Here is a 108,718-nt window from a genome sequence, read left to right as displayed (position 1 = left end):
GTACGCGATTGTCTGAATGACACCATTATCAAATCTTTGTGATATTTTTTGGTACTCAAAGCTTTAAAATTAAAATTGGTTTATTTCGGCTGCACGAATTTTATTCATACTTTTATTATCTACAGAAACACTGTTAAATTATATAGCCACTGAAAAGTAACGATTATTTATTAAAAAGGAATTATGGCAGCGAAAGCTATGAGTATGTACAGTATAGTGCCATGATTTTATGCCAAGACAGTTGAAGTAAGGTGCCTGTGTGTTCACATATAAGATGTAGTTTATAGGCTAACATAAATATATCAATATCCATTATTGTTAAAAAACTAATCATTGCAATACAGCAATTGGTCGTTTGTGTAAGTTAATTTTACGTAGTCCTGTGCTAATTTACCAGTAACTCTTTTTTTTAATAAGTTTATAATCCTAAAAAACCAAAGTTAGGTTGTTCTATAATGTTTCTTTCTCTTTTTTTGTTACTAATTAGGCTGCGACAGAACTCGTTTCGCAATCCGTCTGGTTAAATTTGTGAACAACTCGTGAATCGGACCTTAAAGACGATCGGTATGCTCTGTGCTTTAATTGAGAGTTCTTTGTGTGTGTTGTGTGTATTAGGAACTAATTCATTATACCTATGCATATAATTAATTATTGAAAACGCAAACTAAGAGCTATTTCTCATACTCAAACTCTCTATCGCCTTACCTTAGTTACGAGTTTTGTCTGAATCTTAGGAACTATTTCGCGGTCTAGATATAATTAATTATATGTAATCTTGTAGGGAGTTGAACTATCACTGGAAGCACTGAGTATATCCAGATTTCATTTGTATCGTTGCATGCCTTAACCGTGTTAAGTATTAAACACGTTATTTTAGTGTTATGACAATTAATTAGTATTAATTTACGGACCATCGTAAAATTATGTATTTTTGTATTTATTTTTTTATAAGACAACGTTAATGTATTTATTAAATAATTCCATATTATTTTGTTTTGATGTGAGTTGTGAGTTTTTTTTTATTTATGTCTTTATAATTCACATTAAATTCACGTACACGTTTGTATTATTAAAAGTAATTTTATGTTACATACTTTATAATTAAAAATTATTTCGCTTGAAAATAAATATCATTGTTGACTACTAGTATATCTTTTATTTGAAATTAACAAAATAAAGCTACCTAAAAATATGTTTATGATTAATATAAAGATCACACAGCCTCACAGAAAGCAGGGTCGTTTCCCACTGCGCCAATCGGCTGTCGTATGTAGCCAGTTTAGGGGAGAAAATCCGTTTAGAAATTTTGGCGCGAAAGAGTAACAAACATCAAACAACATCTATACCCCCTCACCAACCATCAATCATAATATTAGTGGCAGAAATTTATCTCTCAATCTCTACTCTGAATCTAATAAATAAGGTGACCTGTCTAGCTGCAGGGTAAACAGTAAAAATTAAAACAAGCAAATAACAATTTCAGAAAATCTTTAATTTTAATAATTGCTTCTTTTTTCTTCAACTATGCTGTACAAACTATATTTTGCTTAAATTAGAATTAGCAATTAATAATTGCACGTAAAAAAACTTAACAAATAGGTACTTTCAACTCTTTGATTGGAATGAACGATAATTACATTACGTAATATTTTTTTATACAATATTTATAATAATCTCTACAAAATGAAAATCGTCTTCAACAAGCAGTCACAATCGCTCAATGATATGTTAAAATTATTTTTTATGTTTTTTTTATTATTGCGTTCTAATTTTTATTATCTTATAGTAGGTAATATGTGTACGCCGGTACACAACTATATCTACGCCTACGAGCGCCGCGGGGAGAAGGGTCGCGAGGCGTAAGCGGGCAAGGTGTGGCAATTTGTCTTTATGCTCTATGTTACAAGATTGCTTCTATCTGCCGCACTGCCTTTGTGATTTTGAGTCTTGAAGTCTTGGAGGCGAATCGGTGACGACTCGCTACCCGAGTCTCCCTGCAATACAAAAATATTTATTAAAGGAAAGAAAGAATTACTTTTATTAAACTACTACTTTTACTAGCTCTTTTTAAAGAAATATCAAAAAGGGTTATCGAGTCTACCGGTGATTCTAGAGCGGGCTTGGCCAAAAAATTAGTTTGGATATCCAAAGGGGCAATGCTGCCAGCGTCTTAAAGCATGAGCAGCCTTAAATTCAGCCCCTAACCTCTGGAAAATTCAGTCCCTAACTTCTGACAAATAACGTCTTACAAATTCAGCCGCTAATGTCTAACAAATTGAGGGTACATTTTGTCTATGAAATGAGTAAACGTTGAATTCGCCGTAAGGTGTATTGTCCCCCAGAGCTCCTATCTTGACTATGCATTATAGTGTAAACTCATCGATATCTATACACAATCTTCAGCTACAAATTACAGACTCTATTGTTTGTAAAAATGTTGTAATAATAAACTAGTTGGATAGGAATGCCTGTTATGCTTAATAATTGGTTATGAGCAAAAACTTTTCTTCTATGATTAAGTCTTGGGATCAAAACTTTTTTATAAAACGTTACGCGGCGACAACCATGACGTCAGCTGTCTTTACATTTAAGGTCAAATGGGGTCAGAAATTACTATGAAAACAAGATCACGATCCTGGAAATATAAAGCGAAAATGATATACAAAGCAACATTTACACGCGAAGGCATAAATTTAAGGTGTTAATATTGCGCGTAGGTATATTTCATGTAAAGCCATGGCCATGCCAGGAAGTTGTATAATTTTCATAGGATACTTTTATATCAAAACTGGTAACTGAAATACTTGAGATTTTAATCATTAGTAATAAATTCAAAATTTCTTTATTCATGTAGACCTATCACAGGCACTTATGAAGCGTTCTTACATATTTGTTTACATAATTGTAAACAAATATGTAGGATGGTGATAACTTCGTTCGCCAACTTAAATCTAAAGTTGAGAGGTCTACGAAGGTTCCAAACGCGCCCTTGTCTAAGAAGATCCCACAACAAACTTAGCCGGGTAATTTTTTTTTGTTATCACCATCTTTCAGTAAATTTATATTAAGCTATGAAGCTAGAGCAATTCACACCCAAGCTTTTTTATCGTTTAAGAAATCTTTAATATTATAATAGGATTTTTCTGTAAGCTTACGTTTTATATAAACTTTGAACTTTGACATTTGGTAATTTGTTATAAAATAATATACAATTGCCCTTGAATGAATTTGCAATTTTGTGTAGCCTAGCAAACTGCACAAGTATACTTTTAATAGGTGCTGTTTAGTAGCCCCTTTTGAAATAACCTTGGAGATATATGCATAGATATGTAAGTATCTTTAAGTCAATTTAGTCTTACGTTAGCACCAAGGGAAGTCGTCTCTTGTAGGAGTAGTTCGCTGTCAGTGCCCCGGGACTCTTTGTTCTTCAGGATGGATCGAGAACGCGAATCGCTTTCATGGGGCCAACCGCCTCCACTGCGTTTGCTGCCGTTCTTACCTAAACGAATAGCTTTATTAACAGACATCCGTACCAATATTATGTTAAAATGTGTCTATTTGATTGTATTTTTTTCTATATATATATATATATAAAAAAAGCAGCACTTTATCGGGTATGCGACGGATACGCCCTGATAACTGCTGCGCTGTGTCCATCAATCTGAGTCTTAGGTTAACGCAAAGGGCCTCGTGTACATGTGATTACAGCAGCCGGCAACCATGCCCTTTACACTGAAACACAGCACAGCTGCTTGGCGAATGTAATGCTGCTGGCAGCAGAAATAAGCATGGAAAATGAGCGTCACGGGAAGCTTTACTAGGTACTCTTACGAAAATAAGTTAGTTGACCGCTATCTAATGTGTGCAGTGGATTATCGTGATACCGTCCATAAATATGATTAGCTTACCAAAAAGAATGTGATGATTGATAATCCTCGTTGCTATTCCTCTCGGCGGTTTCTTCTCTTCCTCCGACCATTCCTATAAAATATAAAGCTATTCAACAAATTACTAGGAAACCTTAAGTGAAGCCTATGAAGAACAATATCGCATGCAAACAGTTAGTCTTACTGACAGATCATTCATTAGGGATCAACATGCAGATATAACATATCGACAACAAGTCAACGAGTTAAATTAATGCGCCTCGTTCACGAGAAACTTATCCACATGGCGTAGAGATGCGCTAGCTACGTTAAATATATACCTTTTTAGGGAAGGTCTTCCCAATTAAGTAAACACAACAACGAGATTACTCTTACAAGAGTCATTCTGCAGTATTTTCAAAAGCCAAGTAGAACACACAGCGAGGGTATAGCTCTATCGTGGACGACGCTCTTTAGGATACGGATAGGTGAGGATATTTCGTAAGATGTTTGATTACGCGCTTCCAATGGTCTGAATTCAAACAAACTGTGCAATGAATGCGCTGGTCACTGACCTGTTGAAAACGCGCTTTTCTGTGTTTGGGCTTGGCGTCGTCGGCGGCGGCGGGCGAGTCGTCAGTCGGTTGCGAGAGGCTGACGCGCGAGGCGTCAAGCGGCCTCGCGCCTGCATCCATGGCACAAGCCACACCCGACAAGCTGCCCTGAGAACCGCGCGGGGAGCCCCCGCCCTGCGAACCCTTCGCACACAAAATGTCCCCCGACGCGCTCTTGCGCACCCCGTTAAACTCCGCCGACACCCCGCCCCCGCTCACCCCCGCCCCGCCACCGCCGCTACCGTCCAACGGATTCACATACAAGTTTGACGAGTCGTTCTCGCACGTGATGTCGCCCTCTGAAGGAAAAGGGTGCGTAAGGCATGATGCAAATGTATCTGCAACGTAAGACATACACGCATATGGAACCGCGTCACCCACTTGCAACGATGGTAAAGGGTCGCGAACAGCAAAAAGGAAGTTGCCTACTTGACAAATCGGGTTTATAAAATATTTTGTAATACAACATTGAACCATATATACAATATTTTGGACAGATGCATTTTAAAAATTTAAACTTTAATTAGCACCGGTATGAAAACTGGGAAAGAATAGGAAAGCATCCACAACAGGTAGGATTTAAATTTCAAACACTCATGTTATGTACCAAGTAGGTTGTTGAGTGCAAGATTTTTGTTTTAGTTGTTAATTTGTAAATTTTAATATGTAAATTGTTTTTTCCAGACTGTAAAGTAAATATTTCCAGTGCATAGCAGTGTATTTATTTTTTACTTGGTGCATTACATATTAATGGGTTACAATAACATAGGTGTTTAATGTAATATACACACGGTGCAACGATAAATATAGAAATAACTACCAAAAAAGGTGTTACATTGGTAGGTAAAAGTGGGACTTACCAGGACTATCAAGACTGTTGGGAGTAGCTTCAGGCAAAGCGCGCGGTGCCGGGTGTCGCTGCAGACACGCTAGTTCCACGCATACTGGTTGACGCAAGTCCGACGTCGCCATTGGCATTAGTTGCTCGGCGTCTATGAACTCTTTGTAACCCTATACAAGTAAAAAATCAATAACTAAGTGTACACTGTGCTACTTACATAATATCTAAACCTGACTATTTTATAGGTACCTGATATTGTACCGCTATTCTAAATTGAATATTATTAACTAACCAAACCTACATCTATGTTAAAAGGTATAACTAACAAGTGTCAGTTATATGGAAACTAACATTTCGAAGGAATAACATTGTGTTACCTACCTTGGGAAACTTCTCTAGGTTTAAAATGCTAAAATCCGATAGCGCTAAATACAATCTAAATAATTACAAGTAGCCATATAATTTTAACCTAAAGGATTCTATTTTCCTAAAAGTAACAAATAATAATATTGAATAAAAGCCGAAACGTGGCCAAACCTCCACAATTTACTGTGTCTGCAATATAAATAAAAATAATGTTTTTAAATTAAATAAATATAAAGCAACACGTACTTACGGGTTATGCTGATGGAAACTTTAAATAGGTTTAATTATAATATGATTGTTAATACGACCATAGCAAAGGAAACAAAACTTTAATTATTTGGCAATCCTCCAACACACATACTTAATCGTGCGTTAGTGATTTAGTACCTTGAACGTGCAAAAACAACATTCAAACTCAGAAGGCAGCTGATCCAAGTCAAGCTGTTTTTCAGCCATCTTCTTTTCCTAGAAAAAGAGAAAATATTAGTGGTTACTTACTAAGACTACAATTATATTATAAGTATATTAAAATTAATTAGTGATTCCATGACAAATGAGATCGATAATGTTTTTAGTATGTTAACAATATAGCCAGAGTTAGTATTTTAATGACCCTAAAGAGCCTGGTTCTCAATACACTCCCTTCTTCCCAAAAAGAGGTTGTTATGAATACTTACGATGAAACCGCATTTATGCATTTCATAAAAAGGCAGAGCTTGACTGATAACTTGATAATACATCATCAAAAAGTTTATGCCAAGCACAGGCCTAAGGTAAATATAGCTTTTTACCAATCGATGCGTTAAACTAAAAAGCTCAATCGTAGTTAGACCTTAGCCATTCACCTGTACGTTCAAGGTCTAACTGCGACCTTCCAGACTAGACCTGAGCTTCATAGAAATTATTATTAATAACGGATTTGGCCCGCCAGGAGACCAGTAGATACAAGGAGATTCAATTGAAGACTAATTATTCAAGTCAAGCAATATAGCAGTGTTTTCAAGATCTGGCATTTAAAAGGTGCTATCAGTTGAAGTGTTACACAACACTGCATTATCTATTCCGACGCAATGCCACCTTTACTTGTAAGGCCCTAAATATAATTAAGATAAGATATGCTTCCACTTTATAAGTCTATTACGAACAAAGCGTTAATCGTAATATAGTAAAGACTGGCCAAAAAATAGGTAAACTAAATATGTTTGTGTAAGTAGGCATTTTACATTAAGCGTTAGCCACCAATGATTGAGGCGATGAAATGTCTTACTGGTGTCAGGTGGTCTGGATTAATGAGCAAGCGTTTCTCCGGAGTGTCGAAGCCTTCACCAGAAAAGCGGCGTTCCTTTTTAGGACTGCTCTGAAACTACATCCTAAGGTGTTAATAATTTGAAATTTAGGCACTTTTTTCAGTATTGTCTATGGTCAAATCTTAAGCTACGATCCATAAAGCGTATTTTGACAATGCTAAGATAAAGTTAATGCTAGTATGATCCTCATTTTTGAAAACTCAGCATATTCCAAAATTAAATTTAAACAAGTATCGACATAATTATATTAATATTCAAAGAATTTAAGAAGTTCTTGACCACAAAAATGTATTTAATATGTTATTGGTAAGCTCACTATTCTTGACCATATTTCTGCCTATATGGTGCTTTACATGATTAAGCTAAATTTTTTCCACAGAAAAATAATTACAAAAATACCTCTAACGAAAAAGGTTTTTAGCTAATTTATTGAATACCAAATTGGGATAAAATAAAAAATATATATAAATTTATTAGATATCTGCTTATTTTGTTTTTATATGATTTTATTTAGGCAACTAAAAATTTCAAAAAAGGGATAAGGGGAATTTTTGGAGTAGCAGAGAAGAGATACTCCCCGAGCACGTCTCACTTCACACTCACAGAATATTGCTAGCTTATAAACGTTTGGAACATAAGAGTTAAAATAATTACTGGCATCTGCTAAATGAATGGAGTGACAAACCGCCTGTTCGAGAAACATTACTAAAGTGAAGTCGTTTTTGCTGTTCATAATTGTGTTGCAGTTTAGGCCGCTTTTGCAACGTTAGAAATCGGACAAGCCATCTCACACTCTACAAGTAGACAAATCTATGTCGGTAGGATAAAGTCGTCTAGCGTAGGTAGGTGAGATTAAGCACGCTTTATAGATCTTAGCCTTAGCGTATCTAATAGGTACCAATATATATTTTTCATGAACTTACGAGTAGGTGCAAGTGTGTAATTTTTAAATTTTTAATCAAGTAATAAATAAATATTCAGTCAGTCAGCCATCTTTGTCTGTTTTAAAAGTGCTGGTGTCGGTAGGGTCAGATTGCAGATGGTAGGTATAAATAAGATGAAATAAGCATATTTTACGTGTGAATTACTTTAAGGCATCATATTCAAGGGGTTCCGTACTCAAATGGCAAATTGAGAGGTGACAATATAACATTTGGTTTGTCCATCTATTCAAAAATGGAATTTCAAAACAAAAACAAAAATTTCAATATTCGCTGTGGAATGATGACGCACAACCGATTATTCAATAAATTGATTTTTAGTATTCTTTTACTAGAAACTGTCTGATAAACAAATATTGAAAACTAATTTACATTTCTTTGGCCAAATTTTACTAACATAGCCATTAAACTATGGCCAAATAACTAAAAATTAAGATCTATTTGTTTTTCAGGCCGTCATATAATTTAAACAACTAAATAATTAAACGATCCTTCCAAGGTACGGAACCCTCAGTGCGCTATTGTCACTAGCCAGTTTTTTTATATATTTTGTAAATAAAATGACTTCAAGAATTTAATATGCAAGCTGAGCTATGCTTAGAAAGCACCAAAGAACATATATATACACCTACTTGAATACTGACTATTAAATAATATTTAACTTAATCCTACTGACGGACGCACCCAGCCTCTTAACATAGTCCTCACCTGAATGCTGTCGGCAGGCTGCGGTATCCTATTGCCAATAGAGTGTTCGTACTGTTTGTTGCAGCCAGTGGTCGCCGGCGCTTCGCCATCGAGGCTAGAAGCATCCCCTTGCGACAGGTTGTGTCCTGGAGACACATACCATCTTAAGTAGCACCGTTTCCGTCCTGTCCCCCACTTATTTCCATTAAGCGCTCACATTAAGTACCTACATATTATTGTACATAATTAAACGATAGAACAAATGAAGCGGCGTGAACAACACAACACACATTCCACACGAACAGTCTAAAAGATCCAGCGTTCTCCGGATACACACAACGTACAGTTCACAGAAGAAATGAGTGTTAGTTTTATGAAGCGTTAGGCTTACGCTGACAATGTAATCGACCTTAGATAAAGTGTCTTCGTCGCACATCGCAAGCTACACGCGACGCGAACCCGACCCCGAGCTACGGACATAATAATAAGGGGTCGAGTTGGACGACTGTGCGATAGTAGCAAGTAGCTCATCTGGCGTCGTCTCTCGCCTCAATGAGGACGCACTTGTCACCTGAAGACAATGAATAAAACACTCTGATACACCTCTTTGGAACGAGCGAGTGAATATAGCTGTAGCTGCGATGTAACGTGATTCTGTTCTGATTTGAGTATGCCTGCGAGTCCGGAGAGCTAAACGATGCGACGTGCACTCGATTAACATCCATCGCATTCATCAACACTAATACGAAGTCGGGCATTGAACATAAAGGCATGCGTGCAGAAGGTGAAAGGGTAGTTACGATTACGAGCAAAGGACACATGACATGGATAAGCAATAGAGGCGCGAGGAGAGTTCAGGCTACTGACCTGTGTCCACTATGACGTCGATGAGATCCATGCTTTTGGCGAACGCGTCGCGCAAATTAATGTGGTGGAAGGAGACTATGGAGCCCTCGCGCTTGGCGCGCTCGAGCGCCTCGCGCCGCTTGAGAGCCTTCTCGCGGCGCATCTGATTCTTGTAAAACTCGGCGAAATTGTTGACGATAATAGGGATGGGTAACGCAATTACCAACACGCCGCAAATACAGCAAACTGAGCCGATGACCTTGCCCAACGGGGTCGTGGGGTAAATGTCACCGTATCCGACTGTGGTCATCGTGATGCCGGCCCACCAGAACGTTTCCGGTATAGATATAAATTTAGTCCCCGGCTCTTCTTTTTCGGCAAAGTATGCGAGTGAAGAAAATATAAGCACTCCCATCGCGAGGAACAACATGAGTAGTCCGAGTTCTTTATAAGAATTTCTGAGCGTAAAGCCAAGTGATTGCAACCCGGTCGAGTGGCGAGCGAGTTTTAGAATACGCAATATTCTCATGATACGAAAGATTTGCACAACACGGCGCACATCTTGAAACTGGTCTGTCGCATTTTTGTTAGTTTCGAGCAGAAACAGAGACACGAAATAGGGCAATATCGCCAATAAATCTATCACGTTAAGTCCTCCCTTGAAGAACTTCCATTTATCCGGCGAGGCACTAAACCGCAGCACGTATTCGAGCGTGAACCATGTGATGCACACGGCCTCTACCATGGCCAGCTGGGGATTGTCCATGGGAGCACCCTTCTCGTCGTACACTTGCATTTGCGGAATGGTGTTCAGAGTCAGACCTATCGTGGACAGCACGATGAAGAGGATCGAGATAACTGCAATCACCTGCAAGCATGCACGGAGTGAGCGAGACGCTCCCCGCCACCGTACTGTCGCACATCAAGAACCTGATTATGTAAGTATTGATATGAGAGAAGTAGGTATAGGTACTCGTTTAGTATATAGTGCCAATGTCTATACAAAAGTAACAGTCTTATTTTTGTACAGGTCGTTACAAATGTAAGAATAATTAGGTATGTAAGAAGTAGTATGTATTTACAGTTTTAGTAAAATTTACTAAAGCCAATGTATTTAACAGTAGGTAGTTAACTTATAATTAATGTACAATTTTGGTGTAGAAATAACATCTATTCGTGTGATATTGTTAGTAGTGTTGTGTGGTCGAGGTGTTAAAAGTAAAATAGTTACATGTATACAATGGACGGACGTGCGTTTAGTCAGGGACAATTCATCAAACAAACTGGAAGGTGCAATCGAACGCGCGTTCGTCCATAGCCCGCGTCGGGTTAGTCGGATAAGTACGACGAAGCGGAAGCGCTGGTGGGTTATTAAAGAGGGCGCGGGAAGTGGTAGGGGATCGGGGCGGGAGGGTGCGAGACGCCGGTGGAGCGACGCTCAGCCGTGGTGAAGAACCGCGCGGGCGCGGTGCGCGCACTGCGGACTGCGGTCCGCAGGGCGCCGCGGTCCGTCCCGTGCGGCGCCGCACGCGGGCCGCAGAGCGTCGCCGGCAGCGGCTGGTCACATCGCGTAAGCCCATCCCATATTTGCGACTTTTTGCGACAACAATTAAGCTTTGTTTTTTTTTTTAAAGTGCTCTCATTTAGAGAACTATCCACGTAGCTGTGAACATTAAGACATATTTGTAACACTTATTTTATGTGGAGCAGGAGACCCCGCATATGTATGTTCAGATCCATATATAATGCTTACGAATAACGATAAAAAACAATAAAGAATTGAGAACACATGATATAATACTTAAATGAGCAAAAGTAAAATAAAGCAGCAAAGTTGACAAATACGCTAAAACAAAATTTTGACTAAATTTTTTTTAACAATTTCCTACTTTATATAGAGTCCACTTGAATGGACCAAAGGTAATTTAATACCACTATTTGCAATTGCCAATAAATAGCTACCAATATAAATAGGTATGATTGATTTTATAATAAAACTTTGAAGCTTAAGCAAGCTTTAAAGCTCAATTCTTGTTTTCTTTATCTATCAGATTTCTGTTCCGTGGGGCTTGACTTAGTTTATATAACCCGCCTAAGTTAAGTCAACTGAACGCCACTCGTTTTTCATTAACTAACCTTTGATTTATAATAATAAAAACTGATTTACAAGCAATTTTAAATTCTCTCAAGTTCTGCATCGTTAATAAGGCTCAATGTAGTATGTATAATGTATATAGTAGTTTAATAAAAAAATATACACAATTCAATGTATTTAGATCATAAGTGCTTACAGAATATTTCGTATATAAGTTTAAATATAAGTTTTACATCATATACAATATATTCTTATTCCTGCACTATGTCACCAATAAATAATTAAAGTTCAGGTTTTTTAATTGCATCACAATCTACTAGTGATACCTAGTAATTGTATCTTTGCTAAGATAATAATAAGATTGAGAAAAAAAATATATATATATTATAAATAAGAAACTAAAATAGATATATAATGATTTGGTATTTCATACTTACATAGCCTTCATATTTCGCCGTTGTCGAAAAAAAGTTGGTAATTTATATTCAAAACAGATTGGTACGATAAAATCAGGCAAGTTTCGACAAAAGCGATACAGGTGATCAACATTGGAACACAACACCACATTCCATCAAACAAACAACACAAACTACTATAAAGGAACAGGTAAATGTGATAGATGTTATTCATGCACCACAATACAACATTTCTTGCATTACAATCCAACCATTTCATGCCTAAGTTCACCTACTTAAGTTTACAAAAGTGAAACATTTGTGTCTTATATATTTATCACAACAACTGTACAATTTGGGTTCATACCAAATTTTTTCTAAAGTACTTAATAAATTTACAATAGGGTGTGCACTAGAGTGTATTGTACATTTTTCTCATTTTACAAATAAATAAGGTTACAGAGTGATAATATGTGACATAAAGAAATAAAGATATGTACCTATTGTGCAAGGTAGATTGTGTTAAGTGTGTTCTGTATTACTAATATTTGAAATCATACAATTTGTAGAATAAATTTTATCAGTGATCATATTATAAAATCTTGCTCACAATATACAAAAGCAGCTATTTCTACTTTAATAATTTAATATAAAAAAAAAACAATTTTTACTTCTTACGAATGGCCTTGATACCTTTCAATGTTAACTTAGACAAGATCCTGGGCAGCTTGCTAAAGTAGCAATTTCATTTTGGGACAATGAAAAGTAAAGTAAAAAGTGATGCTAAACATCATTCAATACATTACCCTAGCTGCTATACTCGTTGTGGGCTTTTCTAGTAAATCCCAAAGCCATTTTTGGTACTGCGCGCATGTCCCTTGACCAAATTCTTCTTCTTCTCTTTGCCGCAAGCTTTCAGCTTCTTTGCGCATTTCTTCATGCACATTCTCCTTTCGTTGGTGATATTTATGCTGGCAGCACGATTCCAAATAAAGTTCATCTACACCCCAATATTCGAGGTCATCACTAAATGCCAAAACGCACATTTCATCCACTAGATGTAATTTTCCAGTCCGATAGAAGTTTAAAATTGAACTAAAACTCTTCGGATGTCTGAAAATGAAAAGTAGAGAAAATTAATTACTTTTGATTAACGTCATGTTGGCGATAAAAGCCGAAGGTGCAGTTGATTCTACACTCAGCTGTTTCTAATTAAACTAGTGCTTATTACTCCTCGTTACAATAGACACACTCAGATGAATTTGTCTATTGTAAATTCAACGTCGATCGATAAATTGCATATTATTTTAAGTTTCAAAAAACGTTACCATTCATGCAGATTCTTCATTTGATAAGGCTAGGACTATAAAATGAAAACTAGTATTATATTAATTGATATTCGATATAGTAGGTACCAATACTATAATTATTTCGATCAATGCGAAGAATACCTAGGAAGCAATGGCTATGTAGTTATGACGCAATGTTCCTGCAGCGTCTGAATTATTGATGCTTAAGTGTTTCCACGAATAAAACGATACGATATTGATCAAGTAAATGAGGTTTTATAGTCTGTATGGTTGTAGATATAGGCCTGACCTAAATCTCGCATAATTCAATGTACAGATTTATATTATATTCTCGCATAATTCAATATTTAGATGTTTACCTATATTAATAGGTAACTAAATTATAATTGGATAAAAAAAACAATATGGCAATAATTAATATGTACCTATTTACTTTTCGTGGCAAAATTTCCCAGTACGTTAGGAGATTGACTTTGTTCCAGCCCTGTACCTTAAAGAGCACGATAAGCCGGCATTCTCGGTTACTATCACTGATATATGATAATAATCTTTATCCCGTCTAACCCGCTTTAGAGCACCGTGGTGGGTAACGATCTAAAGCGGAGGCCAAAAACCACGAATCACAAGATTCTAGCACAATAGGAATTCTTTTAAAAAGGAGGAGGACGCAAACTTGAACGCTGCTAAGAACGCATGTAGGACAACCTGGTAGGACCTTGACTGAAATTTCACCCTCCTATGAGGCAGGAGGCATGTTTCGAGCATAATCGTTCTGTGTAGTAATAACTGAAGGACCAAGCAGATGGAAAACCATCGCCTATAAACCGAGCAACACCTCGCAGGGCATGCAAGGAACACGTCCCATAAATCGCCCCCTTTCTTACATCAACCTGAGCCGTAGGTGTTAAGGCTCCTGTTTCGGTAATAGCACCGGAAACCTCGCCCTTCAGACCGTAACACAGCAATGCTGGGCGGCGGTAAAAATAAGCATGGCGATAGTACTTTCTGGGATGAGCTGTCACAAAAAGAACTCTAATACTGCGAAACCCTATCGCTTGGACAGGCGCCAAGCTCTTTACTACCCTGTATAAGGACCCAGAAAGATGGTTATAAAAGCTGATCGTTTAATCTTCTTTTAGACATTATTGTGTATATAGATATTGTACACATAAGAGCTTTTTGTAATAAATAGTAGCTGTGCTTTTTGTGACAGAGCTCGCCTAGGGAAATCCTACCTCCATGCTTATTTCTGCCGTAAAACAGAATTGTGGCTAAGCTGTGTTTCGCGGGGTAACGGGTGTGGTTACCGTTGTAATTACAGGCATATGAGACTTAACACCTACTATTACTATGATACTCTGATTGACACAGGGCGGCAAAGTGTTGCTCAAATTAATAGGTTCCTAAGATATACTGAACCCCCTCAGTGCCTGAAGACCAAAGTCTTCGAACAGTGCGTGTTGCTAGTGATGACTTACGGATCCAAAACGTGGTCGCATACTATGGGCCTCATAAGAAGGCTCAGAATCACTCAGCGGGCGATGGAAAGAGCTATGTTGGGAGTATCTCTAGGTGATCGAATCAGAAATGAGGAGATCCGTAGAAGAACCAGAGTTACATATACACTAGAGTGACATAGCTCAGCGAGTTGCAAAGCTGAAGTGGCAGGGCACATAGCTCGGAGAACCGATGCACGTTGGGGTTCCAAGGTGTTGGAATAGCGACCCCGCACAGGTAAACGCAGTGTTGGTCGGCCCCCAACGAGGTGGACAGACGACATCAAGCGAGTCGCTGGGATCCGCTGGAAACAAGCGGCCCAGGACCGTGGATTTTGGAACTCTCTACAAAAGTCAGCAGTGGACTTCAATCGGTTAAAGTGATGATGATGATGATGATGAAGATATACTAAAAGAGGAATTAAATACCTATCAAAGAAATATTCGTTGTCTTGCAACGAGTAGTCGTCGCAGAGTTCTGTGATTGCCTCGTGAGTGTTGCAATCCCGCAGCCTGCCGAGGCGCGTGTGAGGTAGCCTCTCCAAAGTCCGCCACAGCACTTCATGTCGAACGCCGCCGACGTTGATTATCACACGTTTGCTCAGGGCTTTCGCTCTGAGCATCATAAACGGCTCCGGCGGCAGCGACGACATTGATCTGAAAAATATTTATTTATTTATTTAGTACCAACAAGTAGACAAGGAAATACTTATACCTACAAAAATATCTATGTACTTCAGTGAATAAAAGTAATATTCTGTCGTATCTGTGATGGATTTCGTTTGAAGCGGACTATTTGTTTTTGTATAAAACCAATCAATATGTTTATGTGAGTTTGGGATTAAAGTCATCCATCATAATCAAGGATTAAAAGCATCTTAGAATGTTTCCAATGTTTCTGTGTTTAATTCGTATATCTTTAGCGTAGCCAGAATATACATTCTTTATTTATTTATTATTTATGTACCACAGAATGTGATTAAAACATAAATATATGTAGAAAAGAAAGGAAAGCTTATCTCTATAAGATATCTTTTTCCAGCCACTCCAGGCTGTGGGTAAGATAATTTTATAATGCGGTAGACATAGGTCAAATATAATTAATGAACCTTTACTAAAAAAACATATTAATAATAAACAATTATGAAATAAATTACATATATTCTATACAAAATACATACATATGAAGGGACATCTAGAGAATTTTTAAACAGGATTATCTGCTGAACTTCCATCAGCATGATCATTAAGTTGATATAGCATGCAGACGATGCAACGCAACTAAACGCACTCTCAACGGCAGAGCTCTAATAGTGATGCCTCATTAGTGCGTTGCGTTGGGTCGCAACAGATCAATGCCCGTAACCACAAAAGGATGCAGCGTCGACCAGCGGTGAGGCAACACACTAACGGGGCAGTTCCTTAAAACCCTACAGAGCGGTATCTAAGAGGCTATTGACCTGGCCAGTTGCGTGCTTACCTGGAGTGCGCGCGCTGTAGCGCGGCCGCGGCGGCGGTGTTCGTCGGCGTGGGCTGCGCGAGCGCGAGCGCAGGCGCGGGCGCGAGGCCCCTGTCGAGCGGCGCATCCTGCGCGGGCGCCGCGAAGCCCATGGGCTCGCGCGGGGGCGAGTCGCCCACGTGCCAGCGCGCGGCGCCGCGGCCCGCCCCCTCGCCTCCCATGCCGCTAGCTCATCGCGCCGTCCTTCGCCCCCCCATCCTATTATATGAGCGGTACACGCGCTCTGAGACTGCTGCTGACTGCTGCTTCTGTAACAAATTAGACTGGGTTCAAATTTTGATCCGGCCCGGAGTTTGGATATCGGTTCACGATTTGATTCCAAGGATCTAAGAGGTATCCAATCTAAAATCGTAATATAATCGGATAAGATTTTGGTATTCAACGTTACGATTTGTATTTTTTTTCTGGTATTTGTGATGCATTCTAGGATAAATTTGATTTTATATTTCTTCTCGCTATGACCCTGCGACTTAATTATTTTGGTTATTTTAAAATCATTTATTTTTCTGGACTAAATTTATAATATGGCCATCTGCAGGATATAAGTTAAGCGGTCAAGCCATGCATAGGTAACAAATGCTAAGTATTTTATTAAATCACGCGGGTAACTCTAACCAGCAGCTTTTGCGGAATACCTAAATGTAATTTCCTATGTCGATCTCTAGGACATATAACAATTTTAAGATCTACCGTTTCTCGGAATAAAAATTTGAATGAGACCGGACAACCTTTTGGTCAGAAATATGCTACTATTTAAGTAGCATATTTTAATTCGCTTTGAAGAACTACGTAGTTTATGAATAGTTTAAGTTCATTCTACCTCAATTAGCAACATTCTGGTAATAAAGGTAATTTTGGACCTACCAATCCATAAGTTTAAAGAATGTGTTAAAACACATTTATTACAGCGAGGTTATTATACAATTGATGAGTTTCTTAATGACAAGGTTGCTTGGAAGCACCCGGCTCCGCTTTCATCTCTCACAAGATAGAAAAATGAATGTTAAAATATAAAATGTAAATTTTTGATGTTGGAAAAGAGCAACTGCTGAGTTTCTTGCCGGCTTCTTCTCGGTAGAATCTGCCTTCCGAACCGGTGGTAGAGTCACTACACACGGACAGACTTGACGTTTCAAAAGTGCTTGTATTAGGCCTACTTGAAATAAATGAATTTTGAATTTTGAATTTGAATTTGAATTCAGCACCTTAAGCCTTCGGTTTTTAGCGCTAACATTTAATACACAGCGTGGAGTTTCTAAACTCTATCCTTCTCTAATATAAAAGAGGAAACCAGTTCCCAGCAGTGGGACATTAGTAGACTGAAGACATACCCCTTTATTTGTATACAGTTCGAACAAACTTGGCCGGCATGAATTGGCTTTCTAAAACATTTGCGAATGTTTCAGAAAGCCAATACATGCATCATCAGCATGTTTTAGTGGTGTCAGTACATTATCGAAAATGACATTCGTACAAATATACCAATTACAAATGTTACTTTCAAATATACAATATAAGATCGCGAGATATTGTAAATAAAAGCTTGTAAAATCGATGTATGTCTAATTCTAAACTTAAATTTAATATATAAACTACAAGAACTGACTGTATGTGGCGTGGTTTTATGAGAATTTAGCGTAAAGGACGGATAAACTAATTCCTCAAAAACCAACAACAAATGATGCTGGCCGCCCATGAAAAGTTACGAGCGGCGGGGATTACTTTGTACAATATAATAAAGTAGGCACATGGCATAAAACATTCTATAAATTATTGTCATATTTCAGTAGTTGGTTATGGAGATACTTGGGAGCAGTTTAGCATAACAATATTCCATGCGATATCACACAATAGAAGGAAGCTAGCCAAACGAATTGTTTATACAATAGTTTGGCTAACGTATTGTATGAGCTGTAGGTACGTCCGTCAGCTATCAGCTAATATTAAGTGTGCACCGTGATGAGCTCAGTTTCTTATATTAACTGTGTCTATGTGGGAATCGTACCCGAATAGTCTATTGGATTTATTTTTAAAATATACTTTATTGACCAGCTCATATGAAACGTTTTTAACAAACGTAGCTATATTAAAGGCTATTAAGTAAAGGATCAATTTGAATTACCATTTTCCGGCTGTGGCATAAAATATTCACATAGGCAACCTACCCACTACTTAGCGATTCAGCTAATAATAGATTCTCATATTATTACCATGTTTTAATGGTGACAGTAGATAATGAATAGGGATTTCTACTTGCCAGGATCTGCGCGCGATATAAATAAACTTCTACCATTTGTCATTATATAGTAGCGAGTAATAGTAGAGCTGTAATTGATAAGAACATCTTCTAAGGTTATCTTTGGTATTATATGCTGATCGCAAGAACATCACAGATTTGTTATTTTACTTGTTATGTTTATAGTTGTGTGTGTCTTCTTAAAGAATGTTCCTAATAACAAAATTCCAAAAATTAAAAATCCATTTATTTCAAGTAGACACAGTTTATATTAGCACTTTTGAAACGTAAAGTCAGTCTGTTTGTAGTGACTCTATCGCCGGTTAGGAAGGCAGATTCCACCGAGAAGAGCCGGCAAGAAACTCGGCAGATTGCTCTTTTCCAACATAATTTTACAATCTTTTAAATTCACTATCTTGTGAGAGATAAAAGTTGTGCCTGCTTTAACACAGTGTTTAAACTTATGCATGTGTATGGCCGGTCCAAAAATACCTTAAAATCATATTTTAAAATTATTTACTCAATCCCACACTTGCACCTTTCGCAAAAGATATGCAGATGTAGCAAACCAGTATACCGAAATCCCGAGTTCAAAAGTTCACAATGAAAAGTAATGACTACATTTGATGGGCACATGAAGCAATAAAAGCCGATAGCATTTAAAACCTTTTATATTAATTTCTACGGAAAAGCAGTTCTTATTTGAATCAAGAAAAAAATTACAAAGGCTATTTCATTTTACCTATGGAGCACGACGTAAGCCAACAAAATCAATAATTTTTTTCTAATTGTGTTTAATTAAGTAATCATTCATATCTTCATATGAATATATATAAATTATTTTTTTTTCTCATATTGTTCCATATACCTATACCAAGAAAACACCTATTATCAACTTGATCACTTGAAAATAATTGGAATCGAACAATGAAACAACTTGGGAAAGTCGAGTTCTCTTTGTACCATGACGTCACTTAGAAGTCAGCTTTGATCAAACGCTGGTTTTTATTTACAGAAAAATTTATGTGCATAAAAATATCACTAAATTTAAAAAGAAATTGGACTGTAACAATTTAAATATAAGAAGTAAAAATAAAGTTGTAGTGCAGTTTACTAGAAATTTTATTAGTATTATTTTAAAACAAATTACCGGAAGAGAGTCTCTCAATGAGTTCGAAGTTCATATAAAAAAGTAAGCTTATAGATAAATCCTATTATAATACTAAAGATTACTTAAACGATAAAAAAGCTTGCTCTCGGCTTGACTATGAGATGGTGATAACAAAAAAAATTACCCGGCTAAGTTTGTTGAGGCTTAGACCAGGGCCTTGGGAACCCTCGTAGTTTTAAGTTTAAGTTGGCCTACGTAGTTATCTCCATCTCACAATTATGTAGACATATAGGTATGAAAGCTTCATAAGTGCCTCACCTGAATAAATGTTATTTGAATTTGATATTTGACCTATTTTGCCTGATGACGTCATTTATGTTTCATAGAATGAATAAATAAACAAATTGTTACTTAAAGGTTTTTTGTACTAACTTCATTGAGAAACAATATCTATCGGTATACTCTTAAAAAATTCTTAATAGGTGAAATTGAAGATACCAATTTAGTAAAGAAATAAAAGGGGCAACAATGTTCACCGGGACAAGATCGAGTGAGGTGGGTGGGGGCAAATCGATTGCCAGATAGCGTGGCGCGCCCTGTATCAGGCCTTCCGAACAACTTTAATCTAATAATAGCCCACATTGCACTCGCCTACGGTAGTAAACATTGCCACTGTTTCTATGGTCCAACTCATTTACATATCGTTAGGTATTAGGGTAGGTAGCTATATAGAATGTTTAAGAAAAAAAACTGACTACGAATAAATAAGAATGAATGAATAATAAATAAGAATGAATGAATCGAGCTTTTTTTGTGTTCTCGTCTGAAGGGTGTTTTGCCGCTATAATTATAGTTAAATGAGGCTTTACATGGCGTGGCGTTAAGAATGGCGTGTTTCCAGTGATGACTTACGGAACTGAGACATGGTCGCTTACTATGGGCCCATAAGAAGGCTCAGAGTCACTCAGCGGGCGATTCAGAGAGCTATGCTAGGAGTATCTCTACGTGATCAAATCAGAAATGAGGAGATCCGTAGAAGAACTAGAGCTACCGACATAGCTCAGCGAGACGTGAAGCTGAAGTGGCAATGGGCAGGACACATAGCTCGGAGAACCGATGTTCGTTGGGGTCTTAAGGTGCTGGAATGGTGGTAAACGCAGCGTAGGTCGGCCACCAACGAGGTGGACAGATGACTTCAGGCGAGTTGCTGGGAGCCGTTGGAGGCAAGCGGCCCAGGACCGTGTATTGTGGAACTACAAAAGATTTATGTCCAGCAGTGGACGTCGATTGGTTGACATGATGATGATGATGCTTTACACCTACGCCTCAAATTACACTGCGGCATGCGGTGTTGCTCTGTTTATAGCCGATGGTGTTCCACTTAGCATCAGGTGGGCCATCTGATTGGCCCGCTAATTATTACTATTAAAAAAAACTTCAATACAAGCTACCAATAGCTGCCTGACTCGAATAAATACGCAACTAGTACTAACTTAACCCATCTGCGTAACCCTTTCGAGAGTTTTATTTTATATTTTACTAATACATTTAGATTCACAAGTGCATTTAATTTTTCGTCAAACTGGACAGCTAGTTTGATGGCTAATTAGCACTCTTATCTTAGAAAATAAACGTTATTACAACATTACAATGATTTAAACAAGAAAAACGGAGAAAAATATAATGTTACTACTAATTACAAAGTGAACTCTTCATCAGATCTATATGAAATTTAATTTCGAGAATTATGCAAAGCTGGCAATATCCGGCGGAGCTATGCCCGAACATGCATAAAAAAATCTTTTTGATGTCGGTTAATAAACATTGTCTAAGCCAGTAAGGTGTCCAAACGAGCTACATGCGTAAACTCATGTGAGCTAGCAAGCGTTAACGAATAATCTATAACATTATGACAAGACCAATTAATTTGTTTAAACAGTTTTCTTCGATACACTAAATTCAAATGAAAGCCAATAAGGTACATACACCATTATAATATTTGTGGCTAAGAGAAAAATAATGATACCACGGGTCCTCTTACTAAAAGGTTGTATACGTCTTCGAAATGCAAACAAAAATGTATATATTTGAAATTCCCTCCAAGTGGATAATAATTAAAAACATTGAAATATAAGAATGTAAGATTTTTATCCGACATTAAATCTAACATGTACAGTAGGATAATGAGTTCAACAGTCTAACTATGTTTTTATAGATGCTCCACTTTTTAACAGTATATTACAAAAAGTTAAATTAATGGATCGCCAAACCTATTTATGAACAAGGCGTGCATTCAATTCATTTTTTTTTAGAATGGCTTCTTAGCGAATTGTTATTTAAATTGTTTAGTGGTCTAGACAAGTTGAGAGTCTTAAGTCTGCCACGTTGTGAAGTGTCCACAAGCTCTAATCCAAGATTGGCCATCTGTTGCTTAGTTTGATATAGGTACAACAAACACTTTGTTGTAGCACGTATTTACTGTAAATATGTAGATAATGTGGTAATAACTAATAATCAGGGCAAATCACATTCATATTCAGAGTATCCAGTTATTGCCGGCTTTATCACTGAATTTATCATTTTTGCTTTTAAATTTTGTAATTATAAAATTATAGTTTCCCAATAATTATTAAAATAGAGCGGATTTCGTAGCTTTTCTAAAACTAAGTATGTAAGTAACATAAAGCTTTAACACGAGGCATTGTACAATGTACGGTTTTTACCAACAAACAAACTGAAAGTATGTTTTTCGATGGGTGGAGAGATATAAATGATACAATTCATCACGACATTTCCTGCGTTACAATAACATTAAACAAGGCAGTGCGCCAAGAAGATTAAAAGTAGATGCCGAATATTAACCTAACTAGGTACTATTGCCAAATGCTAATATGTGAGTAAGTCACAAAGCAACTCTTTACCCTATTTAACAAGTTAGCTATTCGTTCAATATGTTTGAATCCGCCATGAATACTTTATACCAAAAGTAACTTGGGTCTGAACTGCTCGAAGTTCATAGCTTATTAAGTGTTTGTTAATTGTGATATAGTGACCAACGCTGTACAGCGCTCTTCTTTGATCTAATAAAAAGGTCTTGAAATATATCTATTTTATATATTACCTAACATGTAGTTATAAGTGTGCGTGACTACGTCATTATTGCCAAAATAAAGATCTTTAAATTAATTAGTTAATGACGTCGTGAGTTTTGACGTGGATGGTATTTAAGTTATTTTAATACGATTTATATTTTTAATGGTATTAAAATAACTTAAATTCCATCCGCGACGTCAAACATTTCGACAGATCAGAGTTTTGTCGCCTGGTGTGTGACAGATAGCATAAGAAATGAACTACCTGTCAATGTTCAACATGCTACGACTGTAAAATTGTTATAGTAATTATCTCATACCTCCAAAATAACATTTAAGGTAAATATTACTAAACATCAACGTCTGTGATAATTACGATAATTGTACATATTATTAATCATATTAAGAGAAAAACAAATTTCTTTAGCTTATTGGTAACAGCTTTAGGATGAAAATTCCAAGAATATATTTTTGGTGGATTTTCATAGTACTAAAATGAATATTCCCGAACTAAATTACAGAATAAATTTTCCATTTCCGAATATTATGAACTGTGAAATTAAAGCATTTTCTGGGAATGCTAACGGAAGCTATTTAATAAATTCGAGAAGCTTTCATTGTAACAAGATTGTAACACGTGTCAATATCTAATGATATCGTTTCCTTATTTCGTATTTTGTAAAAGCTTTATAAGTAAAGAAGATATTATTTTTAAGTAAATTCCAATGATTAAAATATGTTTTTTAAGATCCTTTATGACTTCATAACATAAGATATCAAAAAAATATAAACCAATTTTTTCTTACCAGACAAAATTACATTCTAATGAGACTAAACTGCGAGATGTGCTGCAAAAATAGTATAACACAGGTGATGATAATAAAAGCTAAGATTATTATGCAGATAAAATAATATACCCACCACATAGTTACAATTTAAATTTAGTACCTTACATGAAAGGTCTCTGAATATACTTTTGCAACAAAGTAAATAGATAAAATACTCTGGCATGTTATTATAATACAAATTAATTCCATCCTTTTATGTAACTACTTAAATAGCACATAGACAGTCGAGTCATAGCCGCATCACGCATGTAATATTGTAGTGGGCGGATTTATATTATTATTCATAGTCACATATTAAGAAAATATGGATTGAGGCGGGCGCCTATTGTACGCCTTATAACGACAGCTGATCTGATTGTCTATCTATAATAAAACGGCAAGAGGTTGTAAAGAAAGTCCACTGAGACTTTTTTGCGACGCATTTCTTTTACGAATCGGATTCAATGTATTTGTACCGGCAGCGATTTATTTTCAAACAATAGCTATAATATCTTAATCTATCTCTCGTCTATACCCAAATCGAAAAATGAATCGAACTCTCATGGTTAGAGGTTTATGTTAATATTCATGGAATGACAAAACAATTTCTGCTACTAGCACATTTTTCAATAAATTAGCAAGAATATAATTTACAAACAAACTTAGTTTACACGGTTTGCTATTTTTGAAACCGTCGACATTAATTTAAAATGTTACTATCGTGCGGTCGCGCGTTTTTGAACAAAAATCTTATTATCTGTACGCTGCCTTCGTAAATAAACTCGGTGCTTGAATCCGACTTTCATTTGGCTGATCTTTTATTGTACCTACCTTGTCCGACAAAAACTACTCATATAAAACTTTTAGTTCAAGCTTCCATCGACAATAACAAAATAATGAGCTTCAAGTAAGGGTAGCCTACCTATACATCTACATGCATAATTCTGTTAATAAGTGAATACAGACTCGACTTTTGCTCCAATGTATCTAAGTGCTCTAATACGCGACGGGGTAAGTAGGCTAGCTGTTATAGGGGGTGGAGACAGCCTCCGTATTGATCTAGAGCGATGAACGGGACAGGCGTAGAGGCGCCGCTGGTAGTAAATAATCTGATAGAACCTCCACGCTGTCAACCGGCTTACCGACTTATACAAATGCCACTTTATAACATTGCCGTGTTACGTAAAATGTTGGCATTTAAAGTGGAGGAGCATATTGCCGAGCGCTTTCGAACTTTGGTATTGACAGCGTTGAACTCTAACATTTAACATATTAAGTAACTCATATAGAGCATTGCGCTGATAGCCTACTGGTTCCCCAATAGGCTTTGGCTCCTCTTTCAATTGGACGGAGATCGATATCTCTAAATATTCGGAGATACGTGACGGTAAACAGAGGAACAGTATAAGAAAAAAAAAGACAAACATTCATAAACAATAGACATTTGTTTATTATATTAAACTAGCGGTCCCTCGCGACTTCGTCCGCGTATAAGTCAACCTCAAAAGATGTTGCGGACTTTTTTTTTAGAACTTTTAAAGGGGAACAACTTTGTTAAACATGATTTTATTTTTAACCGTTTACGCAGCGCACGCAGCGGAAGCTCTCAAAAGAAATAAAAACGCCCGATTTTAAAACATTCATTGGTGCTATGCTTAATTTTTTGTGAAAATCACCCGTGAGTTGATAATTAAATTTATAGAAAAATGCTAAGTTTTAAAGTATGAAACAGATATACTTACGAAATAAAAACGCCTATTACGCCTAGTTTTTGAAGGTTAAGTATGAATTTTAAGTGGAACTGCCAGGCAATATGGATTGAAATTTAAAGCTTAGTCTTTTCCAACAACTTACAAACCTGTTGAGAGGCGGCCAGATCTAATCCGGACTAATATTATAAATGCGTTTGTTTGTTTATTCTTCCTTTAAGATCCTAAAGCAATAAAGCAACCAATCAACTTAGTTTTTGACATGGAGTTGGTTGAAAGTACAAAGTGCAACAAGAGCCACTTTTTGCCCCACGGGATTCATTAAAAAAAGCTGTAATAAATGCGGACAAAGAACGCAAGTAATAGCTTGCTATCCGTAATCAGTGAAAGTAGAGGAGCCTCAGAAACTTTCAACTTTAATCAAACACCCCCTCATATTTGCTCACGCCGCATTCTCTAATCTAAACTTGGACAGTTATCCCGGCAGACAGTGCGACGTCTCGTGACGGTTCGCCCGAGTTATTGCAAACCTTTTCAAGCTAATGTCAATGATTCTTTTACCTATTGATTACAATAATAATATTTTTACATGGCAAATTGTTATATTTATGAATACGTAAGACATGCAATCTAAGTTGGCCGGATTTAATTTAATTTACGAGTTGCGGCGCAGATACACTTGTCTTAGCAGTTCGATCGTAGTCTGAGGTGGCATTTCTAAATAAAATTATAAAAATACTCCGTCCGCATATAAGTCAAGTCGTTTACTCAACGCACGCAGCGGAAGCTCTCAAAAGAAAAAAAAAACCTGATTTTGAAACATTCTCATTGGTGCTACGCTGCTATTGGTGTAAGGGTCATGATATATAGTCTATAGCCTGCTCGATTAATGGACTATCCAACACTGAAATAATTTTTCAAATCTTACCAGGAGTTCCTGAGATCATCGCGTTCAAGTAAACAAACAAAGAAAAATACAAACTCTTCATCTCTATATATTAGTACGAGTATAAGATAACATGATTAATGAGAATGCATTAACAGTTTTATACCCTCGTGTTCTTTGTCATCATGCATTCCTTTAACTGGTCTTGACCATAAAATAAAAAATAAAACAATGAGGTACATGATTTCGAGATATTGACAGAGGTTAAATTATACATATAACAATATGCTCCAAGTCATATAATGCAAACAGTAACATAGTTATATATTATAGGTATAATGGGTATAACTAAAGTATAACTGTATTTTCGTTCGTATATCGTTAGGATTATAGTTATATATATTTTAATTAAAGTTAAGATAATTGCAAAAACTAATAAGGTTCTACTCATTAAACTTCTTTGTAAATTAAAAGTCCAATGTCTACACAAGTTCGCACGCACTTTCACTGAAAACATAAATCATTTCGTCGGATTACTGGCATCACGCTACTATAATTCCAATTTACCAAAAGCTATTAACTGAATAAAGTTCAGTAAAAGTTTTGATTTTCTACACCCTACTTATTTTTCTATTCCAGATTATATCTTTTGATTTAAAGGTAGATTTTGTAAAAGGAAATTCATCCCATACAGCAACATTAGGCATATTTTTACCCTTAGCTTTTGGGTTACAACAAGAACACACATTCATACGAACTCTGATGAGTTACTCACTATACACGTATAGTGATTTCAGGTCATAACAATTATTTAGGGTTATAATTTTTTTAAGGTAACTTATAAAATTTGGTATACTTTACCCGAAACTATAATCAGTTCTCCAATTCGAGTTTTAGTGATCTTTGTTATGTATGGTATCCTAGTAAATGCAGGTTCAGATGTAATGAAATTCACACTTGTGAATTATAATATTTATCATTATCATCATCGTCATTATAAACCCATTGAAGGCACCACGTAGTGCACCGCGCTGGCCACGGTTTGACAACAGGCATGCAGGATGTCTCATCATGTTTTCCTTCACCTTTATAGAAAATTGTATTTTAATTAGTGTTGCCCAAATGCAAGAACAAGACGAGACTTAGCCAGTCTTGGTCTTGGTCTTGCGCCAATACACCTGGTCTTGGTCTTGGTCTTGGTCTTGCGCTCCCAGTCTTGGTCTTGGTCTTGGTCTTGCAGCAAGAGTCTTGCAAGTCTTGCAATTACCTATTAGTCTATTACTATTTATTAAAGTTTACTTTAAATCTTAGAAAAACGTATTAGAATTGGAACATTGTGAGCTTGAATTAACATAGCCATAGTAAAGATCAAGCAGATTAATAAATAACTGAAGATTTGATAAGAAATTCGAAAAATCAACTGACCTATATGTCGTTTTCCATGGAAGTAACTGTTTCTTAATAAACATTTATGATTTATAAGCTTACATTTGCTAAAACATGTAAAAAAACAAATTAATTACAATAACTTGACTGTATTTTAAAGAACAATACTTATCTGTCTAGAAAGAGATTGAACCCTCAACTTATAAGAAATTTAATAAAAGAGTTTTACGATTTATCATTTATTTGAATAAAGCTGAAGAGTTCGTTTGTATGTTTGATGACAGAAGTTTTAAAATAAATAAATAAATCCTGAACGTCACTATACCTCCAAAGTTACTATTCCTCGTGGACGAAGTCGCGGGCACAGCTAGTAAATACTTACTCTCATCATCTCTCTCAGAGATATTCGAACACTTTTTTGCTATTTTTTCTTGTAAAAACTTAAGAAATATAATGACTAAATGTACAATAATAGTACCTAAGTAATTAGTTTAAAACCATATAAGTAATCAATATTCTAATTACTTACTAGAATGAATTATTATGACATCTACTACCTATCCTCACCATTTTATCCTAATCATAATACTACTTGCGTGATCAGTATAATGTATTCATTTTCATTCTAAGCACTCTGAAACTTATTTATTCTTTGGAACACCTGTAGGTACTCTTAAAATTCGAAATTATTTTGCATGAATAGTGTCAAATGTTATGATTTCGGCGCGGCGGCAACGATTGTTTTAGATTTCAAAAGAAGCCGCCGGCGCGTGTATCATAACCATGTACTTCCGAAAAGCGGCAAATTTCTTTGAGAAGTAAGTACAAAACCTTTGATGCCGCATTATCAAAGTGCCGATGGTTAAAACATAACTATGCATGCACTCAGTTTGATTTTAATAGATATTTTTTTATTCGCTATGTTTATGGTATTAGTCGTAATGCGCATAGGTCCAGTTTTTCATATTCTTTGATATAGTTTTTTGCGTCTCATAGAATTCCTAAGCGTACCTACCTACCTATACACCGAACTGTTACACCTAACTACTCCGTGAAATAGCGCTAAGTCCTAGCTGCAAGACGCAAGAGTCTTGCAGGCTATGTCTTGTTCTTGCTCAAGTCTTGCACGGTCAGTCTTGGTCTTGGTCTTGCTAAAAATACGCGGTCTTGTTCTTGGTCTTGGTCTTGCAAAAACGCAAGAACAAGACCAAGACTGCAAGACCAAGACTGAATTTGGGCAACACTAATTTTAATTCCTTAAATTAATGTAATTTTTGTACTAATTTCAAAACACAAGATTCTACGTCCTGATAATAACAACTTATAAAAACTCCTAATCAATTAAATCAATCTGTATTCCATTAATAAATGATCTTGAATGTTTTACGTCCTATATGTAGGGCCCGCGAAAATGTACTAATTTTCAGTGATAAACTGAAAATTTAATTACTGGTTAAGACTTTTTACTGGTTAAGACTATTTTTATGTGTTTAGGTATATAATATAGTGTCAGTGTATCATTATAGTAATATTAAGATGGACCAAGCAAATGGCCAACCTGGTGATAAGAAAAAAACTATCGCCAAAAAATGAGTAATGCTTCGCAGGGCATGTAAAGAACACAAGAAGAATTGCGGATATAGGGCGGCAACTCCTACAAATTGCAGCCTTCTATCCGACAACATGCCTTAGCCTAGCCTAGCCTTAGGTGCTAAACCTCATGTGCCTGTAATTACACCAGAAACCGGAAGAGAGCGGAACAATGCTGCTCGGCAACAGAAAGAAGCATGGCGGTAGTACAAGCCCGGACGAGCTCTGCAACTAAAGGCTGTACAGCTACTAAAATTATCACGATAAGAACTAATCTCGAACTAAATAATATGATGCCGAACGTGAACATTTTACAAATTTGAAGCTTATCTTACTTATGAAACTGGCAAATAACCAAAAAATAAAGCTTTATTTACGAGCATCATATAAACTTTCGACGGCAGCTCTATGTGTGTGTGTTATCTACAAACATAATATACTTATTTTCTCGGATATGATGTCTCTAAACTAGGACAAGCTCTCCTCTTAGTCCATATTACCGAGGGCTATAAAATAGTTGAGGTAAAGTTTCTACAGTCCAAAGCGCCTTTATTTCTTAAGTTTCTGGTGCAATTTCTTGCAAGAACGCTTTATCCACGTTTCAACATCTTTTTTTAAGAGAATAAAAAGGGATTTAAGACTAGATTTCAATCTGTTTACATTCTTCTACATGGCGCGTTGCGTGTACATATTACCCACCGTCATCGTCGTCTAAACCTAGCCTTAGTCATAAATAGTTTTTTTTTTATTTCACTTATGTTAACGACTAGACATTAGGAGATATCTTTGCGCTGTCCGAGTCTCTTGTAAGACTTAAGTGTATCGATAATGCATCCGCATTGATATGTTATACCACCCGACACAATTTCATGAACAATTGGCTGTGAATCAAAAATAATTTTTATTATTTCTTGAAAAGTACCTATTATAATTTACTAGGAATTACAACACATGCCCTGTGAAGTGTTGCTCTGTTTGTAAGCGATGGTTTTCCACATACCATCAGGTCGGCCATCCGCTTGGACCGTCAATGAATACTACAAAAATAAAAAACCCCCACATTCCATAGCTACTGTAATACTTACGTGGTTGTTCTTCGATCTCCTACACAGTCTAGAGAAATCTCCGGTTCTCAGAAACAATGAAATGCACATCAACATCGATCATCTGATATCTCATTATTCTTCACAGATAGATTTACGATCGATTATGTAGAACAGTCCAATAACTCCATCCACCTTTGACCTTTCCGTATTCTAAGGAATATGGGCTATAGAACTCGTAATTGAATGTAGCATGTGTGCATGAATAAGCAATTTGAATAGCGGCAACTCAATGGAACTGACCGAGTCAATCTACTATTCGAATGGCTTACTCAGCATTTTTGAAAGCGCTAATATTTTGCGTTGTACAGCTTACATTATAAATAGTTTTCGCTTCCGTTGGAAGATAAATTAAAAAGGTAAAGTTCAAAGCTAAAACCTTGATGGTATTGAAAAAGTTGTGGTCGCTAACTTCTAAATACGGAAAAACGTGTAACTTATACAAATTTCCATAATTTTTTTATGCAACTAGCGCATTCCTATAAAGTGTTACAGAATATCCGAACCAAAAGCTTGAAACGGATATGATCTAAACGGACTGACCTCGATATACATTGAATAGCTTTATCCATTGCATTGGATAAAATTATCCGTAGCACGTACATGCTACTCATAATTTCATCTCTGAGTTATACAAAAATTTAAAATTCTAAATTCGTTTATTTAAATTTGGCTTAGTTTTAAAACACTTTAAAAGCATTAGCTGTTATTTTATGTGGACCTTTAATCATGCGAATAATCTGCTAGCTAGTCCTTATGCTATATATTCATATTATTCACATTGTCATAATCATTTTCATATCAATTGATGCACGTCCACTCCTGGACATAGGTATTCATATGTATTTATACATACCATATAATGGTATGTATAAATACATATGAATACATATAACACGTTTAACATATAACATTATTTTTAAATTTTTGTTTGTCTTCGAAAACTTTTTCACTATTAAAGTTAATCTGAAAATGATTAATGCTGGTTTTGACACGTTTCGTAGAGTCCGAGGGGAATCGTACCCAGGACCTCCTTCTTAAATTCACAGCGCTCACCTCTGCGCCAGGGAGGTCGTTAAGATTCGTAGACAGTTTCGTAGCTCTTTACTACAAGTATATTTGAAATTTGAATTTGGTATTTTTGTCTGTTTGTTACCTATGTTAGGCTCAACCACTGTAACGATCATAAAGGATGTTAGAGTTATAGCTCCTATAGCCCGAGAAATAAAAGGTTATTCAAAAAACCGAAACAAACGAGACGAAATTGCAAGCAACAGCAGTTGTAGAATAACATAAAAACACTGATTTAACTAATTCAATTAAGAAGTAAATTTTACTAAATTACCATAATAATAAATAAAATGAGTATTTATATAGTAAACAATAAGACTATTTTTAGCGTAGGTTCTAAATCTACTTGGATAATATAGTGGAATCCCTTGAGTAATAGTTTTTATATGCATGTACTCATTAGCTATAGGTCAAAGACCGATTGTGAGCTCGCCTGACCAACCACCATATGGCCTTACCGGTAAAATGCATATTCACTCTACTTTTGAAGGTACAAGATTAGCTGCACGCTTTGGGGAATACGGATGAAGAGAACAAATACGAGTAACATTCTTCGAAAAGAAGTTTACCATTGGACTCACATTTCGTGTAGGCCCTGTAAGTAAAAAATTTACTAAAAATAAATAAAAGTAAATTTTAAATAAAGTCAGGAAATAAAGATTTTGCGGTTGGAAGTTGTTAAGATAGTGTTTGTATTCTCATTGTTTTTTTTTATATTAATATCGGGCAAACGAGCAAGTGGGTCACCTGATGTTAAGTGACCACCGCCGCCCATAAACAATCTGCAGCACCAGAGGAGCCAATAATTTTGTTTCCAGACTTAGACGAGCCGTAACTCGTAAGCATCATTTAAAAAAATATAAGAAATTATACTATCATTTTGATACAAAAGTGACGTATCGTATATTCTTAACGCACTGTATCGGTTTATTGTTTTTAATCATCCTATTCGTCTTAAACTCATGTCCATCCCAATGAAGCAAGCTCTCCGTGCAATGTGACTCATCCAAAATGTAAGCCATCATTTCCGTGCATGGGTAACGAATAGTTTTGCTATATCCCGCTGTAATATTTTATTTTTCTTGTGCTATTACGTAACATAAAGAATTCTCGGACCATCTTCAGGATGTACTACACGTGTATCAAAATAGGTACATCTAAATCATTGCTGTATATGCGCGATAAACCAACAAACAGACATACTTTTACAATTAAACATTAGTATAGATTTCTTGCGGTTTACGAGATCTTTTACAGTTTCCAGAATAAATAAAACTGCAAAATCTAGCGATCCGCCATGACAGGTGAAACGTTTAAATTTAATTTTCGGAATAAAAAGTAACCTTTGTCATTTTTCAGGTCCTTAATTATGCTTACCCAAAATACCACCTCAATCTATAACTCCGTTGCGCGGAATTTTAAAGGCAAATGCGGTAAAATAGCGATGCTATCCTTTTTTTGCTAGGAAAGATGAGCTGTAAGAATACGAGCAGTGTGTCCGTGGCATTAAAGAAAGGATAGGCGGGCGATGTGCATATTAACCTAAGTAAATCCGGAGCAACAACATCAGGGGTTTAAAGTAGGTATTTATTACTGAGGCCACAATGTCTACAATATCAGGGGGCGTAAACAGCTATTCAGCAAAATAATGTAGTACGCTGGTTATTAAAATAAAGGTGGCTATTTGGCTATAATGAGAAGTTATCGAACGGCTATTACCAGCTCATATATCAGCTCGTAAATGAACCCGACATTTAAAGAGCCTTTCCCCGCGGCATACGCTTAGATTAATTCCTTCATTAATTCGCGTTTCATACGACTTTAAAAAAGTTGCGAGGTTCTAAGTACTTAGCTCATAATAATAACTACCTCCTTGATCTAGTGGTTGGTATGTAATGGATCACCAGTTCCTGGATTCGATACCCCGGTCAGACCAAAAATTTGTATGGTGCTTTTTCTGCACAAAAAAACACGTCCGTGTGTGTGCAGTGGACACGGACAGTGTCCACCCCATCCTGGTTTTTATCACTTACATATGGTAATGTAATAGTTTAGAGTAGCGTAGCGGGTCTACGCTCTAAAATACTAGCGTGGCGTAAAATATCAGCCTGTCGGACCTAAGCTACGCTCTAAAATCCTAGCGTAGCGTAGTGAATCTACGCTCTAAAATCCTAGCGTAGCGTCATAAGGGAACCGTAGTTGATATATCTACGCTATAAAATCTTTAATTCTACGAGAGTTCGTTGTTTTCTAAGTATTAAGATTTTTCAACGACGTGGGGAATATTATAGTGCAAAAGTGTCTGCGCAAACACAGGTGCACTTTCTATTCCTTCACTCTCATAGTCCGATGGGACGGCAGTTCCGACACGACCGTAACAGATCGGGCGCAAGACCGACCACTTTAACGTGCTCTCCGAGGCATGGAGTTCATCCCCATCGGTCACCGTTAATTACTAAACTCTAAGCTGGTTATTAGAATTTCATCATAGACAACCTTATACTATTTATTCATGGGCCCGACCCGTCCATATAACCCAGCACCTCGCGATCCAACGAGGAAGTTTTATATATATTTTGCATAATAAACATGAAATAGATCTATACGCAATAAAATAATAAACCATGGCTTAGTAACAAGCCATCAGGTTCACTTATTCCTGTAAACTTAAACAAAAAATGCTTTATAACTTTGCATGCAAAGAACAGTAGAATACATTTTCTGAACGATAAAGCTAAAACAAATTAGAACGAGTGGCTGCTAGCTAATGACCGCAATTATGGCGTTGTTTATCTGTCCGTTTACGACGCCATCGACATCAAATAAATTATAGGAATATTTATACGATAGGCATATTGACGTATAAATTTTCTAATATAATATTAATCAACTAATTCCGTAATAATTTATTATTTTGTGATTAGATATAACGTTGCTGATTTAAAAAACAGTATATTCGAGAAATTCCTCGAGAAGTAAAATTATTTACCTGGAACTATTCGATCATCTGTAGGTACTTCCCTTTTCTAGTTATTCTATTGTCAATACACAACATCAACGCAATACACACATCGCCATCTTGCCCCAAAGTAAGAGTAACTAGTGTTATAAGTACTAAAATAACTAATGAATATTTAGGAATAAAATACATAAATACTTATAATATACAGATAACCAGTTTTTTTCAGTGTCCCAATTTTTCTGTTGTTGGAATAGAACCCACGGCGTTCGACTCAGAAAGCAGGGTCACAGCACACTGCACCAATCGGATGCCATTCCTAGTATAGTCATATTATTGAAATTGTCATATAGCGTGTAATATAGTCTAATATAGTGAACTGAAATTTTAATAGTAGTAGAACTTTCTGTAACAGAACTTTCCGGTGACAGTACTTCCCCGTGTACAGGACAGTACTTTTGTGAAAAAAAGGCTTTATCTATCTAAATATTATTCCCCGGGGTTATATTGACTAGGGTGAAATTCGTAGAAATTTCGGGAGTTAACATAACTTTACCACACCCACGGGTAGAGAAGCGGTGGTGAATACTGTATTCTGATCTGCCGCCGCCACACGGCTTATTTTACAGCGCTGAATGGCACAAGGGAAAGTTAACAGACGCCGAGTTGGACGCGCTAGAAAACCCCCCAGCCCCGAAATCTAAACCCTCAGGTTCAGGATCACGTCGCAAGCCCAACCGATCCAGCAAAGGCAAACAAGTTGTGGTCGAAGAAGAGTAGTGATATCGTAGTTAGCTCAATAAAGGATAAAAAAATGTTTAAGTCAAGCTTATTTCTATTACAAGGCTGCATTGCTGTGTTCCGATCTAAAGGGATCGGTCGTCGGTAATTACAAGCTCTGGCTTAACTCCCAAGCCACACGTTGATCATTGATGTACATAGGACCGCCTTTTATAGGACGTGCCTCTGCGAAGTGTTGCTCTTTTATACACGATGGTTTTATTTACTTAAAATTAGTTGTGTCTTTGGCATGGTCCGTCAATTATAACTACAATAAAAAAATAAAAATGTAAGTGTGCAAGTTTTAAACTGATTGTTTCACCGAGCCATCTATGTACCTACTAGTAAACTTGTACCTTAAAATATCGAGCTTTTTACCAAATTTATATTGATAATTTCGAATTAGGCATACAATATCACGGCCGACTGGCGCAGTGGGCAGCGACCCTGCTTTCTGAGTCCAAGGCCGTGGGTTCCATTCCCACAACTGGAAACTATTTGTGTGATGAGCATTAAGTGTTTTTCAGTGTCTGGGTGTTTATATGTATTTTCTAAGTATTTATGTATATATAATTCATAAAAATATTCATCAGTCATCTTAGTACCCATAACAAAAACTACGCTCACTTTGGGGCTAGGTGGCGATGTGTGTATTGTCGTAGTATATTTATATTTATTTAAAATTTTATGTGCCAGTTCATTATTTCATTTGCTTTTAGGTCGCGTCAAATTAGGTCAAGCATTATTTCGTCACTATGTTTGTTTTGTTTAATATAAAACGAAAACTAACTGACTATTATAGGTATATGCACTTTATTAATGTCAAATCAAAAATCTACGTGTTATAAATAACATGCCACAATAACGCATTTAACGGCGAAAATAATTCAAAAATCAAGATAACTTAATGTATATGATAATAATATACCTTTATGTAATATTGTTTGGACACGAAGTGTAGGAAACTATTCAGTCTATACTAATATTATAAAGAGTTTTATTTGTAACGAATATATATTGGACCGAGTTTAACTAGTTAAAAGATAATCTATCAGGAATACTATTTATCTTAAAAAATAATGGAGATCCCTAAGAAAATTGCAAAAATGTGACCCATAGTAGCAACGTTAAATTAAATACTTAAGTTAAGTTTTATTTTAGTTAAGTAGTTATTTATTCTTTAGTTAAATACTTATTTAAGTTCATATTTTTTTTTAAATTGTGACCAGTGATAACAACGATAAAGCTGTACCTATTATTGAATATTGTAATGGCACTAGACAGAATTTGTAATTCTAACACATAATTTTTTTTTTATGAATGTAGTTACAATTAATTGCTGTTGTGTCTTATTAATAATAAATAAACGTTTTGCCCATAAAATTCATTACTTTGCGTGAGCTGAGAAAACTATACATCATCATCATAATCAAATCAACGGAGAAAACTGTTAGTAATACCTAAAAACTATGTATAACATGGTTAAATTACTCAATATTACCTACAGAAATCCACCAGAGATATCCACAGATAAGTCGTAATAGTAGTTTTTGTGTTCCAAAATTTTATTAGATCTCCGTTAGAAAAGAAAGGGGGTTACATTCAGTGGCGTGCACTTCATAAATGCACAAAAACACTGCCTATCCTAAAATTGATATAAAACTATATGGGAGGAGGATATTATGCAATTTTTCTGCTGAATGCATACCCTGGTAGGAAACCCAGTGCACGCTACTGGTTACATAAGTAGTTTTATCATCCTTTGTATAGCAATAAAATACTTCTTATTGTGGGAGGAGACCCGTGCCTTCTTTTTAGAGATAAAAGTAATTGTTTTTTTTTCTTTTCAATACTCATACCCGTGTGTGTATTCTTATATATAGATGTGTATAGACACAACTTGAGAGTATCTTTTTTTTTTAATTTAATGTCACAAATCTATAAAATTAACTGTTTGTACGGGATGCTTTCAAAACAAAAACAAACGCGGACGAAGTCGCGGGCAACAGCTAGTTATTATATAAAATGAATATACGTATATACATTTTCATTTTTGTTAATTAAAATAATTAACGACGCATACCTTCGTACATCAAAAGGCATATACTTAGCAAGCCCTCATTTTTTTCATAGCACGAAAATAGGACAGTGCATAAAAGACATTAATGAGTTGACAACCAACAATGGGCTGGCAGTATTTATAAATACTACACGACATGGATAGACAGCAATTAGGGTAGTACAACTGCCTCGTTGGTCAAGTGGTCAGCATTCTCGATTGCAGAGCACGTGGTCCTGGGTTCGATCCCCGCGTCTGGCCAGAGAAAAGAATTAGGTTTATCTATCAAAAAACACTTAGTTCCACCCCGATGTTTTGAAAATGACGGCGATTAACCCCCGTGCCTCGGAGAGTAAGTTAAGCTGTCAGTCCTGCACCTGATCTCTTTCTGGTCGCATCGGATCTGCCGTACACTTGTGCAACATAATACTCCGCGTAGTTGGAAAATCTCCCAGGAGATTGGCCACTGTGGCCGAAATCGGTCAGGAAAACAGCTTGTTGTTTGTGCAAATCCTCTGTGTGACCGGTGACCGGTCCTCTGCCTCGGGCCGCGACACAACAGTGCGTGACACTCCCGAGTAACTGACGTGTCCGTCCGCATTTAGCCCGGCAAGTGTTCTTGGCATACCTCCCGGGCTCTTCCCATTTTCACGCGTATTTCGAAGCCGAATTTTCATCGAAGCTTCTTGCGGTCATTCCCTTGGGCGCGAACGGCACTGTTGTTTTAATTTATTACTAACACTCAATATAGTTTGTTTCGATAAATGAACAGCTTTTTATTTGAAACGGTAATGGCATAATTTCATTTTAAATTCAAAACATTCATAATGTAAGTTTTCAATGAAATTATGCCATAATAATGCAATCTAATATTGCTAAAGGGACATGGTTTTATTTTACGAAATCATATAACTTAAAGGGCTTAATATTTTGCAATTTTTTGAATAGGTTAAATTTTTTTTTTAACTGCTTTAATTTTTTATTTTCTCTCTTTTACTTGTTTTTTAAGCTTTAAATTTAAATTAAAGTGCTTTTTGATGCATAATTTTTATTAAGTATTTACTGTCCAATGTAGATATAATTTCCTATTTGCTTTTGGTCTTGTAAGCAAGAACTGTTGATGTTACCAAGTTAGTTAAATGATCCAATTTTTCCAGTACAGTAGTCCCTTGACTGAAATCTCACCTGGTGGTAAGTAATGATGCAGCAGCTCATTAATCTGTAAGAGGTATGACAGTAACTTTATATCCCTATCCCAATTCGTTTTCTACGTGTCTCGAAGCCGCCCGAAGTTAATATAATCAATCTAAACCATTATCTTTACCAGAAAGGTCGTCATGCAATGTAGTGATCCGTTACGCGTTAGGGGTAATGGCTTAAGATAACTGCCTTACCCCTTACAAGTTTGCCTGCGTCGCCATCACCACTCAGGTAAGATTGCAGTCAAGTTGTAGAGGAATTAAAAGAAAAGTTACAACGTAAATACCTGATCTATTTGATACTGCGCTTGTCAGCTTAGATGTACGCAATTAGGAGCGCTTGTTTACAGAAACAGGGATCTAATCACCGCTCGTGACCGACGAAACCCACCCTATGGTCCATTAGGGAGCGTAATCGGTTTCAACTTTGGAATTCCGCACGTTGCTTTGACTTATATTTATTCATCATACCCTTAAGCTAAGGATAGACTTTCACTTTTCTAATTTTAGAAAGGATTCTAAAATTAGAAAAGTGAAAGTCTATTTGTTCGTTTGTTTGTTTATCCGTCCTAACTAAGCAACAAATCAACAAGATTTTGGCATATAGTTAATTGAAAGGTCGGAGACTACTTACTATAAACGGTTACCATAGGATTTAAAAAAAACTGTCATACGAACGATGAACGCGCTATTAAAATCGTACAGCTATTTATTTATTAATAACTAGCTGTACCCTGCCACGCTTCGCTGTTGCACATTGTGATTGAATGGTTGAGAAAAATAAATAAAAACAATCCTTGATGCGTATGCTAAAATTTCAGCTCGATCGGTGCAGAACTTTTGAGTTTTTGAAGCGTACACAAACCAACATAACATATATATAGATGGTACTAAAACGTTAGAATAGATAAGGAAGAGGTTAATAGAATTTGCTTGTTTCGCCGCTGGGTGCACGGGTAACTACCCATTTTACCATTATTAATTCTTATCTTCGTAGTTTTATAAACCTATGTTAATTGTGCAAAGTTCAATTTTGGAAAAATTATATTAGGTACATACTTTACATCAGCATGAATGTTTTCCAGTGGCACGTTATTTATATTTTACACAGGTAGGTAAGAGGTACATCAAGATAAAAGCCGGGTAAACATTATAGCATCGCCAATCAATCAACAATAACAATCGTATAGATCTACCTCCCTCCAAAAATAACTCTTGAATTCTACAGAATTTTTGCCATCTTCATCTATAAGATAGCAATTTTGGAACATTTCCTCCACGCATTTTCCATGTGGACTATCTTCAGTTCTACTAACGGTGCAAATCGATTTAGGAATTTATAGTTTCTAAACTGACTTAGGTTTGGTCTTTTATTATGCAACAATCTATTAAATTCTCTTCATTTACACAAAACCTGTGATACATGTTCAATAATACATAATAGTAATGTCTTAATTTCAATTTGTATATGTATGTTCCGGGAGCGAGGGTTGATTATCCTTAACACAGATAAAATCTAGCTAGGATAGCCAGTTCGTCAACTCATTAAATGTGCAATTTTGATGAAAGAAATAAACGATATTATTATTATCATTAATCTGCGAACTTCCAAGGTAGTGCTTCCACCTTATCTTATCTTCCGTCGTTACTTGCCCTCAGGTAAGTCGTGAATTTACAGTTAAGCGCTAACTTGTCAGTTTCGTGCAGTTGTGCAATACACTCTGACAATCTAACTAGGGCACTGGTTTAATAATAAATGAAGTCTCCTTAAAAATGTATATGTGTTCAGTGAGTATTAGGGTAATCTCGGGGTTTTGACTAAAATAGAAAATAGTTTTACATTTATACAAAAACTAGATGTTGGCCACGACTTCGTCTGCTTTTGATTTTGTTTTTTGATGTGGCATTAAATTAAACTGCAGTTCTAAAAAATTTAAAGTGTTCAGTATCGCTAAGCCTTAAATGTGGGGTTTGCTGCTGTCCGCTGAGGAGTTCTGTCCTCCATCTGCAACTACAGTTTTGGCAAAATTAAACACATATATTAAAAAATAATTATTTAAATCGGTTATAATTTGTCGGAATTTTGTGTAAAATCGTCAAACACTTTCATCCCCTCTCCCAAAGGAACCGAGCTTAGTGTCGGAATAAAAAGTATCCTATATTACTTCTGACACTTCCAAGAATATGTGTATAAAGTTTCATGAAGATCGGTTAAGTAGCTTTTGCGTAAAAGCGTAACAAACAAACTTACATTGACATTTATAATATTAGTAGGGATGTCTAAGGCTCATTAAAAATAAACCTATAATACTTCATATTTTAAAAAAGAAAGAAAGAACGAAGAAATTGTAAAACGCGAATCTTACAACTCAATGTCCATTGTCCAATCTAATAGAAGTAGTTGAGCTTTTGTAACGCGCATCCGGGGAAGTACTTCCGTCATTCCACTCCGGTATTCCGGTCTGAAGATCGTGGTTGCCGTTATTATTACAGGCACACGTGGCCTTACAGCTACGCCTCAGGTTGATGAACACAAGGAAACACTGTAGGACGTGATCTTTAACATGCCCTACGAAGTGTTGCTCGGTATTTTCCTGTTAACCATAAGGTGGATCATCTGCTTTGTTTGGCCAGCAACTGCGTACGTACACGGCATAAATATTCCCCATAATATTTTATAGGCAAAATTTACCCTTCAAACTGTCTGAATTTACGGTTCTTATATGAGACCAATCGTTTTTGTAAAAAATTTGTGAGAGATGAGAACGAAAGAAATTCATCAATCGTAAAGTAAACACGATTTATTAAATGTGTTTTAACACATTGTTTGCTATGATAAACCAGAAACAAAAGCAGCGGAATAGTTAATCAATAAATTCCCATTTAACTGATTATCTTCTTTCAGTCTAGTTCCTAATTGGTAGCACCGTTATCAATTACCTTACCGCTGCATAGAACAGCTAATAATTACGTTAGTATATTATATCAGATGCGGACATAGGAAAAGTTTTCCTGCGCCTTTTAAATGTAGACTGTTTAGCAACTTAATAATTTTCCAAACAAGCAACTTTTTCAACTATAGACTTGAATTTATTACAATTAAATTAATGATAATATATATTATAATCGAAGTTACAACCAAAATCAAGAATAATGTTCCCGTACTCAATTCCGCATTGATCGCAAACCAGAGCCAATTTTCTATTTTACGATCCACTACTTTTGAATTTAATGTAAGTTTAGCATTAGGGCTCTTGATTGCTACTCCAGCGCTAAAAGTGCTGCATTAAATCAAGTTTGAAGACTCTCATAAACAACTTCATTATTTTTATATAAATAGAGGAAATAAGTTATTTGAGAAATTGTAGTGTTTATTTCATTTACTAATTTACTTAATATTATTATTGTGAAATAAAGAAAATAGCCTGTACCCGACGATCAATAATCGAAACGTACATATTAAAAAAAGAGTATCTTTTTAAAAATAATAATCGAAGGCATATAAAACCCAAACACAGCTTGATAGTTGTAAACAATATAAAATTATAAAATGAACATAATAAAAATGGATCTATAACTACATACACATAAAAATAATGGTTATAGAAAAAAATTTATGTGTTGCAGGAACTAAATTTCTCTTTCTACTTCTGTCCTGATGAACCGATAGCCAATGATGTCAATGATGGTCTGGGTGTCGCTTCAGAGAGGACTACGAGTATTCTGTTATTAGAACTTCTAAGCCTCTCCCAAAACGATGCTATCCGAGCAATAAAAGTCGGGCACGGCACGGCTCGGAAAACATGGTAGAAACACTGCAATATCGCGGCAAGCCCATGAGGATTCGGAATGCGTTGATATATTTTACACGTATTGCAGTGCGTTAATTCGACAAAAAACTTAAGTTCCCTACAGCAGCATGATTTTCAATGTAAAGTAATTTCAAATTATAATTTAAATTCCAAATTCATTAATTTCTAAAAGGCCTAACATAAGCACTTTGGAAACGACGAAGTATGTCTTTTTGTAGTGAATCTACCACCGGTTCGGCAGGCAAATTGCATCATTTTACTATTTATCAATTATTTTTACTTTCTTGAGTATAACGAAAGCGAAGCAGCTTGCTTCCAAGCAACTTTGTCATTGAAAGAATTTAATTAATTAAATTAAAAAAAAATATCAATGATATTTTGGTAACTACGTGAAATGGTATTTAAACTTGAACCTGCCTTTTCTAAGAAACAGATCTTCTCATCTCTCCAGATCTCACATACGGACTTGTGAAATGTATGCAGTACGGAAGCTAATAAATTAATACAGTATCTTTCCAATGGCTCAAACAAAAAAATAGTAGACAAACTTAACAAAAAATATGCTACCTATATGTATAATAAAACAAATATGCCAACAGCTGTGTTCAAGTATTTCCTAGAGGCCATCGACACGGTTCAAATGGTGACAAGAAACCGACTGTTTCTTGTCTTCTATAATTTAACATGAGGTAGCGACGTAGGTCATGACGGGTATTTTTGTCCTCTCCTTGATACAGGGCTACCGCATATCATATGAGTGAGTTTAATATTAACTCTTTCGTCATCCCCCGCGTATGTCGATTTCGTTCGGTCATCTGACGGCTCTAGCAAAATAGAATAGCGTGACTAACATACGTTAACAGACATAACGTTATATCAATAAATACCCAGATGTTATTTTATAATATCTTTGACTTAATCAAGAAAAGTTACTCAATCGCTGTATAAACATAAAAAAACTCAACAGAAGCGCGTGAAATAAAGATTTTACTGCAAATACTGTTCGTTAATATTATTCCTTTCAACCAGGTATTAACTCTCATAGTTTAAAATATACATTTTTTTCAATGCTACGAGAATGGTTATTGTTAATTATTAAATTTAAAGCATAAATATGGTTTAAGTACCACTGAAATAGCAAATTTTGTTTTTAGTAAGCTTTATTATAGAATATTATCTCGCCTTTTTCGTAGAATCTAAACAAGTAAAAATGGAATATAGACATTTTGTTGTAAAGAGCGAATTAATATGTTCACTCCCCCCCCCCCCCCCCCCCCCCCCTCCCCCAAATTACGTCATAAAAGTAATAAGAAATCGGAGCGTGTTCTCAATCTAGTCCAAGACATTGACCTATCTATGTGTCCGACCGGCATTAGAAGCGAATCTGCGGCACACTGCGACTCTACAAATAAAATACCGAGTGGTATTTTCGATACAGCTGCTGGATATATCGCTTATAATGTTCTCAGAAGGGTCACGGCTTAATTGCAATGTTTGTTAATTTTTTTTATGTAGTAATTTGATTTCAAAGCTTCTATAATAACGGTTAATGAAACGCATGTTACTTGGTTTAAAAAATAATGTAACACTGCTTGAAGTTTGAATTTCTGAACATATTAGGTAAATATCGGTATTATATTAATTATATTATATGGGAAAGTGAGAGACCACTTAAGTTAGCTTTTGAATGCCAAATTACTTGGTGGTAAGTATTAAGTCAGTAGGCTAATATTCAAGCTATATATAACCTAAGTAATTGTTTCTATGCAAAAACTTACCGATACACGAAATCACTAAACATGAAATCTCCAAGACTGTTTGACCTATGAACATTCAATTTGGATATTGGGTTAAGATTTTAAAAAATTAGGTACCGCTTTGTATCCCATATTCTGGATTTTGATGATAGAGCTTCTAAAGATATATCTTCACATCTAAATACATCTTCAAACTAAAATTATTTAGAACAAGTTTGCTGCAAGATTTGTTGTCATAATATATACATTTTGATCTGTAAAGCTATATTTGTTTTATGTCATCCGGTAATATAAAGTAATTTTAATGGCGAATCAACCACAAATGAACTTGTTTGGAACCTCTTTTGTTTGCATTATTTCATTAAAAAAAGCCACGCCGCGGTGATTTAAAAAAATTGTGAAAGTAATTCATGGTTACAATAAAAAGACAAAGAATAGCTGTTACAGATACCTAAAAATACAGTTTATTTTTTTCAAAAATCTTATCGTATATTGTATCGTAAACTAACCACTACCGGTGGTTGGGATGCTAGTCGCTAGTTTTATTTTGACTCTACCCAACAGGAATAGACTCTATAAGCAATTAACTCGCGTTAATAAAAAATGATTGTTAATTTGTGAAGAATTAATGAATGTGTCAAAGGCTCACACTCTGTACATGGCAGATACTGCTTTTACTACGCGCGACCTATAAAGTGTCTAATTTAATGGCTATCAATAATGGTCGAATTTACGAGCCATTCTACCATTTTACGATACATTGGCAAGCAGCCGATCCAGCAACGAATGCACGAGCATGAGACAGAGATAAAATCTACTTATACATAATAAAAGATACAAGAAATTTATCTTTATAAAAATCTCGTGTGTGTTTGTATCTCGTGGCACAGCTTCGAGAAGGGCCTACCGATTATTCGTGATTTTATTTTGGTTGTATATTTGGAAGGTACGAGTCATTGAATTAAGAACATTCAGAATCCTGATGCAGCCATTATTGTATGCAGTGTATTGTGTCCAATAACAGTGAAAACGCCCCACGCACGTCTCCTTTTACACCCGCAAAATGTTAAAAGCTCACAAACTTTTTCCCATTTTCCCATTTTATGCCGAACGCATATACACAATTAGCAGCATTACAGGTAAAATAATTACTGTCAACTGCTAAATGGTACGAAGTGACTAACCGTTTGTTGGAGAAACCATTCCAAAGTGGAGTGGTTTTTTATGCTTCAATATTATACTAATAACCGTCAGTGCCTGATTAAGCAAGTGCAAGCGCGGGGCCCGTAGCTAATTCTTTAAAAAACCCTTGATCTTCTATGGGTTCTTAAGTATAAAGTAGTAAAAATACAATTCAATAATCAATACGTATCTTAAATACAATACACAATAGGTTACAATTTTGCAGGTAATTAATACCTAGTGTAGTAAATTACTATAGGCGATGTATGTGTGCGTAACCGTGTACACGACGTACACGGTTATTAGTATGAGTATTATTAAATAATAATATAAATAATTATAAATATACTACGACAATACACACATCGCCATCTAGCCCCAAAGTAAGCTTAGCTTGTGTATGGGTACTAATATGTACCCATACACAAGCTACGCGTACGTGCTTAAGTGTTAAAACACATTTATTACAGCGAGGTTATTATACAATTGATGAGTTTCTTAATGACAAGGTTGCTTGGAAGCATCCGGCTCCGCTTTCATCTCTCACAAGATAGAAAAATGAATGTTAAAATATAAAATGTAAATTTTTGATGTTGGAAAACAGCAACTGCTGAGTTTCTTGCCGGCTTCTTCTCGGTAGAATCTGCCTTCCGAACCGGTGGTAGAGTCACTACACACGGACAGACTTGACGTTCCAAAAGTGCTTGTATTAGGCCTACTTGAAATAAATGAATTTTGAATTTTTTTTGTATTTTGAATTTATGCCTGAGGAATATTTTACAACAAAGTGTATAAGCTCCATAACAATGAAAAGAGGATTCGATAGCTAGCTTTTTCAAATTTTACATCACCATATTCACACTGAACAAAAATAAGGAAATTGTAATCGTAAGTACTTACCTTGAACATACTTTTATGTGATTCTAATTTTTTCATATTGATGAAGCACTTGGTACACATGACGCTGTAATAACTTCTAATGTTAATAACTCACGATGTTTTCCTTCACCTTTAAAGCAAGTGATATTTTAGTTACTTAAATTAGAAACACACATCACTCCGAAAAGTTAGATGTGCGTGCCGGGAGTCGAACTCCCGCGCCAAAAAGGGAGCCTAGGCTATAACCACTTTTCCATGGAATGCCGCTTAAAATTATTCTTAAATTAACTACTAGAGAGCTATTTCCAGAGAATCGCGACGCATTTGTCTCTTCAGTGTAAATTATCCTTAATTTTAGAAACTTGAGCAAACAAGAGTCTACCCGCTACCAATGTAGTGCCGGGATGTGGAAACGGTAAATACACACAGACATCACGTGGGGCTAATCTTAAAATGAATATACTGCGCTTCGAAGAACGGTTCAATTGAGTTATTCTCTTCCGTTCACTCGTAAAATGAAATTGACGTTTCTATGACTCGCGCTACAATGCACTACCAACGACTGTTTCCGCGTACCTTCGAAAGCAAGGATGAGAAGAAGATGGTAGTAATGTATCAACTAACATAACCTTATGATAACCTAGATGTGTTATGCATTAACGAATTTATACAAAAATATGGTAGCTTTTAAGATGCGAAAGACTAGCTATCATGATCTTTCAAAGATATGATGGTTTGAATTTCTATATAAAAATTTCTATATTCCAATTTATTAAATCTTTGTATTTAATAAATTTGGTGTTCGTTCGTTTGTCCTTTTTAACTTAACAACTTAGCACCAGGTCGATGCATCTGCGTAGACCGTGTCTAGACACACGAAAAAAACCACACGGACCAAGTCGCAAGTGAAATCTAATTAAGTATCAGTTTTACAAGCAAATAATAATAATATTCGTTTAGGCACCCAATAACATCATGATATCACGCTATTATAAGAAAATCCACTGAAATATTTTGTCGAACCTTGACAAATTATATTATGCTCCAAAGATCAAGGTTGTTTATTTCAAGGAATGTTTATTTAACAAAAATGTTTTGAATAATTATAAAATTTAATGTTTGGTCTATAAATTCGGGCACGTCAAAGACAGAGCGATCGGCGCTGGCGCCAGTTTAGCAGTGATGTGGGTCATATTTTTACACTTTGCTGGACAACGACATTAATTTCCTAAAACAAAATATGAAATATCTGTATATGTTTAACCGTATGTTAATAATTATGACATTTTCTTTAAGTTGAGCGATTCCATTATGTTTTAAGAAAGCTACTCGTACGTATACAGTATACTAAACTTTCCTTAACTGTATCATAATTGACACAATTTTTCTAATACGTTTAAGTGCGTGTAATGCAGTGTTTTATGATAAGAAATAGACAAAAATAAATGTTTTAATAGATTTATCTTTTAATATTTAATAAGTTTTAATTTCGACAATTTATGATTTTTGAAAATTTTTGATTAATGCAAAAAAATGTAACTTGTTACGTACTTAGTAAAGTATCGTATGAAATCAATGTATTAAAAGCGTTATCTTTTTAATTTTTGAGTTAGCACCACCGACTACAATGTATGTTAACACTTCGCTGCGATCTAATACGATGCGAAATTCCTTGTTTTTTCTATTGTGTTGTGTTGCAAAAAAGTTTTTCTTTTCTATTCTATTCTAAATGACACGATGGAAGCTTACTAACCTATGCGGCCCTAAGGGGTATGCTAGTTTTTACACCTAATGCCACTCATTCTATGTCTACCTCCAGGATCATAGCTGAAATCTCCGAATTGGCCACTGGACTTGCTACAACAACAATCGGGTCCACTAAAAATAACATGCTATTTTTTGATTGGATTTAAATTCGACGCAAATACTATTTCCACTTTGTTTGCTGTAAGTGTGTAAGCATTGATAAATAATTATATATAAAATCCGATAAGAGGATCCCATGGAAGGAGAGGGAAGTCCTCGAAATTTATGGCCTTTAAAATATTGTTGGTTGTACACTCTCAATAAACAAAATGAAATCGAAATAGTGATAGAAATAGAATGAAGGTTATCAGGTGAGTCTTGTTTTAAGTTCTTCTATAATACCTAATTCATATTTAAATATAAACAGTTAACCTACCTGCAGTTATCAACATAGTACATGCCGCTCGGTTTTTATGCACAAGCGTTTCGTTGAACAAACAAATGAGATGAGTAATTCGAAAAGCCTGTCTTTATTAAATTATTTATAGCTGCATTGTATATTTACCACACATAAAAGCCCAACTCCCTTAATACAAATAATCATTAGGTTCTGACTTGAAACCAAAAATAATCAAACAATCAATAGGCGACTACTTCGGCGAGCATGTTAAACCTTCGCTCTCAACTACATCACTAACATCAAAGATGCGATACAAATCGTTAAAAAGCCCGCCAACCAGCGAGGTGGGTTTACGCTCTGATAACGCTCTATCGCTCTATCCTCTGAGAACAGTCCTTTGCCCAGCAGTGGGAAGTTTATAGGCTAATGATGATGTTTTCATCATTTAATCTCAATCTTCGTGTATAAACATGGCGCGCGCCGAGTGAGCCGCAGGGTCGGACGGATGCCAGTCGTTAATGAGGATTTATCGTCCGCGTACACTACTAACTCAAATTAGCAACATTTATAGTTGTACACATCATAATTATACCGTACCTGTAATGTAGGAGCAATATCAAATTTGAAATTGTTTTATTTATTTATGTCGAATTCATATTACGATTTCCTGTGCGCTAGTAATAAAAATATTATGTTATTTGTGGAATATGTTTACCTTATAAAACACTAATCCGATCACTCGTCTTGGAGTTTTAAAAAAAAAGCGACGATTTTGACATAAAATATATTCTCTATTGAAGTGCAAATACTAAACTGTGTGACCTTTCCTGAGAGTTAGAATTTAAGTTGTATGTCAAAGCTTATAAGCTGTGAGGCAGTTGCGTGACAAAATTTTAAATATATATTAAATATTAAAATTTAGTCAGATAGAACAGATGACCCACCTAACAGTACGTGGAACATCATCGCCTGTAAACAGAATAATAATTCACAGAGCCTGCAAGGAACTCTCTACAAATTGCCGTATTGTGCCCATCAACCTGAGGCGTAGGTGTTATGTGCTTGAAATTAAACCGGCAACAACGTCCTCCGGACCACAGCAATCACCAACACAGCAATACCGTTCGGCAGCAGAAATAAGCAAGGTGGTAGAACATCTCCAGACGAGCTCTGTTACTAGGTACTAGGAGAATACGGGAGAAACCTCAATTCAGAAATAGCTGTATAAAAAGGCAGGCGATAGAGTTTAAATAGCGAGCGCTATATCTCGATCGCTCGTCCGAAATTCAGCGAACAAAAAAAAATTGCTTTCCTAAACCCCTTTTCATTGGAACTAAAAACTACTACAGCATAAGTTTTAAGAATAAATAAATGTGCCTAATATAAAATGTTAGTTATTTCATATCGTTATTCAAGTATTCATTGTCTGAATAAAAATCCTTCTCTTAAAGCCATTTATGTAAGTTGAGTTGTAGCGTGGGCAGTGACATTGTTTTCAATCTTATTGATCGGTTTCAAAAACAACATCCCATTCAACGCACCCTCGCAAAACTCTGGGGGAGCGGGGCCATGCACGTGTTCGAAAACTCTACCAAGTGACGTCAAAGGTAAGTACGTAAAGTCATATTTCAAAAGAACGTGACCCGCGTAGGTAGGCGAATTACTGCACCCTACGTGAAAAGCTTTACGAAAAAACATAATAAGAAACCAGACAATATTATCTCCTACTCCGACTATCCAAATTCTCTATTTTACATATACACTTTATGTAATCCACTGTAAAACACTTTCCCGAGCCCGACTGATTTATCTTTTGTTTCATCGTTTTTATCTCATAAAGACGTTTAAACAGTTTGTTCAGTCATAATATAAGTATTATAAATTCACTGTTGTGTAATAAATTCGATACTGGAGTGGAATAATTTTCTTTTATGGCGTTTATTTGATATATAAATCAACTGATCAATTACACTGCACGATTACCTAATATATAGAATTGCAATGATTGCAAATTATTATGAGGCGAAAAAAATATTTTGATCGTAAAGCATTCTCTGATGCTTCGCATTATGAGTCGTGCAATATTAAATTCAGGTGTAGATAAGGTAAAAATGAATATACTGGATATACTTAGATTCCTTAGCTACCTTTTATTTGCGCATTTTACCTATTGACCTGAAGCTGTAATACTGACACTGAAATTTTCATTGGTATGAATAAAATATTAACAGCATTACTTAATATAGAACTCGGTCCGTTATTCAGTTAATTATTACCACGCTGCGGCAGCAAATTTAGCAAACGTAAAATATCAGACGCCGCAAGAATAAACCAATCAATTATTAATCATAATACGTCAATGTAAAAAAGGGTTCTGGAGTACGGTGTATTAAGACGAAAAATGTTGTCCATAAATAACTATAAAAAAGTATTGACCTACACAATTAAAAAAAAACTTTCATGACAACGACGAGACATGTCACAATTCTAGATAAGGTTTACGAGTTATAAACCCGTAAATCATTTTACTCGTGTTAAGTAAAATTGGGACAGGGCTATTTTTTCAGGATACATTTATTTTTATCTCTATTAAACGTTATTGAACCTATGGCTATATGATTTCCGACGTAATTGTTATTGTTATACAAACAAACATCAATTTTAAACTTAGACGATAAAGGTTGCTTTTTTTCGGTCTTATTATTTCTATACGGAATATATGGTTTCTTAATTTGCTTACTAGGCAAAATATTTACTTTGTCTTGTATGTAGAATGTGTGTCTTATCCTTAAGTTCAAGTCAGATGACTTTGTGTCCAGGATTTGTAAAGCATATGAGATTTTTAAGCCCCTTTTTATAGTTGAGCTCCTAGGAGAGACCTATATTTAATGCGAGTTTTATGGTTAAGACGAACGTTTCAGTGAATTCACAAGCAATAAATCGAAGTGCGACTACGAAAGAAATTTGTTTCAAATGTTGGTAGTAAACACAGCTTTGAAAATTTTAAGCTCATATTTTTAGTAACACGTCATTCAGATGAGTCCATGAATAGTTATTCGCACATGCGTCTCTTTCTTGTATCCAAAGGTTTTGGCACCTCTTGTTGCAGTATAGAATCAACGCTTGTTGTGCAGAGGTCATCAGCGACTTCGTGTACCACAAAAGCTTATTATTTAGAGACAAGGGTTGAGCCTGTTCCAGTTTTCACTTACAACTATCATACTGCTTTGCTCTTAGGCTCTGGAGAGAGAGAGAGAGAGTTGAGACGATTTCAGTTACAGCTTCCATACAGTTCTGCTCCAAATGCTTTTACGCCTCTTGCGATGACAGTATATGATCAACGATAGTGGGTTGTGACCAGGGATTTTACTACTCCTGCTTCAAAGAGCATGCAGCTTTGCTCTCAAGCCTTTTGCTCCTCTTGCGGCATATTACTTACCAACACATACCCGGTAGTGTTGCCCAAATGCAAGAACAAGACGAGACTTAGCCAGTCTTGGTCTTGGTCTTGCGCCAATACACCTGGTCTTGGTCTTGGTCTTGGTCTTGCGCTCCCAGTCTTGGTCTTGGTCTTGGTCTTGCAGCAAGAGTCTTGCAAGTCTTGCAATTACCTATTAGTCTATTACTATTTATTAAAGTTTACTTTAAATCTTAGAAAAACGTATTAGAATTGGAACATTGTGAGCTTGAATTAACATAGCCATAGTAAAGATCAAGCAGATTAATAAATAACTGAAGATTTGATAAGAAATTCGAAAAATCAACTGACCTATATGTCGTTTTCCATGGAAGTAACTGTTTCTTAATAAACATTTATGATTTATAAGCTTACATTTGCTAAAACATGTAAAAAAACAAATTAATTACAATAACTTGACTGTATTTTAAAGAACAATACTTATCTGTCTAGAAAGAGATTGAACCCTCAACTTATAAGAAATTTAATAAAAGAGTTTTACGATTTATCATTTATTTGAATAAAAAATAAAATACAACACAAATCAACAGCTTTATCATTAGGTTATGATACTTTATATCAATTCTTTTGACCAAGAATTAATACAAAGTAACCATCTGGCTGACTCATCACTTAACCTATTTCTATGTTTTCTAATTACTAATGATGCTTTAGAAAATAACCTCTCAGCAGGTACTGAAGTTGCAGGTATTGAGAGAAAATCACGGGCCATTTTCGATAAAATCGGATACTCTGTCTCATGCGTCCTCCACCAATCTAAAATCACCAATCTGAAACTTATTTATTCTTTGGAACACCTGTAGGTACTCTTAAAATTCGAAATTATTTTGCATGAATAGTGTCAAATGTTATGATTTCGGCGCGGCGGCAACGATTGTTTTAGATTTCAAAAGAAGCCGCCGGCGCATGTATCATAACCATGTACTTCCGAAAAGCGGCAAATTTCTTTGAGAAGTAAGTACAAAACCTTTGATGCCGCATTATCAAAGTGCCGATGGTTAAAACATAACTATGCATGCACTCAGTTTGATTTTAATAGATATTTTTTTATTCGCTATGTTTATGGTATTAGTCGTAATGCGCATAGGTCCAGTTTTTCATATTCTTTGATATAGTTTTTTGCGTCTCATAGAATTCCTAAGCGTACCTACCTACCTATACACCGAACTGTTACACCTAACTACTCCGTGAAATAGCGCTAAGTCCTAGCTGCAAGACGCAAGAGTCTTGCAGGCTATGTCTTGTTCTTGCTCAAGTCTTGCACGGTCAGTCTTGGTCTTGGTCTTGCTAAAAATACGCGGTCTTGTTCTTGGTCTTGGTCTTGCAAAAACGCAAGAACAAGACCAAGACTGCAAGACCAAGACTGAATTTGGGCAACACTAATACCCGGCGTAGCTTTGGATTAGTAAGCGGAGTGTCAGCTATAGTTTGTCAAAGAAATCGGAAGTATTCTGATATTACGCCACGTTTAAATATAGGAATATTTGTGCCAGATAAAACAGAAGCTCGTTCATCTGAGGTTGAACCCTTTCCAGTTTCCATTGGCAACTTTCATACAGCGTAGTTTTAATGACACTCTTGATGCAATATTATGATCATCGTCCGTTGTGTAGAGACCAGGGATTTAAGTGACACAACTACAGCACAGCTTTTCCCCAAGACAAAGATGCAAAAGCAAAAGTGTTATTCGTTCTTGCCTACATAAACTGTTACAAAATGCATAAATCAATCAAATATCAGAGTTTCTTATTTATTCTTATGTTTAATCGACTCGTGAAAAATAGTTTTCGGAAGTAAAGTTCCTAAGTCTCTGGCAGCAAGCCAGTCGCCGGCGGGTACCTAACATCACATTGACAGGTCCAACGGAAAGATTTTCATATATGCATTTAATTTAATAACATTAGATCACCTTTAAATTAAGTCCGTTTCATGGATGCGAATGACGATTTTAGCATTCCACGTTCTCGTATTAATAGGACCGGAATTACCTAATTACAAAACACATTTTAATGTTAAGACATTAGTTATTGTTTATTTTCTACAAAACAATGAGCTGAAATATTTTTTGTTTAAAAAAAAAAAAATCGAAACTAAACGAAAGAACTAAAAGCGCGGGCGGGTGATGCGGCCAGGTATATCGGCATACAACATACCGAAGTTGAGAAGAGTAGAATATTTTCTTATAATCAGTGGTACGAAGAACGTACACGGAAAACTTACGCGGGGAACCCCTATACGGATTATTCTAAAATCTTTTGTTTGTCATCCTAGACGTTCTGTTTTTACGGGTAATCTAGCAAAAGTATAAACTTTTTATGAACCCAATATCGGCCCACTGGGTCTTGGGACGGGTCTCCTCTCAGAATGAGAAGGATTTTGGCCGTAATTCACCATGCTGTTGTTACACCATAGTTGTGTTTTAATTGCTTAAATTATAAATACACATAACTCCAAAGAGTTATTGTTGCGTGCCGGGGATCGAAATCGGTCGCCCCGAAAAGGTGACCAAAGGTCTGACCGGTTATACTTAGATAACTATAGTTTTAAATAATACTTTAACAATAACCGACTTCACTAGTATTTTATTAGCACGAAGGAATTTTCTAGAGGAATTCAAAATATTTCTTACTCATGTTTTCATGTGACATTTCTCATTCAATTCCTGTTAGTGCGGCTAAATATAGCGCGTGAGTATGAACTTCCGAGTGCCGAGAGAAAGTTTAATTAGCACTGTGACAGTCGTATTGCAAAATCGTGACGGGGAGCCAAGTGTACGCATCTGCACCACCGTTATAGCTCAGAGCAGGTGACGCCACAAATATACAGGGGGCACGGGCGTGGGCGACAGGGGGGCTGCCAGCAGTGCCAGCCAAGCATGCCAACTAGGTGAAACTAGTCAGCGGAAAAACTAGTACAAATAGAGAGATGTTCTTAACATTCCTTGAGTTATATATCCGTCTTAACAACGCATGGGTGAATTCATACTTTTGTAAAATATTTTTGGCACGTTTTGATGTTGGTAGGTAATAAAATTTGCGAATCAATGCAGTGAAAGATTTATATAACCGACCTCCTAAATGTACATCAATTGGGTATGTATTAATCTATGCTACTACTACTATAATATTATACTATACCTACTATTATATTAGAAACTTAAGGTTTTATTGTGCAAATCACATAACTTGAAAAAATATTTTTCATCGACAGCCTGTTTATAAATTTATCTACAGAGGGCTAATCGCATCTGCGTTTAAAAAAAATTGAAAAGTTTAACGTAGATATAATCTTAATAAGTAGGAAGGTACCTACATACCCATAAATCTTTAATAAAAATGGATACTCTATACATTACGAGGATTAGTGGTTTAAAGTGAATTTTGATGTGTCAATCACTCCTCACATTCTTTTATCTCATACAATCTTTTGGCATCACTTATTATTTGATGCTTACAACATGTACCTACACGAGAGAGTCAATAAAACAGTAGGATGATTGATCTTATGTTTCTTGCATTGATATAGCGAGAAACAAATAGTTGCTAATAATAAAAATTTTAAAACGTGTTGGTCTAGGAAATCCATTCCTAAGGCATGGGCGTAAAAATTGGAATGGAGAAAAACACCGTGTTTTTTATTTCCTCATAGCACATAGCAAAATGGTCTGATATACGTTACGAAGTTATACTTATTTAGTGGTGGCAATATCAAAATTTAAAAGAAAATGTGACTGCAATAATTTGAACGTTAGAAGCAAAAATAAACTTGCAGTGCAGTACACTAGACTACACAAAATAAGCAATTCATTTAAAGGAAATTGTATACAATTTTACAATAAATTACCGGTTGATATCTTGGGGATGTCACTAAAGAAGTTCAAAGTTTGTATTAAGCGAAAGCTTATAGAAAAGTCCTATTATAGTATAAAGGATTACGTAAACGATAAAAAAGCTTGGGTGTAAACAATTGCTCTAACCAGGTTGCTTCTTAAATATTTTCTAATGACAATGTGAGATGGTGATAACAAAAAGAACACCCGGCTAAGTTTGTTGTGGGCTTCTTCTTAGACCAGGGCGCGATTGGAACCCTCGTAGCTTTAGTTTTAAGTTTACGATTGTAGTTATCGCCATCACTACTCACTGCTATGTACACATTTTGTATATAATAACGCATCAAAAGTGCCATCTATGTGCCTATTTGAATAAAGAAATATTTGACTTTGACTTTGACTTTACCGTAGTGTCAATTTTGTCGTACAATTTCAATATAAGCTAAACTAAATTGAATCGACTAAAGATAATGTTATCCTTTTTTCATATGGTACTTAGAGTGAAAAATAGCACAACTTTCATATCTTGTGAATTAAGATAGGTTTAAAGACATGTTGAAACAAAATTGACATACAGATGATCGCAAAGGTCTCTGCAGTTCAATAATTATTTTCACTGACAATTTCGTGTATTAGAGTAGGTATTACAGTAAACGAAGGTGTAGTTATAAGAGTTTATATTAAAAGTATTTTGACCTTATACAATTCACAAAGCGAAAGTACGAAAAATATTACGCACCGGGGACCACATACAAGAATTACCTGTACCTTACCCAATAAATAATTTATTTCAAGTGGGAAGAGCTCGTAACGTTTAGCGTTCTATGCAGGTTACAGGATAACCTGCCTCTGGGCGTATAGAGGGAACTTTTATTTCTATCTTATGTATACGGGTTGACCTGACCTTGCTCCACGACGTTGTTTTTAGCTCCTAGCAATATTTTATTCATTACTGAAGCTTTCCCCAGCGTCTGTTGCGACTTTCCAATTTATAAAAGAAAATATCTTTCCAATTTGTTAAAAAAAACCCATGCTGCCTTTTAATGTTAAAATACATGAATAATATTAGTTTTACTTGTCTGTCAATCAATGAAGTCTTTTTATTTACCTAAATATTTCCGAAATAGTAGCTCCTTACCACCAAACCGTCCTTGGAAATCAAGATGAGTTCGTCAAATTATTTTATTACTCCTTGGGTTGTTGTTGGCCACACACTACGCGTTCCGTCAACTCTTTTACTTAGATTACTAGTCTAAACAAGCAGCTTTACGGAGTTGTGTGCGTTTTTAATGTAAGCATTTAAAATATCACTTGCTTCAACGGTAACGGATCACATTAAGAAAACCGACATGCCGAGAGTCCTCCATATCATTCTCAAAGGCGACTATTATTATTTATTTATCTACTCAAACTCATATTTCAGTATTTATGGTATGTTAAAATATGTATTAGTATTTATTCTTTATATTTATCAATAGTATTATTGTATTTGTGTAGTCTGGTTTATGTATTAGTATGTAGATATTTGTATGTATGTACTAAATAGTGTACCCCACCTATTCGTTTTTCTTTTTAGTTTTCCTAATGCTAAGGTTGCCTGGCAGAGATCGCTCCTTAGCGATAAGGCCGCCTTTTGTATCCTGCTTCATTCTTCATGTGTTTGTTCTTGTGGTGTACAAATTAAGAGTATAAATAAAAAATAAAAATAAAGGTGTCTGAAGCCTACCAATCCTTATTAGGCCAGCGTGGAGGACTACAGCCTATACCTTTCTCATTCTAAGGAGACCCGTGCCCTGTAGTGGGCCGGTAATGAGTCTATAATAAAAATAATAAAACATACCGAAAAAACAGAAATGAAATTTTATTTTTAAAGCTTTTTTATATGGTTCTCAAATGAATTTTAAGATTATGTAAGAATGTAATTTTTGAAAGAGGCTCTGAACTTTCGGAAACATTTAAGTAAAACGACAAAGTTTTTGTTAATATATGCATATTCTTATATACCTTTACCTTAGTACAAACTAAAACCATTTAAATCTAGTATAGTAATGCATTATTATGTAGTCCCCACATAATACCTAACCTAACCTAACCACCATACCGATTTTATTACGAAACCATTCAGTATTTGGCATACTATGTACTTTAATAGGCACAGAATGGCGTAATCAATTTCACGTTTGACGATATCTGGCAAAACCGACCCTTCGTATATAGGTCAGGGCTAGTGTATCGGGATTATATACTTGCAGTCAAAATTGCCAATATAACGTCCTTGGAATGTTATATGGATAAAATTTTACCGCTATTTTATAGTTATGTAAGTTTTGACTTTTCCGTACCAGGAATTTGGTCTTGTCCATCCCCGTTGCTCGAATATTATATGGATAAAATTTACCGCTATTTTATAGTTATATAAGTTTTGACTTTTCAATACCAGGAATTTGGTCTTGTCCATCCCCGTTGCTCGAAGAGCTTTTAAAGCCCGCGTCGCGGTCGCGTCGGTCCCGGTTATAATCACATACATGTGCCCACATTCAAGCAGCACGGTGGGTTAATACTCCTCTTTCCCATAATACAGGAGGCCTGCGCCCAGCAATGAAACGTTAATACGCTGAGGATAGTTGTTCCTATAGATAAAACTAGCTGACCCGTGCAACTTCGTTGCACCAAATCGGTGCAACGAAGTATTACCGTTAAGTTTTACCGAAAAACACAAATAAAATGACATTTTCTAAAAATTAATCGATCGATCGATTTATCGCCCCCGAAGCCCCCGTATACTAAATTTCATGAAAATCGTTGCAGAAGATTCCGAGATTCCAATGATATATATACAAGAATTGCTCGTTCAAAGATATAAGATAGATAAAATAGTAGAATAAAATTTCATGCTAGCAAAGACTACATGCTGCTACAGTCTAATTGGGCTGCATCTATCAAGAAAAACCAGTACATTAAAATTAATTAAAAATAGATCTTTACAAATATATGTTTTATTGTATAACATCAATTATATTACAGTATTTCTGAATCTTCAAATGTGATGTAAATGCACTATGCAAATATACTTCGTAATCGATTAGTTCTCTTTTACTGAGATTGTTTTGTTATCTCATTAATAGCTTGATAACTATTGTGATAACTTCAGGTGCCGATTCTACCATATCGGTGCTTGCTAACGTGACTTTTAATGTGAACCGTATCACAAATGCGTCATTTGCTAGATTAGTAGACAGTTTGTAGGTACTTAATGCTCAACAAGTCCACTTCTAAAATAACTGTATACCTATACACAACTGCTAATATTATGTAGATTATGTAACTTGGATCAAGTTATATTAAATAATAAAATGCTTGTAAAACGTGATGTTGGAAAAGAGCAACTACTGAGTTCCTTGCCGGGTTCTATATAGAATCTGCCTTACGAATCGGCGCTGAGGATAGTCACTATAAACAGACAGGTTTGAAGTTTCAAACGTGCTTTTAAAGTTAGCCTACTTGAAATTATATGAATTTCGAATTTGAATTTATTTTGTTATCTACTTACTAGGCTACTGGGCTATATGGGCTATCTAAAGCTAAGAAATTTTCTGTCGAACTTATAGTTCTTACATAAAAAGTTAACGGTTCAGATTTATAATAATAACGAAATATATCACGCGTTTAGTGCACGGGGTTGCAGAACTAGAGCTTAGTTAATTTAGCTTAGTTTCCATTACTAATGCAGTTTTTCATAGTTTTCAGTCGCAGACACAGTTTACCTTAATATATAATGTGTAAATGAGAACCGAAGCTTTAGAGGGAACTACTGCCATAGTTTTACTGATAATAAATAAATCAGATACAGCCCTAGTAGCATCACATGCAAAATAAAAATCATATGTCTGTTGTCACTTTCTTAGGCACGCGTCGCGTAGCGTAGGTAGGTACTATGCGCGTGTTAAGTTATGTGCGTTTTACGTAATGAAAATATCACTTGCTTCAACGGCGAAGGAAGACATCTTGAGGAAACCTGCATGCCTGGGAGTTGCATGAGTGGAAGAAGGTCCACCAAACCGCACCTGGCCAGCGTAGTGGTTTACGGTCGACTGTGCAAGGAGACCCGTGCCCTCTAGTTGATATGATAATGATGAATTGAGAGATGGGCGTTCGGGAAGCACCAAATGGGTATTAGTCCATTGCGCTAGGTAAACAATGTTGACTCAAGTCAGGTTTGAAGATATAATATTCAATTTTTAATACCTAATACCTAAGATTTCGGAACTCTTGCAAGTCAATCAGTTGCAAAGTAGATTGCAAAACTGTTTACTTAATGATACATTGTTCTACATTCGTACCTAAATATTTATAACAAACGCAACCAAATGTTTTGATATTCAACGTTTAATGAAAATGGCCGCTAATAACGCTGACAGTAGGTTATTGCCACGCAAAGCTTAATAACTTGTAAAATAATATTAACTTTATCATGGATTAGCTATCTATAATTTTATATAAAAAATGGTCCTCTTTTGGTTTATGTTTACCAAGCAAAGGGCATATTAAATTAAAACAAGAAGCAAATAAAACATCGAATCTATTTGGTACAGACACTATGAACGTGAGAAAGAATTATTAAAGGAAACATAAATATGGCATGGTAAAAAAAACCTGGCGCACTCTCATAACAGAGGATTGGCTTCACCTGGAGAGAAGTTAAGCATAGACAGGTCGTAATGGAGAAACGTTATGACTGCTGTTTTTCTCCAAAGGGTCCCCCGCTTTGGGACAAACGAACGAAGGACGTTAGACACAAAAAGAAAAACAAAACTTTCAAAATTTTTTAGAGAAACTAGAAATCAAAAATCTTCAGAAAGCGAAGCTCGATTTTACACCACCGTACAATGGTGTAAAAAATCGAACATAGCTACTTGATAATTAATAAAACATTGGCATAAGGGATATTTTATTTCCGATCAAAAATATCTATGTGGAACCAATTCTTGTATATTACGTCCCTGTTTTGTAAGTATGCACCCACCCAATCTGGTTTAAGCCTTTAGAAAAAAAAGTGGCATTCCTGCTTGAAAATATTTTGATTTTACGCGAGTAAAAGCTCAAACAACGCTCAAGTAACTCAAGACGAAAATAATAGAATTCACAAAGCACTTAATTATAGCTGTAAATGCTTTCATCAAACTGGCGTTAGTGTAGATGCGGGCGCAGAATGGACCAATCTCGTTAGCATTCCTCATGGAGACGGCTTGCCAACTCGCGCTGTTTACATCGCGTATTATCAAGGTTGGATTTTTAATCACTCACTGAGAGGCATCACGGTGCTGTTTATTTTTAAATTAAGGGTACAAAACAACAAAGTCCCTTTTCGGCTGTTCGCACACAATATAAAGACCGACAAGCTTTTAAATTTTATTAGGAACAACTAACATGCTGTTGCCCGCGGTTTTTGTCCGCGTTTATTATGGTTTTTACAAATCCCGTGGAATCCGTTAATTTTCGATTTCTTTGTAAGTGATAGGAGCTAAGACTGCTGGATACCAAATTATCTTCCAAAGTTCCAAAAACGGACACTCACCACCCACATCCGTTAACTGCCAAAACGTGAGTAGGTCCTCGGGACGGGCATCAGACCGCCCGACCGAACTTTACGTGCGTTAGTCATGTTAATAAATTATAACTCATTTACTTCACAGTAAGGAAGAGATCACTTCTGAGTAGGATCTGTATATTAGTTCTTTCGTTCTCGTAAACGGGTTTTAACGAGCAGCATGTTGAAATTCACTTATAGCCGCGTTCGGGAAAAATAGTTTTCGGCCCTGAGTTTGATTACCCGGATGATGGATACACATAGTTATTTGTTTAAACTCCATTTTTATTAAATAAATTTGTTATTTATAATATAATAAAAATCACATAGGCAAGTTTTCAGCGTAGCACGTAGCGTGATTATTTAAAACAATGTAATTGATCGACCAGTTTAATAAACGAAAACGTTAACCTAAATGATACCAATACCAAGTTTCCAAGCCCTGGGCCTACTTATTTACCTACCTAAGTAGTCGATTAATAGTAAAAACCACGCAACTTACCGTAAAACTTGTTGTCATCCGTCGAACCTGAAATCTTTATTTTCCCTCGACAAACATAATCATCAGTTAAGTTAAATTACTATTGTAAGTTTTCCTAGTCGTTGTGTTTAGATTTAAAGACATACCTATACACCAGTTTATGGTTGTTCTGATGTTTCTTGACTATTATTTGAGCGATAAATTCTCGTGAATTGACTTTATGAGCTACCGCAGCTTTATATTGTTTTTCAATAACACATCGTTTATTTTTGTGTCGGAATTTGATCCACTCGTCGTTAGATCTTCGGTATTGAAATGGTTTATCTAATTGGCGGAAAAGGATGTTTTAGTTCTTTAGTTTTAGCCTAGATTACATACAGTCAGTCAAACGCCCGCGTCCGACTTTAGGTGGGACAGTAGGTTCGATAATTTTGTGGACTAGCTTTAGACCGATATTTTATTTATTTTTATTATTGGATATATTGGATAGAGTCACTAGAAACATACATACTTGACGTTTCAAAAGTGCTTATAAAGTAGGCCTACTTGAAATAAATGAATTTGAATTTGATAAAAAAAAAATTGAATATATTTTAAGTATGCATTGCAATACTGCAATCAGTATGTTTTCTATTTTGCCAACATAAAATCGGTTTTTCGGATTGTATGATTCGAGCGAAGACCCTTTGGAAGATTTTTTAGGTAGGTATAATATAATTGAACAGACGCTGCTGTTAGAAACGATTAGGTTATTAGTGTTTTAATTTTATGATTAGTAAATATGTATGCTTTAATGTTTAGGTACTACCAAAAATATCGTGATCAAATTTTATGTCACTCTATTTTCGAAGATAGATTAGTTATCTATTCTACGTGTCTACTGTACCGGATACTATGCACTTTTATAATCGACGTTTCAATAACTCTACCACATGCAATTTTAATGGATTTTCTAATAAGAATTCTAAGAAAAAGAATGGTGCCAAGGGCGAAAGGATGAACGTTAAACTTTTTTTTAGATAAATAGGCAGACATCTGAGTCCTGAGAGAGCCTTTCTTATCAGATTTCCTTTTTCTATTATGAGGTTTGAAACTCGAAAAAAATAGATCAATATAATCAAATAAAGACTAAATTCATATGTTTTAATATTAACAGATTTAGGTTAGGACCAGTTACGTTAGACCTGTTGCCTACGGTCGCCCTAATTCTGTAGTAGGTACAAGTCAAGTATTCTCTTTGTTTGCGCCGATCAATATACGCCATACGAATTTGTCCTAGCTTTTAAAAATCTGTAATAAGTAGTTTATATGTCTGATAAAGCTTATAATTTTAGGTCTAACTAATTTATTCCAACTAGCGTTTTTTAAATGTCAGCTTTCAGTACAATATACTTTTGATTTATATTCCTTTGGCTAAGCCATTTCGTTATGTTAAATTGCTGATCTGAAAGTTATTCAATTAAAATAAATGTTACGACGACACAATTTGTGACCAATTCCTCCATTTCATGTAAGAGGTAAGTGGAGTCCCTATAATTAGAATTATTTTGAATTTGAACGCCTTACGAATTACACGCGGTTGCAATAGTAGGTAAAGGGTAAAACTTTAATAGCTTCTAAATATTTGGCTATGTCGTATAGACACAGAAATAGGCGGACGGACAGACGGGCGAAACACTTATTCGCACCGCGCTTTTTCAATAGTCATCGAAAAATTATTGTTATATTTTCATTGCAAGATGTTGCAATGAAAATCCGTAACCGCTTTATGCACTGAAATAAAATAAAAAATACGGAATGCAAAATTATCGGCCCGATTATCAAACCTCCCAAAAGTCAGACCAGGGAGGGGCCCCTTTTAGTCCTATATGGGTTACTAAAATTGTAGAACTTGTAGACGCAACGGCTACGGCCTCTACAAGGCTCTACGACCTTTGAGGCTCGGGTCACGACTGACGTACGTAAGTTGGAACAGCTCCAGGCCTACTTTCGAATAAGCTTACTCCTTAAAGTATTTAAAAGCCGTATCACGGGTCTAACTTGCAATTCTGCTGTTTTGTTGTGCTTATTTCGACATAATTATTAGCATTGAAATAAAACCAAAAAAAAACAAAAAAAAAAATTGTAGTGGAGACAAATTTAGCCAGAGAAAACAGCTCGACAAGACTATATAATAATCAAAAAGCTTATTAAGAAAGCTCTATTGTGCACTTAGTACCACGTATCTTTGTTCTAAGGACTTATAGCTGGCACATAATTGTAATAAGGAGTTAGATTTTAACAATGAATTAGGTTTCAACTCACCAATCATTTATTTCAATAAATCATTGGAGACTGCTCCAATGATTTATTGAAACAAATGCATTTAATCTTTTTTGTAAATCGCTTCCTTTATTCGATTCGATTGGATCTTTTCTTTTTAATGGTAAATGAGATAAATTACATCTTTATCACAATAAAAAATCATCAAAAATACAAAACTATATAATAGAATAAAAATACATAAAGTAACGAGTATAAAATTAATATATATCATGATGTGGTGTGATGCTACAAAAATGTCTAGTAAATTTATAAGATTTTTGTCAATACATAATTATATAGAAGTAACGTGTCTCCCTAGGTACCTAGCCCATGAGGTCAGACAAATAGTTTGTTATTTATGAGTATTGATTTAACTACGATTCTGTTGTACGGATAGAAGCGTAACAAGCCAGTTATTAGAACTACCTAATTGAAGTTCGTGCTATTCACAAATGTTTCAATATTGATCGACAGTCTTGCGAGTTGCGTTTGCTAGCACTCATATCACTATTAGCATTGATAAGAAACTTGTATATTATTATTTTTTTTAGCTTCTATATCGGCTGATAGAATTTTGTTTCATTTAAAACTACTACTAAAAAAACTTAAAATACAAACTGAAATGTGCAATCCGTACACAGTTGTTTTACCTCTTAGACATTAGCCGTTAGTCTGGTCTGATCCGGTGGGAGGCTTTGGCCGTGGCTAGTTACCACCCTACCGACAAAGACGTGCCGCTAAGCGATTTAGTGTTCCGAATTAGGGGTATGGCTACCATGCTCCCTAACAGGTTAGCCCGCTACCATCTTTGACTGAATTAACGCTTACTACCAGGTGAGATTGCAGACAAGGGCCGACATGAAGACGAATAAAAAAAAGAGTCGTTACGCCAACCTTACATCCAGTGGATGGCTTCAGCTTAATTTCATATTTGCATTTGTTCTGAATTCCAGCGAATCTGCCTTTTGTCAATATCGCTAAACCTTATGCTGTTAAATTTTTGAAGTTCGAAAGCATATAGTCAAATTTGAAACAAAACCGGTTGCTAAACTTGACACGGACGAAGCAGAGAACAGAAGCTAGTGTACAAACTTAATTAGAGCTGTGAATGATTCGTCAAGTTTCCCTAACAAAGGAGTAGCGAGCAATTGAACAAAGTTCATAGGTGCGTAACTAATGATCAAATAAAGGGGGAAACGAAGCTATTGGTTGGTACACGGTTATAATATTGACTTTTAAAACTAGGTACTTTGACAACTCTTATTTCTTTAAACTATATTATTAATGTTATGATGATACAGGTATAAACATGTCGCCTTCTTTTAGAGTTGTACACTTTTCAGGTTCAGGCCCGGTATTCTCTTCATATCAAGTAGAACTTTCCGACCGCTGTTGCATCCTCACTTGCTTCATAGTTCATAAGAATACTTAATTATTTTATGTGAGCTTCAAGGCGTAAAATATGGTAATTTGACGAAAATCCGGTTACATTTGCGGCTCAAAAGTAAAGAAGTTAACCACGCACACTTAGATTTAACGAAGCAGCGCATAAACTACTATAGGTAAGTTGGTAACTAGTAAGCTAAATACTTAACTCAATAACTTAAATTAAGTTCCTAATTACCCTACTACAATTTTATAAATGAACCATAGATTTTTCTGTTTTTCTTTGTTTAGAAATATAGTAAAAGATGGTACGAATTTAAGATAGAAACACATACAACAAAAAAAAATACAGACATAAAATGAGGAATTGAAGTTGTACAATTGGCGGCCTTATCTTCATCTTTCTACTTACCTCATTAACATGAGGAACCCAAGATAGATACATGTCAAACGTAACAACAAGATTTTTAAAAGTATCACTGTAAAGCACAAGAGTTCCATCAAAGACTGTACTAGGTAAATTAAACCAATCAATGCGTGAGATTAGCTATGATTACCTATTAGTATTGCCTGAATTTTTGAAAGGTTCACTTTAGGACCATATGCCATGCACGACTGAGTCTAGATCTCTATTTAATACAAAGATGCTTTTAGGCAAATCCACCAACTTTGATTGAGAGATCTGCAGAACATCAGCATACAGGTGCTGCGTTGAGAGAAGATAATTGGAGATTTATAGAGCTAATGAAAATTCAAAAAAGGAGAGAAGAAACACCTTGTGGTACCTGCCTCAGTCATGTACCACCTCCTCTCAATTTACCACTTTTAATAATATATACCATTAGTAGTTCACTTGGAAGCTCCTCAAAACTACTATTAACAAAATGGTTTAGTTTTATGCAGAAAATGTATTTGATATCTAAAAGCTTTACTGCAAAAACAATAAAGGATCTATATGGCTAGTAAGCTTATATATTCAATTTTGGCAGGATGCAAAAACAACCTAAATATGATAAATGTGTAGATTCCCAAATATTACAGACTTCCATAGCAAGGAGCATATGGATACAGGAATCACAAGACCTTACTTACGAGTTCCAGTTACCACTAATATTTAAAAAAATTGTAATGAAAACTAAAAGAAGTATCAGTAAGAAAGAATGTTCTCTTTGTTACAGAATGAATTATTTTCGTAGCCTTTGCTTCATACTTTTTGCTGAAAATATCTGAAAGTAGTTTGTTATACCAGCCAAATTCGTTACCCGTACCTATTGCCAACGTTGAGTTTTCGAGTGTCTTAGTTGCGAAAATGGGTCACTAACTGTCATGCACTTACACGAATCGATGCAAATTCATGCACGGCGCTCAGTTACAGTGCACCCTCTATATGGCATTCTACACCGAAATTTGAATCTTGAAACCTTCCCAGAAAGGTTTTTTGTAAAAACAGCAATGGACCAACCCTTATAAACCTTTATCTCGGTAACACTTACGAAATTGAATGAAGCAGAATGATGTTTACCTCCTCGAGTGACCTTGAGGAGGAGGGTTGTCTGAGGAGCTTAATAGGCCCTCTATCGGATCCAATTTCACGTAATTGTAGCTTTGTGTAGGATCACCAGGACACCTTAATCAGTCTAGTGATATTGTAACGTGTTGCACTACACGGTCACTGCAAACAAGTAGCACAACGAGAGACCCGGACAAATATCGAGCGAACACCGGGCGGATGGGTATAAGTGTCCGAGAAAGCACGCGATCGTCTTTTAGCGAAGGGTACACGAGGATGCGCTAGGGAGCGGAGCAACGCACGGTTGCGATCGGGCGGACTCTCGCCGACTGTGCGCTACCGCTATTTTGCGCTCACCGTTTTCCGCCCGCCCCGCACGCAGCCACCCAGAGCTTTTTCTGCGCAACGCAACCACAACAATTAATGTACTTTCCTTCTCAACGAATTTATTACAGTTAATAATTAACTAAAACCGTTACTTAGTTATGCAATAATATTTCACCACTCATTTAAGTTTAAAAAAAATTATCGTATCCAGTGTAAAATAACACAATAGACATTTTTTAGCTAATAGTTCAAAAATGCCACTGTTTTTGATTAAGATTGTCTAAATATTTTTACATTAAGATTAGTTGAATAATTTTTTTTTAAACATATATACTTGCGAACCCGCCATCCCCACCATAAACGCATAGTTTCTAAGGGGATGGATAATTATGTTGGAAAAATATTTGTTACTTTTATTTTGAACAATAAATTAAAAAAAAAAAAATAGATTACCTTTCTATATACATTTTTAAATATTAAGAATTGAGTATTATAGTTTTACTTATTTAAATACAATAACTTATTATGATGCCCAATATTAGATTCAATTATCTTAACCTTCAAGTTTTACAACTTGAACATTAGTCTTTTGTAGGAAATTTCACATTATTATATGTATGTATAGTTTTGTGCCACTTGTATACTGCACGACTACGACTGACTTTGATGGCATCTGATCTCCCTTTAAAGAAGTCTATCAACGCAGCACTTTGCGGACCGGGGACGCCATTACACCACTTGGGGACCCAATAGTCCATCGGTCCTCCACGCTATGAGATCGGCTACTGCCACTCTAAACTCGCAAGTCTTCTGCGGCTCTCCTTATTTCTAATTTGATTACGATTATATTCCGATCTAAGCTCTTCCCATCGCCCTACTACTAGGTAGTAACTCAAAGCTTTCTTTTAAAGTAATGTGGTTTAACATTATCGACCAAATTTTAGGCCCATAAGTCATTAATGTAAGGAAATACATTACTAAGAGCTCCAGGATCTCCTAAGAACGCATCTGTGCCTCCCTTACACGGCGCCCCTTTTATCTCGTCCAGGGGAAAGTTGTACCCCAATCGCTCATTTGTCTCTATGTGAGGCAGCCTGAGCTACATAAATTAGGTCAAACATTATCCGGGACCTAATGCGAGAACAGAATCTCCATTCTGGTCATCCGTTGTCCCGAGGTCCCTTTTACTAGTAATATTAAATGGGCGGGTCGCCAGTCGGGGCGGATGTTATAACCGCCGGGCACCGTGGCGTTCTCGTCTTCGGGTAGGAACCGCTCTGTCTCGATCCCGCTCGGCAGCGTCCTTTCTGATCGTTATAACAATTTTACAGAAAGACACTACTAGCGTCGAACACTAATCGTTCGCCAGCATTGCAGCTATTATCGCTGGCAGAGAAATATCTCTCCCAACATAATTGAATAGATCCTGATACTCGAACTTCTAAGCAGTCGTGTGTGTTGTCACGATCCCTACCTACATTAGGCTTCCCCAAAATCTTAAGCGAGTAATAACAATAAAGTCACCTGGAAGTATCTTTATGCCCTATAACTATAGTTTAACTTATGCCAAGACACTTTACTAAATTGCAATTATTAGCATTTTAGCAAATATCTGATATTTTTTATTCACTTTATTCAATAACTAGTTTTCAAGAAATAATTATAATTATATTTATTTCATAGGGAATGTTCATGACATTGAGTCGGTACGTATTTTGATATAAATACAGGCGCTTAGCGATACACTTCACCCCAGATTTCTGACCTCAAATGGACCTGGGACCTTACCATGATCACGGAAGCATTAATGTAACTAAACCTCACAGAAGGCACTTATAAAGGAAAGGAACTTAAAATATCGAATCGAATATAAACGAACATAAGAACTCGCTAAAGAAATCCAAAGCACAGCTAGTAATTATAAAAACCCCTGGGAATTAATTATTGTTCTTACTAGCCTGAGTGAAACGAGTACCTAGGTACCAAATTAATGGATGTTTAAACAATGTATATACCTTTATGGTGGGTTTCATATTATATGAGGCTGCGTTTAGGACTCAAGTTTAGAATGAGTTTAGAACTCTCCTTTATGTGAGATATTCATGCTGTAATTTTAAATATTGTATGTACTAAACTAAACTATGACTGCAAAAAGTCATAGACAATTAACTTAAGGCTCTGCCCAATTCACTAACTTTTCCAACAAGTAGTCATTTCGTCTACTTCATAGAAAACGCAAAATTTGATAGCGACAGTTATCAACTCTTGCATGTTTTTTATGGGAATAACAGGGTGCCCACCACTTGGCCAGTGTAGCAAATTTTGCTCTGGTTCTTAGGATCTGAAAAACATAGTTTGTATCCTCTTTTATATGGCTTATGCAATGCGAATATAAACACTACCTACGTAGTTCAACATGCTGTGCGTTTTTGCGGTAATTTATCGTTTACCTGTATGTTTTTGACAGTGACAGCTGACTATTTATTTCAAAATAGCGGTTTCTTTTCTTCGAGCATCCTGGCTAAGATGAAATAATATTATCTAAAAGATTGTAGGATAAGTGAAAATGATATGTGATGATTCGTTTTATTTTGGAATGATATTAGTTCTGGCCCGACAAAGTGCTTAATTCCCTGTAGACTGTAACCATGGCTAAATGGAAATTATCCCGTCAAACATTTGGAAATGATGTTTTTGAATTAACCGAAGGAGATAAAGTTACAATCGGCAGGGGATTGAACAACAACATAACACTATCAAGTATTGTCATATCCCGAAACCACTGCATACTAGATGTGAAGAGAGATGAAGTATCAATCACCGATTTAAAGGTTATTATATTTTATTATTTTATACTTTCTCGCTCCTTTTCTATTTAAAAGTTTTTATAAAATATACTAGCGAACCTCCCCTTCTTCGGCTTTGCACGGATATTACTTTACTACCTCACATATAAACCTTCCTCTTGAATTAAAATTTGTTGCGTAGTTTAAAAAATCTAAGCATTTAAACAAGGGCAACGACTTTGTTTTATTAAAATAGAAAGATAAGTTAATCAAAAACTGGCAATTACAAAATATTAAAAATTGTTTTTTAATCAACTATTTACTGATAGACTATAAACCAAAATTATTGGATAGAAGTTTTGCAGAAGTCCATGCTATTTAAAAATCATTAAAATAAATTTCATCTATATTATAAACGCAAAATGTGTTTGTTTATTTTAAAAGGGTACACAAGATTCTTTCTATCCCAGAAACATACCAGAAAATAGTTTGGGATTGGCTCATTAGTAAATTAAACAATTGCATAGGGCATCACATATTGGGGGTTAGCATAAAAACAACCAATGAAAAGCAAGGCTGTTTGAAACACAACATTTTTAAGTTGAAAGTTCAGTATATTTACATAACTATGATATAGTTACTCACTCCATCTATCTCTTAGCTATGTCATTACTTACTCATTGTAAAAAGAACAACATAAAATTTATAGACTGATACTAGCTCACTAGTAGTAGGTAGGGACCTCCTAAAGATTGATTAGGCCATCAAGTAGTCTTTATCCAGTACTCAAGAAAAACATCTCTGCACAATTAAACTTTGTCACTTTAATGCACAGCATAAGAGCAATTCCACAATATGTTACTAATCAATAACAACTCAACTAATAACTTTTGTGTCAAATCAGAGATAGAATAAACATACCAGTGTGGATGTTAAAGTCAAGAAAAATAGCTGTGCAATTGGTTACATATGACAAATTGCAAATTCCCTTTAACAGAAACTATACTTTATTTCATATCAACCCATTTCTGGCCCACTGCAGGTCACAGGTCTCCTCCCACAATGAGATGGAGTTAAGGCCGTAGTCCACCACACTGGCCCAGTGTGGATTGGTACTTACTTACTAATAAATTAGTTATATTCGCATTAAAATGTTGATAAACAATTATAATATAAAAAAGAGATGTCAATATAACATATTTTACTTTACAGAGTTCCAATGGTATATATGTTGGACTTAAGAGAATACCATCAAATATTCCATACATACTGACTAAATCTGATGTAATTGGTTTTGGATGGACTGTTGGAGCTCAACTTCCTAAAATCAATGATGAAGAAAAATATGTTTTTAAATTAGAAAAGTGTTTGACATCTATCTCGCAGCGAATACAATTTCAGGATAATGAACTAGATGATATAGAAGCAGAAATTGCATCACTCGATGCAATAAAAATTAGTCCAAAAACAAAAGAACTTTCACCTATATTTCACAGAAAGTTACAGTTGAAACGCAAACTAAATCTTAAGGTTGAAAATGATAAAATCAGTAAAGAAATATTACATACAGAGGTTGCACAAATTCATGACAATGTTATTGACCTTGTATCAGAGAGTGAAAATGAAACAAATAAAAGGCAAGATTGTGCTGCAAAGAAAATTAAGTTGGAACCAGATAACAAAGATGAAATAAAACAGACTATTAAATCTGAGAATGAAGATTTTCAGTATGAAGCATTTAATGTTAAGCAAGAGTATCTGGGTTATAACGATGAGCCTATAGAAATAATTAGTGACAGTGATAGTGAATCAGAACATTGGTTCAGAAGGCTATCCCAAAGTTCACCAGGCAAACCACTGAAAAACGATATAAGAGAGAGAAAAACAGACACTGGACCTGAAGATGGTTCCTATAGTCAAATTGATGATGTATTTGAAATAAAAGATGATGAATATGATGATGAAGAATTTTTGCAAGATTTGATATCTATTCCTTTACAACCACCAGCAAATGAGCTTTGCAATGAAGAATCTTCTGGTTTACTAACTAAGGAGGTGCCCCAGGAAATAATAGACAAGCCTAACACAGAACTTGGCGATATTCCGCCTGATTCTAATATTATAAAAGAATTTAAGAAAATCGGTACACGAGATACAATACTAGAAAACATTTTCAATGAAGATAGTTCCACAAAAGAAGTAGACAATGTCCTTTCTGCTGATGTCTTGGATCTAATAGATGGGCCAGTTACTCATATACAACAAAACAATAATAGAGCATCAAAAATGATTAAAATGATTGAACCACTTAACAAATCCAAAAAGAAGTCGCACTCTGTCCTTCCTAAAAAGTCTGAGAGTAAGTATCTATAAATTTCTTAACTTTTTGTCAAGACAAATGCGTATTGGTGGAACTAGCTGACCCCCGCAACTTCAACCCCCATCTACCGGGGCCAATTTTATTTCTAAACTATATGGACTATAGGAAACACTAAAACATGTATCTTTGTATGAGTAAAAATCCAAAAATCATACGTAGAGCCCGACTGCAGCACCACATACCAGGTCCAACTGTGAATCCAAACTATCCAGGATCCCCACTTAAACTTTGCGAAAAATCTTGTTAGAAACACTTAGAACTCGATTACAATAGCAACTACTGGGTCCAATTATGAGATAAAAACTATTGTATATATATCTGAATTTGGACCTAATGACATGTGTAACATGTGTAACTATAACTGTTAGACATTATCCTTGCGGACTTTTTTGTGAGAATAATTACTTTAAATAAGTATTACTCTATTTTTATGTATTATCAATGATTTTTACTGCGTATGCCAGTAATGCTCCAAACTGGTATGACATCTTTAAAAACATCTTTATATTTTAGCCATTTTACAGAAAACCATAATAAAATATACACTTAAACCTTCCGCATGAGTGACTCTATTCATAAGTGAAAACTGTATGAAAATTTTAGTAGTTTTCAGTTTTTCGCGCACAGACAGACACGATAGGGGACTTTGTTTTATAACATTTAAAGATAACTGCCACCTTTCGGTTAGAAGTTTGTTGCGTTGTTTTAGAGAACTAGTAATTTCGATTTGTATAAAAGACTGAGAAATACAAATAGAATAAGTTTAAGTTGTGATGTATGATTTAATATTTGAGTATGTCATTGTAAATAAGTCTTTCACACTTTCAGGTAAATCTAAATCTTCAAAAGCCAGAAAAGATTCTTCTTCCAAAAAAATAACAAACTCACAAAAAGAAGAAAGGAAGAAAAAACTTAAGCAGATTGCTTGTAAAGATAAGGATATTGATGATACCCAAAAAGATTTAGCAAATAATGCTAACAAGCCTGTAATTAATGTTAAAGTTACTACATCAAATCGTGGGGCTTTTCTTACTGATGTTAATCATGCTACTATCAAGCCTACTAAAAGAAAAAATTGTCCATTAGAAGGAAAAGACAGAAATAGAATAGGATCACCAAAATATGAAACAATAACATCTGTTAAATCCAACCTGAGCAAGAGTGATGAACCCATTACAGAGAAAATAAAAAAATCTAAAGAGCAACCTGAACAAAAAGAAGCTGGGATTAATTCCAACACTGAGTCACTTAAATTTCAAAGGATTGTTGATACAGACACAAGAACTCCTTTCAAAAGTTTAAAGCCGCTTACAGAAAAGGAAGAATCATGTTTAGGGAAGCCTGTGTCTAAAGTAGAACCTCTACCTCCTAAGAAACCAAAGAAGACTGTCAGTTTCTCCAAACAACTACATGAAACACGTGTCTTTGAAATTGAACCTGGACACAAAATGAAGAAAACAAGCTTGGCAAAAACAGCCTTAGTTGACATACAAAACAGGAAAATATTCTCCCTGGAAAAAATAACACTGATAACAATCCTTCGTTGGAACCCTCACTGGCTTAACGAACAAATGAAAATAGCTGATCCACCTCCAATACTAAGTACTAAAAGTCCACCTATGACGATTTGTCATTCTTTTGACAGCCACAGACGTTATATTAAGTAAGAGTGTTTTTGTATATTATTTTATCCAATAGTCTACTCTTTGTTCTCCATTCAAAACTTTCAAACACGCGACGCAAAAATGACGATGATATGTGTGTTTGGGTGTGTATATAAAAATATACCAACCTCGCAAAGAATAATATTTATTCGTTAGAAAAAGCTATCTAAAGTGCCGCCAATTTATCCGCAGACTTAATGAAAACAAACGAATGTCACGTCGCTAAATGTAGGGGGTCATTTTAAAGAAGACTAAAATAGTCTTCTGCAAAAATTTGAATTTTAAAATGTAAAATTGTAACAAAATATGTTTACCTCTAAAATATAAAAATAACCTAACCTAACCCCTCCCAAAATGTTCACGATCTGTTTGTTTTTTTACATTTGGTCCGCGGATAAATTGACCACCCTTTTAACTTATGTCTCTACCAGTCGAGTTTGTATATGAACAATTTACCTATCAGGAATAAAACGCGGATGAAGTAGCGAGGGACCACTAGTTAGTATCATCATCATTATCAACCCATCACCGGCCTACTACAGGGCACGGATCACCTCGCTGCCCAAGTTTTTAGACTTCACACGCCTTTGAGAACGTTAAGATGAAATCTTAGGCATGCAGGCTTTCCTTCACTGTTCAAGCAAGTAATATTTGAAATTAAAAACGCACATAACTCTGAAGGCTCAAGCTCTAACCTAAACCCTAAGCTATCAATCACCACCCAATTGATTTATCTAGTTGATATAGATATCGATAATAACAGAAAAAAATTAAACATTTAATATAATATCTCCTGGACTACGAATAATTCTCACTGTTACTTTTTCTTGTAGAGTCGTTGGAGACCTGCTACTTATGGAAATTTGGGAAATCATTACACAAAATTTTAATCGGAAATTTAATCAAAATAATGAGTTTCAATTTCGGATAGAAACATGTCCGTTGGAACCGCCCACACAAGATCGGCATATTCTTTTATCAAACATGACTGTTAACTGTAAGTGATACTTGATATTGAATTGAAAAATTCTTTCATATTTTGTTTATACTTATTATATGTTTCCATTATCGTGAGATGATTGTGATAACTCCATTCGTTAAATTACTCTATTGCTCACTATATATTTTATCTAGATGGTATTTATAGTTTTTTTTTTCTTAAAAGATAAAATCTGACTAGCTACTCTATTACTTTTCCCTTAATATTGAGTGCTATGTACAGGGATGCCACTTTTGTTTCTCATTTATTGAGCAAATTTTATTGACATCAAAATTTGCTCAATAAATGAGTAACAAAAGTGGCATCCCTGTACATATACACAGTAAAATGCATTACTGTTGCTTTGCTTCAATAATCTATGATAACTTCACTGTATTTGAAATAATAAAAAATATATATTTCAGTGTCACTGCCGACGTCTGACATCAAACGTTTACCCCGTATCGGAGACATATTAATACTGGAATTTGGGTTTGAGAATGCTAGATGTAGCAGATTCGTCTATGTTCACAATATTAGATACCTACCATCACCACCAAGTAAGTGATTCAATCCTTGCTAATATTATAAAAGCAAAAGTGTGTTTTCTTATTTATCAAAATTAAACTTAATTTGCTATGCTCCGCGAACAGCAGGAGAATCTGCAATTGATAATTTCTTCAATCCGTATACTCCACACCAAACAGATCGCCGGCAATGTCCCCTTTACGCACGTTTCGCTTCGAAACCGAAGCATCCTCAGGAGATGTTGACTTTACAATGAATAATTGTTATTTGTTTATATATTTGACCTTCCTTTACGCCCTAACTAAGCTACCAGTTAATTTGATAGCGGGCATAAAATTTGTTGGAAGGACGGAAAGCAACGTAGGCTATATTTATCAAAAAAAAAACAAACCTGTCACACGGAATTTGTAAAAACTGTAAAAAAAAATTTAAAAATTCTATATAAAATATCTGCAATAATATTTTTTAAATGAATATTTATAATTTCAGACAATAAAAACTCATTCTTTAGTTTGTCGCTGAACGCAACATTTACAGATAAGATGAAGCTTTTAAAACCCGGCGAATTAATAATAGGCCGATCTTTGGCACATCTAAAGAATGAATTGGGTTTATTTGAAGCAATCGAATACTTACATGAATCACCTTTAAGTGAAGCTATTTTGAGGCCCGAACCACGGCATTATCGGAAAACTGAACTCTACAAAAACATTAATTTAGATACACAGGTAAGTTCAACAATCAAACACATGTTTAACATACATATTAAAAAAAAATATATATATTTTGCAAATATTTATTTTTACTCTCTCTTCCTTTGCACTCTCTTCCTTCCTCCCTCTCTCTAACACCCACTCTCCCTTTTTTCCACTCTCTTCCTTCCTCTTCTCTCTTTCTCTCGCTTTATCTTAGCCTAAAATTAGAAGTAGAAGTACTTAATATTTAGTTCAGAGAAACTCACTGCATTGCTGTGTTCCGGTCTGAATGGCGTGGTTGCCGGTTTTATTACAAACGTATGAAGGCTTAGGCTTGGGTGCAGAGTGCGTAATTGCGGAGACTGGATAAAACTAGGCTTTTGTAGTGGATAAAGATTCTAAGATCTCCCTGTGCAATTTTTTTTTGTTATATAATAGTTTGCCATGCTAGCCGGGGGGCATTGTGTGGTCTCTTAATTATTATTTAAAGAAAATAAACAAAAGAACCTACAAACATTTATAACAACAAACAATATTTTCAAATATTTAAATTTCATTTGCAGACATTAATTTTTCGATTTATTTAATTGCAGTGGACAATGGAACTAAACCCTAGTCAGAAGTTGGCAGTCAGCAACTCCGTGTCCGCCGCGCTCGGGGATCGGCCCGGGATACAGATGGTGCAGGGTCCTCCAGGCACAGGTCATTTGCCTTATTCATATCCAACTTTTTATTTATTTATTCTACTGCAAATTTGATTTTCTGCCTACGTTTACTTATTCTATCGCATGAAAGTTAATTAAAATTCATATGATATCGAAAGAGCGCCATTAGTGACAGTAATGTTTCCCAGTATTGTATCTACGCGATTGAATAAGTGATAATGCAGTCTAAGATGGTAGCGGGATATCCTGTTAAGGAGTATGGCAGTTCCTAACAGGATATCCCGCTGAGCGGTACGTCTTTGTCGGTAGGGTTGTAACTAGCCTCGGCTGAAACCTCCTACCAGAACAAATTGCTGCCAAAAACTGCTGCTCGATGCTTGGAGTCGCGGTGATGGCCTAATTGATACGGCTTCGGCTTCTCAGTTCGATCGCCGACACAAATCTCTGTAAATTTTTTGAGTTATGTGCGTTTTTATTCAAGCCATCGATATATTTTAATGAAAATAGATCCAAGATCCAAGAGGTGAATATCATAATTTTTCATCACCCCCTCAATCAGGGTAACAAATGAAAGGGCTTGTCTAGTAGAATACTATAAACTATGAGAAATTCGATACCGAAGAAGGTCACCAAGAAATGGCAATTACCTTTTTTACAGGCTTGACTAATAGAATAATGTACACTATATTGAAAAAACACGGGTTTTTTAAATTTATATTTTATTGTTACAGGAAAATCGGGTGTTATTTGTGCCATAGTAATGACATATTTTTACAACGCTTCGGGCAAGAAACATCAAAACAGAGACAAAATCTTAATATGTGCCACGAGCAACGCCGCCGTCGATGAGTTAGTTATCAGACTGCTCAAAATCAGACAGAGCCTACCAAAAAGTAATTATGTTACGACGTCGGACACTTATAAAAAGGACGTGAAGCGAGAATGGTTAGAGCTTCGGTCTGACATTCGAAGTAGCACCTAAGTATAACTTTTCGGAGTTCTATATAAGAAAATTTAATATGACTTGCTTTTAAGGGGAAGGAAAACATCGTCAGGAAACTTGCATACCCAAGAGCTCATAACCAAAAATATTTATTTTCGCAAAAAAAAGCCTTACAAACTTATGACACACCCGTTTTGACCCACACTAGGTAATCTTGTATTGTGGGTACCTTCTAAGCATTTAACAATATGTGTAACGTTCTCAAAAAGCGTTTGAAGCCAACCAAAGGCAGTGCTTTGGTGCATGTAAGAAGTACACACCGCTGGTTGTATTCTGTATTATTGGTGTATTACAGCGGAGCGGTTCGGCATGGTACGCGTGGGACGGCTGGAGTCCATGCACGAGCGCGCGGCAGACATAAGCTCGCAGCGACTCGCGCAGCGGGACGCAGAACGTTCGCAGTGCGACTACGCGCCCGGAGCCGTCGAGGAGGTAAACATGATCACGCAAAAATCACGCGGTATTACAAGTTCGAAGTGTGTTTATGTGTGTACGTGAGTGCTCGCGTGCATGCGTACGTGTTAATATGTGTGTATGTGAAATTTTTTTTTTGTTTCGAAAGGAGAATAAGTCGTCAGTGTTCTTAGCTATGTTTGATGAAGGTCAGTACAAGATGGCCGCCGCCACAAAATGGCGGATACATTTTTCTTTTCACAACTTCCTCAATATTGGTATTAAGGGGGGTCAGCTACTAGTCAAGCCCTTTCATTTGATATCCATATTGTGGGAGCTGTTAAAAATATGTAATCCGCCATTTTCTAGCGGCAGCCATTTTGGATTTTCATCAAACATTGCTAAGAACACTCCCGACTAATTAACCTCACAAACTAAAAAAACAAAATTGAAATTGGTTCATCCGTTCGGCCGCTACGACAGACACACACACACAGACAAGTCAAACTTATAGTAGTTTTTGCGTCGGGGGTTAGAAAATATGTAATCCGCCGATTTATGGCGGCGGCTATCTTGGACCGGTTTTCATCGAACATAGCTAAGAACATACGACTAATTCACTTTGCAAACAAACACTACCACTGTTTAAGAAATAACATTTCCGAGTCTCAAAATACATTTGTTCTTATATTTTCAGATTTCTCACTTGCAAGCAAAAATTAACATGTGGAAGGCGGCACAACGAGATGCGAAAAACCCGGAGCGAGTGGCTTACTGCCAGAGCCGTGTTAAAAATATCGAAAATAGACTTACTCTGGTATGTAAAAAAAAATCTTAATCATTGTCATCAATCATTTTTCATATCTCTTAATCATTGTAATTGTTTGCCTGAACTGAGGGCTTTTTACAACAGCCGAAGAAGAAGCGACATGCTATTGACCGTTTTCAACAATACATATTGTTGCCATAGCAGTAATCGCGGGTTTTTTCAAAGAAATTTGAAGTCTGCTGTCTATCTCCGGAAGTCTTCGAACAAAACAATCATTTCTAGTCTATACCCCTATAGATTGTGTGAGTGATTTAAGGCCCAAAATACATAAAAACCATCCGATTTTATACCCCCGTCCTTTTTTAAATCGGTTGTAAAATGGACAAACCAAATGAACACAAATATTATGAAAATTAAGCTTAATTACTTAAAACTTAATAATTACTTGGGCCGGTAAGTAAGTAATTGATTATTTAATTCCTTAACAATTATTCATTGTAAAGTCAACATCTCCTGAGGATACTCTGGTTTCGGAGCGAAACATGCTTAGAGGGTGCATTGCCGAAGATCTGTTTGGTGTGTTGTAGAAGGATTGAAGAAATTATAAATTATACCATACAGATTCTCCTACTTTGCGCGGAGTATAGCAAATTAAGCTTAATTTTCATGGATATATACCATGGATTTCCGCAAAGTTACGCTTAGTTACTGCTTCTATCCAACAAACAAACACACTTTCGCTTTATAATGGTACTAACTGTTACCCGCTTTCTTCGTCCGCGTTCATTGCGATTTTTTTCAAATCCCGTGGGAACCGTTTCTTTTCCTGATGCATAATGTAGCGTATGTTACTCTCCGTCCTTTCCACTAACTTTATGCCAAAAATCAAGTATATTGGTTGCCTATTTCGGGCGTAAAAGAAGGACAAATAAACCAACATTTACGCATTTTTAATATTAGTAAAGGTTGTCGGCATTACAGCTTCGAAGCTCGGTCGGATCTTCCACCGGGCCGCTTACGGGCAGCCATCTCATAGAGGCTGAAAAACGCAGCATAGATGGCGCAGACATTGTCGTCTCTACTTTGTCAAGCTCTCTTCACTCCAAGATGAGGGGGTAAGGTCTTTTTTAGGTATTTTCAAATTCAACGAACTTGTGCCACTCGTGTCCAGCAAATCCGCAAGACTTGTTTGCCAAATTTAAAGTATTCATCCCCTTTTTTTTTTATTCCTTAGTCAAGCCCATATCTGCAATCTCATCGGTGGTAAGTGAAGACGTAGGGTGGTTAGTCTAGATGATCGCGGGCTAACCTGTTCGGGATATGGCAGTTTTTTTAAACCCCAATCGTTTTCTATGCTGTTTTAGTACCAAGATGCTTAATAGCTTAGCGGCATGTCTTTGTCGGTAGACAATAGTAATTAGCCACGGCTGAAGCCAGATAAGCGTTGGTCGACCCCCAACGAGGTGGACAGACGACATTAAGCGCGTCGCAGGTAGCCGTTGGATCCAAGCGGCTCAGAATCGTGGAACTTGGAACTCCCTACAAAAGACCTATGTCCAGCAGTGGACGTCTATCGGTTGATGATGATGATGATGATGATGAAGCCAGATAAGACCAAACAAGAGAAAATTCATAAAATATTATTCCTAAATTGCCCCTCAAGGGTTCGAACTCGCAAATCACACATTGGTCATCCGAATTCCATTCATCATATAAACCGATTACCGGCCCACTACAGGTCACAGATCTCCTCCCACATTGAGAAGGGTTTTTGCCATAGTCCACAGCGCTGGCTCAATCCGGATTTGTGGACTTCACACGCCTTTAAGAACCTAACGGAGTAAACTCAAGGTACTCCGTTATGTAACTTGAGGTTTCCTCACGATGTTTTCCTTCACCGTTAAAGCAAGTGATCTTTCAATAACTTAAACGTAACATAAATGGGTTTTATTAATAAATGAACATAATACTGAAACCCAATTTTTGAGCAACATTTAAGACCTCAAATCTAATATCGCACATTTCCTGAGTGTAATCGTAAGGTATTTGGTATTTTGTCAAGAGACCTGTGCTTCGGAGAACAGATCGAGCCACCATTCGTTCCCCGTTATTATCACATGTGAATAATATATCGTTAAATTTACCAACACACGTTAGAGCACTCTGAAGTCTTAAACTCAAAATCCCACTGTCTTGAGTCCATTTATATGTTGAGTATAATGATGACTCAAGGTACTTTATTGCGACACTTTGGCTATATCTGAAAGTCACTTCACCATTTTATATTGTGTCGCAGTGGAACGTCAATACTATAAGATAATAATGATGCCGTATGTGTACATAGTTTTTATTTTCAGGCTCAAAGGTCGCATAGCTCTGTGCATAGTGGACGAAGCGGGACAGGCGATCGAGCCTCAGACGTTGATCCCGCTCACTCTGGACGTTAGGAACCTCACCCTCATCGGGGACCCGCAACAACTACCGGGCTACATACAGTCACAGGTGCATTATATTTGCCATGCAATGCTTCAATAGTACATTATGATACAAGTGTGGATAATGTGCGCACTAAGCCAAAAGTTGCTAATTGCTCCAATTAATAGTGATATTTTATTACCCCATACCCTATGACCAAGAACTTTGGCTTTATTTTTTACAATTTGTTGCTTTCAAATTATGCGTTTTATAAGTTTGGCAGAATACGATGGCTGGAGAAATAAATACACAAGTAGGTAAAAAGTGGGCGTACATAATTATTACAAAAACGTAACTAACGACTATTTTATTTTTGAGCATATACTAGTTCTTGTCGAACAGTAGGCGAAAGATTAGACGAGGGATATTTTATTTCAAAACGCACAATACTCCGAAAAACGGCGATAGCCTAGTTGGTAAGGCTTCGGCTTCCCTTTTGGGGTGATCGAGTTAGATCCCCAGCTCTGACTTTTTGGAGTTATATGTGTTTTTAACTCAAGAAATTAAATATCACCTGCTTTAAAGGTAAAGGAAAACGTCGTGAGCAAACCTGCATGCCAGAGATTTTTACAATTCAGTTGGCCAGCGTGGTTACGGCCTGAACCCGTCTCATTCTAAGAGAAGACCCCTGTAGGTGGCCGGTGATGGGTTGGGTGATAATCTTAGAGCTTCCAAATCACTAACCGATCAAATTTAAATCCGTAGCGAGCCAAAAACCACGGTCTCGGCGAGAGTTTGTTCGCCCGGCTGACGTCTTGCTCAGAGCAGTGGCTAGAGTCTCCCGTAGTGCTGCTAGACCACCAGTATCGCATGCACGCCGCCATCGCGGATTATCCGAACCGCGCGTTCTACGACGGCCGCGTGCGGACCGTACCGCCGCCGGAAATAGGACTCGACGCGCCGCCTTACCTCGTACTAGGCATATCGAGCGGAGACAAAGCACAAGGTATGTATCTCAACCGTTAAAACCTTGACAACAAAACACCAGAATTTCCCTTTAAGTATGGACAACATTGACGCTGTTTTATTTTATTTTATTATAATTTTGTTTTGTTGGTATGTAACGACTTAAATCTGATTTAGAATTAGGATCCGTAGTTCATTAGTATAGGAAAATTTCATAGAAATGTTAATAACGAGACGCTAGAAATGTCTTTTTAAGTATCGAAAACACGTGTCGCCGAACGACGACTCCCAATGCCCGTACCACCGTTAGGAGAGCTTTTTGGGACAAATCTCGTCCGGGGAAGTACTACCCGCGTGTTTATTTATACCGCTGCTAAGGAGCATTGTTGCAATGTTGTTTTCCGGTCTGATGCGATTAATTGCCAGTGTAATTACAGGTACATGAAACTTACACCTACGCCTCAAATGGATGGGCACAGGGCGGCATGTTACAGGACATGCTCCTTGCATGCCATGTGAAATTTTGCTCTTAATTACCTGCTTGATCAAAATTCAAATTCAAATTAAAAAAATCATTTATTTCAAGTAGGCCTTATTAATAAGCACTTTTGAAACGTCAAGTCAGTCTGTTTGTAGTGACTCTACCACCGGTTCGGAAGGTAGATTCCACTGAGAAGAGATTGCTCTTTTCCAACATCATTTTAAAGTTTAACAATCTTTAGGATTTTTCTGTTTTGTGAGAGATGAGTTCATCAATCGTGTAGTAACCACGATTTGTTAAATGTGTTTTAATATATTGTTTAAACTTAGGTCAAGGTAGATCTAATACTACCTTCGGTATCATGTTATAAAAGCATATACTCATCCCCACAAAGGATTTCTGTACTTTTCTCAGACAATATGCAGATATCACTAATTTATGTCCGACTGTTTATATCGACTTTTTGTTTATAATTACTTATGTTTTGTTAATAAATAAAAATAAATAAAGATAATATTATTATAAATATATTGCGAGGCTACTGTAAGTATACCTATTTCTTTAAATTTGGTACGAAGAGATTCGCGTGATCGATTATTGATTACTTACTGTACAAAAAGAAAACATTATTTCCACTTGTACGCTGCGCTGTGCACAAGGTTCACAGGTAAAGCAGTGGGAGAAGATACAATTTTATCCTTTTCCTTGGAGTGCAAAATGTCTCCTACTCATACTAGCCGCGAAGGGCGAAGTTGTGAAATAAAAAACAAACTGCTATTGTACGCACAGGAGCTTCAGGCGCGAATGAGACAGAGGGATGGGTCGTGGCGCGGCTGGCGGTGGCCCTCGCCAAGGAGGCGCGTGCGCGGTCTCTGACCTTCGCAATCCTCACCCCCTACTGCGCACAGAGAGAGTTGCTGCGGGAAACTTTACGCTCACTGCAAGCGCCGTAAGTATCCTTATAACTCCTAACGTAAAAAGATGATTGTTGTAAGTTTGACCCTTTATCTACGTATATGTGTCTTCTTAGCTACTAAACGAATAATAATAATAATGTATTCAAGCTACTTTAGATTTGTTGGTTATAAAGATTTGAATGTCCTCTGTGGTAGGAAAACCTGTGTTACATTGGGTAGTTCCTTCCAGAGATTTAATTACAGATCAGCTCAGTGCTTAGCTAAATGTTTACAAAAAACAGTATTCTATTGAAAGTGAAACAAACTAATAATATTATTTTCTATGACGAGGGTGAGTGTGTTAGCGAGCGCGTGAGTTTGTGTGTGTGTGTATGTATGTGTGTGGGTGGGTGTGTGTGTGTGTGTGTGTGGTAGAGTAATAGTAGAGCTTTTTGTGAAAGTAAAATAAGTTTGGGAAAGTATTTAAGCACAACAACAATGCTACTTTGCGGCAGGATAAGCGTGGTGGAAGTACTTTCCCGAACAAGTTCCGTCACAAAAAGCTCAACTACAAACTAAATGTTTATGATTGTCACTTGTTTTAAATGAAACTTGTTTCACTTGTTTTGTTTTGTATGAAATGTTTAAATATTTAGTGGGTTTTAAGTAGTAGTACATGAGGCTCATATTAGCTTAGCTATGCCTGCGGTTGATAGACACAGACAGGTTGCAGGGAGTGTACCTCAAATTGCTACTGATTAAAGGCAACTTACCATCAGTTGGGTCCTTCAATTCATCACATCAGTCAGCGGCCCACTTGTGTGCACGGGTGTTCTCCTACAATGAGAAGGGTCAAGGCCGTAGTCTACTGCGCTGGCCCAGTGTTGTTTGGTGGACTTCCCCCGCATTCGAGAATATTATGTAGAACTCTCAGGCATGCACATTTTACTCACGAAGTTTTCTTTCTTTAATATTTACTATTAAAAGAGAATTGTGTGCTGCACAGGTCGGAACCACGCGTGGAGGTGAACTCGGTGGACAGCTTCCAGGGCCAGGAACGCGACGTGGTGGTGTTGTCGCTGGCGCGCAGCAACGGCGTGGGTTTCCTCGAAGACGCGGGCCGCATGAACGTCATGCTCACTCGCGCACGGCAACATCTCTTCATCTGTCTAAACCCGATGGCTTTTGTCGTGAGTGTGACCCTCTATTATTAAGATCGGGTCGTGACCGAATTCGTTTATGCAACGTTACAATATGCAATAAATTTTTAAGCAGTTGTTGATGCATTGCTAGGAGACGTAGTAGTTCATAACAGCCCATTTCAGGACTAAGGTCCCTTCATTTGCACGCCATCTCGGTCTATTGCTGGTTAGCTGCACCCAGTTCTTCCCTGCTGCCTTTACGCTATTCGATCGCGTAAACGTTAACTATGATTTGTATGGCGTTGAAAAAGTGCTCGACCATCTCTGGTCCCTAGATCGCGCTCCCAGTGCGTGGTTGCCAATCCAGAATCACTCAGCTCCACCGCCCATCCCCCCTACGACATATGTGGCTCTATTTAAGTGCTACTGCTCTTTGAACGATGTCAGTGATTCCAGTTCGGTTTCTGATCTCTACGTTGGGAACCCTATCTAATAGAGACAATCCTCACATCGCTCTTTCCATTGCACGCTGAGCAACTTTGAGCCGGTGCACCACCTTCTAAATAATGGTCCACGTCTCTGCTCCATATGTCATAGTGAGTAGGACACATTGGTCGAATACTATTCAAATTCAAAATTCATTTATTTCAAGTAGGCCTAATATAAGCACTTTTGAAACGTCAAGTCTGTCTATGTGTAGTGACTCTACCACCGGTTGGGAAGGCAGATTCTACCAAGAAGCTGGCAAGAAACTCAGCAGTTGCTCTTTTCCAATATCAACAATTTACATTTACATTTTAAAATTTCTTCTCGCTTTAAGAATAAAGGAATGTCTCCCTTCAGGACGTCTTGAGAAGTAAGGGTACCCACCCGAGTTGGATGCGTCTGCTAATCTCTTTTTCCCCTCCCTCCTTGCTTAAGGTTATTGTTTGTCCGAGGTAGACATATTCGGAAACACACTTTACCTGGCAGCCGCGGACAGTAATATAGGTAATGTTATCTCGACACGTTACTTTCGTTTTGTTGATGTTCATTTTAAGTCCTACGGCTGTGCACAATGTATGTAGCTCTTCCATCACTACCTGCTTTCTGCTGTAAGAACAAGTTTTCTGCTGTAGTTACACGGCACTAACGACGAATAAGGTAATGGCTAAATAGGTAACGCCTAATCTTACGAGTTTCTTAGGCATACATCAACCATTCACTAATGGTTATCACCTAAGAGTTGGTAAAACGTTTTTTTCTTTACACATCGCCTAAATCAAGAAGCATTCGATTAAGCGAAGCCTAAGTTTAGTGAAAACGAGCATTACTCGCCCGCATACGGCGAATTTTGTAAGGCTTCATTAATAGCCTTTTCTTCATATTCCACTACAAGTTAGCCCTCGACTGCAAATTGCAATCTCGCCTGATGGTAAGTTATAAGATGCCAACTTATAGCAGTTATATTAACCACATACCCCTAATAGGTTTCTACGCGACATCGTACCAGAACGCTAAATGGCTTAGCGTCGCGTCTTCGTCGCTAGGGCAGTAACGGCTGAAATCCCCCACAAGACAAATATAGCCTATTACAGTCCAATGCTGGAGTAAAGGCCGTTCCCAAGGGGAGGGTTATTCCACAATCATCATGCTGGGCGCAGATACATACATACATACGTACATATTTGATTTTGACCAACATCTAAAGAGACCAGTACGCCAAATTAATAATATAATGTTTTAATTTTAAAACAATCTTATTATTTTGTTTTATTTAGTTTGTTTTATTCATACTGACATTTTTTGTTCCAGAATGACTTTCAATGGCAGACATTAATCGACGATGCAAGAAAAAGAAATGTCTATAAAACACTCCCGAACACATTATGCCAACCGTCATCGCCTCGCGAATCTTCCAGTAGTATTCTGAGCTATGTATTAAATCCGAAATCAAGTTATCAAAAACGATGAACTTGATTATGGTTTTAATTGCCAATTTGGCATTTTTATGTTATACAAAGCAGCTTTATTTAGTGTTTAATTATTAACTCTCTATGCGTTTTTTACGAATATTGATTTGTATAAACATCCGTAGCAACTGAGTATAAAACAAAGACGCTTTTCGCGTCTGTCTGTTTATCTGCCAACTCCTCCCTAACCACGCAACAGATTTTAATGGAGATTTCACCATTGCATCGTGTACATATTGGCAGATGGTTTATGTATATCCCAAAGCCTTTTTTTCTAATTTATACTCGTGTGAAGCCTGGGCGGGTCGCTAGTAATATAGAAAACATTGCTAAAGCCGGATTTTGAATTTACTGGGGTAAATTGACGTGTACGGTGTTATCATATTTTGATGGAAAGAAAATAATGGTGTGACAAAAAGTCAAATGAATGATTTACAATGAGTGAGTGAGTGAGTGAGTGAGGTGCTTACTTACAAGAACAAGTGATTAATATGAACACAATTTTTTTAAACAAATCTGCAATGAGTTTTTAATTAACACCTAATGACACCTAACTACAAATTATATTCATAGTTACACATCACTATTATTAGGTATATTCCTATTAGCTTTTCGCAAGTGAAGTGAGTGACATTAGCAACCGTCAGTTTGCTCCAGTCCAGTGAATTCAGATCCGACTTTAGACACCAGCTGTAACAATTATCACCGATAAAAGTAAACCAAAAAATGTCAACCCTTTGTAATGGAAATGACTTAACATCGCATTTGCAAATTTATGTGTGTGCGTGTGAAGTTTTAGCTGAAACCTTGCTATATTATCTTGTGCCATATGAATCCGTTATAACTTACCACATTATGTTATCTCTGTTTATCTCCACGAATTTTTATGAAAACTTTGCACAGTTTTATCTGTAAAACTATTGATCCCATTACTAAAAGTTGTATAATAAAAGTTAATAAATAATTATACATAAATGCTTTAAGATCACTTCAGCATAGCTACTACCATTCCTGTTAAACTTGTAAACCAATTAGTGAATAATATAAATTGAAAAAAACCAATAATGTTTTTCAAGGGTCAAACACGTTTTACTATTTACGTTTTATGTGATAATATTAATAAGTAATAACATCGCTTAAATTTTTAGAATATGAAAATGTTTTTACTTACGTTTTTACTTATTGCCATGGGTAACTAAGTGTGTTTGTTTGATGTTTTGCACATCTTTCACGCAGCAATGAGTATTGCTCATTGCTCGAGCTTGATTGGACACAGCAGCGGCATTTTTCAGGACGTGTTACTTGCATGCCCTGCGAAGTGTAGCTCTGTTTACCTATAGGCGATGGTTTTTCGCTTACGGCGATCTGCCTGATGTGTCAATTACTACTATAAAATAAACTGATTTCTGTAATAGTTTCTTGTTACCGTATAAAACTTGATAGTCCTTATGAGATAGATCTGAGAAATGAAATATTTGAACTTCTTTGATAAAATTAAGTTTCGGTTGGTTAGAATAAAATACACCCAGTACTTTTAATCAAGCAATAATTGTATATACTAATAATTAACCCGAAGTTTGTTATTTTCTTTGTTTGCTGGAACGAGCTTATGTCTGAAAATACCCGTCGCATTTGATATTTTTTCGTTTGATTTCCAATTCGCGAGGAATATATGGACTGTTATATATTTCATATCTATGAGCCGAGTAAATTCAGAGAGAACGTAAAAGACGTGTATATATATATTTTCATGATTGGTTAAGTAGTTACATCTAGCACAGTAAATACATTAAAGCAGTATGGTAACTACGTACAAATGTGCGAAACAGCACACTCACACAGATGCACATCTTTACGAGTCCTCGAAGCCATTATCGAAGTAGTTTAGTCGATATTGTAGATAGATGGCGTTGAGTGTAGGTAATTATTTATCAATCTGGTCTAGTTGCCATACTGCTTTAGTTTATATATTTCCTGTGCATCTATTACGCTCTGAATCCGAAGCCGATTAGACCTTCGTCATTGGAATCATAATGCACGAAATAAGTCTTGCGTCGCCACTTCGACGTCTACCTCTTTCGTACAGGTTCTCTCTTTTTATACGTAAATAATTAGTGTGGGGAAGATTATGTTACGATATTTAATATGATACAGAATTATAATCCTGAACTTATTATACCTGAAAATTCCATAGAAGTCTTAATATAAGATACTAGAAATATCCTTTAGCACTTATTATAGAAAACATTTGTCGGCGAACATTGATTCCCACCCACTGTACCACCATAGGTACCTGCATACGCTGGGAAGCGTACATTTGTAGTTTAGAGCGTAAGAGGCCATGTTATTTAAAAAAATTACAATAGAGTCGCTAGTTGTTACAAATGTTTTGTTAAAACTTGAGTGCTCTTAGTTTCGTTCGCAACGACAAGGTGACGCGTACACAATATTTCTTATGCCTTTAAGATTTTTTTTTGTAAGTTGGTGCTATATCCTATCAGAAGTTAACTGGGTATGACTGTCATTAAACAAAAAAAATGTCCCAGCCTTAATGGTGCCAAAATGTTAAAAGAGCAACAAGCGGGAGCACGAGTAAGCTTTTTATTGCCGACTTGACAGTAGAATTTATGTCAATACAAACACGATTCTTTATCTGTCGGTAGGTATTCTGACTATACTATACAATTATAATGCTATACAATTGTTAAATAATTGTATAGCTAAACAATTTATACCCCGTAATTCTTTTAACTTAATACGTACATTGACAGCCCCTTTAATCAATCCGATCTACAGTAACTCATAAGTAATATTTAAAGTTTTATTTAGTCGAAAGAACTAAAACATTCACAAAAAACAAGCAGCTGGTGAAATGAAGTACCTCTCCGATTTTTTTGCTCCTGCATAAAATAACCGCTATTGTTTAAATTGATACCGCTGCCGCATCGCATCGCTGGCACTATATAGGATATCTTTATACACCAATATTTTCATTTTTTTATAAGTAGTGATTGTGCGTATTAACTAGGTCACTTCTTGCACGACGGCAAAATTGTCATTGTTTGTGACATAAATACGACGTATATTCGTGGTGCTTGGTTCATGAGAATTCTAAAATGCCGTATAATTTGTTGGTCGAATTAATGATTCAATACCATAATATATTTTCCTTTATACAATGGACTAATTGGGAGTACGTTAAAAATATGTATCAACTCTAATGCATATGATGATTAATATTATATGCAGATTATACTGTTAAGATTTCAAGGATATTATAGAAGGGAGTGTAAAGATTTCAATATTTGTAGAGGAGTCCACATTTTCTCGTCGGCAACTTCTAAAAAAATGAGTTCTACATTCGGATGCTTCTGATTACAATACTCTTCAGATTTATTTTTGTGTTCTGTTAACATTATTATTAATATTATAATTATTTTTTAACAAATATTTTATGTAATATTGCTCTACCAATCACAATGACAAAATTCATGTATTCGTAAAATTATTGTTATTCCGGTTGTGCGTACAATAATTGAATTTAAAAAATGATAAATATTAAACTTGTTTTTCTTATAATAATACCCCTCACTATGTATCCGTTATATACAAAGTATATTCATAAAAGAGATTTTACAAAAAAAATCTTAATCGGCTATATAGCGCAACATCGAAACATTTGTTAGGTGTTGTCATCAATTTCTTTATTCTTCGAAGCTTATCATCAACACCACACCGACTAGTAGTAGAGCTTTTTTGGCTCATCCGGGATACCTACCGTACATATTTCTGTCGCGAGTTCCAGATATTTCATAAATTTTAAACATATCGAAATAGGCCTTAGGAAGCCCATGAACAGTGTACGCACACTATGCTACATTCTATACAACGTGTAACAGAATTACGAAAAAAATTACGTTAAAGGATGCATAATTATATTTCATAAGGAATCGCCCAGTAAAAATATTAAGACAAAAGAAGCATATTTAATTGTCCATGCAAACTAATTCAAAACATTATAATTGTTTACTTTTATGACAACCCTATCGAAGATAAAAAAAGACACGCGCATAGTATACATGCAACTAATAAAAACAGGAGCCACTTGATTTTTTCTTGAGTTCGGGCTGTATTTGATTTTTTTTTCAGTAAAAACTATGGCAGCGGTTGACACAACAATTATTATTGTTACCTTTATAACCTGTGACATGTTGTATATGCTATGTCCATTCACATTTAGAAAAATAAATAAACCCGAATTGATAAACTCCTTTCTTTGAAGTCGGTTTCGTTAAACTAGCTTATCGATTGGTCAGGAGGATGTTCTGGCCAATCGAGAGGCCAATATTAAGTCAAGTTCAGTGACCAATTCTTGACGGCGTGTCGAACGAAATTGTGTGATGAGTGGGATTTTTTCAGTCTACATTCAATATAAAATAGATTAGTCAGTTGATTCATAATTTAACAATAAATCTTAATGAAACTCATTATTTTCTTAATGCGAATGGACTTTAGTGTGTCAAGTCATAGAAAATATTTATAATTATTATGTCTTTCATTGCCGTTATATTGTAAAATATACTACCCAGAGTAGGGTTCAGCAATTTAATAAGTGGGTTAAGGATAAAAATTAAACAAAACGCTATGTACGATGGCTTGTTTACTTTGACGCACTTCATTGAATTGTTGTTTTATAATAATTATAATATTGACAATTTCTCAAGTTATTACCAGGTATTAATTTTTATACTTATCAATAGATACAGCACTCTTTTCCTAATTTAGTCTAAAGAATAACGATAACACGCGCAGGGCCGCGAATTAATAACAGTAAAGGCGACAAGTGACAACAAAAGCATAACGCAAGTTTGGATACCATTTGAACTTTCGTTACGCAACGCATGTTCAAGAGACTCGAACGTCGCGAGCACGTTGGTTCGCTAGAGCTCTTATTCCTTTAAAGATGATTCTCGCTACACTGGTCAGACCACGCACCACAAAAAAACTTTGTTTGAGCCCGACCGAGTCTACCGTATAAGTTAATAAAAAATTTACCGTACCACATCCCAGTAATGGTGTAGCGTGAAAGATCCCTTATATTAAGGTTCATCCGGACATATCCGTAACCGTAAAATCTAACGAAAGAAGCCTTCAAACTGAAGTAATTCGTCGAGTTCATAGGCGTCCAAATGACAGACAGTAAATACTCACAAAATGTGGGTACATCCTGCGTGTGCCACTTGCCAATGTCTCGGATAAGAGTGATTCGAGAGCCGAGGAAACAAACAAGCAATTATTTCCTTCCACTCGTAACAGTAAACCGGATATGTCTGTATAGACCCTACCCTATAAATATACGATTGAATAGATGAGACAAATAAATTTTTATTTTAGTTTGTATGCAAAAGCCTGAAAAATTATTAAGTATAAATGCTCATAATTAATTAATGTGAAACACCTCAAGCGAGGCCAGTATCCCAATGTTGATAATATTGTAAAAATACATGTTTTAATTTGGATCTCTGAGTCTTCTAAGACGAACTGAGGTATTTCATGCTTTTATATAACTCAATAGAAACAAAAATTTACTAATATTTACCAAGAACACTATTTTACACAATTCGTACCTAAACTATTGGACTTTAAAGGTAAAATTTCGTTATCATATTGTGGTAAAACAACAGTCAACCAAAGATAATTATTTTTACAAAAATACAAAGCCATGTTGATATTTACAAGACAATAACTTGCAACGAACTTCGCTATAATTATGTACAAAATAAACAAAAGTCGTTTTAAGTTCCAGTGTATCGTGTTTAAAAAAAATTATAGATTAGTACACTTTGTGTTTAAAAATAAAACTTTACTATTAGTGTTTAAAAAATATAACGACAGAAACAATCACTACTCCCTTAGAAAAAACTTAACCATGTCTAATCTTAGACTAAAAAAATAAATCCAAATATGGGTATTTCAACCAAAAAATGGCGTGGCAATAATGGCTGTTGCATATGTATACAAAGGTGAATCTGCTGATGATGAACAGATGTATCTGCAGACGATTATTTTCTAACGTAATAACTATCATAAAAGGTGACACTTTTGATCAACAAAATGACAAAAGTTTATACAGATTTACGTGATCTGCTCTAGATCAGCTTGGTGTGTTAACTTCATTAAATAACACAAACAAAATACTGCTTTTTTTTTTTTTTTAATACATAAATGTTAACCTCTTCTCATTGTGCGAGAAGACCCGTGCCATGATGATGTGATAATGATGATGATGATATAAATGTTTTATTTTAAGCATAATTTAGACTTCTATCCAATTTTTAGATATATTTTATTACGAAGCAAATAATCGAATACAAACACAATCTTATGCACGCTCACTTAATTAAACTTGATCGGAAGGGTTCTAACGGTCCTTTCCCTTCAGTCAACTGAAAACTGTCAAATTTTTATGTCAGTGGTTCATAAATTATAAAAAATGCGTTTAAATAACTGGAATTTGCGAAACACTATGTATTGAGCCGACGTAATTAGTGAATTTATATGTTCTATATTATCTAAAACTTAATATAATTGTTATATTCTACTTAATATCGAAAATATTATTAATTAAGTTCAATATTATCCTTTTGAATAACACTTATGCATAGAAACAATATGCACTGCAAATCGAACAGACTTGGGCTATATAATTATTACAATGTGAGTTCAGAAGTATTATTAAAATTTATTGATCCATATATTGCTCTCATGTATTGCTGATTATCGGAATGAAATTCATAATTGTTTATTAAGTTACATGGCTACGTAATTATAATATTATTTTCAGTAATGTTAGAATTCACTGAAATACATAAATTTATCCTAAAAAAATGGATAATATTAAAAGTAATAATTTCAATTGAGTTAGTCATTTCAAGTCAAGTTAGGTGTCGGGAATCTTATTGCTCCAACCTTTCGCTTCTAATTATCACCCTTGCGTTATGCATCATTTTGTTGTAATGGGAAGTGTCTATCCCCGATAGCTTAGATAGATTTTGTTGGTCGATCTACATTTATATTTTAGAGATGATAAGGAAACGCATTAATTTGATGATGAATAACTTCCACAAATTATACTTAGTCTAATTGCTTTTAATCCAAAAAATATCGCACTATGTTGTATGGAATTTAATTTCATCTCTTGACCATTTTTGTTGTGATATAACCAGATTTACTAAGCTATCCATCATATACTGTGTCTCTATAGGTTAAGCTCAACCACTGTAGCAATCTTGATGAAATTTGACAGTGATAGTTCGGAATTTGGATAGCATATTTACACAAAAGCATCCGGAAACAGCTTCTGCCGGATTAGACAAAAACCTAGCCAACCATCAGACACCAACATCCAGCTTCACTATACAATCAAAATGACGCAAATGCGACGGCGATGATCGGTTAAAAAAAAAGTTAACATTGACAATCAAACTCGGCCTATAGTTTATATAAATAAACTTCCTCTCAATATTTAAAAAAAATTGACTAATCCAACTAAGCTAAACAACAGATGCAAAAGGCTGTTAGTCCTTTTGAATATTATCAAACTATTAAGGGTGTAAGCAATAAAGTCTTTTTAAATGCAAACAATATCGTATTTTAAGGAACTAAAATCAGAAACGGTAATAAATATATCAGTTATCAGTTATGGTTAAACATCTAATTGCAAGTTATTCGTATATATCGTAATCATTATTCAGTCTAACTATTAACTATATCATATAATACCCATTTCAATAGTAGCTGCACAAAAACGTCTATTGGAACCACAAAGCTTATTACTTTTTTAACTCTATTTAAATTGTTTAGGATTTACATTATAATAAAATTTTACTAAATAGAAGACATTTATATTTCAAGAAATTGAAGTATAATAACATTATTTGAAAAGACCCTTCTCAATCTACATGCGCTGACTGAAGTTATGTAGCTCAGATGCGACTATCAAAAATCGCGCATACCCAATAATATCATTTGGATCACGTTGGCCATTTTGTGATGACAGGTAATCGGCCGACACATTGTTTATAATACATTTTTTATTAAGAAGCACTGAAACTGATTTCGCAAGTTATTAATGCGATTATTCTGCTCAAACTGAAGCGAATGTCGCGCGGGACGCGGGTTGCTTGCACCGATTATGTTAAGCGTATCGTGTGAAAGTGTTTAAATTAACGATAATTCGAGCCATTAGTGCTGCCTTAGCGTAACTGACAAAAATATAAGTTTTACGGTTTTTTTTTTTTTTTGAGACTTGGCGTTACCGTCAAAACCTAAGTAAAAAATTTAATTTAAACATTTTAACAGTTTATTTACTGTTAATTTACCATATAACATTTTCATTAAACAGTCTTGTTTTCGTAAAATTATTTAAATGAACCTTATTCTGTAAAATAGTATATCGTGCTTCGTCGGTAACGCCAAGTCGGAGGTAACGGCTCGAATAGTAGTTCTATTGGCACGTTACGTGGTATCCCGCTTAAGCGCCTTTATATTTTTCATCTCGCGAGTTAATAAACGGCTGCATACTAGTTTTTTAATTGTTTTTGAAAAAAATTGTGATATTTGTCGCTATTAAAGAACGAAAAATGACTTTTTAAATCGCGCTAAAAAGTGATGAAAAGATTGTTTATATAATAAGAGAGGTTAGAAAAATATACTATAGATCCAAATGCTATGTTAAGCTTGTCTTCTAGCATAGAACAATAAACTATGAACGCTCGATAAATTGTCATTAATATTGATAAAATAGGATATGTAATTATCCTTGTATAGCTTCCATTGAAACAGAATATAAATAGCGCATTACTGTCTCTGCAAACATTAAATTTATATGCTATGTTATAAAGGCTGACAGTACATCATATATTAGTTATTCCCACATATAGTCACTTTCACTACATTTCACTAAAACAATTTATATGGACAGTATGGCTGCAGTGGATTTTGCAGAAATAACTGGTCCACTACATTTAGTTTACCATTTTTAACCACCTTATCTATTATTAGCTTAAAGTATTACCGCAGTAATTAAAGTCCATTCATCTATATACACTGACAAGCAGGCGTTGACCGGCCAGGGTCAATGGTGCCTAGGATAGTGATGTCCATTGCTGTACCTAGAATGAAAACATGTTTATTAAATTAGATATCTTTCACCAATCAGAATCCTCATAGAAGGGGAATTTAGAACAAAAAGCCATCACGCTGCTCCAGAACGAAAAGGTGGACTTTAACGATTATTTAATAACACTTTTTTTTTATCAACTACAATATAACCATTGCAGTCTATCTCACTTGGTGATCAGTGATGCAGTCTATGATGGAAGCGGGGTAACCTGTTAGGGTTACGGAAGTTATATTAAACCCATACCCTAATCGGTTTCTACGCAGCATCGTACCGTAACGCTAAATCACTTGGCAGCAAGTCTGTCTTCGTAGAATGGTAAGTAGCCACGGTTGAAGTCTCCCACCAGACCAGATAAAATTCCGAAATTATAAACCCTTGCCGGGGATCGAACCCGGGACCTCCAACATATAAGACTACCGAGGTCACCGCTGCGCCACGAAGGTCATAAAAGACTTTATAATTGCTTATTGTCATACCTGTTGAAGCGCTTGTACTTATTGCTATTTGCTTGGTGTTTATTGAAGTGGTTGTTGGGGCGTCTCTCGCCGCGGTATTTGAAGTTGGTGCCCCAGTGGAGCTTATTTTGTTTGTCCTGTGATCAAAAATAAATACATTAAAATCAAACCTGAGACTTCGCTCTCGTAGAAGTAACAACATGTTGTGCTACATTTGGCTGGCGGTACATCGTATTTTTATTTTAAAATAATAATTGACGTCCCAAACGGATTTCACTTCTGATGGTTAGTGGAAAACCATCGCTTATAAATAGAGCAACACTTCACAGAGCATGCCAAGAACACGTTCTACAAAGTCCTGTGTTCAGCAACCTGAGGTGAAAAGGCTAACTAAGTCTCATGTGCTGGAAAAAAACTTGCAACATCTTTGGGCAAGAACACAGAAATGCTGCTTAGCGGCAGAAATAAGCATGGCAGTGGCTATATCGTAGTCTTGCGATTCGATGCACAGCAAACGGATGAAAGAAACTTTTCTACGTTTGCATTGAATTTGACAAATAGTTTGACATTCACAATGCATTCTATTAATTAAACTAATGCATTTGTGCAATTACTAAAGTTACACACCAGTAGTCAAAGAAGATACAATCACTTGTTAGGCTGCCTGCACCAACCAATACTTCAATACATCAATACACCCCGCCCTGCACACATGCAATATTATTGACAATATGCATAATATTGTCATTAATACTCGTGTCCAAGGCTGTCGCACGACAAAAATGTGTCAAAAACTTTTACCTGAAAAGGGTTATATCCATTCCTATTGTTATTAAACCGATTGTAATGGTGGAACTTCTTCATTTTCTTCGTACGACCGCAGTCCATTTCTTCTGTGGCTTCGAGAGCGCGTTTGCGTTCGTCTCGCCTTTCTTCAAATACCTAGGTGTTGAAAAATTACGTTACATAATGAACATATACTTGTGGTTTAAGGTGTTGGTGGTAATCTCATTGTTCTTAGCGGTATTTTGCCTACTCAATAAGGAAGAGTAGTAGTTTTAATAATGCGGGTTAGTTAATGAATAAGTATATTTCATAAGGAATCTCCCTGAAAAAAAATTAAATCAAAAGAAGAAATATTCATTTTTTCCTACAACCCTATTGAAGAACGATTTTTATTTTGCATGTGATGTTAGGGCTGTATTTGATTTCTTTCGTTAAAAACTATCGCAGTCGTTTTCTCAAAAACTATTAGGTTTTCGGTTTCACAAATAAGTCAGAGACAGTACATAATGTACCTCTAAAGCCTGTGAAGTATTATTTCGGTTTTCATTTACACATTGTATATTCTTGATGTGGTGTACAAATAAAGTGTTATAATATTAATAAGGACTTGTATAATATAATGCAAATAATTACCTGACGCGACAAGTTACTATGCGTGCCGTTCCACGAGGAGACAGGCGCTCCATAGCCGCGGTGGGACAAGCCGTGGAGGTGACGCGCGGTTTCGAGGCGCGCGGGCGGTGCGGGGGTGGCGGGTTGCGAGGCGGGCGCGGCGGCCGGGGCGGGAGGGGCGTCGCTCCTGTCGCTCAGTGGGGACATACTGCTTACGCTGGTGTTCGGACTCTCCTCGTTCTCCCCTTTCCTTTCCTCCTTGTCCTTGAGTCTATTAGAAAAAAATATCCTGTCAATCCTATCCATTGCCATCATTCCTTGGCCTTGGCAGGCCTTGACATTTAAGTTAGACGATTCAAGCATTGTCTCGGTATTCTCTAGGTATTTTGTCCTGTACAGACCAATTGCTATAGCAAAAACTGACTGACTGCCTCTTCGTTCCCGTCAGTGCAAGAACATCAAACAAACGCCCTATCTAGCTTCTCCCAATCTTTGTGATTAATATGAAAGTCAGCCACGCATAAAGACTGCGCCAAGACTAATAAATAAATAAATAATAAATAATCGTGTTCTTTACGTGCCTACTGCGCCAAGAAGCACCTGCCGCGGTAAACGAGAATTACTAATATTATGAATATGAAAGTGTCTGTTTGTTTCTCTGATATTAAAGAAATATGTCACAGAGATAGCACCGGATATAAGATACTGTTTATCCCAGTATAATAAAATTTTTGTATGGTATTCATGGTAACGACGTCCACGGGAATGTGGATATATCAAGCATTTACGTTAGAGCGAAAAAAATGGTTTACGAGTTGTTTATGGTCGTTATTTAGTTAAATTCGATGGAAAAGAACATAAATGTTGTCTTTGCTTTACCCATCTGATAAAAAAAGTTAAAAAGTTTGAAAAAAATAATCAAATTACAAAAACGATAGTTGATTTTTGCACAAATTTGCGAAAAAACTAATAAAAATCTTACTTTTTAATGGTATCGCCGTTCAGACTTGGACTTAAGAGTGGACCACTTTTCTCTTTTGACACCGTCCAGGCGTGATGCATAGCTTTTGTGGTGACAATCAGGCCTTGCGGCGACTCACAACGACTGGGCTTTGGTTTCCGATTCTGATCTCGAGGTTCCTCTTTTTTACTTTTGTCTTCGCTCACTCTTTCACACCGCTCGTCGCTGCTAGACTCGGAATCGTACGGTACCAACTTAGACGCAGAATTCCCGTTTCTTTGAATGTGGACTGATGAACAATCACCCTTATTCATTTGTTCTTCCAACTTCTCTAATGGCGACTTCGACGGTTTAACTAATTTACTTGTCGTTGCAGACTTCTCTTGAAGTGGCTTAGGGCAAACACTAGCTACACATCTAACATCTGAATCACTTTTGGTAAGTTTAGGCTGAATAAGGCACTCATCATTGCTTTGTTTCCTTATTAAAAATGTTATCTTTTTATCGTCGTCAACTTTATGGTTAATTTTGTCAATACCGTTAAGTACTTTTGGTGCTTGTTTCACCTTTTCTACCTCTCCATTCTGTTTTACGACCCACGGTTCGGAAACAGAACTGCTCATTTCCAACGACTTGCTTAATGTTGAATTTAATAGGATAGGTTTCACTTCTGGTTTAGGTGTCTCTGATGTGCTACTATTTAATATAATTGGTTTTCTTTCGTCATTCTTATAAAGTGCTAATTTTAAGGGACTCTTTTCTCTGTTAAGTATATTGTTAGGGAGTTGTGGGCCATAGACAACATTTGAAGTAGAGGCGGTTGGAATAGAGGGATCTTCCATTGAGTTATCTTTTTCAAAGAACATAATATAGGCATTTGTACCCAGCACTGCAGATAGTGGAAGTGGCCTTACACAACTGTCGTCAAATTGGTAGTAATTACTATTAGGCGCCTGACCTATTGCAGTGTAATGTCCACAATTTTGTGATGGCCCTAAATGTGTCACCAAACTCACCAACTTATAAGACTGAAAAAGAAAATGAAATCCTTTATTTATTTGTCAAAACTATGACTAATGTATAAGAAAACTATTTCATAAGATACTCACCAGTTGTTGTTGAGTATTTTTGTTATACATATATTTGTTGAGGTTAATTTTTTTTCGGAACTGCACATGTTTAGATAGCTTTCCACCAGCAAGTGAAAATCTTTTAAGAGCAATGCAAAGAACCATTGGGGCACGCTCCACAAAGAACTGTTTGGTCGCTGACACCTGATGAGTAATAAAAAAACTAAATATAAAACAATATCCATGCAGATATTGTTTTATATAATTACTTATCATGAATTAAAGGTCTTAGCTATGTTATAGCAGCTAAAATAATCAAAATTAATATACTTTTTTTAAATTAATATAATTAACTTTCATTGATTATATAAGCCCAAACATACACATGTTATAAGTGTAGGTATATTTTTCTCATATTTCTTATTATTTCTTTACAAACATTGAGATATAACGAAGTATGATTAGAGTACTGTTAATGTAAATCTTTAAAAAAATTATGCTCTAATTTTATCATAAACTTGTGTAATCCTCACATATTTTTTGCAGATGAATATATCATGAGCCCAGTCGTTCATCATCTCTGCAACAGCTATTTACATTACAGTTACAAACACTATTTTCAAGCATCTGATGATGAAGAGGTTGATATCACCTGGCTTGCAGGCACTATTACAGATAAATATTGTGATTTAATTTAAAATTTAACAACCACTTTTGGTTTAATTGTAATAAGTTGTTACATTGAATAAGCCCTCACATCCTCACATCATATTTGTTAAGTACAGGTAAAAAAAGAAATTGTCTCTCTGTTTACTACTCCACCAGTAAGTATTTATTAATTGTGATGCTATTTAATGTATACACAGAGACTGATTGCAGCAGCATACCACTTCCAGCAGTCAGTACATTTTTTGACAATATTGATCATACAAGAGTCTTTCGGACAGCTGAGATAGACAACATGATAGGCTGAGACTAAGAAGCAACTACAGAAACAACTGTTAAGTAAAATTACAGCATAAACTTTGTCATCAATTGTATTAAGTCGGTGAAATTATAATTAATGCAGAAACCACCCAGATTACATTACAATAAGCGTGTCAAATAACAAAACAAGGGTAAAGGGTTATCCTTACATACCTTTTTATTGCATGCTTCACATTTATAGCCAAGATCCTCCAACCTTTCTCTTGAAAAAAATGAATCTAATGCTTCATCTAATGTTGAATGCTTCCTTATATCCAATAACAGGTCCTTTAAAATCATAACAATTTTTTTATATATAAGTTCATAATTAATTGAATTGAAATTGTTTATTAACATATAAACAAAAGTAAATCAGCATAATTTCATTTCTCTGAAAGCTACGTTCAAAAAAGAAAGAGACAATTTTTTGTCCAAAATCAATTTTTTTTAGAACATTGATAACTTACTTCAAAGTGCTGGTAGGTGGTGGACAGATGATGACAGGCAAGACATCGAACTGTGGATCTGAGGTAGCCTCCCAAAATTTGATTAGGTGGAGTAGTCTCTTTACTGTACTGATCCAATTTGTCTGCATTTATAAACCTAGACAAGTAACTTTTTTCCATGGCTTCAACTAAGTACCTGGATGAAGAAATTTACATTTAATAATGCAAAACAAGAAAAAAATTTTGAACAAATATAAGAAATATCAAATTTTATAGCCATGTCTTTCAGTTGAACTCTCATAAATAACAATTAATCTTCTAAATTTTAATTAGAAACTTTTTCTAAATTACTTACCTAAGAAATTCATGAGCATCTTCTTGACGTCCAGGCGTTAAATGTCTACAAATAAGCCTTAACTTAGAATACACTTGCCATGGCTTGATAGGGGCACCACCACTCTTTTGAGTTGCCATCAATGTAGCACGCATTCCACATATGACACATGCTTCTGAAAAATTAATAGCAATAATTATATACTAATAAGTTTTAACATATTATTGTAATTTATGTATGAATATTCAAAAATGAAAAACAAATAACTTTTTCCAAAACAAACACCTTGACATTAAAAATTGGAATTAGTTTCATAGCTAGCTTCAAACAAGATTTTGAAGGTTTGTCAAGGTGGTTCCATAGTCACTAAGTAAGGATCTGTTGAGGTGATATCATGAAAATCAAGGGAGATCCTAAAATTTTATAGCCATGTATAGTTGAACTCTCATCAATAAAATGAAATCTATAAATTATATGTGTTTTGAGTCTGAAATTCATTGTAGATGGTTGAATTTTCTAATTAAAGGTTTTATTATAACTTAACTTTTTCTTTGGTAAAGCATAAGACATTTTATTAAGAAAGTTCTTACCTTGTTGGTTACATTTTTCAGAATGTGTTGCTTCAGAGACCAACCAGTTGGCAAATGCAGGAACATGGAACAGTGCTTGCAGTGTAGAGTTGAGATAACAAGTATTGCCAACATTCTGCATACCCGCACCTGCAGCCCAAGCTGTCTGCCATCCCAATTGCACCTTTTCAACAGGGAAGAATACTCGCTTGGCCTTTGGCACACTATCTTCACCATTTTTTATATCTGAAATTAACAATTTTATTCAGGTAAGTTTGTTTATTATTCATTATGATATGTAGTCATCAAGAGCATGTAGAATGCTAAAATATAGACCAAACATCCACAAAACGGTAACAGATTAATACAAATGGTTTGAACAATACTCATATAGTATAACCGCCATTGGAACAGTGTAGAGAGCTTGAAACTCTTACCTATTAGTTGGATCTCAATAAAGGATAATAGTGCTATAGTAGTATAGTATAATTAATTCATTATTATTAGTGTAAACTGTAAATACCTCTAGTAAAATACTAGTCCTTGATAACTCCTTATTACTATGAGTAAAATGGTAAAATAGTTAAATTAAAGAATTTATGTCACTTTAATGAAACCAACCAAAACACTAAAAATACTGATAAATATAAAATTCATAAAAATTTAAACAAATGGAAAATTATAATCATTATTGTCAAACACATAATATACAGGTTGGTTTATATTACTACGTATTAAAGAGACACATTTTCCACAAAAGTAAATATTGACATCATGAAAGATAACCTCATATTTTATTTTATGATGAGTCTTAGTAAATCAATATAAGTCATATTAGATATTTGTTGTTACCTGTAGTTTGGTTGACTGAATTCACGTCCTTTTTAAGAATTTTAGTGTCGAGCACTGTCTTTTTAGGTCGTATAACCACGTACTTAGATTTCAAACCGTCGAGGACATTGCTTTGATAATCTCCAGATTCCTCGAAATCAATCTTAGACAGAAGAACACTTTTAGCTGAAGAATAAAGTCTGCTATCTAACAAAGATGAACCTTGCGATTCTTCAGCCGTAAGAGATAATCGCAATGCGCTTGATACTGGGTCACAAATTGAAGCAGGCATTTTACCTCCAAAACTGCACTATCACGTCACTAGATTCATTAAATTCCTAAGCTACACATGATAGTTATTCTAAACGCACACAGCTTATTGTAGTAAATTAAGAAAATAATTGATATTTGTTGAAAACCATGTGTATTACACAAAATAATGAGTTCAGAGCACGGAAAAAGGAAAACGCACACAAATCCAAATCCGACCATACGCGGTGGTGAAAACCATAGAGAAGAAAAAAAAATTTAAGCTCTATGATAATCACAGAAAAATAATTATACACTCATCTTCGACATATATGAAAATAAAAAGAATTAATTAATATAATTATTAGATGATATAAATTTAAACAACATAATAAAATAATTTTATAACTCTGCTCACCGTGGATCTCTGTTTATTTAAAACAGTTGAGATTTTTTACGAATTGAATTTGCCGCGGATGTATTAAGTTGTCTTTGGAGGCTGACATTTTGTGACATTAAATTGTCAAAGTCAGCGTAGTAAAAAATAGCTAACCTACTCTTTTAGTTTGAGTCACTTTTAGTAATTTGTGAACCATTTTACGGCTAAATGAAATTAAATAACATCTTTACAAAAACATATAATTAACTAAAGGATCTCATGAGCAATATTTACAGTTTAGGTAGATATTAGAGGTCTTTAGAAGTTAATTTCTTGGTAGGTAGTGAGCGCCGGTGAAACTGTGATCATGGCGAACCCGTCATCAGGCGTTGGTAAGAATTTCATTTTGCACAAACCAAACCGTGCTATTTCATAATACAATTGTTATATTTATCAATGTATTCAAATATAATAGTTACCTTACATGTCATTTTTCCCAGTGGTTCCAAGAAATTTTCGTCTTCTAGAAGAACTTGAGCAAGGTCAGAAGGGAGTGGGCGATGGAACGATTTCTTGGGGTCTCGAAAGTGATGATGACATGACCCTGACTCACTGGACTGGCATGATAATTGGTCCTCCCAGGGTAAATACTAGCATATCAATGTTCTTTGTCTATTCTTCTATGTCAACTCAACCCTTTTTATTCAGATGGCTCAAGCATTGATTTGAATATACTACATATTCCAGTATTATGTATGTTGCAACCATCAAGATTGTAATTGTCTTGTAAATTAGATTATAGTATAAATACATCACTATTGATCTTTACCCTTGGTGCATCTATAAGTGCTCATTTCCTGGATTTATTGTGTTCATGGAACTGTTTATGTTATTCTGTGTATTCTTATTGCATTTTAGACTCCATATGAAAATAGGATGTATTCTCTTAAAATTGAGTGTGGCACCAGATACCCGGACGAGCCCCCTACTGCTAGGTTTATCTCCAGAATTAACATGAACTGTGTAAACAGTCAGACTGGACTTGTAAGTATTATATTCAGTATTTGTGAAGTATGTATAGAAATACATTAAAACATTCTAAAAAACCAAACAAATCATTTATGAACTTACAGAATAATAAATTTTAACAAAGATTTTACAAATTTAAAACTGTACTTTCTACGGTTTGGGAAACCCTGCAGTAAAATTAAGCTGTTAAAATAATGCATTCCTTGTAGGTATTATATTTGAATGTACAATGTAACTTGGAAGTGGTGTTACCTTGAGATGCTTATTTGTTGAGATTATTAGCATGAAAAACTCGATTATAAATTCTTTTATATAAGACAACAGGAGAGATGAATATTTTAATATATATTTTATTAGTGAAAAAAATTAATTCAAGTGTCCCTGCACTGTCAGTGGCACCATTTTGTGGTTGTGCCCATGTGCGGGGACACTAAGAAGCCTTAGGTCTGATGTTTCAACCTCTTAATAGATGTCTGTCTATTTTTTCCCCTGATAAGTTATTCTTTGATTGAAAAATATGCTCATAATAGAAAATTTAACTGTTGACTTATGATAACAATGTTATATTTGTTCATTTATTGTTTGCTTTAATAGGTGGACAATAGGCAAGTCCCAATTCTTGCTAGATGGCAACGCGACTATACTATCAAGACAGTGCTGCAAGAACTAAGACGTCTTATGACTCTAAAGGAAAATATGAAGCTTTCTCAGCCCCCAGAGGGAAGCACTTTTTAGTTCTTCTGAAATATATATTTTGTCTCAATGACCCAATCTACTCCATACTTTGCTAAATTATAGTTAACATACACATATATTCATATACTTTTAAAAATGTCCAGTAAATTGTAGTCATTATGGCAGCATCTCCTGTAATGCTCTGGCCAATGTGGTTTGAAGTTTCTGTCATGCATTTATTGTAATTTTGTATTATCAACTGTTTGCTTTAAGTCTAACATATAGTACAGTGGATTGGGTGGAAAATAATTATCTTGTAAGATTTCACTTTAAAAAGATGGCTCTTAATTACCCACTTAGAGGGTAACACCCATTTATTTATCTCTACCTAAATTATTGTGGCCTTTAAAAGTCAAACTTGCTTTTTGTATGATTATAGCTACACTTATCTTATTTTCAGGTAAGTGGTTTGATGCCTGCACTTGATTATGCAAATATTTTCTTAAATGTAAGCATTAACTCCTAAAAAAATAAAAATATTTCTATTTAAAGTATAATCACAGGATTAAGTTTTAACAAAATATTATTTCATTTTCTTAGTTTTATCATCAAGTGTAAAATATTTTAGGAAATCTTTATTTCTTAGAGACATAAGATGAAGGACTACTGTTTTATTGTAAGGCTTTGCATCATAATTTAAATGTTCTCACAAATTGATAACAGATTGGTTATAAGATTTCATATAAACCACATAGCTTATAAATGTAAGAAGAATATTACAGTAGATACCTTTAAGAACATAATAACCGCTGTGTGATTTTATTGTAACAAAACCAAAATGCTAAGTCAAACTTTTTCATAGCATTAATGTTTTTACCAATGTAAACTAGCAAAGGTAAATAAATCAAACAATTCTGTCATTGACATTCTTATTTACTTCATTGTATAACTAGCAAGTAAGACAAAAAATTAGTTAAAGAAAGTAAAATATGAGAATAGTTAGTGATTTTAGTGTCGTAAACCATGTTTGCTCAAAGATTAGATTATTTAAAATCGTTAATGTTGCAATTAGCGTTGTCATGGCGCAGTAAGTTAGGCGCATTACCTGGCGGACATTACTTGACAGCCGATTGGCGCAGCGGGCAGCGACCCTGCTTTCTGAGCGAAGGACGTGGGTTCGATTCCCATAACTGGAAAATGTTTGTGTAATGAGCATAAATGTTTTTCAGGGTGTTTTTTTGTCTATTATAAGTATTTAAGTACATTATTCATTAAAATATTCATCAGTTATCTTCGTACCCATAACACAAGCTACGCTTACTTTGGGGCTAGATGGCGATGTGTCTGTGTATTGTAGTATATTGTGGTTCCCCTATTAATTCAATGGGATCCAGTAACTAAATCATTTTATACAGAATAGCTGTTGACTAGCCGTTTATTATAGTTTTTTATGAATCCCGTGGGTACAGTTTGTTTTACTGGGATAAAAAGCCTATGTTACCCTCCGTCCTTTCAACTACAAAAAATCATGTTGATTGGTTGCTTAGCTAAGGCATGAATAAAGGGTAAGCAAATAAACCCACTTTGTAGCGGTTCCCTTAGATTTCCCACCCAACGTAAATATGTCCCATTTAAATTTAAACTTTTTAGCTTTATTAATTGATTTAAAGATTATCTGTTAATATATATCTATATTAGAAAGCAATTAAATCATGTAGAGACAACGATTTTGACCCCAGTGGGCTAAGCGGCATATCAGTTTGAATAATAATAAAAAATCTGCTCTATTACGAAGTGTACCTATCTCTGCTAAAGATTTTTTTTTTTATTTAATGGAGCTATATTGATTAAACCGTTTTCATTCAGATCTCATTAACTAACCTTTTTTTTTTAAACTACGTAGCCGCAGTGATAGGGTACATAATATTCCACTATAGTAGCTTAGGAGCATCATTAAACTGCTCTTAAAGAACGTGTCTATGGTTCAAATAAAATAATCTATTGAATAAAACAACTATACATTATAGATCAGGGGTTCTCAACTTCGAGATAGTAAGTTTGTCGAGGCGCCTGCGCTCTCCCTAGCTTGCTAAAATAGATAGTTACTTACTCGTTAGTAAGGCAGATAGGCGATAAAAATAAAACATCCTCATAATGGTTTTATTATGAGGATGTTAATATAATAAAACCATAACAAATTTTAACAAAGAATTATGAAAAAAATCCCCAACAATGAGATGGCTGAGCTTGATCACCACACAATTTTTCAAAGAAGTGACACCGCTGCATAGAGACTAAAAAAAAAAATGTTTTACTTTTCTATGTCTTGTTTGTGCTGTTCTCTAGGTCTATACTTTCAACGGCGCCCAGGTTAGAAAGGCCTTTAAAGATACCTAGATATTAAAAATAAAGTTTCATAGGTAAAGACCACATTAACCGGTTGCATTGAAAAAAAACGATGCCCTATTACCCTATAGGTTGTCGGTTTATTACTCTGGAGCTGCTATAAGTGAGACTGAATTTTCACCAAGTTTGATGTTTCAGTAGCAAATCCTAGTTAAGGTGTTAGAATATTGACGCTGGAATAGAGGTAAGTTAAGCTTTGGGAGGTAGTGAACAGTTGTTTAACCATAAGTTAAATGCTGGTCTAGTGCCCGAAGCCTATTAACGCTTCATTGCTGGCACGGGCTTCCTCTCTTTCATGTCAAGAGAGGGTTATAAACCCACCACGGTTTTTCAAAGTGGGTAGGGGTATTAGTAGAGAAGGACCTACGGACAAATATTTTTTTAAATTTTATTATGAATTAAGAACACTCCAAGCAGATGGCCCCACCTGATGGTAAGTTGAAAACCTTCGCCTATAAATAGACCAACACTTCGCAGGGGCATGTGAGGAACACATCCTGCAACGTGCCTTCCTGTGTGCAACCTGAAGCGTAACTGTTAAGCTTCATGTGCCCGTGATTAATACAAAATAAAAGCGATTTATTAAAATACTTAATTACTTTTAACATTTATTATTCAGTATGGCTACATCACAATATCATAACTGTACACAGTAAGAAAATATACAAATATAGTAAATGAGGTGCTTTTAATAATCTAACAGAAATTTATAGTCACATATAAAATATATAAATACATACTCTAATATGGCGGAGGGAAGAGTATTAAAACAGCTTTGAACAAAGGTCCACGCTTTTTAACTTATAATTATATCCACTTTCTTATAATGTAAGAATATTAAAATATGTTACTGGTTAGATTATTTTAAAATAATATTGTTTTAACTGAAAAAAAAATCTACATTGTTTTTTCTACAATATACTCTCAAGTAATAATAGTAAGACAAATATGGAGTGATTTATTACTAGCGTAGGACATATGAATCAATATGATATTTGAAATATAAGATATATAGGTATAAATCAGGCACATATAAAACTGTAGTAACAAACCGACAGTCGAATCGGCGTATAACTCCAAAAA

General features: G+C 35.5%; 4 protein-coding genes across 7 annotated transcripts; 2 read left to right on the top strand and 2 right to left on the bottom strand.

The window, feature by feature from the left end:
- Nucleotides 1-1,515: 1,515 nt before the first annotated feature.
- LOC120630317 (potassium voltage-gated channel protein Shab) lies at nucleotides 1,516-66,961 on the bottom strand. 4 transcript variants are annotated; one of them, XM_039899506.1, is made up of 13 exons: nucleotides 66,626-66,961; nucleotides 16,245-16,531; nucleotides 15,194-15,421; nucleotides 12,765-13,071; nucleotides 9,490-10,336; nucleotides 8,644-8,768; nucleotides 6,955-7,050; nucleotides 6,075-6,152; nucleotides 5,341-5,491; nucleotides 4,442-4,818; nucleotides 3,909-3,981; nucleotides 3,360-3,499; nucleotides 1,516-1,994 (listed from the first exon to the last, which is right to left on the bottom strand). In XM_039899506.1, the coding sequence occupies exons 2-13, from the start codon at nucleotides 16,442-16,444 to the stop codon at nucleotides 1,896-1,898; spliced, it is 2,721 nt and encodes a 906-aa protein (XP_039755440.1). In that variant the 5' UTR covers nucleotides 16,445-16,531; nucleotides 66,626-66,961; the 3' UTR covers nucleotides 1,516-1,895. The 4 variants fall into 4 exon arrangements, with proteins under 4 accessions (XP_039755440.1, XP_039755442.1, XP_039755441.1 ...); XM_039899508.1 differs by having other exon boundaries at nucleotides 4,442-4,779; XM_039899507.1 differs by having other exon boundaries at nucleotides 66,655-66,961.
- A 2,515-nt stretch (nucleotides 66,962-69,476) lies between these two features.
- On the top strand, nucleotides 69,477-88,570 carry LOC120630255 (helicase SEN1). The gene is made up of 16 exons (XM_039899410.1): nucleotides 69,477-69,800; nucleotides 70,968-72,114; nucleotides 72,964-73,798; nucleotides 74,633-74,796; nucleotides 75,204-75,338; nucleotides 75,796-76,034; nucleotides 76,595-76,703; nucleotides 77,398-77,559; nucleotides 77,965-78,101; nucleotides 78,760-78,879; nucleotides 79,813-79,946; nucleotides 81,189-81,333; nucleotides 82,012-82,252; nucleotides 83,483-83,642; nucleotides 84,596-84,779; nucleotides 86,526-88,570. The coding sequence occupies exons 1-16, from the start codon at nucleotides 69,618-69,620 to the stop codon at nucleotides 86,682-86,684; spliced, it is 4,254 nt and encodes a 1,417-aa protein (XP_039755344.1). The 5' UTR covers nucleotides 69,477-69,617; the 3' UTR covers nucleotides 86,685-88,570.
- A 2,756-nt stretch (nucleotides 88,571-91,326) lies between these two features.
- LOC120630241 (ubiquitin carboxyl-terminal hydrolase 36) lies at nucleotides 91,327-103,388 on the bottom strand. Its single transcript, XM_039899391.1, has 11 exons — nucleotides 102,919-103,388; nucleotides 102,088-102,312; nucleotides 101,519-101,672; nucleotides 101,185-101,359; nucleotides 100,892-101,005; nucleotides 99,791-99,955; nucleotides 98,703-99,709; nucleotides 97,742-97,991; nucleotides 97,124-97,264; nucleotides 96,344-96,459; nucleotides 91,327-95,856 (listed from the first exon to the last, which is right to left on the bottom strand). The coding sequence occupies exons 1-11, from the start codon at nucleotides 103,187-103,189 to the stop codon at nucleotides 95,820-95,822; spliced, it is 2,655 nt and encodes an 884-aa protein (XP_039755325.1). The 5' UTR covers nucleotides 103,190-103,388; the 3' UTR covers nucleotides 91,327-95,819.
- Nucleotides 103,389-103,676: 288 nt separating this feature from the next.
- On the top strand, nucleotides 103,677-105,788 carry LOC120630596 (ubiquitin-conjugating enzyme E2 variant 2). Its single transcript, XM_039899861.1, has 4 exons — nucleotides 103,677-103,917; nucleotides 104,026-104,168; nucleotides 104,444-104,569; nucleotides 105,149-105,788. The coding sequence occupies exons 1-4, from the start codon at nucleotides 103,893-103,895 to the stop codon at nucleotides 105,287-105,289; spliced, it is 435 nt and encodes a 144-aa protein (XP_039755795.1). The 5' UTR covers nucleotides 103,677-103,892; the 3' UTR covers nucleotides 105,290-105,788.
- Nucleotides 105,789-108,718: the final 2,930 nt, after the last annotated feature.

Source organism: Pararge aegeria, chromosome 16 (assembly GCF_905163445.1).
Source record: "Pararge aegeria chromosome 16, ilParAegt1.1, whole genome shotgun sequence".
NCBI lineage: Eukaryota > Metazoa > Arthropoda > Insecta > Lepidoptera > Nymphalidae > Pararge > Pararge aegeria.
The sequence above is the reverse complement of the archived record's forward strand: the minus strand, read 5'-3'. Positions and strand labels throughout refer to the sequence as shown.

Bases quoted from the DNA above. Each gene is read 5' to 3' on its own strand.
- LOC120630317 (XM_039899506.1), bottom strand. From the start codon at position 16,444: ATGGGAGGCGAGGGGGCGGGCCGCGGCGCCGCGCGCTGGCACGTGGGC. The intron at 15,422-16,244 runs GTAAGCACGCAA...AATATTTTTCAG, and splicing joins CTACAGCGCGCGCACTCCAG to ATCAATGTCGTCGCTGCCGC. The intron at 13,072-15,193 runs GTATTTAATTCC...TTTCATTTTCAG, and splicing joins AACGAATATTTCTTTGATAG to ACATCCGAAGAGTTTTAGTT.
- LOC120630255 (XM_039899410.1), top strand. From the start codon at position 69,618: ATGGCTAAATGGAAATTATCCCGTCAAACATTTGGAAATGATGTTTTT. The intron at 78,880-79,812 runs GTATGTAAAAAA...TCGGCATTACAG, and splicing joins TCGAAAATAGACTTACTCTG to CTTCGAAGCTCGGTCGGATC. The intron at 81,334-82,011 runs GTGCATTATATT...TTAAATCCGTAG, and splicing joins CGGGCTACATACAGTCACAG to CGAGCCAAAAACCACGGTCT.
- LOC120630241 (XM_039899391.1), bottom strand. From the start codon at position 103,189: ATGCCTGCTTCAATTTGTGACCCAGTATCAAGCGCATTGCGATTATCT. The intron at 102,313-102,918 runs GTAACAACAAAT...TGTTAATTTCAG, and splicing joins TTCAGTCAACCAAACTACAG to ATATAAAAAATGGTGAAGAT. The intron at 97,265-97,741 runs GTAATTATTTGC...TTCAACACCTAG, and splicing joins ATAGTAACTTGTCGCGTCAG to GTATTTGAAGAAAGGCGAGA.
- LOC120630596 (XM_039899861.1), top strand. From the start codon at position 103,893: ATGGCGAACCCGTCATCAGGCGTTG. The intron at 103,918-104,025 runs GTAAGAATTTCA...CATTTTTCCCAG, and splicing joins GAACCCGTCATCAGGCGTTG to TGGTTCCAAGAAATTTTCGT. The intron at 104,570-105,148 runs GTAAGTATTATA...TTGCTTTAATAG, and splicing joins TAAACAGTCAGACTGGACTT to GTGGACAATAGGCAAGTCCC.